Source organism: Macaca fascicularis, chromosome 17, assembly GCF_037993035.2.
Source record: "Macaca fascicularis isolate 582-1 chromosome 17, T2T-MFA8v1.1".
Classification (NCBI taxonomy): Eukaryota; Metazoa; Chordata; class Mammalia; order Primates; family Cercopithecidae; genus Macaca; species Macaca fascicularis.
Window position 1 is genome coordinate 85,617,859 of NC_088391.1, and position 144,179 is coordinate 85,762,037.

Here is a 144,179-nt window from a genome sequence, read left to right on the forward strand (position 1 = left end):
ATTTAGCAGATAAGTAATTGGAGATAATTCTTGAATCCCATGGGGAGGATGCGTTTTCTTTGCAAACTATCAAGTAAATTTAATGTGACTGGTGATATTGTTTTTGCTGAAATGGAATGACTGCTTGCAACATGAATACATGCTGTCTTCTCTTTTTTAACTTATTTTATTTTTATTAGCAGTGCATTCACACAGTTCAAAAATAAACAAGCAATATATGACGTATATGAAGTCTTGTTTCTGTTTCTCTCCAGTCTATTCCCAAGCCCTCTTCCATGCTTCTTTTGTTTTCTTCCAGAGTTTTGAACGCTTTCTTTATATTTGAAAAATATCCTATCAGCATTTTTGAGAATACGCACGGATAAAAAGAAATTTGAAAGAAATTGTTAGTAATACAAAGTGAATTTCCTGTTTCACAATGTATTTGACTAGCTCTAGTATTTTTACTCTGAAGTTAGGGTTCTTCATTAAAATATTTAAAATTATAAGCACGTCTGTGTGAACTTAAAAGAATTTTTTTTCAAGGAAAAGTGAAATGAATCAAGTTGGGGTGGTTTTATTTGGAAAGTTTTGAAGTGGGATTTCCTCACTAGGTGGCGCTCCTGTGCCTAGAGGTCATAAAGAGGGTTGCCCGGCCATCTGCAGGTGCACAGTTCACCAATTAGCACGCAGCTGCTGTGAAGACCTCCAGCATTATACAAAGAGCAAGGCCTCCGTATTTTCTCCTCTCTAAAGAATGGTTGTTCCACTCATATGTCTGGTCTGTGCTATATATGCCCTTCCAAGGGGAGGGAAATTATCACAGTTACCTCTTTAGCCTGGAAGATACGTTGTGCAAGGTATCCAGGCAAGAAAGGGCAACTGTTATTTTGACCTGGGGGAAAAACCTTGGGAAAATTGAACTTTTTAAACAAAGATGTTGTCTACAGCACATGAGTGATTTAGAAGATGCCTTTATCCCTTCTCTGAAGACCTTAGTGTTCATCCAATAGCAAAAAGCTTTTAAACATGCTTTGTTGTATTATCTTTCTTGGGCAATAGCATGGCCTCTCATCTGATTCTCACAACCCTCATGTGCCAAGCAGACCATTATGGGTGTGCATTAAATAATAATCAACACAGGTGTGCCTTTTCATTTGGCCACTCAGTCCTGTCAAAAAGTCAAGAAGATAAAAAATTTTAAACCAAAATAGAGGAAGGTTAGAAATATACTAATTTTTATTTGATATATTTGATCTTGCAACACTTAATTTTTCATGCACCAATTGTAGGTGAGACATTTATTGCACACCTACTCTATGCCTGGCACTAAGCTGCTTGACATGGATGCAATGATGCATTAGACTAAATTTGTGTTTCAAGCCTGATAGGGAAAGGAACTTCTATTCAGAATTCTCTTAGTTAAACTCCCATCCTTACTGAAGAAATTACTCCAACTCAACTGTATGTATTTTTACGTACCATGTTTCTCCATTTTCTTTCATCTGTATCAATATTTTCTTCAACTTTACCATTTTTAGGGCAACTTTGAACTCAGATTACTTCCTTCAGTAACATACTGTAATATATTAATACTTTGTAATTCATATGTGTCTATATGTCACCTTAACCTAAAGACAACCTCAAGTCGTGTGAATGTGAGTTCAGTGGCTCCAAATGAATCTGAGTTTTTAAAAATGATGTCTCTTGGGTGTCTTGCACACATAGTGTGACCTCAGATCTCATCGACTGAAATACTGTTTTAATGTTTTACTGGGAGAAACAAAGAAAAACCTGTTGCAGAGGACCCTTTGGGAAAGACGATATAAGCAGGTTGGAGAGCATCAGCTAGTTCTTGGGGACTTCTCAGATGATAGCTGCGCAGTAGGGACATTGATAACATGAGAAGACCTCTAGCTGGTGCCCAGGGGCATGGCAACTGTAGATACGATTGTTTGTACCTCTGACTTCCAGAGACAATGCCAATGCACACGTGGCCCAGATTCCTGTTTCCTAGTGGGGGAAAATGTGTTTTAATTTCAAAAAAAAAAAAGGGTGGGGGGAAAGGAAAAGGAAAAAAAGAAAAATCCAGCACCTCTTGCCACTGGATGTTGCTTTCTTATGAAGTCTTTTCCTGATGATTCTTCCCCAGTAAGAGGGAGGAAAGTGAAGAAAGGAGGCATTCTGTATGCAAATGACCTTAAGGAAGATTCTTACTCCCATGATCAGAGCACATGAGATTATGGGTGCCTGATCTCAGGACGCCATGGGGACTAGGAGAGCACTTAAATCCTGCAGGATCTTAGAGATGCAGGGATACAGTGAGTTGAAGTGTACTATAAGGGCCAAGGCCCTTGAAGTGAAATGCACTCTTGGCTAGCACAGAGAAGGGAAGACACCAGCTGGTTTGGTTTTGTTCTTAAGCCACTCAATCCTCTTCAATTTGAGGTACCTGTGTCTAATCAGAACCAAAAGACAAAAGAGAGTCATGACAGCCGTCGGATGTTTCTTCTCCATCCTGGTGTTGTATACCTTACTCCAATGTGGGTCTAGCATAAATGCAAAGAGGGCAGAGCTACACATTTCTGAACATTTAAATGGAAATGATAACTTAGTAACACCATTGTGCCCACTTTCCCTTTAACCTCTCTACTATTCTACAGCTGTGCTCAAGGGTTTTCTCCATTGTATTCCATAGTCCTTAGGCGTGTAGAGTAGTGCAATCTTTCCCTACAAATGATTTTCCCCAGCACTTCTCCTTCTTTAATTATATTTCTTTGGGATTGACTGAATTCTGACCGTGCACTCACCAAATAAATTCCCTTTATAATATAGCATTCCAATTGCCCATATCAGTTGTCCCAAATAAAAAGAATCACAATGGACACATGACAACAGTTATTTTCTTTGGCTATCAAACCCCAAACATCATATAACCAGATCACATCATAATTGTAATTTATTGGGATGGTTGTCAAGGTGTGGTAGTGGTGATTATAATGACAGGGAGATATAAAGATGTATCTGATCTCAAGACACACAGTTTAGTAGGCAGAAAACACAAGTACTTCAAAAACTAAATAATGACAGACTGTGGTAAAGAACACTGAGTATTCTGGGAGCTCTAAGGAGGACACAGTTGCCCAGGGAATAAGCCTCGCAAAAGGTGGAAGGAGTTCACATGGGCCTCAAGGAATAAACGCAAATCTCAGCAGACCTGGAGAAACCATTCCACATAGGTGAATGGTGTGGTTAGACTGGTTTTCATGGAGTCTGCGAAAACTGTGGGGAAATAGTGGGCAGTAAGCTGGAAATGTGGATTGAGGCCAGATAGTGGAAGGAAACTAAGGCGCTTGGACTTTATCCTGGTGGTAATGAAGAGATAATGAAGATTTTTAATTAAGGGTTTGGCATGATTAAATGGTGTTTTAGGGAGATTACTGTGGCAGCAGTGAATTGGAGGGGGAGAAACAAGCAAGCGATTAGTTAGGATGCTATTATCATCATCCAGGCTTGAAGCGGCAGGGGTCTGGAGGCAATGGGAATAGAAAGGAAGGGTGGGGTGTGAGAGATAGTGCAAGGGAATGCCCAGCAAGCCTTGGGGACTCATGGCTATGCAGGACAAAAGAAAAGAAGGCAGCAGAGAGAGTTGGTGCGACAGACAGTGAGGGGAATCAGGAGAAGGCCAGTTGTGGGGAAAGGGGGAGATTGGAGCTGAGAGCTAGCTGGGCTTTGGGATGACTACTAGACATCCATGTTCAAATGTCCAGCAGGTGGGCAGAGATGCAAGACCAAGGCTTTGGAGAATGGCCAGGCACGAGACCTAGACCTCTCTTTTCTTTAAGTCAATCTGACCTCTTTCCAGAGAAAGAATTGAAATTCAGTGGCTGAGCAATTAAAATACAATGTGTGTATTTTAGAATATGTCCTTACATATCAACAGGAAGGAGGAATCCAGGTCATTCTTTGAATATTTTAAATTTCTGGAGAATGACTTTTTAATGAATCACCCAAATATTTCAGGTGAGTGTTTTTTAAAGCCAAATTTCCCAGATAATATTCCCAAATATTTAAATTTCTTCCTTGAGGGAAGCTCAGCCTTGGTGTCTAATGGAGTTCGATTACAGAGTCATTTCCATGTTGAATATGGTGGAGATGGCGCTATCTCCACAGCGCTCTGTGACTGCTGTGCGACTCCAGATGAATGGTACAAGAGTCCTCCTAATCCTCGTAGGCCCTCTGCCTAATTCCCTCATGCAAATTAAAGAGAAGAGAGTTTCCAGATTTCATGTATCAGGAAATTGCATTCTTCTAGCAGAAGGAATGAGCAAGAAGAGGCCCACATGTCTTCAGTGTCTGCCGCATAACCAGTGGCTCACGGCCACTTGGAATCCCACTAGACTAAATGCTAACTGGCACTTCCCTTCAAAAAGTGGAATGTTATGGATCAAAATGTGACGCGGTGTAAGTAAAACAGCTTTGGACTTAAATAATAAATAAATAAATAAATAAATAAATAAATTAATAAAACAGAAAGCACCCTTGGGTGTACAGATTTAGCTGCCAAAAACCTCCCCCACATGACTCAGATCTTCGTGGACATTGTTTGAATTCCACTATGAAATTCAAGAAACCAAACAAGTCAGTGAAATCAGCTAGTATCCGAACATCAAGAGGAAAAACTTGTTTTTGAAACCTGAAAACCGAATGCTGGTAAATGGTTTGCCTCCAAACCCAGAAGAAAGATTATTCCTCTTAATTCACATATTACTGAAATGTGAATTACTGAAAGTACAAGCCTTTCAGTAATGCTTGTACTTACATGAGACTTACAAGTGGGTATTTGGAACTCCATAGTGTTTTAAATGTGGAGGTCATCTATGCAGTTAGGCACTCCATGGTCCTTTCAATGTGGAGGTTTCAAGAGCAGGATCCACGTCTGCCATGGAAACTGTAACCTCCATGTCTGATTATCATCTGACCACAAGTGTCTTAAAATTTTGTTCATTGTAACTGATTTCATCAGCAGAGCTTATAGCTGTCTTCCAGAGTTAAGCTCCACTGGCTGCTCCAGGAGACTTTGTCAGCACTTTGAGCCATTTCTAGTTGGATTGGCGGGAGGTCATGTGAGTTTCGCTCCTATAGAAGAGAGCTTTGAACTAAAGCTGGAGCTCAACTCCCCAAGACCCCACTGGGAAACCTGGAAAATACTGACATCCCCTGGGCACACCAAAAGAATCTGCCTGTCTTCTCACCCCCAGCACCTCCTTACCCTAGAAGCATGTGGATTGAGCAAATATCCAAAATTTCAATCCTATGCATTAAACTGAAGCAATTAACAAAGAATCCCACTAGAAATCCTATTTTATTTGTGATCAAAAGTTGTAGTTGAGTCATCAGAAAGTTCACCAAACAACCCAGCCAGACTGGATCAAGACGGGGAGGAGCTCCTTCCTCCTCCACCCTTCATAAGATAATAGGTTATCAGGAGAGCCTTTTCTTGAATACAGAGTGATGAGATTACACAACTCTTAAGGGCCCTCCCTACCCTGCCATCCTGTCTTTTGATTACGATTAATATATTTCCACACTGTGCTCAGTTCATGAATCTGCCACTCAACTAAAAACGCTGTCCCTCATCTCCCCCAGTGATGTCCTCAACACTTGATTTTGGGAAGCGCTTATCATAAATAACTGCTGGAAGCTCCAAGTCTCAAAAATAAGGAGGAACACACACACACACACACACACACACACACACACAGTCTCTCTCTAAATTTTAACCAAGTTGAACCCAAATTTTCTGATCTACTAAGATTTAACTGTCTCATATTAAATAATAATGTTTTAATTTTGGTATTAAAGTACTTACACCTGTATATGTTATAGCTTGCCAATAGCCATTTCTGAGCAACACGCAAGAAAGAAGACAGGTGCGGTGGCTCACACCTGTAATCCCAGCACCTTGGGAGGCTGGCAGATCACTTGAGGTCAGGAGTTCGAGACCAACCTGGCCAACATGGGCGAAACCCCGTCTCCACTAGAAATACAAAAATTAGCCTGGCATGGTGGCACACACCTGTAATCCCAGCTACTCAGGAGGCTGAGGCAGGAGAATCGCTTGACCCCGGGGGGTGGAGATTGCGGTGAGCCGAGATCACACCATCGCACTCCACTCTGAGTGACAGAGTAAGACTTTGACAAAAAAAAAAAAAAAAAGGAAAGAAAAGAAAAGAAAGAAGATAGTATGTCAAGAAATCTAATCTTGGTCAATTCATGGTAACCAAAGTTGGTATTTTGGTCTTAGTTTTCTTCCAGCGAAGAAAGACAAAGGTCAAAAAATAATCTTTCTGCAGTCCTTCTTGGTTGAAAGTACCTTCTGAATTTCTCTCTTATTAATATGTTGCCCTTTATTATGTGTCAGAAATAGAAATGGTAGAGGGCTGGAAGGTGATCTTGATATACGACTGTACTGCTCTTTCTACTAACTGCTGAATTATTATCATTTTATAAAAATTACATCTGAAAGAGAGGAATGTGTGTTTAAATTGCATGGTTTCCAATGAATAACCTTTGCTAAAGTGATTAGTACTTTCTCCAAGCAATGAGCTTGAAAATACTCATTCCCAAAGATCTGTAATCCTTTCATTCTACCTCTGCCGTTGTCACACACTGAACAGAAAACACAAGGAGAAAGTCAACAATACATGGAAAGCATTCTGCTTTTCTGGGTTTCAGGACGGAAGGGGCTGGTGGGGAAGGGAAAACAAAAACAACCACCAACAAGTAACTCTGGGGAGAAAAGCAGTGGAGGATGGGGTGAGATGAAGACACTGTTGAACACTTACATTAACATGAGTTAATTCCTTACTGGTGCCTCTATACATTTTTTGGTTTGTTTTTGGGGTGTGTGTGTGTGTGTGTGTGTGTGTGTGTGTGTTTGAGACGGAGACTTGCTCTGTCGCCCAGGCTGACGTGCAGTGGTGCAATCTTGGCTCACTGCAGCTTCCACCTCCCAAGTTCAAGCGATTCTCTCCTGCCTCAGCCTCCCTAGTAGCTGGCATTACAGGCATGTGCCACCACGCCTGGCTAATTTTTGTATTTTTAGTAGAGACAGGGTTTCAACATATTGGCCAGGTTGGTCTTGAACTCCTGGCTTCAAGTGATCTGCCCACCTCGTCCTCCCAAAGTGCCGGGATTACAGGCATGACCCACCTACCCTGGCTGCCTGTATACATTAATTGCATGGTTGCCACTCCTTAAGAACATTTAATTTCAGGAAGTGACTTAGGCACTGGGAAGAATAGGCCACAATATTTCATGCAGTGCAGCAAAAACAAATGACCTCAGACTCAGGAACTCTGACCACATTTTAAAGCTTGTGCTGCTTGCAGGGAAAAGAAATTGCTTCTCCGGGGAGGACGGTGTCAGGGAGTGGCTGGCTGGCTCCTCACCCACTCCCACTCACCTTGTGAGGGCATCTTAGAAAGGCCAGGCTGGCAGTCCCCAGGCACAACCCATTTGCACGTGAAGGTGACTTTATGCCAGTGCTGTGAGGGAGACTTTCTTTTGTTTTGTTTTTGGTCAGACTAAAGACAAGGATGACTTTAATGTCTGCTCAGAATCCCTGGGAAGGCTTTGGAGGCAGCTTTTTGCCAGCTTTTGTATAAGCTGACGTGAAGATGGGGTCTAACAGAACGTGGGTGGATTTCAAATGGTTCTGAAAATCCGCTCACATTCCGCCTTGTAACATTTAACAGCAGACCCCACTAGGCTGTCTGTTCTCCCTGTGTTCCAGGAGGAGCCTTCCTTGGATCTGAGACAGAATAGCCACCCTATATGCTCCTTTCTCTTGCCCTTCTGGTCTTTAATTCTAACCAAGTCTGTGCCAAGTGGGTGGAGAAGGGCAGAAAGTTATTGTGGTTAAGATCAGGGACTCTGAAGACTAACCGCCTGGGTTCAAACCTTGGCTCTAACACCCATGGTTGTGTTACCTTAGTCTAGGGACTTAACTTTCTGTGCCTCAGTTCGCCCATTCATAAAACAGACTCATTCATTCATTTGTTCATTTTTACAGACATTTATTGAGTGCTGTACATGGTGGGGTGATAAGACACACACAGTCTGTGCTCTCAAGGAGTTCCCATGCGAGTAGGGAGAAAGGCAATAAATAGGCAAATTAGGATGTATCAGGCAGTGGTAAGTGCAAAGAAAAGAAATAATAGGTTGACGTGGTAGAGTGAAGAGATGGCTGCTCAGCAGAGGCCTCTGAGGGGGCAAGATCGACAAGGAGTCAGCCATGGAAAGGTCATGGAGAAGAGCATTCCAGGCAGAAGGAACAGGAAGGGTGAACCCTGAGGCAGAACAAGCTTCACATGTTCAAATCAGAGACAGACCAGTGTGGCTGGACCATTGTGGGCAAGCAGGAGAGGGGATAAAGTCAGCCGGGAGAAGGAGATTGTAGTGCTTGGTGGGCAAGGGCATTTTATTCTGGATACAATGGCAGTCTCTGAAACATTGTAAGCAAGAGAAGGATGTGATCTGATTTGCCTTGACTGTGTAGTGTGGGGGATGGATGGGGGCAGGGCAAGACTGGGGGCAGAGAGACGGTTCAGATGCTGCTGCAGTGACCAGGTAAGTGACCAGGTAAGAGGGGAGTGTAGCTGGAGAGAAGTGGCTAGAAGCTGGCTGTACTTGGGAGGAAGAGGCAAGAGCACTTGTTATTGGAGATATGGAGAAAGAGATTAAAAGAATGGATAACTCCTAGAATTCTGGCCTGAGCAACCGAATACTGTAGATGATAGAATCATTCACAAAAATGAGAGGGACAGGGCAAGAGCAGGTCCAAGAGTAGGTGAGAAGGAATGAATGAAAGATTCTGTTTGGGACATGATGCTTGAGGTGCATATTAGATGTGCAAGTAAAGAGAGATGTCAGGCAGAGCATGGGATCAATGAGACTGAGTTCTGGAAAAACGTTAGGGCTGGTGATGAGAACTGCAAGAATATATGTGGCATTTAAAGCTGTAGGATGGAATGAGGTCAGCTGGGCGGGGATGCAGAGGGAGAAGATTAGGAGACATAGTAGAGGTTGAGGGGAGCAGGCAAAGCAGCCACAGAGACTGAGTAGGACAGATGGAGAGGCAGGAGGAAAAACACAAGGGTGTGGTGCCATCTAAGCCAAGGAAAGAGTTTCAGGAAGGAGGGAGCGTGGCCTGTGTGGAAGGCTGCAGAGAGCTGAGCAACGCAAGGATTTGCCAGTTTGAGGTTGACTGTGATCCCGAGAGCAGCCTCTGTGGAGCCATGAGATCGCTGGCCTCAAGCAAAGGCAAATTCAGGCTTTGTGGGAGCTGAAGTCTCTACAGCTTTCTTATTTCAAAAAAAGTAATACACTCAGGGAAAAGAGAACACGAAAACAACATAAAAATAAAAATACATATGTTAAAATATTTTTATAATTAAAAAAAACCACAATACAAAAATCTTGTGTGAATACAAATATTTAATGGATTACAAAATCTAAACACAATTAATGCAAAATCCTGTGTGAATACAAATATTTATTTAGATTACAAAGTATTTATTTAGATTACAGAGATTACAAAATAAATTATAAATTTTTAAAGTCTGACAAATTTGGCCGGGTGCCGTGGCTCACACCTGTAATCCCAGCACTTTGGGAGGCTGAGGTGGGCAGATCACTGGAGTACAGGAGTTCGAGACCAGCCTGGCCAACATGGTGAAACCCCATCTCTACTAAAAAATACAAAAATTAGCCAGGTGTGGTAGTGTGAGCCTGTAGTCCCAGCTACTTAGGAGGCTGAGGTGGGAGAATTGCTTGATCCCAGGAGGTGGAGGTTGCAGTGAGCTGAGATTGCACCATTGCACTCCAGCCTGGATGACAGAGTAAGACCCTGTCTCAAAAATAAATAAATAAATAAGTAATAAAAAGTCTGAAAATTCTACATACAACAAAATACAGAAAAATAGGCTAACTGAGGCAGCTTATGCCTGTAATCCCAGCACTTTGGGAGGCCGAGGTGGGAGCATCACTTGAGCCCAGGAGTTCAAGACCAGCCTGGACAACATAGCAAGATCCTGTCTCTCTCTACAAAAAAAAATTAAAAATTAGTTGTACATGGGAACACACACCTGTGATCCCAGCTACCTTGAGGGCTGAGGTGAAAAGATGCTTGAGCCCAGGTGTTCAAGGCTGCAGCAAACCATGATATGCCACTGCACTCCAGCCTGGTGTCAGAGCAAGACCGTTTTGGAAAACAAACAAAGAAACAAATAAACAGAAAAATATTATTTATATTCATTAACTGCCGGAAGCACCATTACAATTTTTTCTATTTTTGTCTGTATTTTTGATCATTCTTTTTTGACAATGACTTTATCATATTTTCTATTAAAAAAACAAAGATGGCCGGTGCGGTGGCTCACGCCTGTAATCCCAGCACTTTGGAAGGCCGAGGTGAGCGGATCACGAGGTCAGGAGATCGAGACCATCCTGGCTAACACGGTGAAACCCCGTCTCTACTAAAAATACAAAAAAAAATTAGCCAGGCGTGGTGGCGGGCGCCTGTAGTCCCAGCTACTCGGGAGGCTGAGGCAGGAGAATGGCGTGAACCCGGGAGGTGGAGCTTGCAGTGAGCCGAGATCGCGCCACTGCACTCCAGCCTGGGCGACAGAGTGAGACTCCTTCTCAAAAAAAAAAAAAAGATAATTTTATCTTGCCTCTAGCATGGATGCTAGAAATTTGCATTTTTATTATCAACAGTTTAGAAAAGTTTGTTTCAGCTTCACAATTTGACTAGGTGATGCAAATTTTTAGAATAATAGACAAATTTAGGAAACTCTCTACCAAGTTTTTTTTTTCAACAGAAGAACTCTAAGAATGCAAGGTATTTCAAATTATCTTGAGTAGTGACTAGTCTTAAATATTTGAATTGATTGATTCTATTAGAATTGAATTGATTAAGTAGTTGTTGATTCCCTCATTATAGTGATGGCACATATAAAACATGATTTTATACACAGTAATATTTATTATTTGTAGAACACATTTATACCCCACAATTACAGAAATTCTAATATATTCTATTTCTGTTTGATTCCTATAATAAACAATGCTAAGTTTATATGATTAATATTTTAATGTTTTATTAATTAATTAATTAATTTATTGAGACAGGGTCTCATTATGTCACCCAGGCACAATCATGACTTACTGAAGCCTCTATCTCCCAGGCAAAAGTGATTCTCCCACCTCAGCCTCCTGAATAGCTGGGACCACAGATGTGTGCCACCACATCCGGCTATTTGTTTAATTTTTTGTAGAGACAAGGTCTCACTATGTTGCCCAGGCTGGTCTTGAATTCCTGAGCTCAAGCGATCCTCCCACCGTGGCTTCCCAACATGCTGGGATTACAGGTGTGAGCCACCCTGCCCACCAACAATGATAAATTTAAAATCAATACGTTTGTTGCATTATCAAGCTAAGAACTTACATTTAGGCAGTAAGAACTGACTTCTCCCTTAACCATTTCATGCCTGACTATGTGGAAACAATTTCCAGAGACTAGCTTCTGGCTTCACACATCTAAAGTTGTTTCCCAAAGTTATCATGGCCTCATACTTTTATCTAATGACTCAAGTCAAGTCAGAAGTGTGAGAATCCCTGGAAGCCATTTCTACTCGGATGGGTTACATTAATTACACCCAAATGTATACCCATGTGAAAATACATTCCACTAATGGCAGACTAAATGTATCGCCCGACTTCTATTTAGCTGGATCCCCCAAATGCCCTCAGTCACTCCAAGGCTGTCTGACACAAAGGAAGTGTGACAGAAGGAAAGAGACTGTAGTCTTAACCAATTATGGTTAAAATATCTCACTTTTATCTATTTTACCAAAAAAAAAAAAAAAAAAAGTTCATGTGAGACCATTGCCCGCCAGCCACTCTTCCCTTTCTCCCAGGGCCTTGGAAGTTCTGTGCAGGAGAGGGGCCCTGAAGTTCATTGGCCTTAGAGGGATTCCAAGTTTCGTTGTGTAAGCTGTGCACCAAGCAACTCCCAGAGGCACCCTTTATATGATGCATAACTTGCACAGCCATTTGTGGTAGCCCTGTGTAATAGGAAGCAGAGAAATGGGGCATTAGCTGGAGGACATGAGGTCAAAGGCAAGTTTTATATTAGAATGACATTAAACATATTTGACAACTTGCAGGGCATGAGTATTGACTAATCAAAATGGACGCTCACTCAAAAGAATGGACACTGGGGTCTCAGGCCATATTGATGTGAACTTGTTGACTCCTGGGCATGGTTTGGAGATGTGAAACAGCGGACAGTGTTCCAAAACATTTGGAAATGAAACAATAGAAAAGATAGAAACTGGTGATGATATAGGGGAGGGAATAATGTTAAGTCAAAGTCTTCCGGAAGGCAAGAAGGCATAGGATCCAGAGGTTAGGTGAAGAGGTTGGCCTTAAATGACTGCAAGACACGTCCCGCTTTGTAACAGGAGCAAGTGTGAAACAGGGGCCTGCATATCCAGGGGAAGATCCTGTGTCCTTGGGCAGCTTAACTGGGGATTATCCGAAGCAGCAAGCCATGGGGTTATAGACTCCCTGTTTTGTAATCCAAGAGCTTGTACAAGGGAATGTATTTGAAATGACTGATTATTTCATTGGTATGATGGTTAATTTTGTGTGTCAATTTGCCTAGGCTAACGTACCCAGTTGTTTAACCAAACACTAATGTAGGTGTTGTTATGAAGGTATTTTGTAGATGTGACGTTAACATCTACAATCAGTTGGTTTTTAAGTACAGGAGACTACCCTTGATAATGCAGATGGGACTCATCCAATCATCTGAGGCCCTTAAGAGGAAAAACTGAAGTCTGGAAGCAGAGTTTCTTTTTTCCAGGAAACTTCAGTATACATATACATGTACATGTACATTTACATATACATGTACATATACATATAAATGGAGACAGAGAGAGCGAGAGGGAGGGAGAGACAGAGAGTTTCGCTCTTGTTGCTGAGGCTGGAGTGCAACGGCGCAATCTCAGCTCACAGAAACCTTTGCTTTCCAGATTCAAGCAAACTTCCTGCCTCAGCCTCCCGAGTAGCTGGGACTACAGTTGTGTGCCACCATGCTCAGCTAATTTTTGTATTTTTAGTAGAGACGGGGTTTCACCATGTGGGCTAGGTTGGTCTTGAATGCCTGACCTCAAGTGATCCACCTGCCTTGGCCTCCCAAAGTGTTGGGATTACAGGCATGAGCCACTGTGCCCAACCTATAAATATATATTTTATACATGACTAGAATTCTCTGCAGCCACAGGTGGAATGTCAAGTACTGCTTGTTAGTAGGAGTATAGAAATCGAACTCTTCCCCAGTACCACCTGGAGGCTCAACTGGAGAGGCTAAACCAGTTAGGCTCAACCAAAATCTCTGAAATATGATAAAAATCAAAGATAGGAAGAGTCTTCTTTGCTATTTTATTATATCAGGGTTTCTCAAGCTCACACTATTGACATTTGGAGCCAGGTAGTTTTTGGGGTTCTTTTGTTTTTTCTTTGTTTTTGGTTGGGATCTGAATCGTGCATTGCAGGATGTTTAGCAGCCTCCTGTCCTTTACCCACTACATGCCAGGAGACAATCAAAAGCATCTCCAGACATTGCCAAATGTTCCCTGGGGGGCCAAAACTGTCCCAGTTGAGAACTACTGTGTTACACTAAGTGTGTGTGATACTTAGGGTCGATCTTTTTCTGTCGTGAGTCTGTGATCCAGAATTATTTGCATTTATCCCAGGAGATGTTTTGGTTTTTGTGCATTGACCAAGGCTTGACTTTAATGTCTATGAGAAGTTATGCAGGGATGAAGGTGTCATGACATCCCCTCACCCTCCTCGCACCCCCCTTCTGACGAAGTTCCTATCGCTGCAGCCAGAGACTTCAGAACACTGAAAAACTCAACTCTTGGGAGGCAACACTCCGCAGGGCCCATTATGTCCACAGAAACCTGAAGGGGGAGGAGGGTTTTGAGTGTGAAAGCTCTTAACTAACAGATTGTTAGAACTGAGTTGTGAAAGTTGAAGTAATGAGTTTCTATTTTAAATGACAAAAGCAGGTATTATTTTAGGCGAGAGTATATTTAGCAAACTTGTTGCTTCAAGAAGTTGGTGGAAGTTGAAAATAAAATTAATTGTAAGAAAGTAGAAAGTAGAGGCCGGGCGCGGTGGCTCAAGCCTGTAATCCCAGCACTTTGGGAGGCCGAGACGGGTGGATCACGAGGTCAGGAGATCGAGACCATCCTGGCTAACACGGTGAAACCCCGTCTCTACTAAAAATACAAAAAACTAGCCGGGCGAGGTGGTGGGCGCCTGTAGTCCCAGCTACTCGGGAGGCTGAGACAGGAGAATGGCGTGAACCCGGGAGGCGGAGCTTGCAGTGAGCTGAGATCTGGCCACTGCACTCCAGCCTGGGCGACAGAGCAAGACTCTGTCTAAAAAAAAAAAAAAAAAAAGAAAAGTAGAATTAATTGTAAGAATTGTTTATGGATGGGAGTGGTGGCTCATGACTGCAATCCCAGCACTTAGGAAAGCCAAGACAGGAGGATTACTTGAGGCCAAGATTTTGAGACCAGCCTGGGCAACAGAGCAAGACCCCATCTCTACTAAAAAAATACAAAAAGTAAGCTAGGTGCCATTGTGCATGCCTACAGTTCCAGCTACTTGGGAGACTGAAGTGGGAGGATTGTCTGCGCCCAGGAGTTTGAGGCTGCAGTGAGCTATGATCATACCAATGCACTCCAGCCTGGACGACAGAGCTAGACCTGTCTCTTGGGGAAAAAAAAAAGAAAAAGAATTGTTTTTAACAAATGTATGACTAATAGTAAGACAAAAAGGGTGATATGAACATTTGGGAGGAGTATCTCTAAACTTTCTGACATATAAGAGGCAACTGCATGCAACTCAGACACCACAGTGAGATACCACTTCACACTCACTAGTGTGGAAGAACTAGCTAGAATCAACGAAACTGAAAATAACAACTATTGTCAAGGATATGGAGAAATGGGAACCTTCATAGATTACTGGTACAAACGTATAATGGTGTAGCCACTGCGGAAAACAGTTTGGCAGTTCTTTAAAATTCTAAACATAGAATTACCATATGACCCAACAATTCCACTCCTAAGTATATACTTTAACCAAAATCATTGAAAACATATGTCCACACAAAAACTTGTACACAAGTGTTCACAGAAGCATTATTCACAATAGCCAAAAAATAGACACACCCAAATGTTCATTAACTCTGACGAATACAAAACAAAATGACTTATATCCATACAATGGAATATTATCCAGGTATAGAAAGGAATACACGCTACAACAGGGATGAACCTTGAAAGCCTTATGCTAAGTGAAATTAACCAGACACAAAAGGCTACATTTTGTACAATTCCATTTATATGGAATGTACAAAATAGGCAAATCCATAGAAACAGAAAGTAGATTAGTGGTTGCAGGTGCTGAGGGCAGGGGATAGAATTAAGACTGATTACTAATAGGTACAGGGTTTCTTTTTGAGGCAATGGAAATGTTCTGGAATTAGATAATGGTAATGGTTTTGCTATTTCATGATTATGCTAAAAACTAACTTTTAATAATCCACTCAAGTGAATTGTGCACTTTAAAATGGTGAATTTTATGCTGTGTGAATTGAATCTCAACTTTTTTTAAAAAGAGGCAACATCAGAATCCTAGAATTGGAAGAGTCCCCTGAGAATTGTGTGGTCCAAACTTCAAGTCTGGTAGCTGAGAAATTTTAAGTGTATTTTCCAAGAAATTGTCTTTAAAAATAAATTTGAAGCAGGTTTCTATTTTGCTTAGAACCTAAGGAGACTTGAGAAGGACAGCTGGCGTTAAAAATCTTATGAGCCCCAGGACAGGGTGGTACAGACCATATCTGTAGTAGCCAGGTCAACATAGTGAGACCCCTTCTCTACACAAAATTACAAAGAAAAATTAGCTGAGCATGGTGGCACATGCCTATAGTCCCAGCTACTCCACAGGCTGAGGGGGAAAGATCGCTTGAGCCCAGGACATCAAAGCTACAGTGAGCCCTGATTGCGCCACTGTACTCCAGCCTAAGTGACAGAGAGAGACCCTATCTCAAAACAAACGAACAAACACACAAAACCCCAGACCATATCTGTAGATTCATCATTTAAATAAACAAATATTGGCTGGACACAATGGCTCATGCCTGTAATTCTAGCACTTTGGGAGGCCAAGGTGGGCAGATCACTTGAGGCCAGAAGTTTGAGACCAGCCTGGCAAACATGGTGAAACGCCTTCTCTACTGAAAATACAAAATTAGCTGGGCGTGGTGGCATGTGCCTGTGATCCCAGCTACTCACGAGGCTGAGGCATGAGAATCTAGAATCACTTGAACTCAGGAGGTGGAGGCTGCAGTGAGCCGAGATCACAACACTGCACTCCAGTCTGGGTGACAGAGTAAGACTCTGTCTCTAAATAAATGAATAAACAAATGAACAAACAAACATTTACTGAGGGCCTACTCTGTGCAAGGCACTTTTCTAGGTGCGGGGGATTCATCAGGAACTCAACAGACAAAAAGAAAAAAGAAAAAAAAAAAGCCCTGGCTCCATGGAATTGAACCTCTAATATAAGTCCTTCCTAGATAGTACTTTTTAAAAGCTGTGTTGTCAGACTAGTGCACATTTAGAAATCAAAACCAGTTTTCATAAGGAATGGTTGAATAAACTGAGCATTTTCACCTTTAGAAAGGGAAGATTGAGAGGGAACATGATAACTGGCTTCAAAAGCTGTTTGGAATGGAGAGTCGTTTCATTCTCCACTGCTCCCAAGAGCAGAGCTCGCATTAAAGGGTAAACGTTACAGAGAGGTGGATTTGGGCTTCCGTAAGAGGAAGACTGAAGATTCACATTATTGTGTGTCTACTCAGTAGCAAGCATTCTGCTGGGTATTTTCACCTGTCTTATCTCATTCAGTCCTCACGATATTCCTACAAGGTGCAACAATTAGCCCTATTTTTAAAGAAGAGAAAATGGAGGCTTAGCAAGGTTGTGTAACTACCTTAAGGTCACACACCTCCTCAACGGCCAAGGCAACAGTCAGACCTTGCCTTCGCAGACTCGAGACTTCACACTCCTGACACTGTGCCAGCCGTGCTGTCCTTCCAACATTAATGCTTCCCAAAATGTGCACACTTGTGGAGGAGAAGCCTGCTTGGGATGTAAAGGTACACTGGGAACCCAGTTTCTTTGCAGAAATACTTTATGTGACACTTCATAAAGTACTTTCACACTGTAATATTTCATCTGGCTCACTGGCAACTCAAAGAATATGATTAAAGAAGTAAAATGACATTATTAATAATCCATAGGTTGTGTGGATCCGATTAGACGATGTATGTGCAGAATCTAGCATAGTAGTTAGCAAATACTTCTGAGACTCTGTTTTGTGCCAGGTACTGTGATGTGACCCCAGCCTGGTCTTCATGGAACTTACAGTTTTGTCTGATAAGGAAGGGGCCCTTCATAAGATGTGAGGTCCAACCCATTTCTCCCATCCCCAAGCCCACATTTCCCCTATGTTCTGTTCCTCATTGAATACTCATGTATCCAATCTGTTCTGAATTCAAGTTCTGTTCCTCATTGAATACTCATGTATTCAATCATCCAGCAAAAGTTTACTGAGTGCCAGGCACGATGGCTCATGCCTGTAATCCCAGCACTTTGGGAGGCTGAGGTGGACAGATAATCTGAGGTCAGAAATTCGAGACCAGCCTGGCCAACATGGCGAAACCCTGTCTCTACTAAAAATACAAATATTAGTCTGGCATGGTGGCGGGAGCCTGTAATCCCAGCTACTTGGGAGGCTGAGGCAGGAAAATCACTTGAACCCAGAAGTTCAAGTTGCAGTGAGCCAAGATTGTGCCACTGCACTCGAGTCTGGGCAACAGAGCAAGACCCCGTCTCAAAAAAAAAAAAGTTTACTGGGTGCCTTCTGTGTGCCAGGCACTGCTCTAGGAATTGGAGATAAAGCAGTGAACAAAATGGACAAAAATCCCTACTTTTGTTGTGCTTGCTTTGATGATTACAATAAACGAATATAGATAGAATGTATGTTATGTTTGAAAGTGAAAAATGCTATGAAGAACGAGAAAGCTTGGAAAGGACGTAGGGAATCCTGGGGATTTGGGAGGTTGAAATTTTCAGAAGGTGTTTGGAAGGGCCTCACTGTGAAGGCAACATGTCAGCATTGACTTTGAGCAGATGGGGTGGTGAGCCATGCAGACACTGGGGAAAGCGAACTTGAGGCCAAGGAAGTGCAAATGTGGGGAAGGGAGGGTGTGCTTGGTGTTTGAGCAGCAGCAAGAAGGGCAGCAGGGAGACGAGGCCGGAAAATAAAAAAAGGAAAAGGAAATCCTAGTTGCCTTCCAGTGTAGGGCATGTGGGCATTGTGAAGATGTGGATTTGTACTGAGTAAGATGAGAAGTCATTGCAGGTCTGCCTGCTGTGTTGGAAATAGGAAGGGGAACAAGTGTGCAGTGGGGACACCAGTTTGGGAGGCTGCTGCAGACAGAAATCATTTCCTAAAATGTCCATGCCCTGATCCCTGAAACTTGTGGATATGTTACATTCCATGACCAAAGGCGCCTTGCAGATGTAGTCAAAGTTATGGACTTGAAAATAGGGAGATTGTCCTGGCTTGCTGAAATGGGTCCAATTTCAACCTCCCAAATCCCCAAGAGCTTTTAAAAGCAGAGAGTTTTCTCTGGCAGAAGGAAGAGTCCAAGAGACATAAAGCATGAGAGAGACTTGATTTTCTCTTGTTGAAGGGGGCCACATGGAAACCACTAGAAGGAGCTGAATGTTGCCAGCAATCTGAAGGAAACTGGAAGTAGGTTCTCCCAGGAGCCTCCAGATAAGACCTCAAGTCAGTCTGTGAGACTCAGCACAAGTCCTAGGCAAGCCCCCCAGCTTCTGACCTATAGAACTGTGAGACAATTAAGGGGTATTGCTTTAAGTTGCTAAATGTGTGATAGTTTGTTAGAGCAGCAATAGGAAATAAACACAGAGGTTGTTGCAATATTTGAGGTGGGAGATGATAATGGTTTGGATCTTGGACATATTTTGAAGCTAGATCCCAGAGGATTTCCTACTGGGTAGAATGTAGGTTGTTAGGGAAAGAGAGGAGTCCACAGTGACGCCAAGGTTTTTGCCCTGAGCAGCTGAAAGGATGAAGGTGCCCTTTGCTGAGGTGAGAAGGATTATGGAAGAAACAAATCTGGGTGGGAATATCAGGAGTTTTTTGTTCCATATATATAAAATTTGAGGCGCCTATAAAACATCCAAGTGGAAGTATCTAGGAGGAATTGAATAGATAAGTCTAGATATCAGGGGAGAGGTCTAGACCAGAGAAATAAATTTGACAATTATGAGCATGTAGATTTTTTTTTTTTTTAATGGAGTCTCACTCTGTCACCAGGCTGGAGTGTAGTGGCACCATCTCAGCTTACTGCAACCTCTGCCTCCTGGGTTCAAGCGATTCTCCTGCCTCAGCCTCCCGAGTAGCTGGGACTATAGGCGTGTACCACCATGCCCAGTTAATTTTTGTATTTTTAGTAGAGACAGAGTTTCACCATGTTGGCCAGGCTGGTCTTGAACTTCTGACCTCAAGTGATCTGCCCACCTTGGCCTCCCAAAGGGCTAGGATTACAGATGTTAGCCACCTTGCCTCATCATGAAGATGATTTTTAAAGCCATGAGACTAGATTATTGTGGTAAGCAGAATTCTGACATAACTTCCAATGATACTGCCCTTCTATAATCTCCTCCCCTCGACTATGGGTGAAATCTGTGAATTATCATATCACTCCTGGGATTATGTTATAGCATATGGCAAAAGGGATTTTGCAGGTACAATTAAGGTTATCGTATTAGTCAGCTTGGGCTGTCATAACAAAATATCACAAACTGGGTGACTTAAACAATAGAAATTTATTTCCTCGCAGTTCTGGAGACTGGCAGTCTGAGATCAGGGTGGCAGCATGGTCAGGTTCTGATGAGGGCTCTCTTCCTGGCTTGCAGACGGCCACCTTCTCACTGTGTCCTCTCACAGCAAAGAGAAAAAGAGAGGGCAAGCTCTCCAGCATCAATTTTAAAAGGGCATCACTCCCATAACGAAAGCTTCATCTTCATGACCTCATCTAACTTCAGTTTCCTCCCAGAGGCCCCATCTCTTATAACCATCACATGGGGGATTGGGGCTTCAATATATGACACATTGAGTTCCTAACAGCTACTAATATGTTGATTTCTGAGTTAATGAAAGGAAATAATCCAAATGGATCTAACTTAATTCCAAAGGTCCTTACATCTGGCTGCAGGGAGTAGAGACAAAAGAAGAGAGAAATTTGAAGCACAAGGGATCACATGCACAAGAAATCTTCCATTGCTGGCTTTAAGGTTGGAGGACAGGGGCCAGCCTCAAATGTAAGAATGTGGGTGGCCTCTGGGAGCTGAGAGCAGCTCCCACCTGACAGCTGGCAGGAAACTGGGGCCTCAGTCCTACAATCTCAAGGAACTGAATTCTGCCCACAACCTGAATGAGCTTGAAAGCACATTCTTCCCCTGAGCCTCCAGGTGAGAGCTCAGCCTGGCCAACCCCTTGACTTCAGCTTTTGGGACCTGAACAGAGGACCTAATCACACCATACCTGGACTTCCGACATGCAGATCTAAGAACTAAAAGTCAGTGTCATTTAAGCTACTACATTTGTAGTTATTCATTATGCAGTAATAGAAAACTGATACAATCTCCAAGGGAATGAGTGTAGACAGAGATGAGGAGAGGCTGGTGGGCTAAGCCCTGGGCATCCTAATGTTTAAAGCTAATGAAAAGAGGAGAAACCAGAAGAAAAAACAAAAAGCTAGTAAGGAGAGCACAGGATGGTAGGAGGAAAGTTGATAGACTGTGATGTCCCATAGACCAAATGAAGTGTTTCTGGAAGAAGACAGTAATCGTGTATGTTAAAGATTACTGATAGGTCAAGCTGGATGTTTCTGTTTTATAGATAGGAAAACAAAAACTCTAGGAGGGCAAATTATTTGTCCAAGGTAACATAAATGAACATTTGTAGAACCTGATCTTCTGGCTTCTGGTTTTGTTCTCTTTCATTCACACCATATTGTCTTCACCAATACAATATTTTATTTGAATCTAGTTGAGAACAAGATATTTTGGCTTCTGTTTGTACGTTTATTTGCTGATATGGTCTGGCTGTGTCCCCACCCAAATCTCATTTTGAATTGTAGCTCCCATAATTCCCATGTGTTGTGGGAGGGACCTGGTGGGAGATAAATGAATCATGGGGGCGGTTTTCCCCATACTGTTCTTGTGGTAGTGAAGTCTCATAAGATCTGATGGTTTTATAAGGAGAAACCCCTTTTGCTTGGATCTCATTTGCTCTTTGCCTGCTGCCATGTAAGACATGCCTTTCGCCTTCCATCATGATTGTGAGGCCTCCCCAGCCACATGGAACTGTGAGTCCATTAAACCAATTTTTCTTTATAAACTACCCAGTCTTGGGTATGTCTTTATCAGCAGCATGAAAATGGATTAATGCATTGGCCAAGACAAATAAACGTGAAAGTTTACTACAGCATGAAAACATTGAAATTATCTGACTGTGGGGCTTACTGGACACTCCTTTCTCAGGTCTGAACAATGGTTGTCAATCCTGGGTGTGTACCAGAATCATCAGGGGAATGTTTTAGAAATATAGGTGCCTGAGTGCTAGTCTTACAAAATTCTAATTCAGTAGGCCTTGAGAGAGCCTTGAGTGTCTACGATGGTTAAAAAGCTCACATTGATTCTGATGCTTTGCAGAGCTGGCGGGGGGAAAAAAAAGTTCTAGCGTGTTTTTTGTAATGTGAGTTTAGGGAAAAAGGAAAAAAATACCTGATGGGAGAGGCTCCCTACCTAGCTCTTGATTTTGGGGGCAAGAGTGAGTGAATTCTGGGTTTTATGAAAAATAGAAGAAAACAAGAATTAATTGTTGACATGAAGGAATTCCTCAGGTACCCTTTATATAGATTTGAATCTATCTGTTCACCAAAGTGTTGGAGCAGTATCTTTATGTTGTAAAGTGAATAAATGATTTTCTAGGCTTTAGAAGAAGCAGGTGAAATGTTCCCAATCTTCCTTTCTTTTTCTTGGCATACAAGTAAATTATATTTCCCAGCATTCATTGCAATTAGGTTGGTGTATTTATCCAGAGGAATATGGGCTGGAGTAAAGCCTACCATTCCCAGGCTTAGCATTAAATGCCCTGCAAGAGCCATGGGCTATCACTGCCTGTCAATCAGATCCAGAAAACCCTAGGTGGTGGCCTAGCAACAAAACAAAACAAGTCTAGATCCTGACTCACTGCTTAGAGAGGAACCACATGTTTTGCCTTAGACTATGGCATGCATGAAAAATAAACTTTTAATGTGTCAAGTCACTGAGATTTGGGGTAATTTGTCATTGTAGCTCACAATAATTATCACAACTAATACAGGTTCCTCCTGTATTGTGTTTTCAATGATCTCCTTCCTTTCCCTCCTTATATGCCCAACGAGATATGGACAAGAAAGACAAGATATGAGCCCAGAGGATTTATGACTTAATCGGGTATTTGAATGCTAAGATTTCGGCTTCTTTGAATAGATCTTGCATTTAGATTTGAGTTGACTGAAAAGTGCCTAGTGAGTGTGTAGTAATGTCAGAAGAGAAGAGACAGCTTGGGATGATTAAAGTTAGAAGTGTTTCCAGGCCGGGCGCGGTGGCTCAAGCCTGTAATCCCAGCACTTTGGGAGGCCAAGACGGGCGGATCATGAGGTCAGGAGATCGAGACCATCCTGGCTAACACGGTGAAACCCCGTCTCTACTAAAAAAAATACAAAAAAACTAGCCGGGCGATGTGGCGGGCGCCTGTAGTCCCAGCTACTCCAGAGGCTGAGGCAGGAGAATGGCGTAAACCCGGGAGGCGGAGCTTGCAGTGAGCCGAGATCCGGCCACTGTACTCCAGCCTGGGCGACAGAGCAAGACTCCGTCTCAAAAAAAAAAAAAAAAAAAAAAAAGAAGTGTTTCCAATTGTCTGTAGGTCCAGAAGTTACCAGAAAATACCTTAACACAGACAGAATAAATTATCACAAATATTTATTGAGAGTCAGAGTCTGAACTAGGCACTGAGGAAAGGGGAAGGTGCTATACTGATATACAAAGGCAAATAAGACACCTCTGTTTTTCAAACAATTGTGCTGGTACCGACAAATATACAGAATCACTAAATTCAATTAAGCTAATAGGTGCTTAATAGAACAAAAACAGCAACAAAATACAATTTAAAAAATAGAAGGATAAGAAAAATCCTAAATGGCATCAAAAGTTGATGGGGTAGCCAGGCAAAATAGTTTGAAGCTGTAGTCCCAGCTATTCAGGAGGCCGAGGTAGGAGGATTGCCAGGAATGCGAGTCCAGCCTGGGCAACATAGAAAGACCCCATCTCTAAAAAAATAAGTTATGGAGAATGTGAGACTTGGGCAGAACTTTGAAAGGTGTATAAGACTTTGGGAATGGGCATGGGGGACACAGGTAGGAGAATTACAACACAAGTTCCAGAAAGGGACTCATTTAGTGTGATGTGTATACAAGGATGAATGCAGGTATGTGTGTGGGGAGAGTGGATATAAGATTGGAAAGACAGAAGGAAAAGCTAGGGCTACAGTTCGTCAGTCGCTCCTCCTTCTCTTTCTTCTTCAGTACAAGCACAGACAACAAGAAACTCTTCAGTGCCCTACAGAAGGACAGTTTCAAGTCCTATGGTGTTGTTATGAACATTCCAGAAATCCTTAGCAGCAATGTGACTGCTGAATTCAGAGAGAAGATACATATTTAGCTTACTGCAGCCTCAAACTCCTGGGCTCAAGCAATCCTCCAGCCTTGGCCTCCCAAAGTACTAGGCTTACAGGTGTGAGCCACCAAGCCTGGCTGTAATGTTTGTTTGTATGTTTTTTGTTTTGTTTTGACTGAGGGTGTTTATCAGTGGATGTTTATCTATGAAGGTGGTCAGTAGTGCCGTTCACCAAATAGTTCTGGCTCTCTGCCTACTGGGTACATGGTAGGATTATCATTCTGTGCCCCCTTTGAGGTTTGGTGTGGCCATAAGACCTACTTTGGCCAATGAAATGTGAGCAGAAGTGATGAGTATTGCTTTTGGTGAGAAATTTTAAGAGCTAGCATATGACTGTTAGGCTGTATTCTCCTGTTCAGGTGGTCAGAGAAGCATGTATTAAGATGGAATCTCCACCAGTTGGGATGAGCACAGCCCCTGCTGGAGTAAAAAATAAACTTTTTATATTAAGTCATTGAAATCTGGGGCTTATGTGCCTTTGAAGCTTACCCTTGCTCATAGTGACAAATAAATATTGCTAGTTATAATGATACATGATTGACAGTATATTGATTTCCAACTGAAACTGTTATAATAATATCAGAAAACAATTGCAGCTTGCCTGAAGATTGGAGACTATTAAGTGAATTCCTATCTTTCTTTCTCCTCCTCCATTTTTATTTTGTAGAGACAGGGTCTCCCTATGTTGCCTAGGCTGTTCTCGAACTCCTGGGCTCAAGTGATCCTCCTGCCTTGGCATCCCAAAATGCTGGGATTGTAGGCATGAGCCACCACACCCAGCTGAATTCCTATCTTTCTTGATAAAACTCAATAAAGGGTTGGAGAGGAGTGGAACCAGGAAAGGAGAACAGCAAAGAGCATCCAGTGAGACAGTGGAAAGACTGAGGGTGGAGCCCTCAAAACCAAGTAAAGATCACGGGAGACCATGATCAACTCTGTCAGATGCTGCTGATAGATCAAGTTAGATGAGAACTGACCATTCAATGTAGCAACAGGGGAGTCACTGGGGACCTCGATCAGAGCAAGTTTTGGTGAAGTGGTGTTGGGGAGGGAAGGCAAACCCTAACTGGAGGGATTTCAAGAGAAAAGAGAAAACAGGGAAATAGGGAATATAGACATGTTTTCTTTTTAAGGAATTCATTGTAAAAAGGAAGAGAGCAGAGAAAAAATGAGGTCATGAGAGTTTTTTGTTCTGCTGTTTTGTTTGTTTGTTTGTTTTCAGATAGGGTGTCACTCTGTTATCCATGCTGGAGTGCAGTGGCAGGGATCTTGGCTCACTGCAGCCTCAACCTTCTGGACCCAAACCATCCTCCTGCCTTACTGCCTCAGCCTCCTATGTAGCTAGGACTACAGGCATACACTACCAACACCCAACTAATTTTCTATTTTTTATAGAGATGAAGTCTTTCTGTGCTGCCCAGACTGGTCTTGAACTCCTGGGCTGCAGCAATCCTCCCACCTCAGCCTCCCAAGGTGCTGGGATTATAAGCATGAGCCACCACTCTTGACCAAGAGGTTTTTTTAAAAAGAGGAAATAACAATTTTTTTTATGCTGACAAAAATGATTCAGTAGGGAAGAAAAAGTTTGGTTTCTTTCTTTGTCTTTTCTTTCTTTTTTTTTAAAGAGATGGGGTCTTGCTATGTTGCCTAGGCTACAGTGCTATGGCTATTTACAGCTGCAATCCTACTACTCATCCGTGCAGGAGTTTCAACTTGCTCCATTTCCAACCTGTGCCAGTTCACCCCTCCTTAGGCAACCTGGTGGTCCCTGTCTACCAGGAGGTCAACATATTGATGCTGAACTTACTGTAGTCCTTGACTACATCACACAGTATATTTGCTACCTCTTGCTGTCTAACAAGTCACTCCAAAACTTAATGGCTTAAAACAACAGAAACAGATTATCTTATGGTTTCAGTGGATTTTGAATCCAGGGGGCCTTGCTGGTGAGTACCTTCTAGCTCAGGGTCTCTTCCAAAGCTGCAATCAAGGTGCCAGCTGGGGCTGTATTCATCTCAAGGCTTGCTTGGGTGACTTTTTCACTTAACTGCTGACAGGCCTCGAGTCTTTGCTGTCCTTTGGCCAGATACATCAGCTCTTGCCATGTGGGCCTTTCCATGGAGCAGCTTGCTTCCCTTAGAACAAGAGCTGAGAAAGAGACAGACAGGGTTTGGGGGAGAGAGAGAGGGGGGTGGGAGCAGAAGTCACCATCTGAGAAGGGAAATCACTTGGTCATATTCAATTTGTTAGCAGCAAGTCCAGCTTACACTCAAGTGGAGGAGTTTACACAAAGGCATGAATACCAGGAGGTGGGGATTGAAGTCATCTTAGAGGCTGCCTAACAAAGAAGGAATGAGATCTAGTGTGCAGTGGAGAGGCTGGCCCTTCCTGGGAGCAGGGATTGTTCCTCAGCAGCACAGGAGAGAAGGCAGCGTCTATGGGTACACAGAGCCTAGTAGGTGAGCAGCTGTGTGGGTGGAATGAAGATATTTGCTCATTGGCACCAGGTACCTTGGAAAATGGCAGGAGACAGCATTAGTAACCAGGGCTCACTGTCCTTTGTTGCTCTACTGTACCCTGCGACATAGCCAGAAGGATTCTAAATCCAGCAAAACACAGCTCTCCACCCTCAAATACTTAACAAGGAAGCATTGAAGGTATTACACCAGGGTTTAGCAACACTTTCACTTCCCCGGACTAAGAAAAATGCCAGAAGGCCCACAGGGAACTATAACTAGGAGAAGGAAAATGAGGAGGAGAGATGGGGAGAGAAGAAAAGGTGAGGCATGGTCTGGGGAATCTGCTCTCCACTGGGTTTTCCTGCCTGGCTTTCACTCACTTTTTGAAAGTCACGTTAGGCCGGGCGCGGTGGCTCAAGCCTGTAATCCCAGCACTTTGGGAGGCCGAGACGGGTGGATCACGAGGTCAGGAGATCGAGACCATCCTGGCGAACACGGTGAAACCCCGTCTCTACTAAAAAATACAAAAAACTAGCCGGGCGAGATGGCGGGCGCCTGTAGTCCCAGTTACTTGGGAGGCTGAGGCAGGAGAATGGCGTAAACCCGGGAGGCGGAGCTTGCAGTGAGCTGAGATCCGGCCACTGCACTCCAGCCCGGGCGACAGAGCGAGACTCCGCCTCAAAAAAAAAAAAAAAGAAAAAAAAAAAGAAAGTCACGTTAAACCAGAAGCCTTGACTTCGAACACTTGTGGTTCAAGAGAAAAAGACTTGTTGATGGTTTGTTTTGCTAAGACAGAAAAGTGAGACAAAGTTTTTTCCCCCTCTACTCACCGTATCCCCCAACCTGTCTGTCTGCAGTCATGATAGGGTGGATTTTCAGCCTGGAGGGGCATTCCAGAAACAGCACATTATCAATAAGCTTGTGTTTTGATTTGCAAAGATGTCAGGGAACTTATTACGTGACTAAAATTGTGGAAGGGTATTTCCTTTCATCTATAGTAAAGGGTAGCAAGGTTAAAGGGGTTAGGCTCTGGGGGCAGGTAGACGTCTGGAAGTTCTACTAGTTACTTGATGTGTGACCTTGGGAAAGCGCCTCCTTATCTATACACTGGAAATACTAGTCTGGGAGATTACAGATAAACCTGGGAAAGAGGCATCTAGGGGGCGCCATTCATACAAAATACAAGGAGAAGGATGCCTCCTGGCCTGGTGCGTGGGAGAGGCTCATCTGGCACAAAATTAGGAACTTAGGAAAAGCAGCTATTAGGGGCTTATTGGCATCCCCAAATGACTTAGGTTGTCTATCTTGGTATTGTATAGATAAAATTTCTCCCAGATGGGCTTTGTTTAGCTCTGCACCTCCATCTTTCAGTACAGGACGCCAAATGTCTTGTAGCCCACTACTGACCTTCTTATGAGACAGCATTTTCCCAGCAGAACGGTCTTTGTCTTCTCCTTCACCAGTAGACCCAAACCTCCTCCGAGGCTTGCCCTGCGGTTCTAGAATTGTCAACCTCTGTTCTTCCTGCAAAGAGAAAAGCTCCCAGCCACAGACTAGGGCAGACTTTATGTCCAATAAATGTGATCTGGATGTGGGAAGGCAGCCCAGGACCTGGGCTGGGGCCCGTGGGTCAATAGATGTCCCAAGCCCACACGATTTTCCAGGGAACAGTTTTTAAGAAAAGCCTTGGGCCTTGGGATCTGGGTTGGGTCCCGGGCTTGGTCTCCTCCCCAGCACCTGAGCAGACAAACCCCACTCCTTATCTCAAGGGTCGCCTTTGGGTGAACTCGGACAAATGCTAGGGACCAGGGAGGGGCGGCAAGCTCCAAGTAGCGCTTTCGCCCGGGATGGGAGCTTATCCCACCAACCTAATGACTGGCACGATGCGTGTCTTTTGCGAAGCGCTTCCCACCTCCCCAGCGCTGCTTCGCTCCCGGCACCGCCTGGAGCGCTCAGTCCTGGGGATGCTAAGAAGCCGACTACTTAGACTCGTGGTGTGGGCAGAGGTGGCAGCCCAGGGTGGGACGTGGGGCCTTGTTGGTTTTGCAGAGCAGGAGTCTGCAGGCTTGAGGGAGGCCTTAAGGCCCACGGAAGTCTCATCCCGCCAAGCCTTTACCTCCTCGCTGAGACTCTGAGCTGCGCTGCGGTTGGTGGGCACCCAGTTGCGCCCCGGCCCAGACCGGTCACTCAGTGTGTGCATATGAGAGCGGAGAGACAGAGACCTGCAGGCCATGGGCAGGGGCGGGGCAGGAGCGGGTGGTGAAGCTGCCGAGGCCTACACGTACACTTAGCTTTGTACACTTAGCTTTGTCGCTTCTCGTAGGTTCCAAAGACGAAGACACGGTGGCTTCAGGGACACAAGTCGCAAGGGCTACTTTTCCAAGCGGGAGACGGTGAAGTCTTTGGACGTGTAGTGGGAAGGTGATGATCCCCACAGCAGCCTTTAGGCCCGCAGACTTCAGAAAACAAACGCTTCTGTGGGCGCGGTGTGCCACTCCCCGGAATCCGTGGCTCAACACATTCTTTCCCGCTGGGGGGCCAGGATCTCCACCCCGCACATCCGTGGACACATTTAGGGTCGCCTTTGTTTCGCGCAGTGATTCAAGTTGGGTAACCCTAACCCAGCACTTGGAGAATGGGGAGAATCTCCCCCACCCCCAGCCTCCCGCACCCCAGGTTCCCAAAATCTGAATCTCTATCCTAGAGTGGAGGCAGCTTCTAGAAAGCAAAGAAATGGTGTCCAAAGACCCCGGAGAGTGAGTGCGCGCAGATCCGTGCAGCCTGAGGTACGCTCGGGCACCCAGGTTAGGGTGTGTGTGCGCGGGTCGGGGGGCTCACGGAGACCGCGCTGGTTTAGGCGGACCCACAGTCCCGCCCGCATCTCGAACGAGCCGCCTCGCAGTTCCGGCTCCCGGCGCCCCAGAGAGGTTCAGGGAGTGGTGAGCGCAGCCGCTGCGCGCTCATGTTTATTCACGCGGCCTTGAGCAGCCGAGTTCCAATCCATATTAATCAACCGCTCGACCTACTCAAGTCTAAGTTTATGGGAGAAAACCTAGTCCCCGAAAAGGAAGCACAGCAATCCGAGCTCTGGAAGCACAGGGAAGCCTTGGTCTGGGGTAAAGCAGTTGGCGCCTTTGTCCCGCCAGCCCCTTCTCCAACCAGCCCAAATTTGGGCGGCTGTTTGAGAAGGAGGGTAAGGGCGATGATCTGAGGAGGGCTTATTGATGCCCCCAGGCACTCGCCTCACCACTGGAGCTGGGAACAAGATCCTGAGGTCTTCGGAAGGGTCTACCAGGGGCAGATTCCATTTTCCGGGAAGAAAGAGTCCCACACTTGTACCGACCCCCCTTCTAAAGTCCTATCAGGATTATGATTTATTTTTTCCTAAATTAGCCCCTACGACTTAAGTTTCAGGGTGCACAAAATCTGCTTTCCACCGTGGGTCTGCAGGGGTTAAATTCGCGGGGAGGAGCGGGGAGAGGCTGGCCCTAATTTCAGACACTCTTCTTTCTAATGTGGCTCCAGCCCCAGAGGGAGGGATCGCTGGGACTGGAGGCTGGGTTGTCCTCCAAGACCCTCTCTCCCTTCCAGATCCCTCTATTCCGTGCAGATCCTGCCAGAGCCTGCGTGATCATCGCCTCCCCCACCCCTCCCTCCCCGACCTGGCCAGTCTCTTCTCTCAGGGAGGCACTTTGCGGAGGGGTCAGGGTTGGCGGCCCCTGGGTCCTCCGCCGTCTCCTGATCTTCCGCCAGTCCCTCCACTCCTCCGCCCTGGGCGTGCCTTACGCAGGTGAACCTGAAGGTGCGTCTGCAATGCTGCTGTTCCATTCTCGTTCTCGTAGATTCTTCTTCTATCCTCTCTCTTTGCCTTCCGTTTCGCCCAGCACCCACTTTTCCTACGCTGCTCTGAAGAAGTTCTCTATTTTCTGTCTCAGGCTCTCGGTGCGTCCTTTCACTCGTCTTCACCCGGCCAGTCTATGCAGGCAGAGTAAGGCCATGTAGGCGACCATTCGGATAATCCAATTTAAAAGAAACCCCCTTACAAAAATCCAGCTAAGCGGGAGGATCGAGGGAGAGCGCTCGCGCAAATGTTTGTTGTGCAGAATTCCCCTGTGTTTGTGCGCAGTCCCAACCCCACACAGTCTCCCCTGGATCTTGATGCGCTCCCGCATTGTGATGACTTCCAAATCTGGGGTTTACCACGTGGTGACAAATAAACAGGGGTACACTCCAAACCCACTGGATGACTATGTGTGCGCGCGCACGAAGGAGCTTTTGTACATGCAATACCCTCAGGGCAGAAAGCGCTAAAGGCTCCCCTGAACTCTAGGACACTACCTGAGGGGGACTCTGGGGAGGACAGGCTGGCTTCCCAGGAGACACTGCAGAGCGATGACAAATCCACCTGCAGGTGGTGACAACTCTAGGAAGCCCCACTCACCTCCTGAGTTCGAGAAAGCCCCTTTAAAGGTAGTCCGCCTTCTGCAGACACTCCTCTCCACTCCCGACCTTATGAAAATACGGCCCTAGTGGAGACAATCAATCTGAAAAGCTTCACTCGGTCTCTGTTATCCTAGGTTGTGCCTTTCCTTTAGGGAGTTCAAGCTTTCTGCAAATGGCTAATTACCTTAGGATGATCCCAAAATAAAATGGTAGGGGTGGGCTAGAGAAGAGTGTGCTCAAGTGAAATCGACAACTAGTAATGTCGTCCCTGGAAGAGAGTCTGAAGACATCCTGGTAATTTCCCGTAAGAAATCTGGTTTTACTGGTGGATCTCCATAGAATTCTTTGCCTAGAGGCTAGAAATGAGTAATAGGTCGTGTGTCTCCAAGGCCTGGGCTAATGTGATACATACTTTCAAGAAGAGCAACGGGGTGTTTACAATTAGTACCTAAATTTCTTGTTTGAAAAAAAAAAAAACAAAATCCCGAAATAACCCCTCCCCCAATCAAGCACGAAGCTCAAAGGAGGTGGAAATCAGGTGGAGACATTTTCCGAAGGAATTAAAAAGCCAACGCCGATTTTATTTCCCCCAGTCAAGCGTGAGTGATGGGGCGGCAGCGCAAGGGCGAAGGAGTCCATCGGACAAAGCTTGCAGAGAGGGTCAGTGGCCTGGAGGCAAGGGTGGCGGGGTTGGGGGTGGGGGTCACAAAAGTAGAGCAACTGAGCTCGCTGCCTAGCGGTGCCACTTCCCTGCTCTGCGCGGAGGCTATCGTCGAAGGCCTGGAGACACCTTGACCCTGGAAACCCAATCCAGCAGGTCCCTGCCTCCCCACAAATATCCCTCTCCCCAAATCGCTGTGCGTTTTGTCTCCTCAAAGCGACGCCCAATGGATTTATTCAGACAGAGTTCTTCGGAAGTTTTTCAGATTTTTCAATTTCAAGAATTTGCATGTTTTAAGTGAAGCTGAAACCGCGAAGGCTCAGGTTACACTTTAAAATATGCAAGGCTTCCGTGCGGCCCCGACATTTGGTAAGGCTCAATTGTTTCTTAAGAAAAAGAAAAAAAAGAACATTGCTTTGAGAATTTGGGGTGCCTCCCCACTTTGGCACAATTCAGAGCTTCATTCCCGCCGGCCGTCCAGGAGGTCGACAGAGTGGCTGGCCAGAGCTACCTCTCAGTCCGCGGCGCATTCGCAGGGATGTGTCAGCTGGGCAGGCTATAATTTGCATTTTTCCATTAAGTTAGGAGCAGCGCTGATAACGACTGGAAGTTCGACGGCTGGGTGGGCCCGCGACCCGCAGGCCTGGCAAGCAACCATCGGAAATAAAACAATTGATGTCGATGGCGGCAAAGGCCTCTATGGACGCCTCCAGGGCAGCGCAGGGAACCAAAGGGCATCCCAGATCTCCGCGGGTTCGAGCCTTGCCTCGTGGGGGACAGGAGGTTCTCTGTCCCGTAAGGTTCAGTCAAGGACAAGGAGCCGGGAGGGGGAAAGGGCAGGAGCCAAGGGGAGAAACCTGAAAGAGGCAAACTTTAAATATATCCTAATTCTTTAAGGGGGTGGGTTATGTATTTCTTTGCAACCTCACAGCCTCACCATCCTCGGCTTTGGAGTGGATTTGGCAGTGAGGACAAGGATGGAACACCGGTAGGGCAGTAGTTGCTTGTCTCTTGTTTATTCTCTTTTCCAGCGGCCCAGATAGGCTGGAGGCAAACCTCCCAGCAAGCAGGGAAGCGACCATCCCGCGTGGACCTTTCTCCCAGGGGTGGGTTGATGAAAAAAGAAAGTCCTCCCGGGGAAGCCCCTGGGTAACCCCCAGCCCCTACCCTTATTAGGAGGCCCGAGTTTCCCCAATTAAACTTATATTCATTCATTCATTCCACGACTATTCACTGAGCACCTATCATGTGCCAGACACAGTATTAGACTCTCGAAAACGCGGCATAAATGGAAACTAGGCCCTAAAGCCAGAGCCTCAGGACTGCCTCCCCGGAATGTTTGAAGATCATCGAGTATCTTGGAATTGCCAGGCTCGCTGCTCCACAGATTCCAGCGCGGGACAAATGGACACAAGGAAACATAACTTCTGCATAACTTTTACTACTTCTTTCCTTTTTTCTTTTTTCAAGTAGCAAAGGACCATTAATTAGAAGAATAATTACTGCTACCCTATATTATCCCAACCTGTTCAATTTCTATCTGCTGCAGACAATGCTAATAATGGCAATTATTGCTTCTATAAACATCCCGAGGCAGCACTGTTCCCCCCGCAGTGTGTGTGTGTGTGTGTGTGTGTGTGTGTGTGTTTAAAGAATATATATAAAAAGTTCCTCGGCTCATTTGCATAGCTTCATCTTTACCTTTTCCCATTCAGCCCTTGCAAAAGCATATCTATTCAAAGCCCTTGCAAAAAGCATATCTATTCAAAGGGCATTTAGTCCATTTCTTTCTTGGCCGGTAAACCTATTCATCAATTGTTCTGCCTTGTAGATCGCATTCTAATGCTAATCTAGCGTGTTAAATATCTTTTTGTTCCCCTTTCACCGTTTTGTCATTCAGTTTATCCAGTTTTGGTCACCCATTTTATTTATTTATGCGCCTGCTCCTATTCAGGGGCTCATGTATTTTTTATTATGTTGTTTCACTGTCACGCAGTGTCAACTTAGTCTATTCAATGGGGGCTACTTGAAGGCCGGAGGGACAAAGCGTGTACACATTGCACTGCTATTCATTCCGGCCAGCTGGATCGGCTGAAAAAAAAACCTTGTGAAAAGAAACGCCTCACAATGGACACAGAAGAAGTGCACAATGCTAACAGTTTTCCAAATACCACTGATTGGTTTCTTCACAATGAGGAGAAAGCCGCCGCTTTTTCTTAGCTCCACTTCAACAAACAACACTCTCACAAAACCTCCCAACCCTGCGTTTTGTTCTCGGACAAAACCTCCTCGACTGTCTAAACGCTCCCACTGAAGGACAAAAAAAAAAAGAAAAAAAAAAAAAAGGATAAAAAAAGCTCTTTTCACCATTTCCCCTTTTTCCCCCCTGCAAGAGAGAAAAAAGAAAAGGGAGGGGGGGAATTGTCAGTGCATTAATAATATCAGTCTTTTAAAAGAAGAGGGCTGACCTTTGAGATGCACTGGGCTGAGGGAGAAAGAAAGGGGGAGAGATTAATAAAGTTTGGACGGCTCCCTCGGCCTCCGCTGGGCCGCGGGCGCAAGAAAGACGCGGACCCTCGAGAAGGACCAGTTGCGGGAACTTCGCTTGCCTGGAGGATGCGGCTGCCCTGGCGGCCGGGAGCGCCCGCGCCGAGCCGCGCTCTGATTGGCTGGCGCGGCGGTCCCTATCTGCTCCCGGGAGAGTGGACTCTTCTCTCCATCTTCTTCGCCCCGAGCCTGGGGGTGAGAGGGAGATCCGTGGTGCTTTCTCCTATCTTCTTGGGGGAGGGGGAGGAGGAAATTGTCAAGGGAAGTAACAATCGCGGCCAGCTCCCCTGGTGTCCCAAAGCCACCCCCTCGCGTGACAGCGTCCCCAGCACCAGTTCTTACTGCTTACACAGCGCAATTCCACCTGTTTGCACAAAGCCCGAAGCAACATGCCTGGCCCCTTGGATACGAGGCTTGCTTAAAGTTTTGGGGCAACGGTGAATACCAAAGAAATTGCATCATGGCTTTTTAAAAAAACCTTGAAAAGAAACGAAAATAGAAGAACAAAAAAAAAAAAAAAAAGGGAAAGAAGAAAGATGGAAGAAAGGAAGGAGAGAGAAGGAAAGAAAGAAAAATGGAGAAACAGGGAGAGAGATGGAGACAGACAAATAGATGGAGATAGAGATCGTGAACCAGCAGCAGCTCTCTGCCCAGTCACAGCTCTGCATTTGTGCGCCACTTTCAGACTCTTACACCACCCACCCCCCGGCCTTTCTCTACTCTCTCTTGCCCCAGAGCCGCTACCCCCGCTGCAACCTCTTACTTCTGCACAGTCTAACTTGGCAGGAGGCTCTCTGCAGGCGCAAAACTCTCCAACTTGTTAGCAAGATCACTACAGTCAGAATGGGTGATAAACGAGTCTGTGGGGCCTGTGGAGGTCCTCAAACAGCCGCACAATCTGTCGGCGATGTGACCCTGGTGCTCACCCCCGGCATCCTCACCCCTCCTCTTACCCATCTTTCCAGTTCTCTTCTCATTCATCAACAACTCCGGAGCGTTTCTCCCAGAAAACGCTGATCTTTGGGAAAAGGGGAGGGGGCGGAGAGGGCGGGGAATCTTCAGGCAGAGGCGGCGGCCGAGCTGGAAGGCTCAGGGTGGTAACTAAGATTTAGGGCTGGGGTGATTTCCAGCGAGCCGCAGGAAGTTCCGTGTTGAGAAGGGATGGGCTGCTACAAAAGGGAAAGACGAAGCCTTGAAAGGATTTAATTAACCGTGTCAGGGATAATTACCCCTGGACAGTCCAAATTAGTTTTGCATAATCGCTCAGAACCATATGAATTAACTTATAATATTGCAAAGAGCTCGGGGAATAACAGGAGAGGGATCATTTTAATTAGTGAATCAGGGTCAAACCAGCAGAGCCTATTTCTCACATTTCCAAAACTTTTCATGGTTTTTAAAATATTATTCCGTTGGGGGAAAACAATCACTTTAAAGACTTGGGTCGTTTATAAAGACGTGCAGCTCCAGAGATGGTCTCAATGGGGAAACTGGCTTAAGACTTGTATATAGTAGCTTGAGAATTTCCATTTTGGTTGGCTAGAGGGGTGGCGAGCTCTTCCTATAGTTATTTTTTTTTTCTGACAGTCTGTTATGATTTTTCAAACTTTTCTCTAGTAGAAACTTGTCTAGCCCTAGACATCCAACCCTTTCCATTTCAATGCTATACTTCTATTTTAATGCGATTAGCATAACAAAATTAAGTCCTAAAAAGGCCAAAAGTTGTACTTTGTCATTAGTAGTGATTATCCTTCCAAATAAAACCTTAAGGTGTAAACAAGGAATACCCCAAAGATAGGAAAACAAATTACACTGATTTAAGTGGTGGGGCTCTTCAACTAACAAGATAAAGTGGTCAAGCAACTTTCCCCTCTTAAAATGTTACTAGAAACTGCTGAAATGCTTTGAAAGGTCTGGATGTTTTCAATGGGCTCTGTTCTATTGGTTCATGAATGCCTTTTTTTTGTTGTTGTTAAAGCTAATACAACGACTTGGGCTGTTTTTTTAAAATCTTTCCTATTCACGATTAAAAATGTGATAAATCAGGTTTTTGGCTCTGAATAACAATGGCTTGATTTAGATTTCCTAGTAAATCTATTCAAAAGTGAAACAAAGGGTGCTTTTGGAGGATACCTTACACTTCACCTGGACCAGGCACGTAAGGGCAATTCAGATACAAATCTTGTTAGGAACTCAACAAGAAATAGAAGATTTTTCTCTTTTCCCTGGTTCAGGCTTTATTTAAACTCTTTGTTCAAAAAAAATGAACAGAGTGATAGTCGGATTCTAATTTACAGATATACCTTAGACGTCTAATATTAAATTAGAAGATCACACAAGAAAATCATTTACACATAAAGGTTAAAACCATAGTTAAAATTTTAAAAACTTTATATTACATAAAGCCAAAATGAAACTAAATACATGTTAACCAACTTCATTCACAAACATTAGTCAAAATATATACATTTAAAAAGAAACAAAAAAGCTAATAATTCAAGGTTTCTTTTCTCTAAAATGTGTTTTATCGTAATTTGCAAATGAATTGCAGGTGATCTAAAAAATAAGCCAATTGAGGAGGGAAATCCAAAACACATTAAACCAGCTCAACTTGGGAGAGAAATGCTAGCTGAAAATGAGAGACATCTGTTGAAACAATTCTGTGCTTTTTTTCTTCAGTTTTGCTAAATAATAAATATATAATTACCAGACAAAAAAGTCTGATTTAATCTTCGATAAAATTGCGATTCTGAAATAGTTTCGCAATTTTTAAAAGTTAACTTTGATATTCGCTCCACATGTTTTTGAGTCTAAAACCGACTCAAACTTAGGGCAACGAAAATAACACATTTTCCAAGCCTCAATGTTTTCACTGACATATACACATTTACAGTCTTAAGGTGAACTCAGCCATAAGGGGAAAATAGGAACAGTGCCTTTTTCCTTTTTTGTAAACTGTCAGAAATCCAAGCGAGTGGACTCAGGCAGACTTCTAGTAGTTGGTTGGTTGTTTAGGAAGAAAATCCAATTGACAACTTTCATCTCACAAATATTTCTTGCTTGCGTTTCTTGCTCTTGAGAAAGAGCTCTTGCTCTGATTTGCATATGGCGTGATAAACAAAAGAAACTGTGATCATCTCACACAAAAGGCCAGATTCGAGCCGGTCACTGGTCAAGAATGGATCCGGTCTGGGAGTTCTGCTTGAGAGAACAGAGATCTGCAAAGTTCAAATAGTACAAACAGGGAGGCAAGGCTGCTCAGAGCCATCCCACTCCCAGAAACGAATGACACAAGCAGCTTTTCCCGTGTGCCAGCCATTTCAGACCTCACATTTGAACAGAGTGCATGCAACACGGACCGGGAGGGGGTTGGGGGTTGGGGGTTGGGGGGCTGAGAGGCGAGGAAGGAGAATGAGAAACAAAAACAAAACCGACCATGAAACTTCCAACAAAACTGGGAAAGGCCAACATGTCAAAAAGTTACTCCTCCACCTCCGTGGGTCAAAACGCAACAGGTTCCGAAGTGCAAAGCAAACACCAACTGCTGCCGGACACAACCGCCCGCTTTCGAGTTGGCTGCCGAAGTGCTGGTCTGAAATGATCCTGCGAATTCACAGGCCCGCTCACCCGCGCCCTCGAGCGCTTGGCCACTCCTGCCCCGCCTGGCCTCTCTGCCTCTGCCTGGCACCTATACATTCTATGTACATACAAACCGGGTCCCCGGTTGCGGGAGGGCGCACGGGGAGGCCGCAGCGCTCGTACCTATACATATGTACACGTGTGCACACCGGTCCTCGCGAGGCGGCCCCGCGGGGTCATAGCGCGGCAGCGTAGGCCGCGGGGTAGGGGTCCAGCTGGGGCTTGCCCATGCCCGGCAGCAGGATGTAGGCGAGCGGCGGCTGCAGCCCGGGGCTGGGCCACGCGCTGCAGTTGCACGGGATCATGTAGCCCGGGTTGCCCGGGCTGGGGTGCGAGTGCGTGTGCCCCCCGGCGGCCGCGGCCGCCGCTGCAGCCGCCGCCGCCGCGCCGTGGAAAGCGCCCGCGCCCGCGGTCGGGTAGCCCAGCGACGACGCGTACGGGAGGCCGGACGAGGACGACGAGATCTCTGCCATCTTGGAGCCCAGGTCCAGCAGCGAGTAGGGGCTGCCCGCGGCGGCGGCGGCGGCAGCAGCGGCGGCGGCGGCGGCCGACTGCGGGAAGAAGACGCGCGCTGCGGCGGCGGCGGCGGCCGCGGCCGCCTTCTCGGGATTGGCGAGCAGCGACTCCGGCACCAGGCCGCCGCCCGCCCCCGCGTGCAGCCCGGCGCCCGCCTTGAGCGCAGGGTGCTCGGCGTCTGCCACGCCGCCCAGGCCGTAGGGCACCGGGAAGGCGAACTTGTCCTTCTTGAGCAGCGTCTTGGGCTTGCGCCGCGGCCGGTACTTGTAGTCGGGGTGCTCCTTCATGTGCATGGCGCGCAGACGCTTGGCCTCGTCGATGAACGGCCGCTTCTCCGACTCCGTGAGCAGTTTCCACTCGGCGCCCAAGCGCTTGCTGATCTCCGAGTTGTGCATCTTGGGGTTCTCCTGGGCCATCTTGCGCCGCTGAGCCCGCGACCACACCATGAAGGCGTTCATGGGCCGCTTGACGTGGTCCACTGGCTTGGACATGCTCTCACCCTGCCGCGGCTGCAGCCCGCCGCCGCCCGGGCCCTCGCCCTCGGCCCGGAGGAAATCAATGTTGGCTGCCCGCGGGGACCCGCTCGGCCGGCCGGGACTCGCCGCGCCCCACGTCACGCCCCGGCGTCGCTCCCGGCCCAGAGGAGGGGGCTGGAGGACCAGCCCAGGGCCACACCGCGCCCCGGGCCGCCCTGGTGTCTCCGGCCGAGCGCTCGGGCAGGTTGTCTCTGGGACACTCTAACTTCTCTGCGGTGCCCCCTCCCCGCGGCGGCAGTTTGCCCTTTACGTTCTTTGGGTCCTTCGTCTCCAGTGGCGTTTGCTGGTGAGCTCCCGCAGGTAGCGGCGGCCAGGCAGAGCGCTCCTCCTCCTCGGTCGTTCTCTCTTAAATGCAAAGCGTCCCCCAAAGTTGCGTCGCGGAGACTCCACCAAGTTGAGCCGAGGAGCCCGCCGCCGCGTGCTGCCAAGTGCCAAAGGGGGCTCTCAGCGGCTGGAGTGTTTGGGTTCTCCTCGGTGACTTTCTCATTTGACAGAAGCAGATGGGGGTGGGGAGGGCGGGGAGGTGGCCCTGGAGGAGGAAGAGGAGGGGGAGGCGGAGGAGTGTCCAGGCGTCCCACGAGAACGCAGAGCGCAGCAATGGATATAAGTACAAATACAGCAGCACCAGCCTGTCTTCTTGGCTCCGGGCAGGGTGCGCCGATGGGAAACCCCCAATCGGCTGGGTGGTTTTTTTTTTTTTTTTTTTTTTTTTGGAGGGGGGGAGCTGTCCCCCCCAGCACCTGCCTCTCGAGTGTTCCTCTCCCGCTGCTGGACTGACGGGTGGAGCGAGGAAGGAGGGTGGATAAGGCTTGAGCAAGCGTGGGTCGCCCGGCCTCAGAGGAAATTCTCCCGGCTCGCCGAGGAGCCGCGTCCGGCCGTCCCCCGGGCCATGCCAGCTCCGCTCGCTCCCAGCCCCTTCAGGCGCGCCTGCCGACTTAGGGCTCCCGGAGCTCGCCGGCCGCGGAGGGCAGCGCAGCCTCCACGCGGCGCCTTAGGCCTGGCACCGGCCGCGTCCCCGCCTCGCTCTTCTCGGCAGCCGCCCGGCACTTGCAACTAACTTCGCCCAAGTTTCCTGCGCCGCGGTGCTCCTCTCGGCGCGCTCCTGGGAGCGTGCGCCCGCGAGTCCGCGGCGTCCGGGGCCCCTCTGTCCTCGCCGCTGCGGCCAGAGCCGAGCCGGCGCAGGGGCAGAGGTGCTGGAGGAGAGTTAAGGAAAACGCGCCATCACCTCAGTTCGCAGGTCCGCGCTGGGGCAGCTCCCGCTCTCCCCACTCCCGCGGCGCAGGAGGGCCCTGCCCAGCCTAGGCCGCCCTCTGCACCGGCTCAGGTGAGTGTGGCTACCTGCGTGTGTGCGCGCCCGGAGCCGGCACTGGGTGTGCATGTCCAGCCGCGGCTGTGTGTGTATATCTGGGGGCCTGCGGAGGAGGTGGAGCCCGGGACTCCGGGAGGGAGGAGGGATCAGCGGAGCCGCCTCCCGCTCCCACACCCCCAGGACCTCGAATTAACAGATCCCCCCCGTCCCCCGCCCCTTCCCAATCCTCCTCCTCCCACTCCTTTTCACTTGAGAGCAGGTTTAGGCGAGTGGAGAGTCCGGAGCGCGCCGCGGAGTCTGCGCACTGTTTGGCGTTTGCAACCCCTGGTGTCATCCGGCTACCCAGGCCGGCCCGGCGCACAGCTGTCCCGGTTGCGGCCCTGGGAGCCTCGCCGGGAAGAAGGAGGCGGCGGGCACGAGTAGGAGAACCTCTCCAACTACGGAGGAAGAGGGTTAAGCTTGGGGAAGGGGAGACTCACCCTTGAAAATGTTTGAGACTGTTTCTAGCAAGAAAGTGCTCATTTTCCTTGGAGGTCCAGGTGTTGCTTGCAACAGATGCTTCTCGCATTTTCTTGCACTGGTGATGCACCCAGTCAGAGGTAGTGGGGTGAAAAATAGCTCAGGAGGGAATAAGGACACTCTTGGCAACCTTTCCGAAAAAGAGCTAGCCCAGGCTGACAGTATGCATCCTTAACTGACTATTCAGGTCTTTAAAAATTGTTTTGTTTGTCTTTTGTTGTGATCCTGGTCGCCAGAACCATCTATATGCTGATCTCTTTAAGGTACAGTTAACTTACAGTGTCTCACATGCACAACTAAGGTGAAGGTGTTTAAAATCAATAAGTGTAAGTAGTTTCCCTGGAAGAGAGAAGTAAAACGTACCAGTCACTCAATGCTGGAATATTTTTATGCTAAGCATAATTTCCTTCTTTAGTAGTTAGAGCAGTTTTTTAAAAAAAATAGTTGACACGATGCAGAAGTCAAACAGTATGATTCTGTTTCCGTATTTTCCTCACTTCTTGGTGTGCTGCAGCACACTTGGAACATGATCTGTCTGGAGGTTTTATTCACATGGTGGCCTGCCCTTCAGGGAGAACTTGCTTGCCTTCTTTCTTTGGCAGTTTGGATTTGACCTAGCCCTGTGGTGTGCAAGTAGGAACATCTACAAACGGTTAACTCTTTAAGTCTTCCTACGATTTATGTTCAGTTCATTCAGATACACACACACACACACACACACAAAAGCTTTGATTGTAATTATGAACGTGAATTAAAACTGTTTCAGGTCATCAGATTTATTTAAAAGTTAGGCTTGTTTTGTTCATTGTAATAAAAGAATAGTGACTTAAAAATTACAGTCGTGATAACAGAACTGTGAACAGCAGTGGCATGTGGTTTGTGTTTTTCTGAAGATGTCATTGACAAATGCTTATTTTGTATCAGTTATGCCCTTGCATTGTTAAGACAATTGGACTGATTTCTCCAGAACCATATTCCTTTACAGGCTCTGTAAAGACACCCTTGTCATTCACAGACTCTGGCTGGAGTAATGTGAAAACACTAGCATGTGTAATTACATAGACTGGAATATTAAATGTACTGTTTTGTGATAATTAACTACAAAATTATCATCCCTGAGCTTTTCACCTACTGACGTGTATAATAGGTTTGAGACAAAAATACTATACACTGGCACACAAAGAACATATGTATGTATAGGGCACAAGACATGAAAGCTGTTATTCACTAAATATTGTGAATAAAGTTAAATCTAGTCGTGAAAATTATTTTGACACATAAAAAGGGAGGATTGTGAAAATGTGTTTTGTATTAGTGAGTTAAGTGATTTTATACTCTTCAAATTTAAGTTTAAAAATCTACTGCAATAAATTATTACATTAGAAGAAATGTTTGTATATATGATTGAAATGTATGCTTATATGTGCAATATCTTATAGGAATAATATATGTAAAGTTCCTTGGATATAGTTTTTCCAGTATACATTTACAATATTGTCTGTCTAGTGATATTAAATGAGCCAAATTTGAATACTCTCAAGTCCAAGAATGTTGAACTGTGGGAAACAAAGGTGTCATAAGAAGAAAATGACTATTTGTGTGCTTGTCTATTCACCAAATGAATCTTCCCACATTTCAAAATAGGAAAGATTTGGTTTTAGTTTTTGGCTTCTAGGGGATCAATATTCTTGGCCTAACCCTTCACAACCAAGGAAACAGCCTTCATAATCATCCATGCATTAAAGAAAGGCAACGTGGCATTGCTGTTATTAATCAACCTTCACACCTCTTGCCTGAATCTGGTTGAGCTTTTAACAAAGTAAATTTTCAAGCCATTTTTATTCATATGTACCAAAATGTAAATTCACTTTTAATTTCCTCCTATCTTGTGTTTGAATTGATAGAGGCATATTTTTATTCTTGCTCAGTTTGTCCTAAAGATGAAAAAAAATCCCAGCGTATAGGAAATGGAATAGTCTGTGTGAGTGAATAGTGAGGGAAAATAAATTGAAAGAGAATTGGTAAGTTTGATGGGCTTTATTTTGTCAACTCTTGATTGTAAACACCTAAAGAACAGTATAATTTGATCAGTATATTTCATGTAGGTCTGTATTTCCCTTGTGGCCACAGTGATATCGGTGATACAAATGTATTTAATCAGAAACTGAGTGACACTCCCTCCAAAAAAAGTTGTGGGCCTGTGTAAATTCAGTTTTCTCTTTTCTCCCTTCAATTCTCCCCAGAAAATAGTCTCTTTTCAATTCTAAAACTTTCACTAGGAGGCAGCAATGAGATTGTTGGGGAATAAAAAATACCTTGGTAACACGACAGGCTGGCTTGCTTGCTTTCTCTTCCACAAAGGAGGGAGAATACTTGGGTCCCAATATGAACAGAATCGTTTTCCCCCATCGTTTCATCCTCCTCTCTCTCACTGGATTTTCACCCAGGTGGCTCACTGTCACATTTGTCTAGAACCATAGGGATGATAAAGCAAAGCAGCAAGCCAATGGGGTAATGAGAGGTGACTAGATGGAAGTGATGGGCAGTGAAGGTGATGCCTTCAAAGTGCAGAGTCTGAATAATCATTCATGCACACTAAGAGCTGGCAGCTGTTGTTAGAGAATGTTGGGGATCTGTTCTTAAGCAAGTGCAGTGAAAGAATTCAGAAGCTTTCATACCTGCATAGAGAGGTGATATAGCCTGTTTGTCCTGTTAAGAAGGAAATGAGAAGACTATGACAACAGCCAAGCCTGAGGCTTTTGTCACAGCTCTGTGGTCTCACTTCTATTAGCCCCCAAAAGGGGGAAAATCCCAAACACATGATCTCCATAAAGCCCGAGAGACAAGAGCTGTTTGAGGTCAACAGTCATCATGGAAAGCAACGGCTGTCAGAGTGCCCCTTCACCAGTGCCTGCTAATTTTTTATCCTTTTGAGATTTCTGTCCTTTTATTCTCACTGTTCCTGCCACACTTAAACCTCTGCATTGTGTTAACTATATATATATTTTTTAAAAAACTACTCTTAACTACTAAAGAAACGGGGAATATACAGATCAATCATGGAGAACACCTTTCCTCATGTCTCCTGAGCAGGGCTCAAGCAGGCTGACATTTCAAAAGGAGCCTTACCTAGAGGATAGAGCGGGAAAAAACAATGTCAAAAACAGTCCCTTCTTGCCCCCCGCCCAGAAAAAACAAAAAACAAAACAAAACAAAACTCTGAGAAAAAAGACAATACAAATAATTCAAAACAGACAACTTCACAAAGTACCTATGTCAAATCCCAAGAATCCTATAAAAGCGTAATTTTCTTAGGATAAGAGTCTTTTTTGTTTTGTAAATGAGAGGGAGCTAGTCTTGAACAAGACTAGAAATGAATGAGGAGGGTTGGACAGTGAGGGTGTCATTGGCCTGTGTAATGAAAACTTCCAGCCTTCTGTAGCTATTACATGAGGAGACTGGCTTTTGGTAGGGTGGGGTTCTCCTTGTGAATTTCATCACCAACCATGCCCCCGTTTATTTTGAGAAAGAACAAACCAAGAAAGGGGGTTCTCTTAAATATCCCAGCAGGGTGGTAGATAAGCCATGCTTCTGGCTTTACAGAGGTCACTCTGACTGTCCCCTTTTCCAGCTTCTGGATTGCCCAGCCCTGTGCTTTCCTCCTACTCAGATTCAGGTTCCTATCTAAGGACGGGTCTGCTTTAGAGCTCAATTGCTGAGCGGCTCTGCTTCTTAAAAGAATAAAAAGCCGGGCGCGGTGGCTCAAGCCTGTAATCCCAGCACTTTGGGAGGCCGAGACGGGTGGATCACGAGGTCAGGAGATCGAGACCATCCTGGCTAACACCGTGAAACCCCGTCTCTACTAAAAATACAAAAAACTAGCCGGGCGATGTGGCGGGCGCCTGTAGTCCCAGCTACTCTGGAGGCTGAGGCAGGAGAATGGCATAAACCCGGGAGGCGGAGCTTGCAGTGAGCTGAGATCCGGCCACTGTACTCCAGCCCAGGCTACAGAGCAAGACTCTGTCTCAAAAAAAAAAAAAAAAAAAAAAAAAGAATAAAAAAATACATAGCTATCAGTTATTGAGTTCTTAAGATACCGCACCTTTTGCACACATTATTCTATTTAACTCTTAGGAAAACCCTATGATGTAAGCATTACCATCTCCAATTTGCAGACTGGGGAATGAAGCCTTAGAGGAGATGAGTAAGTAACTTGCCTAAAGTCACACTACCATAAGAGGAAGAATTGGGATTTGAACTAAGCTGATGTTTTTAACCCCCAGCACTTAGAGTCCCAATAGAAAGCTCAGCCTCTTTCCAGCTCAGATTCCCAATTCTATTTCCCCAAGCTTTCTGTGACTCACTCAGCGCCCACTGCCTCTGTGAGGGAGTAGCCCAGTGGCAATCTCTCCAATAAGGCACTCCAACCCCACATCAACGACACCCCTATCAGAAGAAGCAGTTTCTCCAAGTCCCATCCCTGCTGTTCTGGGGCCAGGCCTCCCCTTGCTCATGTAGCCCTCAGCACAGATTTGGTGTCAGCTGCAATCCACTATCACTTACTCCCTAGACCTCCCACTGCAAACACTGAACAATTGCCTGCCCTGAATAAACCCAATCTCTACCCTTTCTCTGATAGCCAAAGGCTGCTCCAACAATGTTATCTAATCTCAGTCTTTATTTTCTCCCAACCCTAGTTGTCCGGCCTTTCCCTCCCTTTCTACCTTTCTTTTGTGAACCCCAAGTACACAAAATCGGTTTAATCACAGTTCGTGACTCATGATACACTCTCATAATTGGTCCATCAATGGCCTAGTTTTCTTTAGTTAGTTATATTTAATAATTTAACAAGTGCCTTTGTGAGTCCACCACTCAAAATAAAACCTGCCAATAAACCTATGTATCTAACTAAACGATCTCTCCAGTAAACTCTCTACTCGCCTTGCTCAACCCAATGTAGCTATTTTCATTCCATTGATTTTTATACAGTTTTTCATCTAGATGTATGCTTTAAAAATATGTTTTTATTTTATTATGTTTTTAACATGGAAGTTTTCATAAGTTAAATTTTTTGTATGTAATCTTTATTGTCTATCTTTTGTATATAATCTTTATTGTATAACTTTGGATTCATCAATGTTACTGCATGTCACTGTAGTTTATTCATTTTAGCTGCTAATATTTGGTTGTGTAAATATACCACAGTTTATTGCTTACTGTCCTGTTGATGAGCATGTGAGTTGTCTTCAGTTTTTAACCATTGTGAACTGACTGCTATATGCATTCTTGTTTGTGTCTACTGTTGGACATGCGTACAGGTGAAAAGCTGTAAAAATGGGAAACCCGCCTAGTGCTGTACCCTTTTTCTAAGTAGATCCCTTTGAGTTTCTGTTCACTTTTGATTTTTTTTCTAGGCATTCGGAGGTTTTTATATTTTTGTCCCAAGTTTTTTATTTATAGGAGGGTTGGTCTTACAGGAGCCATTTCTGTGTTACCAGCATCCATCTGAAATTGATTTTTATGTATAGTATGAGGTTTGACATTTTTTCCATATGGATACTCAATTTTTTAGAACCATCAACTTTAAAAATTACATTTTTATACCGCTCATGTGTGCTACCTTTGCCCTAAATAAAATTGATGTAAGTTGGTTTCCGAGCTATTTTGCTTTATGTTTAATTTTTTTTTCTATTTTTGCCCCATATTGCACTATCTTAATTCTGATAAGGAGCAAGTCCTCCCATCATTTTCATCTTATTCAAAAGTATCTTGGCTATTCTTGGCCTTTGCATTTCTATATAAATCTTAGAACAGATTGTCAGGTTGCAAATACTCTCTCTCTCTCTCTCTCTCTCTCTCAACAAGGTCTCGCTCTGTGGCCTGGGATGGATTGCTGGGGCATAATCATGACTCATTGAAACCTTGACCTCCCAGGCTCAAGTATCCTCCCATCTCAGCCTCCCAAGTAGCTAGAACCACAGGTGTGTCCCATTATGTCCACTAATTTTTTAGTTTTTTGTAGAAATGGAGTCTCTCTATGTTGCCTAGGCTGGCCTCGAATTCCGGGGGTCAAGAGATCCTCCCATCTCAGCCTTCCAAAGTACTGAGATTACAGGTGTGAACCACTATTCCTGGACCCAAATATTCTTTAAAAACTGATTTTTTTTTTTTTTAGATGGAGTCTCGCTCTGTCGCCCAGGCTGGAGTGCAGTGGCGAGATATTGGCTCACTACAATCTCTGCCTCCTGGGTTCAAGCAATTCCCTGCCTCAGCCTCCTGAGTACCTGGGATTACAGGCGCCCACCACCACTCCAGCTAAATTTTTTTTGGTATTTTTAGTAGAGACAGGGTTTTCATCATCTTGGCCAGGCTGGTCTTGAACTCCTGACCTCGTGATCCACCTGCCTCGGCCTCCCAAAGTGCTCAGATTACAGGCGTGATCATTTTTTAAGAAACTTTTTAATTAAGACTGCTATAAATCTCTAGGTTGATTTAGGGAGAATTGACGTCTTCACATTGTTAACACTTCTAATTCATGAATTTAGTATCCTTCTATTAATTTCATTGTTTTGTGGGGCGTGGTGGCTCACGCCTATAATCCTAGCACTTTGGGAGGCCGAGGCGGGTGGATCACGAGGTCGGGAGTTAGAGACCAGCCTGGCTAACATGGTAAAACCTCATCTCTACTAAAAATACAAAAATTAGCCTTGCATGGTGGAGCACACCTATAATCCTTGCTACTCGGGAGGCTGAGGCTGGAAAATCGCTTGAACTCGGGAGGTGAAGGTTGCAGTGAGCTGAGATCATGCCATTGCACTTCAGCCTGGGCAACACAGTGAGGCTCCATCTCAAAAGAAAAAAAAAATTCCATTGTTCTTTCATTTCTCTCAGTAATATAGTTTTCTGGTAAAATTCTTACACATTTATAATTCCTAGGTTTTTAAAGTATTTTTGATACTACTACAAATTGCATATCTTTAAGATGATATCTTTTTAGATTTATTTTGTTTTTTTGAGATGGAGTCTCACTCTGTCACCCAGGCTGGAACGCAGTGGCACGATCTGGGCTCACTGCAGCCTCCGCCTCCTGGTTTCCAGAGATTCTCCTGCCTCAGCCTCTGGAGTAGCTGGGACTACAGGTGCCGGCTATCATGACTTGCTAATCTTTGTATTTTTAGTAGAGATGGGGTTTCACCGCCGTAGCCAGGCTAGTCTCAAACTCCTGGCCTCAAGTGATCTGCCCATCTCAGCCTCCCAAAGTGCTGGAATTACAGGTGTGAGCCATAGCGCCATGCCAAGATGATATCTTTTTTTAAAAGATAGTGTCTTTTCAAGAATTTTATTTTGTTTGTTGCTGGTATATAGAAATACAATTAATTTTTGTATTCTGACTTTGTAAGTAGCTATCTTGTGAAACCATTTTTATTTTTTATTTTTTGTTGTTTTGAGACAGGGTCTCACTCTGTCACCCAGGCTGGACTGCAGTGGCCTGATCTCTGCTGCCTGCAACCTCCACCTCTTGGGTTCAAACGATTCTCATGCCTCACCCTCCCGAGTAGCTGGGACTATAGGTATGTGCCACTATGCTCTGCTAATTTTTTGTATTTTTGGTAGAGACGGGGTTTCACCATGTTGCCCAGGCTGGTCTCAAACTCTTGGGCTCAGGCAATCCACTCACCCATCTTGCTCTCCCAAAGTGCTGGGATTGTAGGCGTCAGCCACCACACCCGTCCCCAAACCATTTTTACTTCAAATAATTTATTTGTAGTTTTTTTTTTTGAGATTTTCTATGTGCAAAATCATATCATCTGTGAATATGGAGAGTGTTCTTTCTTCCTTTCCCATTCTTAAATATTTTTTTTATTCTTCTTGCCTTACTGCACTGTCTAGAGTCTTCAGTTTGTTGCTGAACAGAATTTGTGATGGTAAGTGTCTATCTTTTACTTGATCAATGTATGACATAGCTGGGGGTCACCTTACTCTTTTCAGAACTTAACCTAGTCCAGCCCTGGTCCCACTGCCACTCAATCACATACATCTATGCATCTTCCTGGAATTATGCTTGGTTATGCTTTTCTTAGGTTAGAGAGTTGACCAAACAAGTCATCCAGTCTTTATCTCTAGAACAAGAACTCCACCTGGTTTAGTCCACGAACTCCGAACACTGAAGGAGTAACTCCTTCCTTAGTTCCTCCACCAGCTTAGCAGAGATTTTTGCCAAATATAATTGCTCAGCACTTGCCTGGTTATGGTATTAGGCTGTTTGTCTCAGCTTGGTTTTATGCTGCTGTGCTATCTGCATCTCACATTAGGAAACATGGCCTCAGTACCTGCACCATTAGGCACAAACTCCAGAGTCCGTGTCGCTGGGCCAGTTTTCTGTAGTTTCTTCCACTGCTTCTGGAGCACATGACTGCTTGGTTCAGCCTCAGTGCCTAGTGTCTTGAAAACAAGCCAAGACCCCCAATCATTGCACATGCTCCAAACATTTTAAATGGGACATTTGTTTTACCCAACAGCACAGTGTTCTCCTTCTCTAGAGGCAGGGTAAAATAACCCATGAGCAAGCAAATGCCATAACTCCTCCTAATTTTTGTAACTGGAATGTAATAAGAGGACACAAGACAGGAATCCTGAAGTATTTAAGAACAGTGATTAGTCTGATAGCAATCTGCACCTAATCATCCCAGCTGCCTGAAAACTTAACTCATGACCTCAGTGGACTTATCACCCCCTGGTATTTGTAGAGCCACATTGTAATTTAGTGCTTTGTTTGTGCACTAAAGTGTTTCTATATACTAACTTCCTAGTTGATGTGTCCTTTTGTTCATTATCAGCCGCCAATTTCACATTCCAGTCGGTTGTCAGGAGTGGCTAGACTCTCTGATCATAGGCAAGCCTGCAGCACTGCTTTTCAATACACTTTTAAAATAGTATTTGATGTTTATGCATGTATATTGTCTACCAGCAATTATATCTATTGCTGTCAAACAAAGCCCTGGATTTGATTTTTTTGTTTTTAAAATTGTCTTTATTTACTTGAGGCCAAAGGGGGCATTCATTGTATCACAGGGCTGGCTTTTTAGCAAAATTCTGACTTTACTATAAGGACAGGTGGCAGTGAGTTAAGGGGTTAACAACAACCTGACAGGAAAATACTATCTGATGGATCTATGGAGTTGCTTTTTCTTTTTTTTTTTTTTTTTTTGAGACAGGGCCTTCCTCTGTCACCCAGGCTGGAATGCAGTGGTGCAATCTCAGCTCACTGTAGCACTGACCTCCCAGGCTCAGGTGATCCTCCTTCCTTAGCCTCCCAAGTAGCTGGGACCACAGGTGTAGGCCACCACACCCAGCTAATTTTTGTATTTTTTGTAGAGATGGAGTTTCACCATGTTGCTTAGGCTCATCTTAAACTCCTGAGCCCAAGCAACCCACTTGCCTCAGCCTCCCAAAGTGCTGGTATTACAGGAGTGAGCCACCATGTCCAGGCTGGAATTGCTTTTTCTATTAACCTTTTCTGACACAACTTCAAGAGGCTGAGTTGACTAGTTCCTGCTTCTTCATATGCTGGATCACCTATTATTCTAGTGCCAGTACGTCTTGGTTACAATTGTTAACTCATATGTGTTTCCTTACTTAACTTTAAACACCCCAAGGGCAGGGACCATATCTTACTGATCTTTGTATCTTAGCACCTAGCAAGGCTCCTGGCACCAAATAGGCACTCAATAAATTGTTGATGAATGAACGAATGCATCAACTACATGCTCTGATTCTGTTTGTGCACAGCCAAGGAGAAAGGAGAGGTTCAGGACTTAACCTCGTGATTCAGACATAGGATTATTAAGCTAATCTTAATTAATTAATTAATCTTAATGAAGTCTAGAGTAGTGCTGGAAATGAAATGACTTAAACAATGTTTCTGATACCCACAAGTAATGCTCCACGTTATTGCCTCCTATCATCAGTATAGTTCAAGTATAATCTGCCCTACCTCCCCTCTTCTACCAAACAGTTTGGTCATTATGTAAATACTTAATTTTAAGTTGCTATTAAGGATATCTGTAACAAAGGCAACAGCTTTTAAGTTTTCATGGCCGGGCGCGATGGCTCAAGCCTGTAATCCCAGCACTTTAGGAGGCCGAGACGGGCGGATCACGAGGTCAGGAGATCGAGACCATCCTGGCTAACACGGTGAAACCCCGTCTCTACTAAAACATAAAAAAAAAAAAAAAAAAAAAAGTTTTCACTATAGAAATTGTTCAGTCTTACTGGGCGCGGTGGCTCATGCCTGTAATCCCAGCATGTTGGAAGGCTGAGGCAGGCAGATCACCTGAGGTCAGGAGTTCAAGACCAGCCTGGCCTACATGGTGAGACCCCTGCCTCTACTAAAAATACAAAAATTAGCTAGGTGTGGTGGCAGGTACCTGTAATCCCAGCTATGCAGGAAGCTGGAACAGGAGAATTGCTTAAACCCAGGAGGTGGAGGTTGCAATGAGCTGAGATTGCGCCATTGCACTCCAGCCTGGGTGACAAGAGGGAAACTCTATCTCCAAAAAACAAAACAAAACAAAAACAACAAACAATAATAAATTGTTCAATCTCTGTATTTATTTGTTTACTTATTGAGATGATGGAGTCTCGCTGTGTTGCTAGGCTGCAGTGCAGTGGTGCGATCTTGGCTCACTGCAACCTCCGCCTCCCCGGTTCAACCGTTTCTTCTCCCTCAGCCTCCAGAATAGCTGGGACTACAGGCATGTGCCTCCACACCCAGCTAATTTTTGCAGTTTTAGTAGAGACGGGGTTTCACCATGTTGGCCAGGATGATCTCGATCTCTTGACCTCATGGTCCGCCCGCCTTGGCCTCCCAAAGTGCTGGGATTATAGGCATGACCCACCACACCCGGCCAATCTCTGTTTTAAAATGTACTTTGACTATAATATGAAAATTTATCAGAGTAAATTAAAATATGCTTTTGTATTTTAATAAAATGACTGGAATAGCAACATGACTGGTGTACATTTTCATGGGATACTTTCTAAAAATTACATTTTTTTTTTCTTTTACATGCTGTTACTGTGAATAATATAACTTATACTCTGAATTCTGCGGACCTGCGGTGATAGAGCTTAGGGAGCTCTCAGGTGTGCTTAAGGTGTGCTCATTATTTTTGTTATGGCAGCCTGGGATGAGTATTAGAGCTCAGTTTCCAAAAGCTCCATTTGATTCACAAAAGAGGGGTTTGGGAAGAGGGCAGGTGATGGGGGACTTAAAGATTTTGTTTTGATCTTCTGTTATGGATTGAATTGTATCCCCTCTAAAGTCATATGTTGGAACCCTAGAGTGGCTGTACTTGGAGATGAGACCTTTAAGGAAGTAACTAAGGTTAAGTGGGGTCAAAAGTGAGGCCCTGGTCCAATAAGATTAGTGTCCTTAGAAGAGGAGACACCAGACAGCTGAAGTGCTCGCTCTCTCTCTCTCTGTCTCTCTCCATATGTGTGTGTGTGTGTGTGCATGCGTGTATATGTGTATGTCCCCACTCACAGAAAAAGCCATGAGGACAAAGCAGCCATCTTCAAGCCAGGAGGAGAGCTTTCACTAGAAATCAAACCCTGTGATACCTTGATCTTGTACTTCTGGCCTCCAGAACTGTGAGAAAATAAATTTCTGTTGTTTAAACCCTACAGTCTGTGGTATGTAGCTGCCTGGGCTAAATATTACAAACTTCTATGGTGTTTGAAGTTTTCCATCAAAAATTTGTTTTTATGTTACTTTTGTCAAAAAAAAAAAAATAGCTAATAAATGTAACTCCCACCCACTGATAATTTAGCCCCTCCTCACCTCCAAAATGAAGCTTTTCATTCTGGAGCAGGTATTATCCTCAAATTTTGCTGGCTCCATTTATAAACACACAATAGTGTAGTGGCATAAACTGTGAGAACTGGCGATGCTTTAATCTTTTGTCTCAGACAAACAGAGATCTGGGTTGCTGGGCTGGGACTGAGGTGCTCTAGATGGGAAGCTGAGGCAGGGATCTTCGAGACAGAACTATGCTTGGGTGAACTCTGCAACGCACGGGGTGAGATCAAAGTGGGAGAATTTGTAGGGGGTGGGTCAAGAAAAGTACCACGAGCATTCATTCACACTATACTACTTTTAAAGAATCAGTCTACAAGGAGTTGGAATGACAGGCTGATGCTTAACTGGGTGAATCGTTGATTTTGTGTTACTGTAGCAATTTAATTTATTGTAGAAATTACTGAAAGCAGCAGCAATTACTGAATGCTCAATGGCTACAGACTTTATGGTAGATTAAAGATTGAGGCAAATTCTTTGTTATTTCTTCATTGAGAGGTGAAGTGTAATAACTCACTTGAATCTGGGTTGCCGTAAGTGACTTGTTTGATCAAGATGACACTGCAACAGGTTGTCATTTGGGACTTCTGAGTCTCAGTTGTAAGAAGCTTTGCAGTTTCTACCTAGGTCTCTTGGTCTCTGGGAGTCTTGGGCTGCCATGGGAAAATTTCAACTATTCTAAAAGTACCTGTTTAGAGAGGCTTCTGATATACAGTACCCATTTATTCAAGCCTTCTAGCCATTCCTGCCAAGGTGCCAGACACAAAAGTGATGCTGTTTTAGACCCTCCAAAGAGCTCATCCACCAGCAGAATACCATCAAATGATCTCTGTCGTGCTATGTGGGACAGAAGAATCACCCTGCTGAGCCCTGCCCATATACCATACCTATAAAATAAGGAGGTATAGTAAAATACTTGTAATATTAAGCCATTAAGTTTTGGCATAGTTTGTTATGCAGCAACCAATAACGAGAACAGAGTTATTACAATTAACCAAACAAACCAGTCTACTAGTTTGCAAGTTGATTCTGTTGAAGGTTCCTTAGTTCTTTTTAACCCTGAGGAGCATGATTTAATACCAAGTAAAGGGGGAAAACATACAGTTTGTAAAGTATGTAGGAGGAGACTTTCTCTTGATACAAGAATAATTGCTCAACAGTTGGAGAAATTCTGTAGGTGACACCCTACCCCTTATAAAATTATACAGTTTTGGGTGGGAAGGATCAGGAACAAGTTATCCAGAAACCCCTCAGCGTGGCTGGGACTCTGTTGTAATCTCTCCTGGTTCCCAGTAATGGCTCATATTTTTTAATCCTGAAAAAAATTGGCCTTTTGTTCGTCACTGCCTAGATAGAAATAAACTCTCTTTTCCAGATTTTCTGGGAGTAGCCAGTCAGGCACAAACTTTTACTTTCCTCAAAGAGAGACAAATTTTCTCTGATCACATATAACATTTTTCAGCTGTATGATTGATTATAGCTTAAGGGAAATTTTTTTAAAAAAGAAATTGTCCAAATCTGAAGTATTAGATATTATAATTAAAAACACAAACACACAGAAATATCATATTTTATACTCCTTGGTAATATTTGTCTATTGTTGAGGGGATTCTGGAGTCACTCAACATAGTCCTAGTTTTAGAGGCTATGTTCAAGACTACATCCCTTTTTCTTTTCAGGCTCATAATTTCTAATTTTTAAAGTTTTGAAATATATATGGATAAATTATCTTCATTAGACTGAGAAAATAGAATGTTTTTACATGAGGGCCAATTACACATCTAATAATGATAGTGTTTAAAAGAAGAGTAGAAGCAGAAGACATTGCTAGAGGACACAAAGTTTTACTGAAAAATGAACATATAATAACATACTTCAGTGATGTTTATTCGGTGGGGTTCCATCTACTTTGCTTTAGGCATCGGCTTTTTGCTTTCATCTCTTTTAGGGAATATGTTGCTTAAGGAAAATATTAGTAATGTCTGTAGAGCTGGGTTAATAAATTCCATTGCTGACTGGACTCCTTACTTAATCTGATAAATCAGTGGTTTTGTGGTTTCTGAAATCAGCAGAGCCCATCAATTAAAATACATACTGCAATTAATGTTTTTAATTATAAACACTCCAAATAAAACATTATCAGAGAGAATAAGTAATATATGCTGAGAAGGCGGTACACTATACAGAACAGCACAATATAAGTAACACTAAACTGGAAATCAAACATTCTGTGTCTGAGTTCCACCTTTGCTTGATGCTAGTTGCCAGCTTAACTTCTGGAGTCCCAGTCTTCCCATATGTAAACTGGTAGTAATAATACATCTTCAGGCTAATGCACAAGAATATGATGATTAGAATAAAATGAGGGAATGCAAGTAAATGATAAAATGCTATTTCTTTTTTTGTTTGTTTTGTTTTGAGATGGAGTCTTGCTCTGTCACCCAGGCTGGAGTGCACTGGCGCCATCTCAGCTTACTGCAAGCTCTGCCTGCCGAGTTCATGCCATTCTCCTGCCTCAGCCTCCCCAGTAGCTGGGACTACAGATGCCTGCCACCACGCCCACTTATTGTTTTTTGTATTTTTAGTAAAGACGGGGCTTCACCATGTTAGCCAGGATGGTCTCGATTTCCTGACCTTGTGATCCACCCACCTCGGCCTCCCAAAGTGCTGGGATTACAGGCGTGAGCCACCGCACCCGGCCAAAATGCTATTTCTTAAACTGGCCAAAACAAGACTAGAGACGGAGATGTCTCCAGTTTACCTGGGACAGTGGGGTCAGATAGCTGGACATTAGGATTAGTGAGGAGAAACCTCTTTCAGTTGAGTTGGCTAGAACTGTTAATGTTATTTTATCCCCATAGGATGTTTGTTTTTAAGGTGTGTTATAAGACTTGTTTTCTTTGCCTCCTCCACATTTATTTTGATTCTCAACACCCTTCTCTTTTACTTGTTCAGTCGACTATATGCCTAGGAATGGAATTGCTACGTCATACACTAACTCTATGTTTAATCTTTTGATGAACTTGTCATCTGTAAAATAAAAATAATACCTGTCTTAAGGATGCCTTCTCTCACCCCTCCTACTGGAAGTTCTGGCCAGGGCAATCAGGCAAGAGAAATAAATAAAGGGTATTTGATTAGGAAAACAGGAAGTCAAATTGTCCCTGTTTTCAGATGACATGATTGTATATTTAGAAAACCCCATAGTCTCAGCCCAATCTCCTTAGGCTGATAAGCAACTTCAGCAAAGTCTCAGGATACAAAATCAATGTGCAAAAATCACAAGTATTCCTATACACCAATAACAGACAAACAGAGAGCCAAATCATGAGTGAATTCCCATTCACAGTTGCTACAAAGAGAATAAAATACCTAGGAATCCAACTTACAAGGGATGTGAAGGACCTCTTCAAGGAGAACTACAAACCACTGCTCAACAAAATAAAAGAGAACACAAACAAATGGAAGAACATTCCATACTCATGGATAGGAAGAAACAATATTGTGAAAATGGCCATACTTCCCAAGGTAATTTATAGATTCAATGCCATCCCCATCAAGCTACCAATGACTTTCTTCACAGGATTGGAAAAAACTACTTTAAAGTTCATATGGAACCAAAAAAGAGCCCACATTGCCAAGACAATCCTAAGCCAAAAGAACAAAGCTGGAGGCATCATGCTACCTGACTTCAAACTATACTACAAGGCTACAGTAACCAAAACAGCATGGTACTGGTACCAAAACAGAGAGATAGACCAATGGAACAGAACAGAGGCCTCAGAATAACACCACACATCTACAACCATCTGATCTTTGACAAACCTGACAAAAACAAGAAATGGGGAAAGGATTCCCTATTTAATAAATGGTGCTGGGAAAACTGGCTAGCCATATGTAGAAAGCTGAAACTGGATCCCTTCCTTACACCTTAAACAAAAATTAATTCAAGATGGATTAAAGACTTAAATATTAGACCTAAAACCATAAAAACCCTAGAAGAAAACCTACACAATACCATTCAGGGCATAGGCATGGGCAAGGACTTCATATTTAAAACACCAAAAACAATGGCAACAAAAGCCAAAATAGACAAATGGGATCTAATTAAACTAAAGAGCTTCTGCACAGCAAAAGAAACTACCATCAGAGTGAACAGGCAACCTACAGAAAGGGAGAAAATTTTTGCAATCTACCCATCTGACAAAGGGCTAATATCCAGAGTCTACAAAGAACTTAAACAGATTTACAAGAAAAAAACAACCCCATCAAAAAGTGGGCAAAGGATATGAACAGACACTTCTCAAAAGAAGACATTTATGCAGCCAACAGACACATGAAAAAATGCTTATCATCACTGGTCATCAGAGAAATGCCTCAAAACCACAATGAGATACCATCTCACACCAGTTAGAATGGTGATCATTAAAAAGTCAGGAAACAACAGATGCTGGAGAGGATGTGGACAAATAGGAATGCTTTTACACTGTTGGTGGGAGTGTAAACTAGTTCAACCATGGTGGAAGACAGTGTGTTGATTCCTCAAGGACATAGAAGTAGAAATACCATTTGACCCAGCAATCCCATTACTGGGTATATATCCAAAGAATTATAAATCATACTGCTATAAAGATACATGCACACGTATGTTTATTGTGGCACTATTCACAATAGCAAAAACTTGGAACCAACCCAAATGTCCATCAATGATAGACTGGATTAAGAAAATGTGGCACATATACACCATGGATTACTATGCAGCCATAAAAAAAAATGAGTTGATGTCCTTTGCAGGGACATGGATGAAGCTGGAAACCATCATTCAAAGCAAACTATCACAAGGACAGAAAACCAAACACCACATGTTCTCACTCATAGGTGGGAATTGAACAATGAAAACACTTGGACACAGGGCAGGGAACATCACACACAGGGGCCTGTGGGGTGGGGGGCAGGGGGAGGGATAGCATTAGGAGAAATACCTAATGTAAATGACGAGTAGGGTGCAGCAAAGCAACATGGCACATGTATACCTATGTAACAAACCTGCACATTGTGCACATGCACCCTAGAACTTAAAGTATAAAAAATAATAATACATGTCTTAGCTAACTGCTTAGCTGTTTTTCCATAGGTACTGTGTCAATGTAAAGTTCTATCAGTAGTGTACGAAGATTCCGATTTTTCCACACATTCACTGCATTAGCGTACTCCTGAGAAATAGAACCAATAGGATACACATACACACCACACACACACACACACATACACACACACACACCGATTATGGGAATTGGTTTACATGATTATGAAGGCTGAGAAGCCTCACAACCTGTCATCAGCAAGCTGGAGAACCAGGAAAGCCACTGGTATAATTCAGCCTAGGTCTGAAGGTCTGAGAACCAGGGCAGCTGATGATAATAGAAGTCTTGGTCTGAGTCCAAAGGCCTGAGAAGGGGATTGGGAGGTGATAATATAAGCCCCACTCCAAGTTCAAAGGCCTGAGAACCAGGAGCGCTCACAGGCAGGAGAAAATGGATGTCCCAGCTCAAACAGAGAATGAATTTGCCCCCTTTTCACTGCCATTTTGTTCGATTATAATATAGTACAATAATAGAATGTTCTATTGTAATAGAGTATTATAATAATATAGTAGTAGTATTATGATATAGTATTATAATAGAACGTTATATTATAATATAGTATTTGGGCCCTCAACAGATTGGATGATGCCTGCCCTCACTGGTGGGGATCATCTTCCTTACTCAGTCTACTGATTCGAATGCTAATCTCTTCCAGAGATACCCTCACAGACACACCCAGAAATGATGCTTTACCAACTATCTGACCATCCTTTAGCCCAGTCAAGTTGACGCATAAAGTTAACCATCACACTCACTAGTATTTGTTATTATGTGTCTTTGTTTTTATGATAATCCTAGTTGGTGTAAAATGGTATCTCATTGTGACTTTTTATTTGCATTTACATGATAGTTAATGATGTTAAGCTTTATCTTGTGTTTCTGACCATTTGTATGCCTTTGGAGAAATGCCTATTCAGAGTTTTGTTCATTTTTAATTGGGCTATTTGTCTTTTTATTAAGTTGTAAGAGTTCTTTGAAATAGCTTAAGTGTGAATTTCCCAACTTCGTTCTTATTCAAGATTGTTTTGGCTATTTGGGATCACTTCCATATTGCTTTATGATCAGCTTGTTCATATCTATAAAAAGCCAGCTGGGATTTTAATATGCATTGTATTGACTCCGTAGCTCAATTTGGACAGTAGATCAATTATTACTTGTGTAGACTGATTATTCTGTTGGTTAATTTTCCATGTCAGCTTGGATAGTGCTTTGAATGGGATTAATGTTGAAATTGTTGAACTCTGCGTGAAGCAGATTGCCCTTCGTCATGTGGGTGGGCCTCATTCAATCAGTTGAAAGCTGGGATAGAACAAAAAGATTAGCCTCCTTGCGGAAGAGGAAAAATCTCCAGCAGACTGTCCTTGGACTTCATCTGCTCCATTGGCTTTTCTGGGTCTCCAATCTGACAGGCCACACTGCAGATTTTGAGTGAAATATGGCCACACCCCAGCTTTCATAATCATGTGAACCAATTCCTTTTAGTAAATTATCTGTCTGTCTGTCTGTCTGTCTGTCTATCTATCTATCTATCTATCTATCTATCTATCTATCTATCTATCTATCTATCTATTTCTCTCTCTCTCTCTCTCTCTCTCTGGCTGTGTATACACTCACATCTATATACACACACACACTCACACACACACATCCTATTATTTCTGTTTCTCTGGAGAACCCTAACACACTAATTCACTGTCTTCATTTGTTATAGGTTTACTCCAATTTTCTGTTTTTTCTTAAACTTGTTTCAGTAGTTTGCACTTCATAGGACTTTTTTTTCATTTCCTGTAAGTTATCTAATTTGTTAGCATACACTTGTTTATAATATTTCCTTATAATTGTTTTAAGGAAATACTTAGAATTCCTTTTAAGGGACTACTATAAATAATTGCATGCCAATAAAATGGATTATAAAATCCTTTAATAATCCATTACTCTCATGAGGTTGGTAGTTATGCCTCTCTTCTATTCCTGATTTTAGTAATTTTAGTCTTCTCTGCTTTTTTTCCTAACCTAGGAGATGTAAATTCAAGTAGCTCTGAATACATGCTCCCTTGTCTTCTTTTTGTCCCTTGGTCAGTTTAGATAAAAATTTTGAGTTATGTTGATCTTTTTAAAGAGCCAGAAGTTGGTTTTATTGGTATTCTCTATTGTGTTCTAGTCTCTATTTCACTAATTTCTACTCAAATATTCATTTTTTCCTTATTATTGCTTTAGTATTAGGTTGCTTTCCTTTTTCTGGAGTCTTAAGGTGGAAAGTTACATTATTTGTTTGGGATCTTCTTTTTTCTTAATATAGGCATTTACAGCTACAAATTTCCCTCCAAGCACTGTTTTAACTGCAAGCAATGTTTTGGAATGTCCTGTTTTAATTTTTATGCATCATAGAGCATACTCTAATTTCTTTTTCAAATTTACATTTGGGAGTGTGTTTAAATCCCACATATTTGTGAATTTCCCAAATTTCCTTCTGTTATTATTTCAAATTTCACTTTATTATGGTCTGAGAACAGACTTTGGATGAAACACACTTTGTATGATTGTAACTTTTAAATTTTATTGTGGCTTGTTTTGTGACCTAATATATGATTTACCCTGAAGAATGTTCCATATGCACTTGAGATGAATGTGTATTCTGTTGTTATGAGTGGAATGTTCTATACATATCGGTTAGGTCTGGTTAGTTTACAGTGTTGTTCATATTTTATATTTCTTTATCGATCTTCTAATTGTTCTACCCATTGCTGAAGGTGGTATACTGAAGTATCCAAATACGATTGTTGAATTGTCTCTCTCTCCTTTCAATACTGTCAGTTTTTGCTTATATTTTGGGGGACCTGTTATTAGGAACATGTGTATTTATAATAGTTAGATCTTCCTGATGGATTGACTCTTTCATCATTATGAAATGTCTGTCTTTAATGCTAGTGACTTTTTTTGCTTTGAAGTCTATTTTGTCTGATATTGATATAGTCACTCCAGCTTTCTTATTGTTGTTCTTTGCATGATGTATCTTTTTCAATCCCTTTACACTCTATGTATGTGAATCTTTAGGTGTAAAGTATGTCTCTTATATACAGCATATAGTTGGATCATTAAAAAATTCAATCTAATAATCTCTGCATTTTTATTGGATCATTTAACTCATTCACATTAATACTATGTTTTGTTTTGTTTTGTTGTACCATGAGAAAAGGAATTTTTTTTAAAAAAGGGGAAGACAGGGAGAATTTTAGCTTTTATTCTTTTTATTATTTATTTGTTTATTTATTTAGAGACAGCATCTGGCTCTGTCACCCTGGCTAGGGTGCAGTGGTTTAATCATAGTTCACTGCAGCTTTGAACTCCTGGGCTCAAATACTATTAATATTATTAATATACTTGTATTCATGCCAGTCAATTTACTTTTTATTTTCTATATGTCTCATATCTTTTCTCTTTCTGTATTCCTCCTTAGCTACTTTCTTTGGCATTAAATGAATATTTTGTAATGTAGCATTTTAATTTCTTAATACATTTTTCATTATATTTAAAATTATTTTAGTGATAGTGCTAGAGCATACCATATACATCTTAATGTATCAGAAATGACTTCAGATTATATCAATTTAATTTCAGTGAGATATAAAAACATTAATTCTCTATAACTCCATTTTCTCTTTCCCTTTGTCATGCTATTGTTGTTGTACATATTATACCTATATGTGTGACAAACCAAAGAATACATTGTTATAGTTATAACAATGTATCATTATTACTATACAATGTATTGTTGCATTTGTATAACTGTAAAGAAGCTAAAAGACAAAAGGGGAACAAGTACATATTTTTGGAATTTATTGTTTTAACGTTCTTATGTATCATTTCTTGTTCCTTTGTCCCTGTGGACTTGAGTTACCATCTGATGTAATCACCTTAGTGCAATACAGCTTTGCTCCACTTGCCTCCTTTGTGCCATTATTGTCAAATATATTACATTTCTATATGTCATAGACCTAAAAATAAAATTATGTACATACTGTTTTATACAGTAACTTTTTAAATTCAATTAGGGGGAGAAAGGAAAAGAAATATACATTGATACTGTCTTTATATTCGCATTATTACCTTCACTAGTGCTCTTTGTTTCTTGATGTGGATTCGAATTCCTCTCTGGGATCACTTGCTCTCATCCCAAATAAATCCCTTTATAGCTTTTGTAAGATCGATCTGCTTGCAACAAATTCTCTCAGTTTTTATTTACCTGAGAATGCCTTATTTAATGCTCACTTTTGAAAGGTATTTTTGCTCAAGGTAAGATTCTTGGTTGACAAGTCTTTTTTCTTTCAGCACTTTCAATATGTCATTCCACTGCTATCAGCCTCCATTGTTTCCAATAAGAAGTTGACTATTAATCTTATTGGGTTTCTTTATTAATATAAGAAGTGATTTTCCTCTTGCACTTTCAAAATTTTCTTTGTTTTTCAACATTTTTAGTATGATGTGTCTGGGTGTGGATATCTTTATTGTTACCTTAAGTAAGTTCATCAAGCTTCTTGTGTGTGTAAACTGGTGCTTTAAACCAAATTTAGAAGGTTTACAGCAATTATTTCTTATAATTAATTATAGCACAACTATTTTTGTATTCTTTTCTCCCTCTTCTCTGCTGTTACATTCATTACTCATATATTGGTGAGCTTGATAATGTCCCACATTTCTCTAAGGCTCTGTTTATTTTTCTTTATTCACTTTGCCCTATTCTTCAGATGGTATAATCACTATCAATCTATGTTAAAGTTCTCTGATTCTCTCAGAGTGACCAAATCTATTGTTGAGACCCTCTAATAAGTTTTTCATTTTAGTTATTGTACTTTTGAACTCCAGAATATTTATTTTTAAAAAATAAATTCTGGGCCAGGCATGGTGGTTCACACCTGTAATCCCAGCACTTTGGGAGGCCAAGGCGGGCGGATCAGGAGGTCAGGAGATCGAGACCATCCTGGCTAACATGGTGAAACCCCATATCTACTAAAAATACAAAAAAACATTAGGCGGGCATGGTGGCAGGTGCCTGTAGTCCCAGCTACTTGGGAGGCTGAGGCAGGAGAATGGCGTGAACCTGGGAGGTGGATCTTGCAGTGAGCCAAGATCGTGCCACTGCACTCCAGTCTGGATGACAGTATGAGACTCTGTCTCAAAAGAAAATAATAGTAATAATTATTATTATTATTTCTAGTTATTAATTATTAATTTTCCTCTCAATAATGAGTAATTGTCATCATGTTCTGTTTTACTCCTTTCAGCAGATTCTTTGAACATATTTATAAGAGCTGCTTTAAAGTTTGCTAAGTCTGACATCTGGGCCCTCTCACAGGCAATTTCTGTTGTCTGCTTCCCGCACCCCATGTATGGGTTATAGTTCCCTGTTTCTCTGTCTTATAATTTTGAAAATAGCTCATTTTAGATAATTTATTGTAGCAACTTCGGATACTGTTTCTTCATGCCCTCTTTGGTTTTCTCATCTTGTGTTTCTCAGAGTGGAACCTGGAGTGGGGGCAAGGGCTGTCATGATTCCAATATTCTTGCCCTGCTGGATCTAGGGTAGAGCCTCCATCCTATGAGTGGTGGCTGGTGGAACAAGAGAATCTCCAGTCTCTTTGCTATGCTCATTTAGAATTTAGCCTCTGCAAATGAAGGTGGGATAGAAGGAGATTAGAAGTGCGGGGGACCTGCCCCTCCTGAAGAGACACCGTAGCCCTTAACTAGGGGCTGGGATAGAGAAAATCCTGTAATCTTGGCCATATCACATGGAATGGAGCTTGTGCCAAAGCGTGCTGACAGAGGGGAGAGAGGGAGTAGGTTGTGGTTCAAGTACCACCACCTCTTGCTGCTCTTACCAAGATGTAGTAAATCTTTCTTTCTTTCTCTTTCTTTCTCTTTCTCTCTTTCTTTCTTTCTCTCTTTCTTTCTTTCTTTCTTCTTTCTTTCCTTCTCTTTCTTTCCTTCTTTCTTTTCTTTCTTTCTTTCTTTCTTTCTCTCTCTCTTTCTCTCTGTCTCTCCTCCTTCCTTCTTTCCTTCTTTCCTTCCTTTCTTCCTTCCTTCCTTCTTTCATCTTGCTCTGTTGCTCAGGCTGGAGTGCAATGGTGTGACCACAGCTCACTGCAGCGTCGAACTCCTGGGCTCAAGCGATCCTCTCACTTTAGCCTCCTGAGTAGCTGGGATTACACAGATGTGCCCCTATGCATTGCTAATTTAAAAAAAATATTGTATGTGTGGAAATGAGGTTTCACTACATTGCCTAGGCTGGTCTCAAACTTCTGAGCTCAAGTAATCCTCCTACCTCGGCCTCCCAAACTGCTGGGATTACAGGAGTATACATCTCATGCCTAGCCCTGTAGTAGATTTTCTTGAATAAATGTTTTTCCATTTGCTGTATGCTCTTAGGATAACTTATGGAGGCTTTCAATTATTATATGTTTTAAATAATTTTTAACTAGTTGTTTTACTGGGAAGAAAAAACTTTCTGGTCTTGTTAGTTCTATTGATCCAAATACAATGCAAATAAAATGAAGGCTCTGGGTGTGATCTCACAGTTGTTATTCAGCTTTTATTTATCTTGAGGTTGTGTGCCAATTGGGATGGGACTAAGAAAAGGAGGTGTATGTGTGTAAATCTACCACTACTGCTGAGTAAATTAACTCAAACATTTTCCATTAATGAGGAAAGAGATTAGATAAATAGTAAATAAAAGAGCAAACAATTCCCATGGCACGGAAAAATACAGGAAGGAAATACAGATCTTATTATACAAGACAGGAAATTCTGCTTAAAGACTAAAAAGAATATGATTGAATGTACTGAGAATTAACTTAAGAAGGAATATATGTCTGTGAAAAGTTGACATATAATTTATAAATGCTACAAGAGCCCAAATTATTATTTGATGTAATTATTTTCTTGGAGCTGGTATAATTTATCAATGGCCTTGGAATTATATGGAATCCTCACAGATAATATTTCAAAATCAGGGTTAGATGTTAGATCTACCTCTGCTGTCGTTCTTTTACTCATTTATTCATTATGTGTAAAGCATATTGTAACTGCAAGGAACTATATGACTTTTTCTGGACAAACTAACTTTTAATTCACAAAACAAAAAGATTGGAACTCCAGAATATTTTTTTCCAGCTCTAAAATCCTAAGTGGCAGAGTAGAAGTAATTATTATTTCATTAATTCAACAAATATTTCTAGGCATGAAACACTGTGTTAGGGACATGGATATCTTAGACATAATTACTGCCTTATTGAAAGTAATGGACATTTAAATAAATAAGAAGACTGATGGCTTCAAGAAAGGGAAGCATAGAGTGCTATGTGGCTATGTCAGGATTTTCTAACCAACCCTGGTGAGAACCAACCCTGGCATTTCAGGGAAGGCTTTCCTAAGGAAGTGAAATTGATGCTCATCTTAGTCTGTTTCTGCTACTACAACAAAATACCACAGACTGGATAATTTATAAATAATATAAATTTATTTCTCAAAGTTTGGGAGGCTGGGAAGTCTAAAATTACCATGTGGGCTAAGCTAGTCTCAAACTCCTGACCTCAAATGATCCACCTGCCTCGGCCTCCCAAAGTGCTGGGATTACAGGCTTGAGCCACTGCACCCAGCCTCCCATCTTTTAATTTACCTGTAAAACTTTGTCTTAGTCAGCTTGGACTGCTATAACAAATTACCAGTTCTAGAGGCTGAGAAGTGAAGATCAAGAAATCAAAGCAATAGCAAATGTGCTATCTGGTGAGTGCTCATTCTTCTGGTTTATAAATGGCATCTTCCAGCTATGTTCCCACATGGTGGAAAAGGCAAACAGGCTTCCGTCAGGCCTCTTTTATAAGGATGCTAATCTCATTCATGAAGGCTTCACTCTAATTAATTGGTCACCTTCCAAAAGGCCCTACCTCTTGATACTATCACACTGGGGATTAGGTTTCAACATCAATCTGGGGGTGACCCAAACATTCAGACCACAGCTGCCCTCTTCTGGGTTCAGACTGCCATTTTCTTGTTGTATCCTCACATGGTGGAAAGAGTGCTAGAGACCTCTCTAGGGTCCCTTTTATATGGGCATTAATACCATTTATGAGGATTCCACCCTCATGACTTAAATTATCTCCCAAAGGCTGCACCTCCTAATACTACTGCATTGGCATTAGGACTTTGATATATGAAATTTTTTGATTGATATATGCATTTTGGAAGAACACATTCATTCCATCCATATGAAGCCTCTTATTGCTGGAACATAAAAAGGACTACCAGTTGCCAAAGGAGTCTGGGAAATGAAATTTGCAAAGTCTCAGTTCCAGCAATATAGGCAGAATATGGAAGGGTAGTTTAGAGATGAGACACATTAGGTAAAGGACAGCCTTATTAGGGGACCATATTGCTGGCAGCCTTGCTACTCCAGGACTCATAGCCCTCTCTTCTTCCTGTAGCCCTCCCCTCCCTCTAACCTGAGGTAGCTCCATTCTGCCCTTGGCCTTTCTTTTCTTTTCCTTTTAAAATTTTACTGTAAATAGACAAATTATAATTATATGTATTTACAGAGTACAAAGCAATTTTATGATATATGTATACACTGTGGAATGATTAAGTCAGGCTAGTGAACATACCCATCATCTCAAATACTTCTCATTTTTTTCTGGTGAGAATGTTTGAAATGTACTCTCTTAGCAATTTTGAAATATACAATACATTATTATTCATTGTAGTCACCATTGCCCTTGGCTTTTCAAAGTCTCTCAAATCCTTCTCCAACTCTGTCTCTCATCTTGATCATCTACAATAAATGCTGATGTCCATTAGAACTAGAGCCTGAATCATTAACAAGCAAAAGATTAGTTTTGATCTCCTTGAGGACAGATCTCCAAGCAGGTGAGGTTAAATATTTGCATTCTATCCTTACAAAGAAGAGAAAAAGAAAGAAAACAAAGAGGTTACCTTCTATAATAAAGCAAAACAGCCAACTGTGACCACAGTCATAATACTGACTGTGGTAGTCTCAATAAGGACCCCTGATGACATCCACAGCCGAATCCCTGGAATCTGCAGGGGGTGTTACCTTACCTGGCCAAAGGGGCTTTGCAGCGGTGATTAAGTTAAGGACTCTGAGATGGGGGGATTATTCTAGATTCTCTCAGTAAACCCAATATCATCTAAGGGTTCTTTATGAAAAAATTGGGAGAGTCAGAGTCAGGGACGATGTGACCACAGAAGAAGCCTGGGTTATGTGAGACCAAGTCAGGGAATGCTGGTGGTCTCTAGAAGCTGAAGAGGTCAGGAGACAGACCCTTCCCTAGAACCTTCAGAAGGAATGCTGCCCTGCCAACATTTTGACTTCAGCTTAGAGAGTCAAACTTTGAACTTCTGACCTCCAGAATGGTAAACTAATACACTTGTGCAGCTCTAATCCACCATGTTTATGGCAGTTCGTTACAGCAGTAGTAAGAAACTTATATGCTGACCACAGCTGAGCCTCAGGTTCTGGACTGGAAGCTGAGCAAGCACTGGCTGCCTTTGATTCACTTGACAATTCTATGAGGTTTAAGGTATGATTCTCATTTCACAGATGAAAACAACGAGACTCAGAGAAGCATTGAATAGACTTCCTAGACTGCCTAAGCAGTGTGGTCAGTATGGATGCAGCTGGCACATGGAGGCCACCAGGAAGCCTGTGCTTCTAACCATCATGAGAACTGCCTCCACCTGGATCCTGGCAACCAGCCCCAGGAATAAGTCCTCCACACATCCTTTAAGGATTACAAAAGGTAAACCATTCTGATTATGTATACATATTTACATATCGGCAATTAAAGCAATGAAGTGCTAAAAATAGGCTGAAATACACCTTGAAATTTTGTTTATGATGTTAATTTTTTGAGGACCTTTTTGAAAAAACAATTGTTGCAGAAGTAAATTTCAAACAGAGTGGATTAACCTATAAATTCAGAATCAATGGAATCAAATGAAGTTTAATTCCATTTTTATATACAGACAAGTTACTTAAGAATACCAGTCTAAGCAGAATATTATTACTTTAAAATTTATAGGAAATGAAATCTTGGTATCAACCAGGAGACTGGTAGAGGATCACAGGCTTAAAAACAAAACAAAACCCTACTTTTAAAAAATTTATCTACTCATTTATTTAATAGATATGTACTGAATCTGTTATATTCAGAGCACTGTTGTAAACTTTTAGAATCTTATGTCTCCTAAGAAACAATTCACATTCACAAATGGCTACAATATGAGGTCTTATGTAAGAAGTTTTTTTAAAAAGGGGTATAAAGTAGGTGCGTTACTATTTTAGAGAAGTGGCTAGGTTTATGACCAGATTATTCAAGAAAAGCAGAATGTCTATTGTCTGTTCACAAGTTAGATCACTTTCTGTTCTCTTGTCATTCCTCTGCATCTCAGGCCTTAGAAAACAAGGAGCTTCATTTTCCTGAATCCTTTGCTAGCAAGATTTTAGGTTAGACTCTGTCAATGACAGGAACTTACACAAAATTCACAGGTAAAAGAAACACAAAGCCATGTTATTGTTCCTTCAACAGCAGCAAGCTATGGGGTGAGCTATAGTATAGTTGAGGCAAAACCATACTTCTTAATCCAAAAGTTTCTAGGTGCGCTTAGAAAACTAATAAATACTAATAAGAAAACAAATATTAATTGATCATAAGCTTATGTTCCAAAATTAGTACAAGATGCAAGAGTTTGAGATCTGTGACAGGGATACAAACTTAACCTACTCTACAACAAAGGTGTACATGAAAAATATAGTTTCTCTGAGGCAGAAGTAGTGCTTAAGGCCAAGAGTTCAGGGTTACAGTGAGCTGTTGTCATGCCACTGCACTCTAGCCTGGGCAACAGAGCAAGACCATATATATATATGGTCTTATGTATATGTGTATGTGTATATATATGTATACACACACACATATATATATATTCTCTCTCCCTCTCTCTGTGTGTGTATACACACACACACACACACACACACATATGGTTCTTGTATTTTGGGTTTTTTGTTTTTGTTTTTTGAGACAGAGTCTTGCTCTGTTGCCCAAGCTGGAGTGCAGCAATGCAATTTCAACTCACTGCAACCTCCACTTTCTCGGCTCAAGTGATTCTCCTGCCTCAGCCTCCCGAGTAGCTGGGATTACAGGCATGCACCACCATGCCCTGCTAATTTTTGTATTTTTAGTAGAGACAGGGTTTCATCAGGTTGACCAGGCTAGTCTCAAACTCCTGACCTCAGGTGATCCACTCGCCTCGGACTCTCAGAGTGCTAGGATTACTGGCATGAGCCACCACATCCAGCCCAAAGTTTCTGTATTTTCTTGAAAATCTATCTAGTTTTCCTACCGAGCTCTCACCTCCTAGGATGTCTAATCCAATTTAGACATCTGTCTTAATTAATAATTTAAACAACTCCTTTAGATAATGCTCAATCTTCTGAGATAATTGCATAATGTTTCTTCCACCCCTCTTCCTGCTTTCTCTGCTTCCCTGTAGAGGCATCTGGGCTCAGAGGTTAAATTCTTATGAGGAAGGGTCTGGAAGCCTAGAGCAATGATTAGCAGACACGGGGCCGACTCATCTCGCCTTCTCTCCACAAGGATTTAGGATGGCCTGCCAGAGTCCCTAGTGTGGAACTCCCACTAAACTGATGGTGTATTTGAATTTCATATGGAGAAATTAAAAGATTGTCAGGAGCCACTCATCTACTAAACACAGAACATGACCGTGATCTTCAGAGCCCCCAGTTCTTCTCCACTACCTTCTTTTCCACCATCATAGACATATGACTATTTTATTCCAATGTGTACTATATATGTCCACCTTCGCTTTTATAGCCAGGATCTATTTCTGATGCAGTTAATATTATTTTATTTTGAGAAGTTTTCCTTCTTTTTCATGAACTTTTCCTTCGATTACAGGCGGTGATATTATCCAGCAAAGTAATGAATCAACATAACAGCTGGGATGTTTGACTTTCACACACTGGCTTTCATTAGGCAAAACATTATTGATCAAGTGACTCTCATGTATATAATATATATGTGCTGTCTGGATTATACATGTAAAACATACCTGAGCTTCTTTATTTACAGGGAGTCAAAAAGGGGATCAAGGAAGTGCAATTAAAAAGAGTATTTCTTTTCATAACTCTCTTCTTTACCGACTCTTCACATGTTTCTGGTATGTTTGGGCAAAGGGTTTTAATCTGCATCCAAGGAAGGGCAGTGCTGTTGAAAGCTGATGAAATGATGTTTGTTTCAACTTCATTCAGTTATGGGGGGGACGATTAAAGAAAGAGGCCGGGCGCAGTTGCTCATGCCTGTAATCCCAGCATTTTGGGAGGCTGAGACGGGTGGATCACCTGAGATCAGGAGTTTGAGATCAGCCTGGCTAACATGGTAAAACCCTGTTTCTACTAAAAATATAAAAAATTAACCAGGCATGGTGATGCCACCTGTAATCCCAACTACTTGGGAGGCTGAGACAGGAGAATCGCTTGAACCCGGGAGGCGGAGGTTACAGTGAGCCAGGATTGCACCATTGCACTCCAGCTTGGGCAACGAGGGTGAAACTCCATCAAAAAAAAGAAAGAGAGAGAGAGAAAGAGAGAGGAAGGAAGGAAGGAGGAAAGGAAGGAAGGAAGGGAGGGAGGGAGGGAGGGAGGGAAGGAAGGAAGGAAGGAAGGAAGGAAGGAAGGAAGGAAAGAAGGAAGGAAGGAAGGAAGGAAGGAAATAAAGGAGGGTTAAAAAGAAAAAAGAGGAGTGTCTAAAGAGACTATGGATAAATAATGAGAAAACCAGTGGAGATGACTCTGCAACAGAATCTTAGGAAGAGGAACTCAAAGCTCACTAACAAAAGCTTATAAATTGTGAATATTGGGCTTGAGTAAAAGGCAATTCCTGCTAAAATCACAACAGGCTTCTCTTTATTTTATTCTCCTATTTTTAAGTCCTAGTGTATTTATCAGCTCAACTTTTCATAATTCTGTTTTTAAAAAGTCAAATAATATCTTTATTGGTTACAAGGTCATTTTGTTTCACAGATATTATTTTATAAATGTAACCTTGATTCTTTTATTATTGTTATCCACATCCAATAATAAAACAAAATTTTAAAAGGTGACTTTTTGCTGTTTCACATGACACTCAGGCATCTTAACCCTTTGTTAGACAAACACACGTATACACACAGAACTGAATGCCTGTGCTCACCCTTGCTGACATTAAGAACTTGGTCTTGCACTGTTTTTAAATACTTAGGTCATTATTCATAAATCTTCTCCTCTTTAGATATAATTCTTGATTCTTTTTAATGTAAAAGTTAAATACTTTATATAAATTATAAGTTAGATTTGAATGCTTTAAACTGAACCAATACTATAAAGTTCAGTTATGCTATTTTTGAGCTATTCATAAAGACAGTTTTCAATACCCTTGTGTTATAGAAGGATTAAATTATAGCTTTGCAGTAGATTAGGTTTCTTTGTATTACTGTATTTACACATCTGGTTGGTCTATTATGCATTTTTTTCTATATTATCTTATAAACTGATTAGGACATAACTCTTTCTCTATTGTGTTCATAAGAGCCCATCATAGTATGGATTTAAGAAGCAAAATTAAATACCCAATATCTCTGGCTTAGAAAATCATTGGTTCTCAATTGCTGCATTGTAATTCTGTGTATAGATTTACCCACCTACACTGGGCTTTAAAAAGAAAATGCAATTAAAGACGTAGATAGCTGTGAACAAGGAATTATGTTCTACCAATAGTAATGAGTAAACTTTGCCCATTCCTGACCCTAAAGACCATATTTGAGCTTCACCGTAGAAAGACTTGGATGATACTCTTATGTTTTCATATAATACGTAATATATAAGAATGTTCACAGATCAGTTGGCATTTCTTTTGGCTGTAAGAAGCTGAGCCTTTGTGTCCTAAAATTATAGGTATATAATCCTCAAATCTGCTGTGTGGCCAAAACAAAACAACAAAACAAAATAAAAAAAAAATAAAAAAGTTGAGCGTCCTCCTTTTGTTTGTTGAAGACTCAATATGCATTATGAAAGCAAAATGTTTAGTATTTCACTAAATGATGAAGTGTCATTCAAGTGATAACAGCCTTCAGCACTTAGCAGTCTCTGGCTTTCATGTTTAAGGAAAACAGACTAGATGAACTGGTTAAAGTCAGCTCAAGGTGATGAGGTTTTGAAACTTCCTTGCAGTTTTGAGGAGCTGGCTATAGTCTGCTGAAAATAGTGTGTATGCCAATTGAGAACTGCAAACTGGGAAGAAATGGGCACTGGTGAAGGTTTTGGTATGTAGGAAACTATGTCTGGAAATTGTCCTGATTTGTAAAGTCTGGTAACATTTTTTTTTTTTGAAAACAATGAGAAGTGAGAGTTTAAAATGCTGGTTTCTGGTGTCCCTCCTCTGCACTGCTATTCCCTTGTGATTACTGCTCTACTTACCCCTCTTTTCTGTTAATCTGTGAACTCCCCAGGGGCAAGGACTCAGTTTATATAGCACAGTGACAGTGACTGGCTCAGTGCCAGGCACTTACTAGGTGCTTAAAATATGTTTGTTGAATGAAATGGGTGAATGCATGAGTATGACAGGCTTGGCTCGAAATATTCTCTTTCTTTTCTTTTTCTTTCTTTCTTTCTTTCCTTCTTTCTTTCTTTCTGTCCTTTTCTTTCTCTCTCTTTCCCTTCTTTCCTTCCTTCCTTCTCTCTTTTTCTCTCTCTTTCTCTCTCCCTTTCTCTCTCTTCCTTCCTTCTCTTTCTTTCTTTCTTTCTCTTCTTTTCTTTCTTTCTCTTTCTTTCTTTCTTCTTTCTTTTTCTTTTTTGCAGGGTCTTTCTCTGTCACCCAGGCTGGAGTGCAATGGCACAATCAATCTTGGCTCACCACAACCTCTGCCTCCCGGGTTCAAGCTCTCCTCCCACCTCAGTCTCCTGAGTAGCTGGGACTACAGGCGCTCATCACCATGCCTGGATAATTTTTATATTTTTTGGTAGAGATGAGGTTTCACCATATTGCCCAGGCTGGTCTCAAACTCCTGGGCTCAAGAAATCTGCCTGCCTTGGCCTCCCAAAGTCCTGGGATTACAGGCGTGGGCCACCATGCCTGGCCAGGCTTGATATATTCTTTTACTCCCATCTATGAGTTCCATGATCAAGCCTTTCACTGTGCCCCACACATCATGAATAGACATAACTTTGTTGCCTACTTAGCTGAGAGGAGTATCCTGGAAGCATTCAGATTTGGGATTTGTAGACTGGAAAATAAAAGTGACCCCCACTTACATTTAACACACTTTTGTTTTCCATCACCTCAAATAGTTAAATATAATTATTCCAAAGGCCTTCTTTTTGACCATATCTCATGTACACTTATATTCTTAGAAAGGAAACGTCAGGGCTGAAATGTTGCCTATGTTACCTCTTATTGCTTTTTTTTTTTTTTGGCTTCATGGAGAATCTGGAATATTATCATTCTTGTTGAGAAGTGTAAAAGAAGGACTGCGGATTTAGTAATAAATGACACATATTATTTTCTTTCTTCTCATCCTTCCCAGTCTCTCCTCTCTCCCTCATTTTTTTCCCATAACCTTCCTTCCCACCCTCTCTCTTGTCAGCCTTTGACGCAAGAGCTACTCTACCTATGAAAACGTGCATTGGACCGTGACCTGCACGGTTCCCGGAATTGTTCTCAGGGTGAAAAACCTTCATGGGTATTAGAAACAATTAACGTTTCCATTTACCACTAGACCCAAAGCTTTATGAGCAGCAAAGATGTAAATTTATTTTAACCTTAAATCTAAAGTATAATTTCTGTGTGTGGGAAACCAGCAGTAGCAGACTAGTGTGATTGGGAGATACATTTCAATTAATTCTTCTACCAACACCATATCTCTTCTGCATCAGAACCTTTTATAGTGTTAAAATTAACAATTATGCAGCTGATGGCTGGTTAAATCCACCAGGGGACCTGGAGAGAGCCTCAGATAACACGACACGTATAAATCATTCAGGAGAACAATTCATGAAAGAAAAGTTATCTGTGTTTGGGATGACATTGGAAGAGCCAAATAGGAGTCAATTGGAAGAAGGGACATTTAGTCCCATTGTCCAGCTTGCCTTTTCCCTTTTTAAAAAATTGTGTCATAATATACATTTTTAAAATTAATTATCCATTAGCAGCAAGATAAATGTCTCTTCTTGTGCTAAGGAAATAGTGGCCTCAGTGGTGAAAGATTATTTCACATGAGTAGCACTCTTAAAGAGAGCTGTTCCCAGATAAGGTGGCAACTGTTCTTTGAAGAAGCACAATGAAGGGTGACAGGCAAGCCCATGTTCACCAAATGGAATGGAAGACCTGCAGATTTCAGTCCGCTGATCAGTTACATAAGCAGAGAGATTCAGATCAGGAATGACATTTCACCGAACCACATAGACAGCAAAGTAGTAAGTACTTCAGAATGTAACAACCCATGAAACTGCATCCCAGAGAGTATCAAAACTATTTTCAGGGTTCTCCGACACCAGAATGTTTTGGAAGCACCTCTAGAAGTAGTTTTTCATGCTTAAATCTTCAGTTACCATAAAAATTTATATCCCAGGGTTTTTAATAAATGTATTATTTTTGATGCATGGATAATATATATGCATTCATGCATCCTCTGACAAATTGGATTTTAATAGGATCAGTTGCCAAATGCTAGTCTTGCAAGTGATCTGTTTTATTAAACTTTTTGTTTAATTTCATCTTTAATGAATTTTATTTCATTGATCCTTTTAAGAATCGTATCCGGGAGGAGCATGATGGCTCACGGCTGTAATTCCAGCTACTCCGGAGACTGAGATGGGATTGCATGAACCCAGGAGTTCGAGGCTGCAGTGAGCTATGATTATGCCACTGCACTACAGCCTGGGTGACAGAGCGAGACCCTATCTCAAAAGAAAAAAAAAATCATATCTGTGTGGTCTTGATTCATCTTTTTGACTACAGGTTTTGAATTTTAAACTTCACTCATAGTTAACAGAAATATTAAACTTGCAGTTTTCATGCGTGGAATAATAACCAGGCTAAATGCTTTATTAAACACTGGAGGTGACTCAATTGTTATATAACTTTCATTTATTTTAAATAACCTATTTTCTTCCCCACACTTGCACATTCTCCTACTAATGTGCAGAAGAAATAAAAATCATGAAAGAAGAAAAAAATATGAGTTTCTGACATGGTTCAATAATTATGTCACAGTTTGGTGACATTTTTGCAATTGTTCTTTAATGAGGTATGAATTACGGTTGCCTTCATATTCATTTGCATTCAAAATACTTGGATAAAACTTATTGCCTTCTTTTTGTAGTTCATTTCATTGGGCCTAAAAATGTTTATGACACACAGTTTTTAAATTGTGAGCACACACACTTGGCTTAGCACATACTAATTATTTCATTCTGGCATTTTGTTCTTTAGGAAGACATAAATGTTTGCGATCAAATGTTGACAATCAATAATGGTGCAAAGATGTCAGCAATTAGTGCAACACTTTCATTAAAATGTAGAAAATAACAGATAAGATATGGACATAACGCTTTCAGAGCAGATGCCGTGAAGCCACTAACAGTGTGTCCCGTAGGAGAGAATCAACAGAAACAGAGAGGGTATGAATCCAGAAAGTTCTGTAACAGAAATTATGCCCTAATCAGGCCTTATAATTCTCCCCATCAACTTTTTAGTGAAGAGAAACTGTAAGTAAACATTGGAATGTTTAGATACTAATATATGTTTTATATATTAAATATATATATAGACATAAAACACTTTTTATGTGATAACATGTCTTTTGTCCTTGCATATAGTGTAGTTTGAGTCATTTGTTATCAAGGAACCTTTTTGCTGTTTTTAGAATTGCAGGGTTAAGAACCCCTCCAGGATCTGCCACAGAAGGATGATTAGGCTGGGTAGACCCAGCTGGAGTAGTTCCTCCCTCTGCCAGACCCAGCCTCCTCCACATGAGTCTTTCTGGTCTTTTATACTCTATTCAATATGTTTTCCTTTTAAATCTAGATATAATTTACATGCCGTAAAGCTCACCATTTTCACATCTACCATTGAGTGGGTTTTGTGTATTCCCAGAATTGTGCAGCCACCGTTACTATCTAATTCCAGAATACTTTCTTCACCCCAGAAAGAAATCTGTACCTGTTAACAGTCACTCCCTGTTCCCCCTCCCTCCAGCCCAGACAAATGCTAATCGACTTTCTGTCCTCATGGATTTGGCTGTTGTGAACATTTTACACAAATGGAATCATACAGTATGTGGCTTTTTGTGTTTGGCTTCTTTCACTATGTGCTATTCCCTCTGCTCCAAAGTAGATGCAGATAGGATGGAAGCAAACTTTTCTGTTCTCATGGGGGTTAGAAGATTGCAGGACAAGCAGGCTAAGTAAATATGTGCTGTACACAGTATGGGCAACACATTTTTCCTCTTGATCTGTCTCCAGTTCCTCTGCTGTAGAATTTATAAATACAAAGTAATGGCCCCATTATGTGGTTGCCAGGGTGACTGACATTACCTGCAGAAACCAGAACTAGGCTAAGACGATAAAAGGCTCTCATCTTTACACTTTATGCTCAAGTTTTGCCTTCTTTTTTTTTTTAGACAGTCTCGCTCTATTGCCCAGGCTGGAAAGCAGTGGCTCGATCTAGGTTCACTCCAAACTCTGCCTCCCAGGCTCAAGTGATTCTCCTGCCTCAGCCTCCTGAGTAGCTGGAATTACAGACGCTCGCCACTATGCCCGGCTAATTTTTGTATTTTTAGTAGAGATGGGGTTTCACCATGTTGGCCAGGCTGGTATCGAACTCCTGACCTCAAGTGATCCGCCCACCTCGGCCTCCCAAAGTGCTGGGATTACAGGCATAAACCACCATGCCCGTTCTATTTCTTAATTAAGGATCAAGAGAACATACACACCGATGATGGATTCATGGGTCACTATTTTTTTTTTTTTTTTTTTTTGAGACAGTGTCTCACTTTGTCGCCCAGGCTAGAGTGCGGTGGTGCGATCTCGGCTCACTGCAAGCTCAGCCTCCCGGGTTCTCGCTATTCTCCTGCCTCAGCCTCCCGTGTAGCCGAGACTACAGGCGCCCGCCACCCCGCCCGGCTAATTTTGTGTATTTTTAGTAGAGACGGGGTTTCACCGTGTTAGCCAGGATGGTCTGGATTTCCTGATCTCATGATCCGCCCGCCTTGGCCCCGAAAAATGCTGGGATTACAGGCATGAGCCACCGCGCCCGGCCTCATGGGCCACTTTTAAGTTGCCTTTAATACAATGGGCAGGCTTGCCTCACTTCCCTCTTGAAAGGTTAGTTTTTCATCCATTCATGGAGTAAGATGCTGTGATGTTAGCTGCCAACACTAGCACACATTACATACCGCCCATTGCCCCAGAGTGCAGCCTGTTGTAGGATATGAAAGGCCATATTCTGGTAGTCTAGAATTAAAAATTGTCTCTTAAAAATTCACATAACAACAAAAAATTCATTTTCTCTTAGCTCCCTTAATATATTCTGGGATCATGTTTTATAACCCAAATCAATAAGATTTCTTTACTCATAAAAGTTGTAAACATTCTCTGTGGAAAGTTGAAAACTAAATCATACAGAAGAAATAAGAATCACCTATAAGCCTGCCACCTAGAATAAACTCATAGTTTGTTTTTGTGTATAAAAAATTTCATTTCTTTTAAATTCAAAAAAAAATTATTGAATGTCTGTTATGACCTAGGGGGAAATCAGTGGAGGATAAGAACAAATCTTTGGCAATTTAAAAAAATTATGGGCCAGGCGCAGTGGCTTAAGCCTGTAATCCCAGCACTTTGGGAGGCCAAGACAGGCGGATCACGAGGTCAGGAGATTGAGAGCATCCTGGCTAACACGGTGAAACCCCGTCTCTACTAAAAACATACAAAAAAAAAAACTAGCCGGGCGGGGTGGCGGGCACCTGTAGTCCCAGCTACTCGGAAGGCTGAGGCAGGAGAATGGCGTGAACCCGGGAGGCGGAGCTTGCAGTGAGCTGAGATCCGGCCAGTGCACTCCAGCCTGGGCCACAGAGCGAGACTCCATTTCAAAAAAAAAAAAATTATGATCACACAGGTTATAAGGTTCATATTGCCCGCATAAGCATTGCAGCGAGTATACTTTCCTGTATTTTGAAATATTCTTTTAAAAACATGAATTTTAATACTTGCATATGATTGGGCTATAATTTCCAAGTAGTGATCATTTATGTTGTTTTCCATTTTTTATTATTAAAAATAATGCTGTCAAAAATAAGTTGAATAAACTTGTATATAAAAATTTCAGTTTTGTATATAAAACTTTCAAAATCATAAATTTTCAAAAAATAATTTATAATTATTCAATAATAAATTAATAATTAATCCTTAGAACAGATTGATTAGAGAATTACTAAGTCAAGTATATCTTTATCTTAAGCATATTTATACACATTGCTAAATTACCTACAAAATTATACCAACTTATACTCATAGCCAACTTTGAGAGTATTCACTTCTCTATTCAAAAACACTGCTGTTACAACTGTAAACATTTTTAGCTAACTTTGTAGGCAAATATCCTATCTTTAATTACTGGCAAAGTTGAAGATTTTCATGTTTATTGGCCATTTGCATGTATTATGTATGATTTGACTATTCTTGTCTTTACCCATTTTTTATGTTGTCTTTTATTGATTGATAAGTACTCTTTATATATCAAATCATCTGTCAGATATGACTCAACTATTCTTCTACTTTGTTTTTTGCCTTTAAATGAATTATGACTTAAAAAATATATAGGAGTTTTGAATGTTTTCATAAGTTTCATTTGTTAATATTTTTCTTCATGGCTTTCTGCCTTTGATTTCATGCTTGAATGTCTTTCTCCAATGTAAAGTAAAAGAAATTCAACTCTTTCTTCTAGTTGCTATGCTTATTTTTATATTTAAATCTTTAATCTCTTTGCAATTTATTTTGGCATATAGCAATGCAGATATTCAACTTTACTTTTTCTCCAATAGCTATGTAATTGTCTCATTTACTGGTAAATCTTCCTTTTGTAAGTGATTTATGACGTCTTTATAAAACACTACATTTCTTCCTGAACTAGAATAATTCAGTTACTTTCTTTCATGGATACGCTAAAATCCTGTGTATTTTGCTATTCTGGCCATTTATTCCAGGAACAGCCATCCACAAGTCTTACTATGAAAAACAGAGTAAAATTGGTGTCTCCAGATTTGAAAGTTTTCCATTTCTATCTTAAAAACAAAAACTGTGAACTTTTTAAAGTGCTCAAAATAAACTCTTATTAAGTCACTGGTGTTTTTTTCAGCTTTGTTTGTTACAGCAGAAGGCATTATCTTTTTTTTTTTTTTTTTTCCTTTTCAACTTTTATTTTAGGTCCAGGGGGTACATGTGCAGATTTGTTACATGAATAAGTTGCATGTTGCTGGAGACTGGCATACAAATAATGTCATCACCCAGGTAATGAGCATGGTACTTGACAGGTAGTTTTTCAACCCTCACCCTCCTCCCTCTCTCCACCCTCAAGTAGGCCCTGGTGTCTGTTGTTCTCCCCTTTGTGTCCATGTGTACTCAACGTTTAGCTCTCAGTTATAAGTGAGAACATGCAATATTTGATTCCTGTGCTAATTCGCTCAAGATAATGGCCTCTAGCTGCATCTATGTTGCTGCAAGGGCACAATTTTGTTCCTTTTTATAGCTACATAGTATACCATGGTGTACTGCATTTTCTTTATCCAGTCCATTGTTGATGGGCATCTACGTTGATTCCATGTCTTTGCTATTATAGATAGTGCTAAAATGAACATATGAATGCATGTATCTCTTTGGTAGAATGGTTTATATTCCTTTGGGTGTATACTCAGTAATGGGATTGCCAGGTTGAATAGTAGCTCTAAGTCCTTTGAGAAATCTCAAAAATGCTTTCCACAGTGGCTGAACTAATTTACATTCCCACCAGCAATGTGTAAGAGTTCTCTTTTCTCTGCAGCCTCCCAAACATCTGTTAATAGCCATTCTGACTAGTGGGAGATGGTATCTCATTGTGGTTTTAATTTGCATTTCTCTAATTATTAGTAATGTTGAGCATTTTTCCTATGCTTTTTGGCAATATGTATGTCTTCTTTTGAAAAGAGTCTGTTCATATCATTTGCCCATTTTTTAAAGGGGTTGTTTTTCACTTGTTGATCTGTTTAGGTTCCTTACATATTCTGGATGTTAGGCCTTTATCAGATGCATAGTTTACAAGTATTTTCTCCTACAGATTGTCTGTTTACTTTGTTGTTGTAACTGCTTTTGGAGACTGTCACGAAATCTTTGCAAAGGCTTGTCTAGAATGGTATTTCCTAGGTTTTCTTCTAGGGTCTGTATAGTTTGAGGTCTTACATTTAAGTATTCATCTATCTTGAGTTGATTTGTATATACAGTGAAAGGAAGGGGTCCAGTTTCAATCTTCTGTGGATGACTAGCCAGTTATCCCAGGACCATTTATTGAATAGGAAGTCCTTTTCTCATTGCTTGTTATTGTCAACTTTGTTGAAGATCAGATAGTTATAAATGTGAAGCTTTATTTCTGGGTTCTCTAACCTGTTTTATTGGTCTATGTGTCTGTTTTTGTATGATGCTTTTTTGTTTGTTTGTTTGTTTTGGTTACCATAGCCTTGTAGTATAGTTTGAAGTTGGATAACATGATACCCCTAGATTTGTTCTTTTTGCTTAGGATTGCTTTAGCTATTCATGCTCTTTGTTGGTTCCATGTGAATTTTATTTATACTTATTTATTTTTTTCCCCTCTGGAACATTCAAATTCACTGTTCCAAAGTTTAATTAAAAACACAATTTAAAAATATTTAATATCTTCTGAAAAGTATTTCTAAGTTAAGAATGAAAAAGTATATAATAATATATAATCAAATACCAGGTGCCTCAACTCCCACCAGGTCCACACTCAGCAACATCCATCTTTTTAGGTTCTTTGAGATCTTCTGTTAAATCTACAAAGTTGTTTTCCATGATGGGGGAAAGAATGGAAATCCCCATTGCTTTTTGAAATTCATACATGCTTACAATATCACCTGGAGTTACTTGCTGTGCAAGTTTTTAAGATTATTGGTCACTTGTTCAGCGAGATGCATTTCTCTGCAGGAGGCACCTAAGAGACAGATCATACTGGGAGGGGGTCTGGTGCTCAAATACTCGTTCTGGGCTTCCTAGAGCTCCCTGAATAATTTGGTGGCCTCATCAAGTTTCTTCTGAATACTTCAGGTTCTTCAGAGTCAAAAACTTCAACTGGAACACCAAAGTTTACTACTTTCAGTGCTGTGACCCTGTCTTGTGTATTAGGGTCCAAACACCCTGCTGGTTCTAGTTCTATAATCTCCATTTCTTTTGCTGTGTTAAGTGTCCTAGTATGGCCTTCATCTTCAGGCGATGACATCTCCAACTCTTGTAGGGTCCTGAAATTCCCTCCTTTTGTTAAAACATCCAGTAAACTATCTGCCATAACATATGGATAGTCTTGGCATGTGGCCCAAAACTCATGGATGCTGAAATCAGTTGGAAGATCAGAGTCTTCCCCATGGGTTGGATATATTAAATTAGAATCATCCTTGCTGATATTTCCAAAAGTGGAGTCATAACACGGTGCATAAGAACTGTAGGGTCCATAATTCAAATCTCACACTTCTACAATGGGATCCACAGGAAGGAGAAGTCCCAACGTTGTTGTTCCATCTGGTTTTCTTCTTTCAAATTTGCACTGACTGTTCACAAGCTGTCTGGTCAGCTTTCCTCCAGATTCCTTCACGATTTGGTCAAGCTGCTCCTGCTCTCTCTCTCTGAATTATTGCTTTTAAACTTATCTTCAAGCACATCTTTGTCTACATTTTAATTTTCTTTGCCAGGACTCTTGAAGGCTTGTGCTTCAGCATCTCCAGAGTCCTCTCTCTCTCGACCAGCAACCTCCATCCTCCCCACTCTGCCTCCATCCTCCCCAGTCTGTTCTATCTTTCTGCTTTTGAGTTTCTTGCAAGTCATCCATGAAGTCTATACTCTGCTTCAGGCTCTGAATTCTTTCCTGGCTAAGAATTGTCATCCCCGAGTGCAACAGCTTTTTTGCAGCTGTATAGTAAATGCTCTCTGGTTTGTTGTAAATCATGGCATTAGTGCACATTAGTTTGAAGTTATCATTTAGTTCTATCGACTGGTAGTCATTGTTCTTGACCTTTTCTTTCATAGTACTAAAATCCCTTGGTTGTTTAATGATCATGGAGTAGCCAGGAGCAATATAATCAGTCACAGGAAATGAAAAGAAAGCACTTGGGTCTTTTCTCTGCAATTGTCTCATCAGTTGATTCAAAATTTCTTGAAGGGGTGTCTGTTCTACTTCTTCTTGTTTGGCTAAAGAGCTTGTGAGAGGATCTCACAGGGGCATGACACTGGAGGTCTTTTTCTGCCTCATTCTCCACAAGGTCTCAATCCCGCTTCTTTTTATCCTCCTTAACTCTTCTACATTTTATCTCTTTATCTTCCCCTGGAACCTGTTTCTCGCCTTTCTTTCTCTTTTTCTGCATTCTGTCCTTGTGTTTGTCATGATCTTACTTGCCTTCGAAGAGGTTGGAGTCATGCTCTGAGCTACCCGTGGAGAGTTTGGTGACTTCGTTCCCTCCTACTTTGAGGACCAGCCTCAAGGGCTTCTATACATACTCCTCATAGAAGTGTTTTTTCGACTTGGCGTTCCCTGTGCTTCTTGCCCATGTCCTATCAGCTCCGGTGCCCGCCCCCAGAGCGAAGACCAGGCCCACAGCGCAGCTTCTGGTCCAGGCCAGGCCAGCGAAGGGCGGGAGCAGCCCGCAGAGGCCCCATGTGAATTTAAGAATAGTTTTTTCTAATTCTGTGAAAAACGATGTTGGTAATTTGATAGGAAATAGCACTGAATCTGTAAATTGCTTTGGGCAGTATGACCATAGCAACATTGATTCTTCTTATTCATGAGCATGGAATGTTTTTCCATTTGCTTTTGTTGTCTCTGATTTCTTTCAGCCGTGTTTTATAACTCTTGTTGGAGAGATTGTTCGCCTCTGTGATTAGCTGTATTCCTAGGTATTTTATTCTTTTTGTGGCTCTTGTGAATAGAATTGTATTCTTTATTATTATTATTATACACCATCCTTCTGCAGCATAGAATTGCATTTTTTATTTGGTCCTCAGTTTGGATGTTTTTGATGTATAGAAATACTACTGATATTTGTGTGTTGATTTTGTATCCTGAAATTTTACTGAAGTTGTTTATCAATTCTAGGAGGCTTTGGGCAGAAGCTGTGGGGATTTCTAGGTATAGAATCATATTGTCTATGAAGAGAGATCATTCAACTTACTCTTTTCCTATTTGGATTCCTTTTATTTCTTCCTCTTGCCTGGTTGCTTTGGCTAGGACTTCCAGTATTATATTGAATAGGAGTCATGAGAGTGAGGATCCTTCTCTTATTTCAGTTCTCAGGGAGAATGCTTCCAGTTTTTGCCTGTTCAGTATGATGTTGGCTGTGGGTTTGTCATAGATGACTCTTACAATTTTGAGTTATGTTCCTTCATTTCCTAGGTTGAATGTCTTCAACATGAAGAGATGCTGTATTTTATCAAAAGCCTTTTCTGCATCTATTGAGATGGTCATGTGGTTTTTGTTTTTAGTTCTGTTTCTGTAATGAATCACATTTCTTGATTTGCATATGTTGAACCAACCTTGTATGGCAGGGATAAAGCCTACTCAATCATGGTGAATTAGCTTTTTGATAGGTTGCTGGATTCACTTTGCTTGTATTGTGTGGAAGAATTTTTGTGTCTATGTTCACCAGGATATTGACCTGAAGTTTTCTTTTTTTGTCATGTCTCTGCCAGGTTTTGGTATCAGGATGATGCTGGCCTCACAGAATGAGTTAGGGAGGCTTCCCTCCTCCTCAGTGTTTTGGAATAATTTCAGTAGGATTGGTACAAGCTCTTCTTTATATGTCTCATATAATTCAGCTGTGAATTTGTGTGGTCCAGAGCTTTTTTGGGTTGGCAGGTTTTTTATTACAGATTCAATTTCAGAACTCATTATTGGTCTGTTCAGGATTTCAAATTCTTCTTGGTTGAATTATGAGAGGTTCTATGTATCCAAGAATTTACCCATTACTTCTAAGTTTTCTAGATTGTGTGCATAGAGGTGTTCATAATAGTCTCTGAGGGCTTTTGTATTTCTGTGGAGTTGTTGGTACTGTCACCTTTGTGATTTCTGATTGTGTTTATTTGGATCTTCTCTCTTTTTTTCTTTATTAATCTAGGTAGTGGTCTATCAATCTTATTTATTCTTTCAAAGAAGTAACTTTTAGTTTCATTGATTTTTTTGTATGAAATTTCATTCATTTTAGCTCTGATTTTGGTTATTTCTTTTCTTCTGCTAGTTTTGCAGTTGGTTTGCTCTCGAAAACTGTGAACTTTTTAAAGATTCTTTTGTGTGTGTCTGATACAGAATAATGCATGCCTGTGGACCCGTGAACACCTGGGCCCCACATAAGCTTTCCTCCATGTGCCTTTGGTATCTCAGTTCCAGGTATCCTTTGGGCTATGTTCAGACATCTTGTAGACCTTAGTAGTGAGGCCATGATATCCAGGAGCACATTCTGTTTTCAACAGAAAATAATAATTCAGCTCAGTTCTTGAGTTGTGTAGTCTTCAGTTAAATGATTTCCTTTATTTTTTGATTTCAACATTAATACATTTCAGAATTTCTTTTACTTTTGTAAAAACCATTCTCAAGAATGTCTCCATTGCTCAACCTCACTCCAGACATTATTTTATGTAATCCCCTTTTCTCTCTGAAACCCATCCCAACTGCTTTCTTTTCAGTTTGTTTTCTTCTACATGCGTAGAGACTAGATCCCTTGAAAGCTTCCCTTGCCATTAAAAATAAAGTCCTTTGACAATTTATTAAGATGTAAGTTTAAAATTTTGTCTAGTTAGTATATTGAGTGAACAATTTTCTAGGTTTCTGATAAATTTTTAAACTTATAAGAAATTGGCTTTAGCTGTTATCGTGAAATAATATATGCAGGTATTTAGTACATTGCATGGTCTTTGTCACATAGTAGGCACACCCAAAATGTGAGGTTCCTTCCTGCATTTCCTGTACTACAATATATCTATGTCTCCCCATGAGATATGCATTTCTCATTGGCAGAGACTACTACCTGCCTTTCAAACTCTAGCTCCTAGCATAAGACTTGCTACAGAGCCAGCCTTAGATAACGATTTCATGATTAGATACCTGAAAGGATAATTAACAAATGCATAATATGATTAGAAAAGTAGTATATTATACACCCCAGTTTTTCAACCTCAATTACTATCTGTCAAAAATTTTTACTAATTCTGCTTGCCTACTTTCATTTTTTTGTAGTTATGATCCAGACTCTTAATATATAATGTAATTGTACTAATGTTTACATTAAGTTTCTCTTCTCTTTGAGTTCTACAGACTTATCTCTAGCTATTATACATAATTTTTACATATTAATATTAAGATATGATTGACAGTGTACTCTCTTCTTAACATTATTCATTTTACCATATTTTGTGGTTTCAAAGAGCTTTCAAATTTATTTTTGCCTCCTCTTTCCCTTCCTCCTCCTCCTCTTTCTCTTTCTTCCTTTACAATCCGGAAGTCTTCTTCTTCTTCTTCTTTTTTTTTCCACCTGTTATACCATGAATTCCATTAATAGACTCCAGCAGCTCAGGCTCCTTTTCACTGATTCTCACAAAGTGTGCTTCTCTGGGTGGAACAGGCTGCAGCTTCAGGTTTCTCTTTAGCTTCACTCTTTATTCTGATGATTTTCCTTCACACACTTTCAGAAAGTCATCTTGGCTCTTAGAGTGTTTAAATATGCCCAATATGCATATTAATTCTCTTGGCAAGAATCTTGCCCTTAACTTGTTTGTTTACAATGATGCCAATAGCATGCTAGGTAACTTTGTAGACTCTTCTAGTTTTGCCATGGTGACATTTGTGGGGCATTTCTTTTTGGACAGTGCCCATTCCCTTGGTGTCTACAGTATCGCCCTCCTTGTAGATATGCACTTATGTGGCCAAAGGTACAACTCCGTTTTCTCAAAGACCTCAGCAGTTGCCTGTCTTCTTTCCTCTGTGTTCGTCCTTTTATCAAATTACTGGAAGCTGGGAGTTGAGGCCAAAAGGTACTTTCCTCTTCTTAAAAGTAACCTGACTGTTGTATCTCTTCTTGCCTAGAATTGTGCTATTTCCTGTATTATTCTTCTTCTGGGACTCGAATTCCAACCATTAGACTTGCTTCTTGTTTTCTTTGGCTTTGACCTTTATTGATGTCTCCTTTCCTTCCCCTTTTTCCCCATCTCCTTTGCTTCTCTTTCTTTCCCTTCATTTTTCTTCCTTTTTTGGGGAAACTTCAAGGAAATATTTTCCTCTTTTAAGGAAATATTTATTTACCTTCTATCTGTTGTTTTTGGATCATGCCAAACCATCCTTTGAGTTTTGTTTTCTCTCATGTTCCCTCCTGAAATCCATCCTGTCAATCCTCCCTGCCATTCCACCCCTCACAACCTCATCCCATTCTCTTCTCCCTGTGCCCTTCTCTTACACTCAGAAAAGTTCTGTGCACTTTTTGCAGCATGTTACCTGTTTTGGTTTTTCTTCTGTGTTTTCATTCTGAGCCCTCAGAGCTGGCCCAGCAAACCTGCCTGGGCTTAGCAGTAAACCTGTGTCCTTTTTTATTACAAAGAGCAGACACATCTCCATAACCAAGACATTCTCACAGAGGAATGTGTGTGTGTTTCTGTATCAACTTTAATCTTCTGCTGACTCAAAAAGTCAAACCAAGTTAAAGAAAATCATAAAACAGCCCAAAACTGACAGGTTTTGAACCGTGATATTCCCTCTTTCTTCAAGTCTATATATTTCCTTATTCCAATAAAATGTTTACTGTTATTTTTACTGAAACTGGTACTGCAACAAAAATATCTTTTTATTACTGTACTGTACACTTTAAAATGGCTAAGATGGTCAATTGAGTATTTATTTATTTATTTTTGAGACAGGGTCTCACTTTGTCACCCAGACTGGAGTGCAGTGGTGTCAACACAGCTCACTGCAGCCTTGACCTCCCAGGCTGAAGTGTTCCTCCCGCCTCAGCTTCCTGAGTAGCTGGGACTACAGGTCTGTACCATCATGCCCAGCTTTTTTTTTTTTTTTTTTTAATTTGAGTAGGGATGAGGTCTCACTATGTTGCCCATGATGGTCTCAAACTCCTGAGCTCAAGTGATCCTCCTGCCTCAGCCTCCCAAAGTGCTAGGATTACAGGCATGAGCCAGCACTCCTGACCTTCAATTGAGTATTATGTGCTTTTTACCACACACAAAAAATTTTTAATTGAGGTCAGAATGTTTTCCATCTCCACAGGTATGTTCTTAAGGAGAATGAATTGCATTCTGAATCATTAGGAATGTTTTCCAAAAGCACTTATCTTTTTCTCTTAATACTGCATCCAAAATAAATGTTTTTTCCCCTAATATTATGAATCACCCACTAAACTCTTTGCTTCCTAAGATTTGAATTGTAAAGGTTCTTGTATGAAGAAAAAGCTCAATAAGTGTTTGTCGGATGAATGGGTAAACCTTAATTTATCTCATGCCAGTTGTAATAATAATTAATATCTTCATCACCACTACTGTTACATCATATTTACCGCAACAGCTAACATGTATTGGCACTTGCTATGTGCCAGGGAATAATCCTTCAGAGATATTATCTAATCATAGCAACTGTATGTAACTTTGTTTTTCTTTAAAATAACTTAATTTGGATTTCAAGATCTCATTCTATCAAGGTTATAGCTGCTTTTATCTCAGACACTTCTAGGTTGTTTTTGGGTTTGTTTCTGGGTTGTTTTTTTAAGTTTCAGGGTAGTGACAGACACTTTTTTTTAACCAGTATAACTGCCCCCACCCCAACTCCTTTATTTACAGACTCTTGATACCATGTTGAGCAGCGAAGTGTCAGCTGACTATTCCTTTCCTTTGCCTTCTTTCCAGCTGGGGTAACCAATTCTGGCCAGTGAGACATAAGAAGAAGTCAGCTGAAAATTTCTAGCGAAGCTTTTGATTTCAGATGGCTTGATGCTAGCTCCTCCCTCCCTCTTCCTTCTTCCTGCTTTGATCTCAGATGTGATGCCTGGAGCTGGGGCAGCAATCTTATGACCATGCAGGAACAGCCAAAAATTACAAACACATTGTTGAACTATAGAACCAATTTGTGTAACCGTCTGTTTTTTGGACATCTTATTATGTGAGAGAAATAAAGGTCTCTTTCTAAAGTCATTAGAATTGTCTTTTATGCTACTTGCAGTTGAATGTATTCTGAAGTAATACATGAGAGTTATAGAGTGCCATGGGTGTGATGGTTCTATTTTGTATTAGGGTCACAATTATCCCGTCTAGTCCTTCATTACCATTCCACACAGGTCATCACTGAGGTGTCTTGTATGGAACGACTGTTGTAAGCCCTGCAACCTTCTGTTCTAGATCTTCACTATGATGGCAAGGGTCTCATCTATTTCTGTGCCACTCAGGGATACGAGGATATTTTCAAGGCTGGCTGTGGCTCTGTGGTGGACTATTACAATGATGGCTCTGATTTAACCACACCTTAAGGTATTCATGCCTTATATAGTCCTCCCCACATTGACTCTAGACTTGATCTCATGACTTACTTTGGCTGATGGGTCATTAGCAAACAGGGCAAGCAGAGGCTCAATAAGGTGCTGTACATTGGGACTGGTCTGCTTGGAATGTTCCCAGCCACCATAGTATGCGAAACCCAAGCCCTACAGTGAAGCCAGTAGAAGAAAACTGAGGCACTCCAGTTGACTCCCAACTGAGCAACCAGCCAACCACTACCAGCAACTGCCACCTATGCAAGTAAGCCATCTTGGGTAGTCCAGCCTAGTTGCACCTCCAAATGACTCCAGCCTCAGGTGAACCATGTGGAGCAGGCATCTGAGCCCAGGTAATTCACAGAATCATAAGAGGTAATAAAATGCCTGATGACTTAAGCCACTAAGGTCTGGGGTAGTTTGTTTCACAGTAATAGGTAACAGGAAAAGGCCTCTTCTTCTTAGGTACAAAATGATTTAGAGAGTCACAGTGTTATCATGAACAGTACAGCTATATAATTATTAAAATAGATAAGTATTTACTTTTGCATTTTTGCTGCAAGTTCTATATATATATATCATATGAAACACAAGAAGCCTGATACATTGATAAGCCATTTATCAATGTATCAATACATTTTCTATTCTATTCTAGTTAGCATTTATATAGTGCTCATTCTCACAGAATATAGGGGCTTTACAATATTATTATTTAGCATTTATATAACACTTTTTGCCTTCAGTGGATACCACAAATGATTTTACTTTAAAATCATTTAAATTTTAAAAGTACTTTAAAATCATTGAAATTTTAAAATTATTTCATAACTCTTTTTGTGGAGGAGAAAATGTATAACCCATATTGGGCCCAAATATATGTTCCCTGAGCATGTGTATATGTTGACTGTATGGAGGACTGGGTCCAAGGCAATGAGTACAAATGGAGCAACAATATCATTGCAACAAAGACCATACCAGAAAATCTGTATATATGTGTGTGTTTGTGTGTGTGTGCGTATTAAAATGAGTCCTAGCCAATTGCTCCCTTCAAGCAATATTTGATACAAATATCCTAGAAGCCATAAATGTGTTTGAAAAACAATTCCAGCCAGAGCCAATGCGCTGTGGTAGACCAGAGCAAAAACTCTGGAGTGAGACAGACGGACAAGGCCTTCAGCCTCTCTGATGATCAGCTTTTTCATTCATAAAATGAGTACGTGTTTCCTAGGGTGGTTGTGAAGTGTAAAGTGTATTAGTCTGTTTTCACGCTGCTAATAAAGACATACCTGAGACTGGGCAATTTACAAAAGAAAGAAGTTTAATTGGACTTACAGTTCCACGTGGCTGGGGAAGTCCTGGAGATGAAACGTTATATAAATATTGCTAGTCAGTTATAATCAGCCATAACAAAGCCATATGTTTTGTGACCAAGAGAACTGACAAAGGCAACGTGACCAACTCAGCATCCAATAAAACAGCATTTATTAATTGCAGAAACACAACAGTGGAGGGGGCTAGTATTTAGGACAGCTGAGGCAAAATGCAAGGAAATGGTGAATGGCATGAAAATGTTGAGAATGTAGGGTAAATGCTGGATCAAAAAAACTGAAAAATTGCCCTCTCAGAGTTATGCTGGCATTAAATAAGAACTAATTATATTTTACAATTATAGCCAAATTCAGACTTGGAAAAAGAAAAATCCACCGGCATATAAGACCTAAAGAATAATATCTGGCCGGGGTGGTGGCTCACACCTGTAATCTCAGCACTTTGGGAGGCCAAGGCGGGTGGATCACCTGAGGCCAGGAGTTCGAGACCAGCCTGGCCAACACAGTGAGACCCTGTCTTTACTAAAAATGCAAAAATTAGCTGGGCATGGTGGCACGTGCCTGTAGTCCCAGTTACTCGGGAGGCTGAGGCAGGAGAATCACTTGAGCCTGGGAGGCAGAGGTTGCAGTGAGCTGAGATCACGCCACTGCACTCCAGCGTGGGTGACAAAGCAAGGCACCGTCTCTAATAATAATAATAATATCTGTTGCAGGTACATAAACATATAAAATTCTTAATACCGTTTCTACCAGGTCAGTCTGCTGCTAAAAGCCCTCAGCGCTCCCACTGCTGATCTAAACCACACTCCCAGAACCTGTCCTAAAGCACTCATCCTGCTTCCTCCAAAGGCTGCCATTCCCCCCACTTGAACCTTCCGAAAGGGCAAAATCATGGCCCATTTCTGCTCAGGGCTCCTTCCTGCCTCTTTATTAAGATCTGTGCCCCCACCTTAAAGAAATGTCCTCTCCTCATTTCAGCCTTTATATTTCATACTATCAAGCATGTCGGAAATCACATTCTCCACTATTACTTGGTTCAGCAAATATTTATGGACTGCCTAGTAGGTACTTGGACTTCTCTAGACTCTGGGGACACAGCAGTGAAAGGACAGACAGAAATCCTTCAGTGGGGGAGTGGTGAGGGAGACAGCCAATGAATAGATAATATCCATGAAGCATTTCCCTCTCTCTCCTGTGTTAGTTTCCCAAGGCTGCTGCAACCAATTACCAAAAACTGGGTGACTTAAAACAACAGAAATGTATTCTTTCGGCCAGGAGACATGGCTTACGCCTGTAATCCCAGCACTTTGGGAGGCTGAGGTGGGCAAATCACCTGAGGTCAGGAGTTTGAGACCAGCCTGGCCAACATGGTGAAACCCTGTCTCTACTAAAAATACAAAAATTAGCTGGTGGTAGCACGCGCCTGTAATCCCAGCTATTCGGGAGGCTGAGGCAGGAGAATCGCTTGAACCTGGGAGGCGGAGGTTGCAGTGAGCCGAGATCGTGGCACTGCACCCTGCTGTCTCTGGGAGGATCCTTCCTCGCCTCGTGCAGTTTCTGTTGGCTGCAGGCTGTCCTGGAGGCAATATCACTCCAGTCTGCCTCGGTGGTCACACTGCCTGCTCCTCGCCTGCCTGAGTGTCTGTGTGAAGTCTCCCTCTGACTCTCTCTCTCATAAGGACACTTGTCATTGGATTAACGCCCACCCAGATAATCCAGGATGATCTCATTTCAAGATTCTTAATTAAATCTGCAAAGACCTTTTTGTTTTGTCCCCCAAATCAGGTCACAATGCCAAGTTCCAGGGATTTGAAGTAGATATCTTGGAGGGGACCATTTTTTGACCTACCACATCCCCCGACTCTATGTATGTAGCGGAAGTTTCCATCTTTTTTTGAAAGTACCCACTTCACTTACTTTTATTTTTTGAAAAATCATATTCTGTTTTGTCCATGGCTAGTTATGGACTTGTTTTTAATATCCCTCTTCCTTTTTCTCCATCCCCTGCCCCGACCCCCATCACCCACATGTAACCAGCAGCAGCTCCTTTCAGCTCTCCCTTCAAGATACATCTCAAATGGATTTTTTTTGTCTTTCTCCACTGCTTCCACTCTGGTCTCAACAGCACTGGTTTTTACCCAGATTCTTGCTGTAGCCTCCTCTATATCCTCCCTGACTCACCATGTCCCTCACAACAGCCAGAGTGGAAGCTGTTCAAGAGTAGACCAGAGCCCTGGTGAGGTCTCTCTGCCTAATGCCCCCATACAGCGCACATGATGAAAGGATAATGTATTTGTGGTTCCTAGGTTTACCGGCTGTCTCCTCGGTCAGCGTTGGAAGGTAGGTGCCACCAGAGCATTTTGTGTGTGTGTGTGTGAGAGAGAGAAAAAGTTAAGATGGACATCAGGAACATAGAATTTAAAACGAACATTGCAGGTAACTCTGGGGATCTGAACCAAAGCAGGCATTCCAGCACCGTCTCCATCTACTCCTATTAGAAGGATCACCCCAGGACATGGCAAGATTCTTACTCAGCCAGGACGTCCTCAGTTAGGGTTAGAGCACTGAATCTCCTTAGGCGGGAAGGGGATCAACACCTTTTGGAAACATTTCCACAGGGGCCAAATAAGAAATTTCTGGCTGGCCTTAAATCAACCTAAAATTACATAGTCATTTTATCTGAATCTTCACACACTCAAATTTTACTCTAATTCGGTCGGTCCTAAATTGTGGCTTCCAGAGCAGAGCCATTAGCATCATCTGGGAACTCCTTAGAAATGCAAATTTTGAGGTTCTGCCCCAGATCTACTGCTTCTGGCTTTGGGGTGGAGCCAAGGTGTCTGTGGTAGAACAAACCCTCCAGGTGTTTCTGATTCTTAATAAGTTTGAGAACTACCGCTCTAAGCGCTTTAAATGGCTTTAATCACTCTCATTTGTGTTAAGCTTGTTTCTCGATCCCATCTTTGTTATTTGAGAGTTAGGTAGCCTCCTACTATGTCTATCCTATTTCTTTTTCTAATGGAAACTTCTTGAAAAAATGTTTTTCACATATTTACATTACATAGAAGAAAACTAGCTACATGCCAAGGTGTTGTCTGTGATAATGTAATTTAGGTGATCTTTACTTTTTTAAAAAAACATGTAGAAAAATTTAATATGTACTGTGTTGTAAAAAAAATATATTGGTTGGGGTTGGTGGTTCATGTCTGTAATCCCAGCACTTTGGGAGGCCAGGAAGATGGGTCACTTGAGCCCCAGAGTTCAAGACCAGCCTGGGCAACGTGGCAGGACCCCATCTCTACAAAAAATACAAAAGAATTGGATGGGCATGATGGCACACACCTGTAGTCCCAGCTACTCAGGAGGCTGAGCTGGGAGAATCACCTGAGCCCAGGGAGGTTGAGGCTGCAGTGAGCCGTGATCGTGCCACTGCATTCCAGCCTGAACAACAGAGTAAGACCTTGTATCAAAAAGAAAAAAAAAATGTTATTCTCTGCATCACCAAGTAGTTGATGTGAAGGAGCTCTTTTCTTGAGCTTCCACAGAGCATTATTTTTTTCTTGAAAATTATATTACTTTTAAGAAAGTATATGAAAAAGGTGGAAACTCAAATTCGTGTGATATAAAGAGCTTTTTAAAAAATGAATTGGTGGTGCCGGGGCCTGAGGTAGCCATTCAAGAAACTTAAAGTTGGATTCCTACAATGTAGATCATGAAAAACTCTGAAGATCTAAGTGTCAATACTGAAGACATGGAAGTGCTATAAAAAATGTGGAAATTCCTTTATAAACTTAAAGTAGGAAAGGTCTTTCTAATTATGACTCAAATGTCAGAGCCACTCTAAAGAGATTCCTAATTTTAACTTCGTTTAAAAAACCCAAACCTACTATTTGATGTGACTACCACATATCACCATACAAATAATAAACTGAAAAAAAAAATAGAATTTGCAATTAACCAAAGGATAATCTCCCGACTTTAAATAAACAAGAATCCGTGATCCATTAGAAAAATAAGGCAAAGGACCTGAACAAAAAAGAAATACAAATGGTTCTTAAATAGGTGAAAAGATATTTATCTACCTTATGTAAGAAAAATATGAATAAAACTTTGCTAAAAGCCATTTTTAATTTATAAGATTAGATTAAACAAATAAGTTGGGCAACACACACGTTGGCAAGGATGTGGAAAACAGATGCTCACAAGCATTACTGATGAGAGTGTAAAATAAGTGTCGCTGCTATGGAGGGCAATTTGGCAATCGTTATCAAAATGAAAAATACCCTTTGAACCGCAAGCCCCTTTCCACATATTTATCCTACAAAGACACCTGCAAACTGTAAAAATTGAGGTATATACAAGATTCTTCATGGCGGCATTATTTTGGTAATAGTCAAAAAGAAGAAACAAATACAGTGAAACATCCACACAGTGGACTGCTATGCAGCTGTGACAATAAATGAGGAAGCTTTATGCATGTACTCTTATGGAAATATCACTGGGATAAATGAACTGAAAAGAACAAAGTGCAAAGCAGTGTATGTAATGTTTTGTGTAAGAAAGGGGAGAGGATAACAACATGCTTTCATATTTGCTTATATCTGCAAAAAGAACTCGGGAAGAATGCAGAGGAAACTAAATGAGTAGTTGTTCATAGAGAAGTGGAAGAGATGAAAACCAGAGTAGAGGTGACGACGCAGGGCAGGTGAGCCCTCAAATTGGGGCTTAGCCCGGGAAGGTCCGTGGCTTCCCCCAGGAAAGAATTCAAGGGCAAGCCAGTGGTATTAGCAACTTTCATTGAACCAACAGTGTACAGCAGCAGAAGTACTGCTCCCTGCAGAGTAGGCCTACCCCATAGGCAGTGTGCCCCAAATAGCTGCTCGAAGGCAGTGCTGCAGTCATATTTATACTCACTTTTAATTATGTGCAAACTAAGGGGCAGATTATGCAGACATTTCTAGGAAAAAGGATGGTAACATCTGGGTTGTTGGGTTGTTGCCATGGAAAGGGGTGGTAACTTCCGGTTGTTGCCATGGCAATGGTAAACTGACATGGCACACCGGTAGGTGTGTCTTATGGAAAGGTGCTTCCAACTCCTCCCTGTTTTAGTTAGTCTTCAGTTGGTCCGGTGTCTGGGCCCTGCCTCTGAAGTTATTGAGTCCTGCCTCCTGAGTCACGTCCTGCTTCCACCCTCAGTAAGACTTCTCAATGTTTACCCTGAATCTTCACGCACTCAAATTTTAAAGCATTTTGATATTTAAAGCATTTTGATATTTAAATCGTACAAATGTATAACTCTTCAAACAAAATCCAACAAATAAAGTCTCTAAAGAAAAATATATTATTTTTTATAATTCTAAGAGTAACACCTACTTATGGAACATTTTAAAAGAACAGGGATATAAAAACAATCTTTCATAATCCCCTTTCTAGAAATAATCACTGTACAGATTCTGGCATATTTCCTTTCAATCTCCTATGCAGATCTCCATAAATATTTGTGTCTATACTTACAAAGTTGGTATCACACTTTTGTACTTTGCAGTTAACACTTGAGATAATTTTACAAGCATTTTATCGCATCATTTAAAACTCCTGATAATAATCATAATCTTAAAATTCATTCTTCAAAAAATGTTAACAGTGAAGTCCATTGTTCCTAACCACTGATTTAAAAAATTCATTCCTAATTAACTGTAGCCTTAAGGTTTCCCTCAGGTTTCCCAAACAGGGCACATGGAGGACAATGCCTTTAGGACTTCTTTGTCAGAGCTCCCTCAGCCGTGCTGAACTGCTGTTTTGCCACATTAACAGGGGGCGCCATGGGAACCACTCTAGAGGGTTTGTTAAGATGACAGGAGCTCAGAAGGCCTCTTCATGGAATACACAATTCTTGAACTTCATCAATGCCCATGACTGTTGTCATTGTTGACTGACACAGTGCTGGGATATTTCACTACAGGCATACCTCAAAGATATTGTGGGTTCCATTCCAGACCACCACAATAAAGTTAATCTCTCAATAAAGTGAGTCACCCAAATGTTTTGGTATCCCAGTGCATATGAAAATTATGTTTACACTATACTATAATCTATTAAGTATACAGTGGCATTATGTCTGAAACAACAATGAACATATTTTAATTTTATAATAATTTATTGCTAAAAAATGCTAATGGTCATCGCCATCTGAGCCTTCAGTGAGTGATAATCTTTTTGCTAGTGGAGGATTTTGCCTCCATGTTGATGGACAATGACTCATCAGGGGGTGGTTGCTGAAGGTTGGGGTGACTGTGGCAATTTCTTAAAATAAAAAAAAATGAGGTTTGCCACATCAAATGAGTCTTCCTTTCATGAAAGATTTCTCTGTAGCATGCAATGCTGTTTGATAGCATTTTACCCACAGTTGAACTTCTTTAAATATTGGCGTCAATATTCTCAAGTCCTGCCATTGCTTTATCAACAACATTTGTGTAATATTTAAATCCTTTGTTGTCATTTTAACAATACTCACAGGATCTTCATCAGGAGTAGATTCCCTCTCAAGTAAACACTTTCTTTGCTCATTCATAAGAAGCAACTCCTCATCCACTCAAGTTTTATCATGAGACTGAAGCAGTACGACTACATCTTCAGGCTCCCATTTCTAATTCTACTTCTCTTGCTATTTCCACTACACCTGTAGTGACTTCCTCCACTGAAGGCTTGAACCCCTCAAAAAGTCATCCATGAGGGTTGGAATCAGCTTCTTCCAAATTCCTGTCAATATTGATATTTTGACTGTTTTTAATGGCATGTAGAATAGTGAATCCTTTCCAGAAGGTTTTCAATTAACTTTGCCCAGGTCCATTAGGGGAATCGCCACCTATGGCAGCTACAGCCTTACAAAATGTATTTCTTAAGTAATAACACTTGAAAGTCAAAATACTCCTCGATCCGTGGGCTGTAGGATGGATGTTGCATTAGCAGATGTATTAGTCAGTTCCCACATTGCTTTAAAGAAATACTTGAGACTGGGTATTTTATACATAGAGGAGGTTTAATTGGCTCGGGGTTCTGCAGGCTGTTCAGGAAACATGATGCTGGCATCTGCATGACTTGGAGAGGCCTCAGGAAACTTACATTAATGGCAGAAGGTGAAGGGGGAGAGAAGGGTCTCACATGGCAGCAGCAGCAAGAGCAAAGGTAAAGTTGTCACACACTTTTAAACAACGAGATCCCATGAGGACTCACTCACTGTCACCAGAACAGCATGAAGGGGATGGCGCCAAACCATTCACGAGAAACATCTCCATGATCCAATCACCTTACATCAGGCTCCACTTCCAACACTGGGGATTACAATTCAACATGAGATATAGGTGGGGACACAGATCCAAACCACCTCAACAGGCATGAAAACAACACTAATTTCTTTGTACATCTCCATCAGAGCTCATAGGTGACCTGGTATATTGTCAATCAGCAGTAATGTTTGGAAAAAGCAATTTTTTTCTGAGCAGTAGTTCTCAATAGTGGGCATAAAGTATTAAGTAAACCATGTTTTAAACAAATGTGCTGTCATCTGGGCTTTACTGTCCCCTTTTCAGAGCACTAGGAGAGTAGATTTAGTGTCATTCCTAAGGACCGTAGGATTTTCAGAATGGTTAATGAGCATCGGCTTCAACTTAAAGTCTCCAGCCGCATTAGCCCCTAACAAGAGAGTCAGCCTTTCCTTTGAGGTTTTAAAGCCAAGCATTGTCTTCTCTCTAGCTATGAAAGTCCTAGATGGCATCTTCTTCCAATCCAAGGCTGTTTTGTCTCCATCGAAAATTTGTTAGTATAGCTACCTTCATCAATGATCGTAGCTAGATCTTCTGGATAGCTTGTTGCGGCTTCCCCATCAGCACTCGCTGCTTCACTTTGCACTTTTATGTTATGGAGAAAACTTTATTACTTAAACCTAACAAACCAACTCTGCCAGCTGTCCGTTTTTCTTCTGCAGCCTCCTTACCTTTCTCAGCCTTCACTGATTGAAGCTTAATTATTTCTAGCTTTTGACTTAAAGTGGGAGACTTGTACCTCTTCCTTTCACCTGAACACTTAGAGGTCATTGTAGGGGCTATTAATTGGCCTAATTTCAATATCACTGTGTCTCAGGGAATAGGGAGGCCCAAGGAGAGGGGGAGAGATGGGGGAACAGATGGTCAGTGGAGCAGTCAGAACAAAAACATTTATCAATTAAGTTCATTGTCTTATATAGGTGTAGCTCATGGCACCCCAAAACAATCACAATAGTAACATCAAAGATCACTGCTCTCAGATCACCAAAACAGATATAGTAATAATTAAAATGTTTGAAATATTTCAAACTTTGAAATTGGAATATTGTGAGAATTAACAAAATGTGACACAGAGACACAAAGTGAGCACATATACACAAAGTAAGCGATAGACTCTCTCAACGCAGGATTGACACGAACCTTCAATTTGTAAAAACGCTGTAGTATCAAATGTTTGTGTTGCTGGTAAAACTTGGAATGGAGAGGAAAGACAAGAGGATGTCAAGAGGTGGTCATTGTTTAATGAGTTATTCAGAAGCACACTTATTATGTAGCTCTTCCAGTACTACAGTGGTGTGTGTGTGTGTGTGTGTGTGTGTGTGTGTTTTGCATGTTGGTCAATTTTTTTTAACAAATGAAATATATAAACATATTGAAATGAAGTTTAGCAAGAAGTCACACAGTCTTGTAGTTAGGTTATAGAAGATTTAAAGTTGAAAGACTTGCATCTGAATTCTGGTTCTGACTCTTAAAAACTGTCTTTTTTTCAAAACTCTGTGGGGGTGAGAGGAAGTCCTGTAGCCCACCCAACTCCAAACTAAAGAGTCTGAACTAGATTTGGTAGATGTGTCTTTATTTATATTTGTTAACAGGGCTATAGCATGATTCAAATAAGATTCAGCAGAAGCTAATTTGGCACTGATCTGGCAGACAGAATGGAGAAAAGAGACAGAGACAGCAGACTTGGGAGTAGTCCAAGGGAATGAAGGAGGGAATGGAAAAAGGAGACTGTGAAGGAAGAACTGATGGGGTTTGAAAATTGCTTTAATGTCAGGGTCAAGGAAAATGGAAATAAATTAGCAAAAAGACCTATATTTAAAAGAGCAGGCAGTGAGGGATTAATTTGGAGGTGGGAAAGGGGAAATAATGAGTTTAGTTTCAAACAAGCTGAGTTTCAAATGCAATATATACACAAAGAAAGAAAGAGGAGTAGCAAGATGAGATGGGCAAGAAAAGATAAATATGTAGGTAAAAGAATTGAGATGCTAGACCAGAACTGGGGGCAGCATGAGAGACACGTGGTAAGGATGTTTCCAAGATGGTCTGGCAAAGGTTCTCTTTGGATCCATAAGGCAACAGAAAACACAGATTATTTAATGAAATTGAAACAATAAGCAGAATATTGAGGAGTGACACCAAGTTTGACTGAAAGCTCCATTCTAAAGAGATGAATAATTCTTAATGTGAGATGGGGGGTTTTGACATACCAACTTAAGGAGTACTAGAATCTAAAGCCATTGTCTTTAAGTGGGGACTCCAGGGAACACCCAGCAGTTGATGAAATCAGAAAATTTTTATGTCACTCCAAAGGAAAGTAAGATACAAAAGATTGAGATACACGGCCCCAGCTGACTGTGAACAACCTTTAAAATCTGCCCTTGGCTTTGGGAATGCTTTGAATGAATTTGCTGTGAGTTGCTCAAGAAGAGGCAGAGGGCGGAGTTTGAAACTAGAATTGTTAGGAAGAAATGAATTGGATTACAGAGATAGAGAAGATACATTCGCATTCTAATGCCCAAATATATTAGGTCTTTAGGTAACTGAATAGAGAGGGGGGGGAGAAAAAACAACAAATAGCAAAAACATAGACTGCAGTTTCCCCTTGAGGTGGTAGCCCACATGAAGCAGTTGAGAGAAGCATAAAAGGTGTTTCTTATAAAAACTTTAATCAGTCTTTGATTATCCACATTGATCTATGTACCTTGCACATTAACCTTGGAAGTTATCTTGTTTTCTTCTAGTTGGCTACCTCACATTGACAATTCCAAGGAATATACACCCATTTTCACTTAAGAATATATCAAAACAGGCCGGGCGCGGTGGCTCAAGCCTGTAATCCCAGCACTTTGGGAGGCCGAGACGGGCAGATCACGAGGTCAGGAGATCAAGACCACCCTGGCTAACATGGTGAAACCCCGTCTCTACTAAAAAAATACAAAAAAAAAAAACTAGCCAGGCGAGGGGGTGGGCGCCTGTAGTCCCAGCTACTCTGGAGGCTGAGGCAGGAGAATGGCATAAACCCGGGAGGCAGAGCTTGCAGTGAGCTGAGATCCGGCCACTGCACTCCAGCCTGGGCGACAGAGCAAGACTCCGTCTCAAAAAAAAAAAAGAATATATAAAAACACATTAAAAATTATTCCATGAAAAGAATTCCTAATTGTTTGCTTTCCAAAATCCAATGTGAAGAGAGTTTTAAATCATCTGATAATCTAGGAAGATCTATAGTGTTTCAATAAATATTGAAAATCGATTGAATGACTTCCTGGAGTGAAACATTCCCAGTCCTAAATCATTATCTGGGAAGGGAGACATATTTGAACAGCTGTATATCATTTTTTTGTCTCATTATATACAAGTCTTTGTATTTTCCATGTTCCCAAGTCAAAGACCACCAGAGACACAAAGTTGGTTTATTGATGAAATTGGGTCGGTTGGCTCATTGTGATGAGGGAGGCCTCACATCATGAGGGACCATGGGGCAGGCATCTCAGTAAGAGGATGTTGAAAAGATCTTATTATAGGGCTGGGACATGTTTGGCTCTGTCAGGAAGGAGGAACTATTCCACGATAGAAATTTTTACATTGCAGGTGAGAAGAACGATGGAAGGCTAACATTGTAATTGTCAAAGCAGCAGCAGTCACTCATCTTAGCCCGAATAGGGGATGGTTGGATGGTTTTGTGGCTTGGACAATATTCTTGTTTTGTCTTGATCGATTAGAGTGACTGAATGTCCTTGAATGACACTGGTATCCTGTGCTGTGAAATAGTTGATGTTAAATGGATGAACACCATGGCCTAGCTGTGAGTGGGGAGCCAGCTCGTAGCAACACTGGGGCCTCACTGATAGTACCAGTCTTGCTCTCCACTAACTGAAGCTGCCTTTCTCTTATTTATGAGCTCTGCCCAAATGCTCCTAGTTTCCAGTTTCTCAGCAATTAGCACCATGTGTGTTTATTCATCCAACAAGTTTCTATTAAGGACCTCCTGTGTGCTAAAGCTATAATAGTAGGCAAAACAGATATAGATCTCTTAAAATTAGAGGCAGTGAGTAGAAGAAAGATAGAAATTCATTAATTTTTAAAAATCCAAATATTTCATTACAAGCTGAGATAGTTACTATGAAGGAAATATGCAAAGAGTTCTCAGAAGCTGTAACTATTCTAAAGAGTCAAAAAATGATGTTTAAGCAGAAATCCAAAGGATAAGTGAGAGTTGGTCAGGTGAAGACGGTGGGGAGGGAGGGTGGGAAAGGCATTCTGGGTAGACTGAATCATCTAACACTCAGAATGCAAAGACCCTGAGGCAGAGAGGCTTTGGAGAAACCCAAAGAAGGCCAGTATGTCTGGCTCCCTACTCATCTCTAAGCTATTTCCAAGTCTTCTCTTGGACCAAACAGTATTTATTATAATATTCAGCATTTTAAACAATGAGTTAAAAAATCCAACGCGTTGTTTGAAAGCCAATTAGCTTTAGCTGAAAAAGCCACCGTGATGGTATGTAAGAGTTAATACGGTTTCCAGAAGCAGTGGTCTTAGCCTCTGAGAACTCATCAAAACCTTTAATGTTCCAATTTGAACCTAGAACCTTGGTGTTTTCACACTGAATGCTTGGATCATTCCTGCTCTTCTCCCCTAATTTTAAAATTACTTTCTTGTATTCTATGTCTTTCCTTAATTCCCTAGCCCCCCTGAGGGTAGAGTTCTATCCTATTCCTCTTCACATGCCCCCAGCACCTTGGCATTTAGTTGGTTTTGTTGGTTTAACTAACGTTTATTGAGTAATGTACCCATTTGCACTCCACACTAGGACACCAACTCTAAAAGGATGGATCTGTCCTCAGAAAGTTAGAGTTGTACAAGGATCTAACCCACCATCTGAATAAAAGTGAAATCCAACTTTTTGGCCACCTTATCAAATTGTTCAACACAAATTTCTGTATGGCTCCTCTCATGATAAAATAATCTTTATTTTACACTTCAAGGAAACTACTTTTAATACTATTTTCTATTTGTCTCAAAATGAAGTTTGACGATTACAAGATGGTATTACTGTCGTTAAAACCAAGTGGCTTAATTGTGATCCCATTTACAATTGATGTTTTCACCTTAGGGGATTTGAAAATGAGGTGTGTTTCCTTTTATGTTTCCAATGGCAGGCCCTTGTAATGGTTGTATGAGCACAAGACTGAGAATTAGGAGCCCTTCATTCTGTCCCTGACTCACCAGGTTACCTAACTTAACCTCATCTCATCTGCGAAATGGGGATAATAATACTTACCTCCCTCACTGGGGTATCACGAATATTAATTAGCGTTTGTCAAGTGCTTTGAGATCTTCAGATGAAAGGCCCCGTGGAAGCTCAGTATAAAGTACTATTCTATCAATCTCCCCGCCCCCCACTTTCACCTGAACAGTGATTACCAATTACAGCCAGCTCTAAAAGGCTCTAATGCCGCATTCAGACACGACAAGGCAAGTTTTATTGGTCCATTAGGACATGTCTATTTGAGGGAATTAGTTTTGTGAAAATGGTTATTATGCCAAGGGCTTTTATTTTAAGCAATCGTTGCTCTTAATAGTTAATAGTTAAATATTAAGCCATTTGGAAAGGCTGGTTTCACGTTTTGATTGGAAGGACAGGCCTTCATGCCATACCATTTACATCTAAAGAAGCTTAGGCATGTGGTGTGGGAGAACCTACTTCCCATAAAATGAAATTATATTTATATGGAAGCCAACTTTGGTTTCTGAGAAACCAGCTGCATGGTGAAGACAATACTATCCACTTAATTAGAAAAGGAAGAAGTGACTCCCACGTATAATTTTCTGGATTCCAATTTCAAAGAATTCGTAACTCATGAAAAATTAATTCTGTCATTAGAACCACATTTCATATGTGGCAGCAAGCTAAATCAGTTCATAGTACCTTTTTTAAAAGAAAAGCTCTTAGCAAGCTAATGTTCAACTTCAGAAAGGGGGCATGGACTCTTAAACAGTTGGATTGAAATAACGTATGTTCTTTGAAGAATCAAAGCACTATTAATTTATCCTGTTCCAGGTTTGTTTGTATGTTTTTTTGATCGACTATCAGAGATTTTCCTGGTTCAAAAGTAATTGATTATTTCTTCGGAAAGCAGGGTATTAGCTAGATGAGACCATTTCAAAAGCTAATTGAGTTGTTACAATGAAGAGCTTATTGAGAAGTCAGGTGACATATTCATATTTTCATGACTACAAATTTATTTTTAAAAATATAAAGTAGAAATTCTTTAAAAAGTCAATTTACTCAATCATTGCAGAATGTGTTTTAAAAAAATTTGAAAGTCAAGACAGAAAATAGAGGGACAAAATTTTACCATTATTTTTCATATAGAAAGTAATAAACTAGTTTCTGATCATATAGATCACAAGGCGACTTATCTTCATGAAATTAATTCATGTCATGTTCATAAACACTGTATGACCTCATTTAGATTCATTCCCACCTTGTGATAATTTATGTGTAAAGAGCAGTAAAACCACCATTGTTTCACCCATGAAGACAGTGCTCCTTAAGTAAATTCACTGTGTAAACAAGGGAAACAGGTTTTCTTTACTTACGAGTGAGGTCTAACATTGTCCAGGGCCTAAGAAACCAGCTAGCAGCATTGTGGGCATACAAAGAGCATGTCAATTACAGATGATTCTTATCTATCTATTAACATACTTAGCAGTCCCCTGGCTAAAACTTATAACCCCATTATCCTGATCATAATTGTGCTGTTTATTTACTAACACAAACACATATCTTTTTAAAAACATCACAGATTTATTTAAGTGATCTAATGAGCTTTCTTCTATGTTTATTTTGTTATTCTAAAAATATTTTCATTAACACTGAAAATCATTTATTCATTCATTCAACAAACACTACCCCAACTGAGAATGCTATTGTCCCCGACTGGGAGGTGGGAGGGTAGAAAGACATTTTTTTAAAATGTTGGCCAGGCATGGTGGATCACACCTGTAATCCCAGCCCTTTGGAAGGCCAAGGCGGGTGGATTGCTTGAGCCCAAGAGTTCAAGCAGCCTGGGCAACATAGTGAGACCTCATCTCTACTAAAACTAAAAATTAAAAAATTAGCCAGGTGTGGTGGCACATGCCTGCGGTCCCAACTCCTGGGGAGGCTGAAGTGGGGGGATTGTTTGAGTCCAGGGGATCAAGGCTGCAGTGAGCTATGATCATACCACTGCAGCCCGGGTGACAAAGCAAGACCCTGTCTCCAAATAAATAAATATTTTAAAAATATTGTGTAGTGTGACACAGAAAGGAGAATCTTATTTATTCTGGCAAATTCTCAGCAGGGCAGATGGTGGAAAGGATGATGCCAGGCTGCATCTTCTGAGAAAACAGTGAGGAGTTGTGAGAGGTAGGGAGGGGCAGGCAGGAATGGAGGGTTAGCTGGCATGCCCTGGGGTGGGCAGACTGAGAAGCAGGGCAGGCTCTGGTCAGCAGTGACCTCACCATTCATGCTAAATGAGCTTGATTTTATCCCAAACATGATTTGACATTGTTGGAGGGTGTCAGTAGTGGGACATGACCATATTTAGATTTAAAAGCTCTCTTGGGGGCTGGGAGCGGTGGCTCATGCCTGTAATACCAGCACTTTGGGAGGCCAAGGCAGGTGGGTCATGAGGTGAGGAGATGGAGACCATCCTGGCCAACATGGTGAAACCCTATCTCTAATAAAAATACAAAAATTAGCTGGGCATGGTGGCATGCCACCTGTAATCCCAGCTACTTGGGAGGCTGAAGCAGGAGAATGACTTGAACGTGGGAGGCAGAGGTTGCAGTGAGCCAAGATTGTGCCACTGCATTCCAGCCTGGTGACAGAGCAAGACTCCATCTAAAAAAAAAAATCTCCTGGGAAGCCCTGCAACTTTCCAGACCTGGCTTATCATCAGAACCACTAAAAAATACAAACAAAAGCAAAAACTCTTTTAATATTTCTTTGCAAAAAGTGAAAACACAAAAAACCAGAATCTCATAAAAAAGGAAAGGCAAACAATTCCTTGTTTCCTTCACACTTTCACTAACATAAAAAGGTTGTCTATCACTTTTTAAAAAGTTTTCTTCCAGTCTTTATGCAGACCCAAGCAAATATGACTATGAAATCTTTTCGCCAGGCAAGGTCATCCTGTTATCCCAGCACTTTGGGAAGCAAGGTGAGAGGATTGCTTGAGGTTAGAATTTTGAGACCAGCCTGGGCAACACAGTGAGGTCCTGTCTCTACAAATAATAATAATAATAAAAATTTTAAAACACTATCTGGATGTTCTGGACTCCCCAAGGCTAGCGGCCTCCACTCAGGTTCTCCTGTCCTGGGGTGAGGCTTCCTGTGGCCTGGCCTGCTCCATTCACCTGTAGATTTCTGTGAAATGCTACCTCAAGAGGGTCAAGACGCCCACAGGGAGGCCACAGTGGGGCAGCTGGTGCCCCAGGTCCTTGCCCAGACTGTGTTGGGTTCCCTCTGTTGTGAGTTTGGGGTCCGTGTCTCCTAACAGCCACTGTTTCCCCCTGGGCTCTCAGCCTCCCACCCCTCGTCTTCCCTCCCGTGGTGGCCCTGATGCATGGTGACCACTGCCCGGCTTGGCTCCTTACTCCAGTCATACCCTCGCACGTTCTCAAGCCACCCACAGTGGGAGATTCCAACTCACGTGGAGTTTTTGGTTGTTGTGGGAGGTTGGGTGTTTTCAAACATTAAAGACATTTTGAGTAAATAAATTTGCTTGATATAAACCATCCCCTCAAAAAAAAAAAAAAAATTAGCTGGGTGTGATGGCACATGCCCGTAGGCCCAGCTACTTGGGAGGCGAGGCAGGAAAATAGCTTGAGCCCAGGAGTTCAAGGCTACAGTGAGCTGTGATTATGCCACTCAGCCTGGGCAACAGAGTAAGGCCCTGTAGGGAAGGAAGGAAAGAAAGAGAGAGAGGGAGAGAAAGGAAAAAGAAAAAGTCTTACTATCCTTTTCTTAACCTGAAGACAGCAGGTTATGGTCATCATTCCACACCTTGCTTTTTTTTTTTTTTTTTGAAACAGGGGTCTTGCAATACTGCCCAGCCTGGTCTCAAATTCCTGGGCTCCAGCAGTCCACCCACCTCAGCCTCCTGAGTAGCTGGAATGACAGGTCTGGGCCATGGCAGCCATCTGCTTTTTGGAATTGTTATGGAAGGGCTGAACTGGGAGTCTTTATCTGCACAAGGCTCCTTGCTGACACTGGTAATCAGATGGAAATACAGGCCTACGTGACAGATTGAAAGAATATAAGTTTGGAAGCAAGAGCCCAGTTCAAAAGCCACACTTCCAGGGATATTAGGATCCTGGGTAAGAGAAATTTCTATTGTAATTAGGCTAAAATCTCCAACATATTGAAACTAGGTGTTTTCTATTCCTGGTAAGTCAAGTTTCACCCCTGTAGTGCCCTAAACAAGGAAAGGGTAGGTGCTGCCGAGGGAAGAAGGAGGTATGGGGTGAGGGGATACTGGCTCGGTGGAGAAAGTGTAGCAGGCAGAGGCTTCCACTCTCCTCCCCTCAGGGTGACAGAGGAGGGACTGGGTTTGATCCCTAGGGGGTCCCTCAGTAATCCTGTGGGGAAACAAGAAGGCACCTCATATTCTCTGGGGGCCTGCAGAGAGATGCTTAGGTTGGCTGAGCTGCCTGGCAAGCCTCCTAGAAGGTTACAGCACTGGGGGTGGCAGGTCCTTGATTTGGAAGTCTTCTAGGTGGACTTTCTACAACAGATCCCAATGGGGATCACCCTCAGGACTGCCATGGCGCCAGAGGACTGAGGCGGCTCCTCCACAGGATGGGCTTTTGGGTCCATGCTGAGCCGCCGAGCCCCCAGTGCCAACACTAGGCAAGGGGTCAGGATAAAGACCTGGACTGATAGACCCAAGCCCCCTGCTCTTCCCCGAACCCAAGTTGGCCGAGCTGCTATCTTGGACAGGAGCTGAGGGAGGGACAACAAATCTGCAATTTTTTGTTTATATATCTAACTAAGAAATACATATGCAACTCCACTGCACTGCTATTTAAATTTTTAAAAAATAATATATTAGATTTTAGCCTTCTCCCAAGACCAGAACATTCAAAGATGGCTAAAATAATTTTGCCCAAGGCCCAGAAAAGTGCTATTAAAATATGCAGGTCAGAGAGGAATTGAGCTGATGTTTATTGGCCTCATATTTTAAAGGTGAAAATTAGGAAGGTGCTTAAAGAGTTACGAGGCCAGTGGTAGGACTTGTTTTAGAATTGCCACTCATGAGGTCTGGCTTTCTCTACTTAAGATTACTCTCTTTTTACTTATCACTTTTGTGGTGTCTTTGGCTTACTTTTGTATTTCACTATGAAAGCATGGAAAAAGTTGTGTCATTAATAGAGCTTTGCAAGTAGCAATCACTATAGATCTCTAAACCCCTGGGTCACTGGAGAATGGAGCAGCCTAAATCTCTGCAGCCTGGCTGGAGACTTTGCTGCATTGCTGATGATACATGTTGATCAATCATTGTTTTCCAAAAAATAAAGTTTTATTTGATTTGTGTACTATAAAAATCATTGTTCTTTTAAGGCTGAAAGAATCCCTGCTCTCAAAAAGGACATGATTCCTTGGTAGAAAAAAACTGAACCTTGAGAAAATTCACCTTCAGCATAGCTGGTTTCCTAGATACACATTTTCCCTTTGAATGTGACAGCCACAGTGGCAAAGCTTCCAGACGAAGGTCCAGTTACCATTTCCATACCACCGAAAAAAGTAATTGGATGTGCAGCATTCATATGCACACACAGCTTATTCTGTTAATTGAGGCATAAAACACGGTATGAAGAACTGACAAAAATTTTTTTCTTGGGCTCCTAAAATGTTTGTGCGGTCCAGAATTTATCAGCAATTGAGGTGTACCGTATAAAGAGTTGACATACATTATTTGATCACAAAATCATGTGGTTCTTAGGTAAATGGCTTAATTGTATAGCATTTTAAAATTATGTGTAATTGTAAGACTTGGTGTTATATAATTTGGTTGCTGTTCCTCTTCATTAAAGACTTTTGATAGTAATATAAGCCTTGAGTACTTGGTCATGCCAAAGGCTTTAACCATTAGATGTAAGTATTATTAGAGCAATAAAACATGTCCGTATTCCTCCTAGTATAGACGTTACGCTTTTTTTTTTTTTTTTTTTTTTTGTTTGTTTTTTGAGACGGAGTCTCGCTCTGTCGCCCAGGCTGGAGTGCAGTGGCGTGATCTCGGCTCACTGCAAGCTCCGCCTCCTGGGTTTACGCCATTCTCCTGCCTCAGCCTCCTGAGTAGCTGGGACTACAGGCGCCCGCCACCGCACCCGGCTAATTTTTTGTATTTTTAGTAGAGACGGGGTTTCACCGTGGTCTCAATCTCCTGACCTTGTGATCCGCCCGCCTCGGCCTCCCAAAGTGCTGGGATTACAGGCGTGAGCCACCGCGCCCGGCACGCTTTTTTTTTTTTTTTAAAAAAAGAAAAAACTTTTAGAAGCTTTTTTGTAAATAAAAGAAAATAAAAACCATTTAAAATAACATTTTTACTATAGGACAGATAATTTAGAGAAAAACAATTATGAATTTAAACATTTCATGTCAAGAAGTCAAGAATTTACTATTGAGAAAAAAGAAAGCTTAACCAAATTGATTCAATGTATTACTTATAATTGTTTGATTTTGATGTCATTCTTTCCATATAGGTAGTTCTATGTTTGGAGTTCTTTTGGGGAAGAATTTATGCCTTATTTCTCAAATCTTCTGGCCCTGGGATCCTCTTTCACCTTAGATTCAATCTTTCGTGCCTTTCCTAAAAAGTAAAGCTTTCACACATGCTAAGACTGCATTTTCAATTTTTATCCTGGTAAAGCAAAGCAAAAATAAACAAACAAAATTTCAGCTATTTAAAATAAGTGAAATCTTCTCAGATGTTTAGAAAGTTAAGTAAGAAAATGTTAGGGGAAATTTCACATGGATAGCATTTCAGGGACTTAGCTTTTCAGTTTTCACAGTGGATTTCTCTTTTTCAGTCTACTTTTGGAGGCATTTGGGTGGAAATGGGGAGAAACTGAGTTACTTGTCAAAATTATTCCATGTAAGAAAATTTGGTGTTTTGGGGTCTCAGTAATAACCATTTTGGCAGAGACCCGCTAACTGTACAAGGAAATGGATGAAGTACGCGCCAATGGTCCTTGTGTGAGGCCAATTCATATTATGACAAATATTTACTGAGTGCCCATTATTTGCCAGGCACTGGAAATTCTGATGGGATTTTACTCAGAATCATGCACATTTAGTCCACATTTGATGAATCAGAAAGCAGGCTTGAAACCATGTGATGGTTAATATTGTGTGTCAACTTGATTGTATCGAAGGATGCAAAGTACTGTTCCTAGGTGCGTCTGTGAGGTGTGTCCAAGGAGATCAACGTCTGAATCAGTGGACTGGGAGAGGCAGACCCACCCTCAATCTGGGTGGGCACAATCTGATCAGCTCCCAGCATGGCCAGAATAAAAGCAGGCAGAAGAACGTGGAAAGACTAGAGTGGCTAAGTCTTCTGGCCTCCATCTTTCTCCCGTGCTGGATGCTTCCTGCCCTCATACATGGGGCTCCAAGTTCTTCAGGTTTTGGACTCTTGAACTTTCACCAGTGATTTGCCAGGGGCTCTCGGGCCTTTAGCCACAGACTCAAGTCTGCACTATTGGCTTGCCTGATTTTGAGGTTTTGGGACTTGGATTGGCTTCCTGGCTTCTCAGCTTGCAGATGGCCTATTTTGGGACTTCCCCTTGTGATGGTGCGCGTCAATTCTCCTCATAAATGCCCCTTCATATATACATCTATCCTATCAGTCCTGTCCCCCTAGAGAACCTAATACAAACCAGAAGCATCAATTCTCTTCTAATCTTTGGGGAAAAGAAAACTGGCTTATTTTTAAAAGTAGGACTAGTAAAACAAGTTTTCATCTCTTTTTTTAGTTCACACAGTCAGCAGGACGATAGTGGGAAGGCATTTACTTACTGTGGGGCTTGGGTTTCTCATCTAAAATTAGGGAATTCATTAGAACAAAAGATTTCGAAGTGGTTCTCAAACTGTCACGTACATTGGAGTCGCCTGGAGGGTTTGTTGAAACACTAGTTTCTGGACCCCACCCCCAGATTTTCTGACTCAGTAAGTCTAGGGTGGGGCTGAGAATTTGTTTTTCTAACAAGTTCCCAGGTGATGCCCATCTGGGATCACACTTTGAAAACCACTGGTCTGGGGTACTTTGATCTACCCATAGCTCTCTGACCTTCAGTGTTTAACGATATATGATCTTTTCCATTAAACTTTCTCAAAAGATTTTTCTTATGATAATTTCATCTAAGACTGTGCACACTAGCACCTAGAACATTTGTTCAGTAATCCCTCATCCCAATGTAGATTTTCAAAATTTGGACACTGGGAGAGTTAAGAGTAATTCCTTCATATCTAAGAATGCATGAAAGTGACCTTCATTTCTGGATTCATGCCTTATGTATTTACACTTAAGTGATAACCAGCTCTGCTCTGCTGAAAATTTCAGCCGCTTTCGCTCCCCTCTTTTCTTCCTGGCAGATCTTGAGTCCTTGCAGGGAGGAAAAGGAGAATACCTTCTTGGCATGTAAAGTCAGGCACAAACATTGATAAGTGGAAGTGTAAATAAAGTTGTGGTCAAGTTGTTGAGCTTTTCTGTAATCAAGCAGGTAGTGAAAAATCTGTGGGATCTATGTAAAGATGTGTTAATGTCTGTGTAGGGGGTGGTAACTCTAAACTAAACTGTTTTTTTTTTTTTTTTTTTTTTTTTTTTTTTTTTTTTTTGGAGACAGAGTCTTGCTCTGTTGCCAGGCTGGAGTAAAGTGGGGCGGTCTCAGCTCACTGAAACCTCTGCCTCTGGGGTTCAAGCAATTCTCATGCCTCAGCCTCCTAAGTAGCTGGGACTACAGGCATAGGCCACCATGCCTGGCTAAATTTTTTGTGTTTTTAGTAAAGACAGGGTGTTATCATGTTGCCCAGGCTGGTCTCCTGAGCTCAGACCATCTGCCCACCTCGGCCTCCTCCCAAAGTGCTAGGATTGTAGGCATGAGCCACCGCACCCAACCTAAAATGAACTCTTACACATGCCACAGATAAGAAGTAACTGGAGGAATCATTGTGACCAGGTCAATGTCCTTTGGCTTCTTGCTTTTTTACCCATCTCTGATTTTCATCCTTATGTAAAATTTTCCCATATCAAGCCACAATCTCCTTGATCCAAACCTTGCATGAAAGTCTTTGGCTCTCCCCATTGGTGGCTCAAAAGGATCTTGAACCCTGGGCAAATGGCAATGACCTGCTCTTGGCCACCTGGATCAGGTCAAGTTGGGCTTAGACTTTGGATGAGGTAGAAGCAGTGGGGCCTGCTCATACCTCCAACACATCCAAAGCTGCTGTGGGTCTTCTGGTCAGCCCACATCTGGCTGCATCTGTCATGTTCAGTTTTATACTGTTCTAAGTTTTCATTAAGGTACATATTTATCAACAGCAACAACATACATGATACTGATATTTGCATCTCATTTTACTATTTTGCATTTAAATGGGGGTGGGAAAATGGTCTTCCCTTAGGGTGATAGGCTCATAAGATTAAAAATAGTCTATTCTGGGATTTTCAACTTTATTCAAGAGCATCACAGTTCAGAGGGTGCCTTTGGGGCCCCCAGGGATGGAAGTACGGAGCTGGTTAGACAGATTCCCTCAATTAACTTGGCTTTCATCCTTTTTATATATTAGGGTTCTACATAGGATTTTGTTTAAAAGACATTTAGCAGCTTTAAAAAGTGCAGCCTGAGGCCAGGCTCACACCTGTAATCCCACCATTTTAGGAGACCAAGCTGGGAGGATCATTTGAGGCCAAGAGTTTGAAACCAGTCTGGGCAGCATAGCAAGACCCCATCTCTAAAAAAATTTCAAAAAAGTGGGGCATGGTGGCACACACCTGTAGTCCCAGCTACTCAAGAGGCTGAGGTGGGAAGATCACTTGAGCCCAGCAGTTCAACACTGCAGTAAGCTATGATGGTGCCACTGTGCTCCAGCCTGGGCAACAGAGTGAGATCCTGTCTCTAAAAAACAAAAAAAAATACTGCTGTTTGAAAACCACCAATTTAGTCTAACCCCCCATCGTGTAATTGAGAAAACTGAGACTTGGGTATTAGTCTAAGATCATGTAGTTAGAATTAGTTAGGTGGAAGGTGTGGTCTCTACAAGTTCAGGTAATTTGTTTTTCACACTTCTGTCCACAGTCCCCAAGTGGTGACTAACATGCATTTTTAAATGCTCACTTTATTGATTTATTTATTTTTCGTAACTTTTTGTGAATTGTATTCTCTGATGACTGGCATCTTTACAAGAGAAAAGAATAGGAGATTCAAACAGACACAGAGAGCTGCAGAGAGAATTTTGTTCACCTAAAATTAGCAATTTTTAAAGTGCCTAATTGTGTGGCATTTAGTACATTCACAATGTTGTGAAAGCAACACTTCTCTCTCTCTCTTTCTTTTTTTTTTGAAATGAAGTTTTACTCTTGTTGCCCAGGCTACAGTGCAGTGGCGTGATCTTGGCTTATTGCAACCTCCACCTCCCGGGTTCAGGCGATTCTCCTGTCTCAGCCTCCTGAGTAGCTGGGATTACAGGTGCGTGCCACCACGCTGGCTAATTTTTGTATTTTTAGTAGAGATTGGGTTTCACCGTCTTGGTCAGGCTGGTCTCGAACTCCTGACCTCAGGTGATCCGCCCACCTCAGCCTCCCAAAGTGCTGGGATCACAGGCATGAGCCACCACGCCCGGCTAAGCATCACCTCTTTGTTGTTGCAGAACACTTTAGTCACCCCAAAAGGAAACACAACAGTTCCCATGAATCAATGACACACCATTCTTTAAGCCACTCTGGCCCCTGGTAACCACAAATCTGCTTTCTGTCTCTGTGGATTTACATGTTCTAGATGTTTCTTATAAACGAAATTATATGATATGTGGTCTTTTGTGTCTGGTTTCTCTCATTCAGCATAATGTTTTCTAGGTTCATTCACAGCATAGCACACTAGTTCTTCTTTCCTTGTTATGATTGAATAATATTCCATTGTATGGATATGCCACATTTGTTTATTGTAGTTTCTTTATTTTTATTTTCTCTTCCAAGTTACCCTATTCTTGTTCCTGGAAGCAAGTTGCCTATATGATTGAATCCATGGGGGGTGGGAACAAATAAAGATGACAGCAAATAACTCCACTCAAGGCCTTCTTTTCAATTCTCCAGGGCCCATTGTTGGTCCCTTTAGCAATCAGCTTGGTACTGACCTTGAACCAGTCACTTGATCTCCCTGTGCCTCAGTTTCCTCAGCTATAAAGTCGGCTTGATGACTGCCTGCTACCCATCCCACAGGGAAGAACGAGTTAATGCTTATTAAAAGCTTTCAGCGTCTCAGATGTTAGTCACCATACATTGTAGATAAGTACAGCGTAGCAATCTAATGAGCATCCTCCGGGAGTTCAGTTTGTTTTCCCTAATTACCTTTTTTAAACATGACAAACCTCAGCAAACGTTCCCAGGCGTGCGCGGTGCCCTTTCTCTTTCCAGAACAGGCCTTGCTCTTGGGCACAGTGCGGGTATGCTCTCAGGGCCGCCCGAAAGGGATCTTTTCTCCGCTTGCTCCAGCACATTGCCTGCTCCTCAGTTCTAGAATGAATGTAGGGTGTTCACGATGACTGAGCAGCCACCACATGCCAAATGTAAGACAGTTGGGTCTGCGATCTCATTAGATTCTCATGGCAGCCGTGTGATCTAGACGTTACTCCAATCTGAATACGAAGCCACGGAAGCCCAGTGGGATGATGTGACTCGTGCAAAGTTCCAAAGCCAGGAACAAGAGGAGGTAGGCCTCAGTCCTGCTTGTGTAACGTCTTTGCACTCTGTGCTGCTTCACTTTCAGAATGAACTGGTGGCTTTCCTGAGAAGGTTTTGAGGGGTCATATTGGACTCTGTGCATCTGAAAGCTCTTGGGTGAATAGTAAGATGGAATGGAAGAAGTAAACATACTGACTTGAATGCGACACCCCCTAAATCCATGTCCACTCAGAACCTCAGAATGTGACCTTATTTGGAATGAGGATCTTTGCAGATGTAGTTGGTTAAGATGAGGTCACTTAATCGCTCTGTGCCTCAGTTTCCTCAGGTATAAAGTAGGCTTAATGACTGCCTGCTACCCATAAGGGTAGGCCCTAAGTCCAATGACTGGTGTTTTTTTTTTTCTTCTTCTTTTTTGAGACAGAGTTTCACTCTCTCGCCCAGGCTGGAGTGCAGTGGTAGGATCTCGGCTCACTGCCAGCTCCGCCTCCCGGGTTCACACCATTCTCCTGCCTCAGCCTCCCAAGTAGCTGGGAATACAGGTGCCCGCCACCATGCCTGGCTAATTTTTTGTATTTTTAGTAGAGATGGGGTTTCACCGTGTTCGCCAGGATGGTCTCAATCTCCTGACCTTGTGATCCACCCACCTTGGCCTCCCAAAGTGCTGGGATTACAGGCGTGAGCCACCGCGCCCGGCCGACTGGTGTCTTTTTAAGAGAAAGTAGAGGGAGATTCAGATGCACACAGAGGGAAGAAGGCAGAGGTGGGAGTGATAAAGCTGCAAGCCAAGGAATGCCAAAGATTGCCAGAAACCACCAGAAGCTAAGAAGAGGCAAAGAAAGAATCTTCCTTAGAACCTTTGGAGGAAGCAAGGCCCTGCAAGAGCCTTGATTTCAGACCTCCAGCCTCCAGAACTGTGAGCCAATACATTCCTATTGTTTTAAGCCACCCAGTTTGTGGTACAGAAGTCCTTGGAAACCAATACATAAACCTTCCTACATTTTTTAAGTTGGCCTGTGGACTCTTCCACTGGACTCTTCATGTCACAGTTAATTATGGAATGAGAAGATATTCGGAACTGAACTGTTTAGATGATCAGAAATTGAAATTTTGTGAAAAAAAAAATCCCTTCTCATGAGCAGCCTTTAGCCACCTATGATGATGCTCAAGAGACAGAAATGTAAGTGGAAAAGAAAAAGTTTATAAAGGACTAGAATGGCATATATAAGTAAATATAATTACTATAGTAAGTATACTATCCTTAGGTAAGTATAAATATTAAATTTCTTTTTAAAGAAATAGACTAGAAGGCATAGGTTTGATGCCCAGGCAAGTGAAAAAATTGCTAGTGTTTGAAACAGTTTAACAAAAAAGAAGAAAGAACTAGAAACAAAGAAATAAATTGAGCCAGGCGCGGTGGCTCACGCCTGTAATCCCAGCACTTTGGGAGGCCGTGGCGGGTGGGTCAGGAGGTCAGGAGATGGAGACCATCCTGGCTAACACAGTGAAACAAACCCCTTTTCTACTAAAACTACAAAAAAAAAAAAAAAAAAAAAAAATTTGCCGGGTGTGGTGGCGGCGCCTGTAGTCCCAGCTACTCGGGAGGCTGAGGCAGGAGAATGGCGTGAACTCAGGAGGCGGAGCTTGCAGTGAGCCGATATCGTGCCACTGCACTCCAGCCTGGGCAACAGAGCGAGACTGTGTCTCAAAAAAAATAAATAATAATAATAAATAAATAAATAAATAAATAAATTGAAGTGGAGAACAAGAAAATGTTAACCTGAATTTAAAATGTTGATTGCAACATATTTATCAAGACTAGTCTTCTGGTGAGTGCGTCTGGAAATTGAAGGTCCAGTGGATTTTTCTCTCTGGGTTGAGTATAGGGATTAATGGAAGGCAAAGATGATATAATCTATCAAAGTAATACAGATTAAGTTTGGGAGATTTTTGACTGATCTCCGCTTGTGTTGCTTTTTATTAATTGGTCCATCTTATGCGTCACTGCTGAAGCTTATACAGAGGATGGTAGTCAAAGTTTGGCTAAAAAGAGCCTAATTTTCAGGTTGAGGGGTGGATAGTCAGCCATTTTTCATCCAGTTGGGAAGAAAGAGCAGAGGATAGATGACCCAAAGGCCTGATTTCTATTTCAAATTCTCCATCAACTAGCTTATGACCTTGCATAAGATCACCCAATATCCACAAGTCTCAGTTTTCTCTTCTATTTTATGAAAGTACCAAGCAACATGATGTGTAAAATACCTATATGTACTATGAATAAAATACCCCTTCCAGTTAAATAAAGAAGCCAAACATGATAACAGTGTTTCAAGATGTCCAGGGACTGGGGTAAGGGCCAACTCAAAGGACATAGGTAAATGTACTGTTTATTCTGAGCAGAATTAATGATTTAAGATGAGGTTTCATGAAAGCCTAAGTACATAAATTAAATGAATTCTATCAATTAACTTAATGATATCCCAAATTCATTGCTGTACATGCAGGTCCAAATGATGTATCATATCCCCCTGATATTCTGCTGATATAATAATAAAATAAAATAAAATAAAATAAAATGTGGCACATATACACCATGGAATACTATGCAGCCATAAAAAAGGATGAGTTTGTGTCCTTTGTAGGGACATGGATGCAGCTGGAAACCATCATTCTCAGCAAACTATCACAAGAACAGAAAACCACACACCGCATGTTCTCACTCATAGGTGGGAATTGAACAATGAGATCACTTGGACACAGGAAGGGGAACATCACACACTGGGGCCTATTGTGGGGAGGGGACAGGGGGAGAGACAGCATTAGGAGATATACCTAATGTAAATGACGAGTTGATGGGTGCAGCACACCAACATGGCACATGTATACATATGTAACAAACCTGCACATTGTGCACATGTACCCTAGAACTTAAAGTAGAATAATAAAAAAAAAATTAAAAAAAAAAGAGACTGACACAGAGCCTTAAAATGATAGTCTTAAGAAACTGATCAATGCATTAATATTTTATAGCAAAACCTCTGATCTAAACAAAAAATACTTTCCAAAACTAATGACAATGGAATGAGACCGTGTGATGGTTAATACTGAGTGTCAACTTGATGGAATTGAAGGATATAAAGTATTGATCCTGGGTGTGTCTGTGAGAGTATTGCCAAAGGAGATTAGCATTTGAGCCAGTGGTCTGGGAAAGGCAGACCCACCCTTAATCTGAGTGGGCACAATCTATTCAGCTACCAGCATGGCCAGAATATAAAGCAGGCAGAAAAAAGTGTAAAGGCTAGACTGCTTTAGCCTCCCAGCCTACATCTTTCTCCCGTGCTGGATACTTCCTGCCCTGGAACATCGGACTCCGAGTTCTTCAGCTTTGGGACTCAGACTGACTTCCTTGCTCCTCTATTTGCGGATGGCCTGTTGTGGGACATTGTGATTGTGTGAGTTAATACTACTTAATAAACTCCCTTTTACATATATCTATCATATTAGTTCTGTCCCTCTAGAGAACCCTGACTAATACAAACTAATGAACTCAGTAAAAGGAGATGAGATCACCTTTATAGTCTTCTATGCACACATACCTGCAAATAAAAATGTCAAAATGCCTCGTTTTTGGAAGATGCTCAAAAAAAATTGGTTGGATGAATAAAAACTTTCCTCTTGCATTACACCAATTGTTTCCCTTCCTCTTCCATTTTACTTTGTTTTTATATTTTTATAAAATATTGTATTTTTTATAAAATATTTTTATATTTTGTATTTTTACTTTGATTTTTTTTTTTTCATTTTGTGTTTTAGATTTGGGGGCAGCATCATAAAAAACTGATCACCCAGGCACCTCCTTGCTCCTTCCCTGGCAGTCCTTAACTGATCCATTTAGGCTAAGGTTTTTATGGAACCATGAAACTCACCATTAAAGATTCCCAATACTTCATTCTCAAAATAATAGTATGTCCATTCATTTCATATGCAAACTAACAAAAAAATACCCAATCCAAGTTTTTCTACAAGTTAAACCAACACCAAAAATTATTTTTCTGTGCCAAATTTTTAGTACATTAAAAGTTATGAGTATCTGTAGGTTCAATTTGGGCCAGTAAGGACAGTTTCATTTCCTTGACATGACTAAATTTTTATGGAGAACTCTCATAATCAGGATTTCTTTAGCAATCACATCTAACACAATTTCTGAATTCCATAGAACTAACCAACTGTCATTGTCTGTATCAGTGTATAGTCTCCTGGCAGTCACAGGCCATTCAACCTAATGGAGAGCAGAGTTTGCTGCTGGAATTGGGTGGGAGAGCTAGAGCTTGCAACTTACCCCTTTTGGGCCATCCTGTCTTAAAACTGTTTCAATCCATTTTCTGGACACTGTGAATATTCAGCTTACAAGAATGTCAGTCATAATTGATATTTGTAAAAAGAGCTTTCAGATCCATGGATGAAAGGCATGAAATAAGTACAGAGTATTATGATTATTAATCATGATTGTTGTTATTATTACGATTGCTGGCTATTATTATAGTTTTATTAGAACCTCTCTAAAGGTCATGTTGATGATGTTGAAGTTTCTTAAGAACAGGATTCTTAGCTCCTTTATCAGTCCTAGTTTATCCATTGCTTCATTTAAACTGTTAAGGATTTAAGCCAATTGAATTATTAGGGCTTAGTGAGAATAGCTCCAGCAGAGTTGGAGGGTAAATCATATCAGCTTTTGTGAACAAGATGCAAGATAACGCTAAAAAAAAGTGAAGGTGTCACGTTATACCTCTCCTATCACTATTCTGAGACAAGATTTTCACTCTATGGAAATCAATTATCTTATAAGGAGGATAATTAGCATTAATCACCCTGTTGACAGTTTATAGACTTTGATTCTAAGTTCTCTAACTATATATATCTCCAATTCAATGAGCTCTTTTTGATGCAAATTATCCATTTTTCCATGTTTTTGTATTTTTTTATCAGTCTATAGAATGACAAACAGTACGTAAACTATTAGATTTTCCCATGTTTTTGTATTTTTATATTATTTATCAGTCTACAGAATGACAAATAGTAAACTATTACTATTACCCCAGATGATTGTTGTGAGAATTGAATTATTTGATATATATATAAGGTAGTTAGAACAGTGTCTGGCACATAGTAAGTTGTGTGTAAATGTTATCTATGATTATTACCAACATCAATTGTTATTTCTTATAAGGAATATTAAGAACTTCACTATTAATTGGCTAGAAAACTATTTGTCATTCTATAGACTGATAAATAATATAAAAATACAAAACATTGTCATTCTATAGACTGATAAATAATATAAAAATACAAAACATTGTCATTCTATAGACTGATAAATAATATAAAAATACAAAAACATGGAAAAATGTAATGTCCACCCTCAATAGTGCCCAGCCTCATTGGAAAGAAGACAAGTAAGTCGACAACTAGAATACCTTATAATAAGTATTGTGATGGAAATACGCATAGCACTCTCATGGAACTCAGGGGAGAAGCCACCAGACTGTGCTGCAGGAATGCCTGGGTGAGGACGCAGCAGGAAGCGAGAAGGAGTAGGAAGAGGTTCTCAGAGTAGGTGTACTGAGTAATGAAAGATGTGCAAAAGTCAGCTAGGGGAAGAAGAAGAAGCTTTATGATATATTTTATGTGGCTGGAGAGTAATGAGACTTAGGAGAAGTGTTAGGAAATTAGACTGGTCAAGGGATATGGGCCAGAACACAAGAGCCTTGGATGCCATGCCAAGGAGCTTGAATTTTATCCTGAAGGTAATAAAAATCATTAAATTATTTCAAGTAGTGACTTAGAGTACACCATTTGAGAAAGATCATTTCTACTGTAGACTGAAGGATGTTTAAAGAGGGTGAGGATGGAGAAAGATAGAAAGATAGATCTTTGGGGGAGAAAAATCAACACGGGTTGGTGATTAATTGGTTACAGATGGTGTAAGAAAGGATCTATGGTAACTACCAGATTTCTGGCTTCCATTAGCCCCTGTAGATGATGGTACCACCCACTGAAATGGGGACTACATGAAAAGGCACTTTTCTTTTTTTCAGAGAAGGTGATAAATTCTGTCTTTTAGATGTTGATTTGAGGTGATTATGTGATAAATATCTTCATGCTTTATTTCCTCTCCCTCTGCAGTGAAGATGGTGAAAGAGAGAAAAGGAAGACACCTGTAGGCAACACTATCGAGAAACAGAGACCACTTGACTTTTTTTTTTCCACTGAAAAGATTAGTATTTAATGTTGAGTAGATATTGCTCTAGTGCCTCTAAGATTTACCTTGATAACTAAGAGATAATACCAACAACCTCGAATTAAGGAAAGAAAAGAAACAGAATCAATATCCAAATTTTCTCTAGGTCAATATAGAAATTCAGGCACTGGAAACATTTCACTACCCATGCTGGGTGGCAGCTTCTGCACCCTGCATGCTTGTCCTGCATGTGAATCCCACAGCAGGCTGTGCAAAGGGCAATGGGAGATACAGGCTGCAAGTTTCAGCTCTATCATTGACTCTGTGTGATTTGAAATAAAGAAAACTGTCCTATATGCAGCAATCTTAATGACTTTCTTTCACATCTAATAGTTATAGAGTCTTTTCAAAACACAAGTTCCACAGATGTTAACAGCATCCACAGACTGAGTTCAAACCCTGGCCCCACTTCTTAGCCACATGACTTGGGCAATCAACTGAACTTTTTGTATCATGGTTTTCTCATCTGGAAAAAGGGGATAAAAACAGTAATTACCCCATATGATTGTTGTAAGAATTGAATTATTTGAGATATATATATATATATAAGGTAGTTAGAACAGTGTCTGGCACATAATAAGTTGTATGTAAATGTTATCTATGATTATTATCAACATCAATTGTTATTTCTCATAAAGAATATTAAGAACTTCACTATTAATTGGCTAACTATTTAAAAATGTAATAGGTTGGCCAGGCACAGTGGTTCATGCCTGTAATCCCAGCACTTTGGGAGACCACAGCTGGTGGAACATTTAAGATCAGGAGTTCAAGACCAGCTTGGCTAACATGGTGAAACCCCGTCTCTGCTAAAAATACAAAAGTTAGTCAGGTGTTGTAGAAGGCCTCTGTAATATGAGCTACTTGGGAGGCTGAGGCAAGAGAATCACTTGAATCTGGGAGGTGGAGGTTGCAGTGAGCCAAGATTGCACCACTCTACTCCAGCCTGGGTGACAGAGTGAAACTCTCTCTCTTAAAAAAAAAAAAAATTATAATAAGTACTGTGATGGAAATACGCATAGCACTCTCACGGAACTCAGGGGAGAAGCCACCAGACTGTGCTGCAGGAATGCCTGGGTGAGGACGCAGCAGGAAGCAAGGAGTAGGAAGAGGTTCTCAGAGCAGGTGGACCGAGTAATGAAAGATGTGAAAATGAAGGAGTAGGAAAAGTTAAATAACTTCCTCTTTAGTCAAATATGGTTTTAGCTTTTGGTTGCTTCTTAAAACATAATAAAATTTTTATAAAAGTGCCAAAGAATTAATTATTTGTGCTCTGAAGTCGGTACCTTCCCCTGGTACCAAACAGGTTTGCACCTGAGTATCTTGAGGGCAGAATGTGGGCTTCTGGGAAAAACTTGTTTCTGTCTAAAATGTATTTAAAAAAGAGAACTTTGGCAAAGTACCAGTGAAGGAGTGGTGGATGACTGTGACATGTGGGAAAGTTTATTTCCTCAGGAAGATATCCAGAGATATGGCAAAGGAAGAAAAATGAGTTTTGAAAACAATATGAAAGCCAAGGGAGATTTTCATTTCAGTTTTGGAGGCAGAGATTCATTTTCTTAAAATATCTAATGGATTGAGAAGATGACACAAGCTTTAGGAAGGCAAAGATGAAGAATCAACGGAATGATGACTAATTCCTGTCCTAGCCCTCTGCTATTGTTTTCTAATTCTTTCCACTAATTTCTCACAATCGTGTGGGGTGGACTAGTGACTATTTCTCACAGGTGAGTGGACATGATATGTGGCTCTTTCTAGTCAAAGATTTTAAGATGTTGTTCCTTATTTACTCTCTTGCCCCTTTCTTTAGCTGGATTGACAGTGACAAGGCCCTAGGGTGCGGTAGATCCACAGATGGCATAAGGCTAAGTTCTTGAATCACTGCATAGAGGAACGACACCAGGAATGCTCATCTTGGCTGACATTTGAATGGGAAATAAACTTGGGTTGCGTGAAGACACTGAACTTTCGGAGTTTGTTTTAGCAGGTAGTGTTTCTCCAGCTAGAATGGTACACATCATTTTCTTTTTAGTAATCATTGATTTTGTGAAAACTTTTTGTTGCCCAGGCTGGAGTGCAGTGGCACAATCATAGCTCACTGGAGCCTCAAACTCCTGGGCTCAAGCGATTCTCCTGCCTCAGCCTCTCAAGTAGCCGGGACTATAGGCGCACACCACCATGCCCAGCTAATTTTAAAATTTATTTTGCATTTCTTTGTAGATAAAGGGTCTCACTATGTTGCCTAGGCTGGTCTCGAACTCCTGGCTTCAAGCAATCCTGCCTTTGCCTCTCAAAGTCTTGGGATTACAGGCGTGAGCCACCTGTGTGGCCAAAACTTTTTTTTCACAAAGATCCAACCATAAAATTTGTATTCTTGGCTGCTTTCTGTAATGTATATATGAAGGGCTTGGAAGCCTAATTTTCTCATCTGCAAAATAGAAACAAAGATGATACAGAATAGAATGATAAAATGAAATATACTGAAGTACTTTTAAGCTATGGAGGGCAAAAATATGTAAAATCGTATGAAGATTGTGCTAGTGTTTCACAAAGCTATGACATCACATGTGCTGCTCCATCATTCTGGAATATTCTCATCTCACTTCTCTTTGCAGGGCTCTCAGAGCTTGATTCTTCCATTTAAAATGCTTGAATTATCTTCTCTCTAAAGACTTTCAACATCTCATGTCCTCCCTTTTACTGCTTTTCTGCTTCTGCCCCACCAGGAAGTTGTTCCCTGCTCCTAAGCACTGTGCACGTTATTATTAATTAATTCAACAAATATTTATTAATCACCTACTATGTGTCAGACAGTCCCAACTAGGAATGGATGGGCTAGCAATGGATGACAGAAACAAAGTCCTTGCTCTTATAGAGTTTATAACTCAGTAGGAGAAGACAGACAGTAAACCAGTAAATACATTTAAAACTTATTTGAGACAGTGGCAAGTGTGCTGTGAAACAGATATTGGAATGATGTGAGGGAGAATCAGGAGGAGGAAAGAGGTGCCTTCCACTGTGTGTTCAGAGACAGCCTCTCTGAGAAGGTGCTGCTTGTATTGAGGCCTGGACTACAAAAGAGCACAGAAGTGAGTGGTCTAGGCTAGGGTCAGAGGAGTAGCCAGAAACCAGGTCATGAAGGGGCTTACAAGCCATGCTGAGAGTTGGGTTTTATTCTAGTTCCGATGGGAAGTCATGGGAGAGTTTTAAGGAGGGAGAAGGGTGAACTGATATGTGTTTTGGGATGATCACTCTGGCTAATGAAAGGCAAATGGATTTTAGTGGCCAAGAGCAGAAAAAGGCTAAGAGGCTAGCACGAGGCTCTGAGAAAAAAGATGATGGTGCCTTGGATCAGAGTGACGCAGAGGAGTCGAAGAACAGTGACAATGATATCATCAGCCACACAAGTAGATCTCGATTCAAATTCCATCAAGCTATGTGACTTTGGAGAAATGACTTCGTGTCTAAGGCTACATCCCTATCCTTAATATCTGTCTTAACAGATGGTCAGGTTAAGAGAAGATAAAGTATTTATTACTTTTATATATACCGATTTGTTCAGAAATCTTCTCTCTCATAGTATTGTGGGTTTCTTCAAAGCAGGGATGATGGCTTAGTTCCCACTGTACCTCAGGAGCCCAGTTTATAGCTGCCGCAACAGCAGAATTTTTTGCTAATGTATACTTTTAGCTATGGAAATTTCTGTCTGTGGATTTCAATGTCAAATCTAAGTTTTAGATATTGTCATTTGGAGCCAAGTTAAAAAAAAATTTTATTGTACTCTTTTAAAAAGGAATTTGAAAAGCTATAAAACTCTCAGAAACAAAATACAGGTGTAACATGTAAAAAACTCTTAGTAGAAAACATAGGTATAAATCTTTGTGATCTTGGTTAAGATATGATGCTTAGAGCACAGCAACCAAGGAAAAACAGATAAATGGTATTTCATCACAATGAACTCTTGTGCATCAAAAGACAAAATCAAGAAAGTTAAAAGTCAGTCTACCAAATGGGAGGAAATATTTGCAATCACATATCTGATAAGGACCTAGTATTCAGAATACATAAAGAACTCTTACAACTGAACAATAAAAAGACAACACAGTTTAAAAATGGGCAAAGGACTTGAATATACATTTCTCTATAATGCACATGAAAAAATGGTCGACATCATTAGCAATCCAAGGAATGCAAATCAAAGTACAATGAGATAGCCCTACATACCCATTAGCATGACTATTAGAAAAAGGACAATCCCTAAACACCAACAAGTCTTTGTGAGCATGTGGAGAAACCAGAACTCTCATATATTCCTGTTGGAGATGCAAAATGGTGCAGCAGCTGTAAAAAACAGTTTGGCAGTTCCTCAAAAAGTGAAACATAGAGCTGCCATGCTACTCTACTTCTAGTTAAACACAGAGTTGCCAGCAAGTTGACTTCCAGGTATACACCCAACGAATTGAAACATATATGCACAAAGGGACTTGTATCCAAATATTCACAAAGGGACTGGTATATAAATGTACCTAGAAGCATTATTTATAATAGCCAGAAAGTGAAGATAACCAAAATTCCCATCAACTGATGAGCAGAAAAACAAAATGTGGTATATCCATACAATGAATCATAATTCAGCCATGAAAAGGAATGAAGTACAGATACACACTACAACGTGGATGGACCTTGAAAACGCTATGCTACACAAAAGGCCACATATTGTATAATTTCATTCATATAAATTGTCTACAGTAGGCAAATCCATAGACATAGAAAGTAGATTAGCAACTTGCCGGGATATGGGGTGTCTGGGTATGGGGCAGGATGAGGAGTGACTGCTAAATGGGTATGAGGTTTCCTTTGCAGTGTGATAAAAATGTTCTGCAATTAAATAGTGGCTCTGGTTGCACAACACTGTGAATGAACTAAAACTACAGAAATGTCTACTCCAAAAGGTGAATTTTATAGTATGTGAATTATCTCACAATCAAAAAATGGTTTAGATGACCGACTCCACTATTTTACCCTGAATGCCTTAAGTTTCAAGGCACCTTTAGCACAGGAGCTATTTAAATCTACATCTTAGGTGTGTTCATTCCAGCCAGGGTGGGCCCTGTGGTAGAAACAGCCTTCAGCTCCTACACCAGTAAACTCTGTTTTTCCTGGAAGAATTCCCCAGCTAAGGTCTGACTCATGCCACATCATGGATGCAGCTTGAGGACAGTATGTTACGTGAAACGTGAAACACTCATTTGAGGTACCTAGGGTAGTCAAAGTTATAAAGACAGAAAGTAGAACGGTGGTTGCCAGGGGTTGGGGGAAGGGAGAATGGTGAGTTATCGTTTAATGGCTATGCAGGTTCTGTTGGGTAAGATGAAAAGAATTCTAGAGATTGACTGTACAACAGTGCAAATGTCCTTAACGCTACCGAACTGTACACTTAAGATGGTAAAGTTCATGTTATGTGTATTTTACCACAATTAAAAAATGTTTAAATGGCTTTTGCCATCACAGGTGCACAAACATGCACACATACATGTACCTATACATACACACCCTTTCCCCCTCTTGATTGCATCCATCATCAGCGTGAGGTTCCAGATGGCTCCAAGTAAAACAAAATGAACACAACCCAAACTCAGGCCCCTGTGAAAGATGAGACTTACACTGCTTTAGTTGGCAAAAGCGCCAGGGTTAAAAGACCTGAGCTTCTACACAGGTTATTTTGGTTTAAAACTCTGCATCTAAACCGTCAGCCAGAAGCATCTCTTTCCTTCCATATAATGGATTGTGTCTTGGCCTGTCTTTACCTTAATCAAAGTTCGAGTCAATAGTAACAAATGGCCTGAGTGTTCTTCTGAAGCTCTACTTTACAGGCTATAATTAGAAATACTTTACTTGACCTTTATAAGTCATGATCCCCAACAAAATTGTACCAAATCACATTTGAAAAATGCTCTTGCATCTTTGGTGAATATGGGTAAGATTACAGGATACTTTTATTTTAAAATAATTACATAGTGACCTTCAGAGTTATTTGCAAAGGTCATATTCTCTTCACATACCCTTGATTTCCTTTCAGTGTTTCCTTTTGTCCCACCAGACATAAATTTAGCAAAGGAAGAAGAAAGAGAGAGAGTGTTTTTTTCTGCGGATGAAAACTGAAGAAGATAGTTCAAAGTCCCCATAGGCGCTCAGAGGGCTGTGGGCTATGATAGGCTATTTTCTACCATTTAGCTCCTGCATTATCACTACTCCTTTTTCTTCATTATTCTCCACTTATCACATGCAGCATCACTGCAAAGCCCAAATAGAGAGTTGTAATTACCCGGCTGCCACCTGATAGTCCCCCTTCTATCATCTTTATCTCACTAGGCCTTGCTGTTTCATCATCGGATAAAACTTGCCCATGGCAATGCCTGTGATAGTGCATCTCAGAGATACATTTAAAGTTTACTCATTTATCGCAGAAAAATGCTGAACTCGGGCAATTATTAGATAAACTCGCCAGTTTAGTTTTTCACTAAGGTTAGTTTAACTCCCTTTTGTATCAGCCATTTTTTCCTTTTCTTCTTGGAAACACCGAGGTCACAACTGGCTACTGAGATGAAATTTTAATGACATTGTCCAGCATCAACAATACTGAGGGTGCCTATGGTCATACGTATGTGTGTGTGTGTGTGTGTGGGGCACGTGTGCATGTGCGTGTGTTGCTGGCCATTCAATTCAAGCAGTCCTCTTGTCAGGCACACCTAAAAAAGCAGCACACTCCCTTGAAGGGGCTCTTTGGCTCTAAAAAAGTCACTAGGTACCAAGACCTTATGAAGCATCACATTTTGTAAAGGGTGATGTCACATTTGGCCTGCTGATGATTGTAAAAATCAGAACACGGAATGGTTGATATCTAAAAGCATAAAAACATATATTGGGCACCTCTTTGACAGATTTCTTGAGCTGTTTATTTACTCAATATGCAGGAATATAACCCAAGGGTAAGTCTCAAGGATAAGTGCTGTATATATGCGTGTGTGTGTGTGTGTGTGTGTGCGCTCGACACATGTACTTTCAATCTCTTTAGTGCAATTAGAAGAATGTTCATATGTGATAATGTATTTAACGGATGGCCACTGCCCTCATCAAAGTCTGTTATAAATTCAGTAGGCTACTTTTCACTCTGGCAAAAAGGCCTATTAAGAAACTAAGAAATTCTAGTGCTAATTATTATTATTATAATTTTGAGATGGAGTCTCGCTCTGTCATCCAGGCTGGAGTGCAGTGGTGCGATCTTGGCTCACTGCAACCTCCGCCTCCCGGGTTCAAGCAATTCTCTTGCCTCAGCCTCCCTAGTTGCTGGGATTACAGGCATGCACCACCATACCTGGCTAATTTTTGTATTTTTAGTAGAGACAGGGTTTCACCATGTTGGCCAGGCTGGTCTCGAACTCCTGACCTCAGATGATCTGCCTGCCTCAGCCTCCCAAAGTGTTGGGATTACAGGTGTAAGCCACTGTGCCCTGCCTCTAGTGCTCATTTTTAAAAACACTTTTATTTATGCTGAGAGTGTTAACAATGCAACTGTGAAACTAATCCATATTAAAAGATCTTAATTTGGAAGTGAAGAATAAAACGAGTGAAAATTATTTACATTTATTTCAACAATGGCAATTGCATTTAAGTGGACTTAAAAAAACTCAATGCAAGTTAGCTTTAGTAACAACTTTAATATCCTCTTTTACCTTGTCAGACACTTTTGAAGGCAATCTAGCTCATTATGGAAAAGGCAGATTTTTGTGTGTGATTGGGCATCAGTATGGGAAAAAAAGTGCCTTGCACAATAATAACAAAAGGTGCACATTTCCCAAGTGTAGGACTTAAAATGTGGGATTTTGTGTGTATGTGTGTGTTTGTTTTTTTTTTTTTAGGAAACAGGATCTCTCTCTGTTGCCTGGGCTGGAGTGCAGTGGTATGATCATAGCTCACTGCAGCCTCAAACTCTTTGGCTCAAGCTATCCTCCCGTCTCAGCCTCCCAAAGTGTTAGGAATACAGGCGTGAGTCACCACGACCAGTCTAAAATATGGTTTTACAGATGTGGTTTTTAAAATTACATCCTCCCTGAATATTTAATTTGACTTGATTTACTTTATGGAATGATCTATGTAAAACAACAAATAGTCATTCCATATAATAACCACTGTCTATTAAGCCACTGTAAATACACTCAGGTGCACACACACACTCACGCACATGGATAGCAATGTACCTTTACACAGTTTTCCACTTTGTTGAAAAGCTCTTTTGTCCCAGTATCTGATTTCTCTTCAACTTCCAGGTAAATTAGGATTGTGCCCCACACTTCTGTAAAACTGTTCTCCCACAGAGTAGCTCTGAAGGAAGCAGGCACTAGAGAAGTTAGTGGCAGTGCCATGAGGATAAAAACTTACTGTACATGCATTAAGTTTATTATTTATTTTAAAACTATTTATTTATTTTTGGGTGTGGACACGATAGGTATGTACAAAGAAAGTTACAGAAACCATCAGAGTGGGTGCTCTGTGAAAGTGAGCATTAGAAAGGAATAAAGAAAAATAATTGGATTGGGGGGGCTCACATAAAACAGCGATGAATTTCATCTAATCCCATTTTCCTTGTATTTTAACCTTTACTTTTTGGTTCTGTTTGAGCAACTTACTCTGGGCTGTTTTGGAGTGTTTTCTACTCATTTCAGGGAAGAAAAAGTATTGAGATTATGTATTCTTAGTTCAAACCAGCTTAATCAATGGGAATATGATTTATTTATTTGCTAGAACTTAAAAGGTATTCCCTGTGAAGAGCAGAAATAGTAAATTAAAGCGGTCCACAGGCCACCCAAAACACAACGATGAACTGGGAATTCTACTTTTGTCTTCTACCAAATGGAATTAGAAACTGATATAAATCCATAAAGATTATCCCACCTCCACTACACCTCCCCCACTTTTTTTGAGACAGAGTCTCTCTCTGTCACCCAGGCTGGAGTGCAGTGGCACGATTTTGGCTCACTACAACCTCTGCCTTCCGGGTTCAAGCAATTCTCCTGTCTCAGCCTCCCAAGTAGCTAGGACTACAAGTGTGTGCCACCACTCCTGGCTAATTTTTGTATTTTTTGGTAGAGACAGGGTTTCCCTGTGTTGGCCAGGCTGGTCTCGAATTCCTGGCCTCAAGTGATCTGCCCACCTTGGCCTCCCAAAGTGCTGGGATTACAAGTATGAGCCACTGCGCTTGGCCTACCCCACTCCTTCTAATGGTGGTTCTTCATTGGCTAGAAGAGAAGACTCACTCAGCACTTGGCTGACCTTCCACGTGAACCACTGTAAGTTTTTCAGCTTCTGTGATGAAGTCTCAGCCGGGACCAGGCAGCGGGCCATGGGAATGCAGTGCAGTAACGGCTGCCTATGCTCCGATTCATACAACCTCACTTACTGATGTGGAACCTCAGGAAACTTACTTAACTTCTCCAAACCTCAATGTTCTCATCTGTACACTAGGCAGAATACTACCATCTACCTTACAGGGACATGTAAACATTGAGTGTATGCACTAAAGCACCCAGTGTGTAGATCCGTCAGTTATTTCCACTTGTTCTTAGAATGGGGGCCTGGGATGAACGGGGAGTAACACACAGGCCTGTGAAGCTGGTGGACGGGACATTGCTCTGCACCTTATCATGCTGTCGTGTCCATGAGTGAGGCTGGTTTTCCTCTAGCACAGTTTGTTTTACTGAATGGCCAGGGCTGCTTTGCTCAAGTAGAGTCACAGAAGAAAGCTCATTTCATGAAGTGATTAGGACACACAAGATTGTGCCTCTGACAGGTAAGAAATCCCTGTCAGCCCATTTTTTCCCATGAAGCAAAGAGTTTTGCTGCACACAGCATATGTATAAGGTGAAGGGGCCACTGGCTTTTATACCTTGAGAAGCCAAAACAATGCCAGATGTTAAGATTATGTACCTGAATTTCACTTTGGGTTTACGAGTCAACCAGAAAAGGTTACATTAAAACTGAAAGATTAACAACAACAACAACAAAAAGCAACCTCTAAAACTTCCTCCAAAAAAATCTGCTTTCATTGAGCAAGCAGAGGCCTATCTAGAAGCACATGCTCTTTCTTTTCTTTACAACCCACTGTGGCTATCAGGGGCAAGGCAATCATAGGCATGCATCAGAACAGATTTTGTTGTGGCGACTGCCCAAACATGAGGATAAGAATTTCTCAAATATCTGTGACTTCCTCCAGAGTCAGCATAAAACTTGGAGGAGAAGCAATGCATACTGACCAGCTAGATCAAGCTTGTCCAAACCACAGCCCAGAGGCCGCATAGAGCTCAGTACGGTTTTCACGGTGGCCCAACACAAATTCATAAGCTTTCTTAAACATTATGAGATGTTTTCGCAATTTTTTTTTTAGCTCATCAGCTATCATTAGTATTAGTGTATTTTATGTGTGGCCAAAGACAATTCTTCTTCCAGTGTGGCCAAGGGAAGCTAAAAGATTGGACATGCCTGAACTAGGTAGTTATGATCCCACTATTCTGTTTAAGCTGAGGATCACAAACAAAATGCCCCTCAGATTCAATATATTTCTAAAGTAACTTTAAATACCTGTCTTATTTTTTCTTGTTTAGTGTCACTGGAGAACATTTGGAGGTTCTTAATTGGGGGTCTACATGAGTTTCAAAGGCTTTGTGGACCTTCTGAAAATTTCTGCAAGGTTTTGAGTGTATGCTCATGTTTCTGAGAGTGAGTCCATGGTTTGGATCGGATTTCAAAGGGGTTTGTGTCCCCATAAATGGCGAAGAACTGCTGTTTTGCAACAAATTTTCTAGGAAAGAGAAGAGCAGAATATCTGAAAGAAGAAAGAATGGGACTGAGGTTTTCAGAGAATATAAAAGAACATGCAATCTTATTCCTCCTTTTGTGCTACTTTCTAATACACTTTGGTTGGCCTTTGCCAAGCCCTTTGGCTGCAGTTCAGGAAGGTCAAAAACTCAGGGGTTCTCTGTGTTTAGGAGCAGCATTAAAAAGGTTTAATGTAAACCCCCACCCACTTCAGAAACAAGAGCCAGGTCATTAGTTTGAATTGGCTCAGATTTTTCTGTTTCAAAGAGCTGTGATTTGCATTACGTGCACCCGGACACAAAATGGCATGTCATATCACACACATTTCAGCTCAAATTTTTTAAGCCTATGTATGTCATCTCTCCTGACTACCTCTTACCACTTTGAATAAAAAAGTATAGGTGTTATTATGGCAGCTCCTGAAAGCAAGTCTATTGATCTATTAAAAGAAGCACTTTTAATTAAGCAATAATATGTGGTTGAATTGGGATGCCAAGTAGTAAATGTTTATGACCGCCAGGGAAGGGCATTGCAGAAACTTACTTATTGGCCAGGCTTGAAAGCTGTTCTTCCAAGAAAACTTTTCTTCCCCATTGGGAAGCCAATATATTTGCAATTTTTATACTGTTATATTTTAAGGACATCAAGCCTGAAAGCCACGTTTCAAAATGGATGATCTTATTTGACTTGTGCTTTGATGTCACCTTATCGATAGAATTCATGATTACTTTTGAGAAGCATTTCTCCCCATGGCCCTTCCTGAACAGAGAAAAGGCTAATAAAGAAACGATTACAACAATCTCAACTCATGTTGCCTTTTTAAAAGTCTGAAATCCTGTACAGTTAGAATAGTTGATCTGCTAGGTATTAGATAAACCTACAATAGAGCCTCAAAATTGAGGCTATTTCCTTATTGCCCGGTCCCTTTAGTTGCTGGATGTCTCTGTCTAAAAGAGATATTTCTTTCTCTCTTTCTCTCTTTCTTTCCTTCTTTCTTTCTTTCCCCCTTCCCTTCCCTCTTTTCTCTTCTCTTCTTTTCTTTTTTCTTTTCTTTTCTTTTCGATGGAGTTTCACTCTGTCGCCCAGGCTCGAGTGTGGTGGCGCGATCTCAGCTTACTGCAACCTCTGCCTCCTGGGTTCAAGCGATTCTCCCACCTCAGCTTCAGGAGTAGCTGGGACTACAGGCATGCACCACCACAGCCGGCTAATTTTTATATTTTTGGTAGAGACGGGGTTTCACCATGTTGGTCAGGATGGTCTCAAACACCCAACCTCAGGTGATCTGCCCGCCTAGGCCTTGCAAAGTGCTGGGATTACAGGCCAGAGCCACAGGCCCCGGCCAAGAGAGGTTTCTTTAATTGTGCAATGCCAGTTTTTCTTCTCAGTTCTAACTCCCAGCCCTGTCTTATCTTGCACTCACCTCCTCACCTAGTAGGTTATCCTATCTTTTTTCCATCTACTAAGATTGAAACAAGCTTAAGGTCCAGCTCAAAACCTACTCCTGTGACAAGTCGTCCCCTGAGAGCTTCAGCCCTGACTGATTTTCTTTTCTTGCTGAGCTTATTTGCATGACAGTTCTGTCTCTGTTATATATAATCCCATATCATTGCTGTTTCACAAATGTTCCTTTTGTGTTTTGGACCAGACTGAAAACTTCTTGTGAGATCATGTTTTGAATATTTCCTAGCAAAATATCGGATATATAGTTAGGTGCTTACTAAATAAGGTAAGACTAATAGCTACTGACTTTCTTGAAGTGATTATCTGACATTGTAAGTTGGATAAAATTGGTTAAGCAAGTTTCAGCCTGTGTCTGGGAATTTCCCTCTGTATTTGGGTTTCTGCCCATAATTTAATAAAAAGAAAGGAAAAGAGGAAAAAAAGAAGGACCCAAGGCCATACCCAAAGCTATTAAAGATCAGTAAGGCCAGGCACAGTAGCTCACACCTGTAATCTCTGTACTTTGGAAGGCCAAACAGGAAGGATTGCCTGAGGCCAGGAATTCAAGGCCAGCCTGAGCAACATAGCAAGACCCCATCTCTACAAAAAATAAAGTTCAGAAATTTAGATAATACATATGAATTGTGAGTTAACAGGCAAATTTGTGCTGGTCAGCAGGTCTCAGCCACAATATTGTGATTTATCAAAATGGACTCCCCAAATAAAATGAAGTAGTTGATTTAATACAGTAATAATTAAACCTCCTCTTTCCTGCTTGGGTCTCAGGAGGAAAAAAGCATGTTTTGTGTTTGCCTTTGGCTTGATATAGCAGCTAATGGTTGATGATTCTTGGTTGGGAATAACGGAGACAAGGAAGATGTGTGTGAATCCTGAACTTCAGCTGGAGCTGGTGTATCAGTTGGACATGCTAAAGGTTAAAAGGGAAGTACCTCCAGCTTGCACTGCATGACAACATCATCATCATATTAACCACATCGTCGCAGCCAGTGTGACTGTGCATCTTGGTTTGACCAGGAGAATTCCAGTTTAATCCTAAGTTGTTGCCATCATTCTTAACAACACACCTTTTTACTCTCAAAGCTGTCCCAATGTGATGATAAATTATATAGCCACTCAATTCAGAAATATTTATTGAGCACTTGTTATACACTAGGCATTTACTTAATATACTATTTGTTTTGTCTTCACAACAACTTTATTAACTAGGTGTTCCTTTTAGCCCCGTTTTACGGATGATGAAATTGAGACGACATTTAAGAAATTTACCCATGGTTATCCAGCTTGAAGCCAGCAGTCTGGCTCCAGAACCCAAAATCTCAAACACTTTACTGCTTCTTGCACAGAAAATATGGGGATCTGCTCCACATGATTCCCTACTATCAGGTCCATCATAAAATACTGTTGCCCCAATGGAAATACTTGAATCTCTGACAGGTTTTTACCCTGGAGCCGTGTGTCGGAAAATGCGAATCTAGTTAATTTTAGCCGTTTGAATCTTGTTGTCCAATTTAACTTACAAATGAGCTTCTTTTCCTCTTCACGGTCTGGTTAGAGAGTGCCCAATTTAGTAAAACCACAAGTTTAGGATTAGAAAGGACTGCAAAGGCTGCAGATTGTTCGAGTTATCCCACAGGAGTTGCTCTGCCACACTGTCATTTGTTAAAAACCAACTTTGTCACTAAGGCAAATTTCCTCAACTTGCCTTTATTTGTCACCCGCATGCCATGAGTTGTATTATTATCCACATTTTTAAAATGAAAAAATATACTAAGAGTTTAACTGACCTGTGATCACTTAGCTAATATGCCTCAATGCTAGGATTTTAAACCAGGTTTCTGACTCCGTTTATTTTTTGACCTCCTACTGCCTAGTAAATACTCAATTATTGATTAACTAATATATGGGTTGTGTGTGTGTGTATGTATATACACACTATATATATACATGCACTACACATATATTGATTTATTGCTTATACATATAAACATTTTTTGTAATGTCCAACATAAAATTAGGTGACACTGCCTTTATTCACTTATTGAGCAAATATTCACTGAGTACTTTCTATTTTTTAAAAAAATAGGGATGAGGTCTTGCTCTATTGCCCAGGTTGGTCTCAGAAACTCCTGGGCTCAAGTGATCCTCTTGCCTCAGCCTCCCAAAGTGTTGGGATTATAGGCATGAGCCACCACGTCCAGCCTCAATGAGCACTTTCAAAATGTCAAATTCCATGCTTGGCAGTTGGGGATGTGGTGCTGAACAAGATGGGGTTCCTTCCTTCACGATGTGTGTATGCTTTAGAAAAGGGAAAGACTGACACACAAAAAGATATGCTACAATGTGATTAATGCTATAAGCAAATGGTAAAATGAGAACCTCATGATGGAAATGATGCATTTTCCCTGGGAGAGTATGGAAAGAACTGACATAGAGTAATGATGGGAGATGAGCCAAAATATAAGTCAAAACTAGATTGTGAAAAAAGATATATGCTACATAAAATTGTTGGATTATGTTCACAGGGAGATACACCAAGTAATTAAGCATGGGAATGACATGGTTACATTTTGATTTGAGAAAAATGGCCAAGTATAGAGAAGAAAATTAACTGGATGCAGAAGATATGGAGGTAGAAGATAATTACAAGGTTATTGGCCAAGCGTGGTGGCTCACATCTGAAATCCTAGCACTTTGGGGGCCAAGGCAGGCAGATCACTTGATCCTAGGAGTTCAAGACCAGCCCTGGGCAACATGGTGAAATCTGATTTCTACCAAAAAAAAAAAAAAAAAAATTAGCCAGGCATGGTGGTGTGCACCTGTAGTCCCAGCTACTCAGGAGTCTAAGGTGGGAGGATTACTTGAACCTAGGAAGTCAAGGCTGCAGTGAGCCAAGATCATGCTACTGCACTGCAGCCTGGGCAATAGAGTGAGACTGTCTCTCTTAAAAAAAAGAAAATTAAAAAGAGGTTACTGGAGTGGTCCAGCGTACACAGGATCAATACTTGAACTGGTATAAGAGTAGTGAAACTGGAGGACAGGAGACAGATTCAAGAGCCATTTCAGTAAGATCTACAGGATGTGTATTGAGGATTGGATTTGACATTAGGTATAAAGGGCTTTGGTTAATTCCAAGGCTTTTGGCTTCTGTAACTTGGTGGATGCTGGTGCCCATTAGTAACATAGGGAAGAAAACATGTTTTGCTTTAGTCCCAGTTGGAAATATGGATCGGGTGCTAGTAAGACAGGCAGTTGCTGGAGAAATGGGTTGAAAACCGTTTCTAAAGAGGTGTTTAAAAGTGTAGAAATGGATGAAAACTTCCCCCCTCACTTTGATTAGCGAACACTCCGACACGGTGGACTACTTGGCCGAAGATGGCCCTCGTTCGAGCAGTTTGCACAAGCCTGTCACACTAATCCTGATTCCTTAGGGGGATAACTTCCTGTGAGGAAAACTAGGTTTGTTTTGCAGCTGCATTTCATGTTTACATACGGTTTTAACAAGCTGTGTGGGCAGTCCGAGCAGCCTCAGGCAGGTGGTCCAGTTCCAATTCTAAGCCATTGCAAAATGATACTCTAGACTTCAAAAAAGTCAGGGAAAGGCAAGACCTGATCCAGGAGTCTGTGTCATCTACATTAGGCCGATAGTTCTGAGATGCACTTCTAATCATTAGCCAGTTTATCTTAAAGCGGATCTGAAGTTGTGAGGGCCGTGTAAGAGCTACTCTTCCTGATAGCATTGCTGAATTGTGGGGCCAGGCAGGAGGCTTCGGGGCATTAGAATATTTTCCTTTGGGTTACTACAAGACAAGGAAGGCACCTGCCTGCTTCAGGTGCCATATAGATTGTTGTATGTGCTTATTGGAGCCTGAAACCATGGTGTCTCCACTTATCCATAGGGCGTGGCCTTCAAAGACACTCTTTCCACATACAAGGTGTGGGTGTGGATTGACTCATGTTAACCCCCATGTCAGACGTGGTTTGGCAGAGGGGTTAGGAGACTAGACTCCACCTAACTCTCTAAATCCTGGCTCCACTGTTTATTCCCTCTGGGTTTGGGGCAAGTGGCCTAATCGCTTGGTGCCCACATTTTCCTATACATGAAATAGGAACAATAATTGCACTTAACTCAGATGATTAAATTAGATAATCTATGTAGTGTGCTTAAAATAATACTTAGCACACTGTAAGCACTAAATATTATCTACCATAATGTTTTGTACCAAGTTCGGGTTGATTGCCTATAGTGCAACCACTATAGTAATATTTCACCATAGTGATACGTTTCACCATAGTAAAATAACCAGGCCTGCCATGTTTTCAAAACATTCTTTTTGAGGAATTTCAAGACTTTTGTGACTCAGGGGTCTTTGTACACGGCCTTCACATTTTCAGTTAGAAATGTACCTACTATAGGGCAAGTAGGACTTTGGTTGTGTGAGGACTGTGAAATGACAGGTCAATGTATTCATTTTCCAAAGTACTTTCGTTTGGCAATTTCTCTATCACTAAAAGAAGATTAACACTTGACATGATAAGAAAGTCTGATCAACAAAAACCTGCGATCCAGCAGATAGGATAAAATAGAAAGTCACTTAAATAGACTGGACATTTAACAAGGCTGACTTCCAGCAAAATGCTTGCTGATGACTCAGTTTATCTATAAAAGAAAAATCAGGCAGAGGCAAATCATGAAAGAAATGGATTAATAGTGTTAAAGATGAGATAGGAAGGAAAGGAATTAAAGGGAGAGATTGTAATGGTCAATAAGAATAAGGAATAGAATGACCCCAGACTGAATAATCTCATTCGATCACTGGTTGATGTGTGGCTGATGGGAAAAGATTCAAAAGCAAAGAAAAAGAAGTAAAAAAGCAGACAAGTCTCCGTCTGTCTGTCTTTCAGTCTTTCCTTGGCAAAATGTGGGGGCTGAACAAAATGACCTCTATGGCTTCTTCCAGTGTTGCTATTGTGTAATAACACAATTCCACCACGGAGAAAGAGAAGTCCGGGGCTGGAGTTATTATATATGCACACACACAGAGCATCTATTCATGTGTAAGCGTCACAGCTACTTATTATTTGACTCAATTATTAAATTTTAATTTCATATCCCTTGTGTGTCGGTCATCCTTTCGTTTTGTTTCTTCTCAGCTTTACTTCTCAGCAGTCATAATTTTAATCAGTTAGGAGCCGCATGCTGGAAGACCTTTCCCACATGGCTTATTTTTTCATGCCCTCTTTGTCTCACTATAGCAGTTAGAGAGAATAATTCTGCAAATGAAATAAGACCATGCGCTTGTGTTTAGAGGGGAACAAGAAGAGGGAAATGTGGGGAGACTAGCTATCTGGCAGTCAGACTGGGGGGAAGAACACCTTCAGAGAAGACTGGGTAGTGTTAATTACCAAGAAGAGGAGAAAACAAGCTCTATTTGAGGATATAAGGATTAAAAGAAAGAAAATAGGACATGGGCCACTGGTCTAGTTTAAAACAGGGCTATAAAGAGGCCTGACAATATGCAATGTAACATTATAAAAGAGTTCATTGTAAGCTTTAAAAATATTCTGAGAAAAACTGCCTTTCACAGTTTTGGGGAGCAGCCACTTGTCAGAGACTGATGTTCTTTGTATTTGTTTTTTGTTTGTTTTGTTTCATCTCAGACATAGTCGGAAATTTCAGCTTTTTTTTTTTTTTTTTTTTTTTGCACAAGGATTAACCAGTCAACCATTGGATGCTGAAAATCGTCCATTTCTAATTTTCTACTCTTTTGAACCCATTTCTGCTTAAAGCTTTCCATTTATTTTCTTAAAAAAACCTAGACAGATATGAGATAAAGTATTTGTAAACTGTAAAGCATACAAAAACTAAAAAGTGAGGTGTTAGATTCCTATTGTCGCTGTAACAAATTGCCACAAATTTAGTGGCTAAAACAATACAGATATCGTATGGTTCTATAGGTTGGAAATCTGACTCGGGTCTCACTGGGCTAACCCAAAACGTTGGCAGGACTGCATGCTTTCTGGAAAGGCCAGGTGAGAATCATTTCCTTGCCTTTTCCTGCTTCTGGGGGCTGCCTGTATCCTTTGACTTGTTGCCTCCTCCCTCCATCTTCAAACAGCAACATTGCATCTCTTTGACCATTCCTCCACTGTCACATCTCTCCTTGACCACAGCCAAAGAAAGTGCTCCAATTTTAAGGACTCATGTGATTAGATGGGGCCAAGCTGGAGAATCCAGGATAATCTCTCCATCTCGAGATTTTTAACTTAATCACATCTGCAAAGTCTCTTTTGCCATGTATGGTAAAATATCCACAGGTTTCAGAGATTAGGGCACGGACATCTTTGGGGGTGAAGGCATTATTCTGCCTTCCACAGTGAGGATTCAAATCACTCTATATTAAAATGAAGCATAGTGTTTTTTTTTTTTTTTTTTTTTTAAAGTCTATTGGATGCTAGATGGGCTATAAAGAGTTTCTACTTAGAATCCCAAAGTGTGCTTTTTATGGTCATTCTTAACATGGAGTGCACCTATTTCATATTCCTCCCTGAATTATTATTTACCCTTGGGTTATACAGTGGGACAACTTTCACTTCCCTGCACACACCCGCACCCCCCCCCCCCACACACAATATTGCAGACCTCCCCAGCTGTAGAGCATATGTCTTATCATCAAACACAGTGTCCGAAATCTATCTGCTGAGCCAGGCACGGTGGTTCACACTGGTAATCCCAGCACTCTGGGAGGGCAAGGGGAGAGAATCACTTGAGCCCAGGAGTTTGAGACCAGCCTGGGCAACACAGCAAGACCCTGTCTCTACAAAAAATAAAAATAAAATAAAAAATAAAAGAAATAAAAAATAAAAGAAATTTTTCTGCTAGAAACTTCTGCAACAAGAAGTTAACAGAAGCTTATTTTTTAATTATCTGTGCACCGTTATGTTAAAGCATGTAGCATGTGCTTTAAAGATATTTACTACAAGAACAGTTCAATGTTTACTATAGAGAAATTCAGAAGTGTAAAGGAACCTCAGAATAGACCTGGAAGGCAGGACAATTGATTGTTCCACATTTTCCCCACTTGGGGAAAAGATTTGTAACATGTCATTTCCAAAATAGCTTCTTTGTATAATCGTATTTTTCTGCAAAACATGTATTAATAAACTTATCATGATATAAGCAATTCTTTTATTTTCAAATTATTCAAATCTGACACAAACTAGACCTAGCACATTTAGGTGTATGGGGAGGGTGGGGGTAATTCTTTGACAATATCTTCTGTTATTTCCATGTTTATTGATCTGTTTATTAAGGTTTGAGTCTCATTTTTGTCCATTTCTATTTTCCAGGAAATTAATATGTTGAAAAATTATTATTATTATTACTATTATTATTGAGACAGGATCTTACTCTGTTGCCCAGGTTGGAGTGGAGTAGAGCAATCACTGCTCACCGTAGCCTTGAACTCCCCAGTTCAAATGGGAAAAAAATTCTTTAAAAAATTTTAGCATGGATTTATTCAAAGTATTTTCTCATAAATAATTCACCGTTCACCATTCTTATGCCTAATTTTGGTTATTTGTGCCTTTTCTCTCTGTGTATAAGAACTGGGCTAGCTAGTGACTTATTCACTTTTTCTTTTTTCTTATAGAAGTAGTACTTACTAAATACTTAGTAAGTAGTTATTTGACTTACTACATAAAAGGAACAGCATGATGAAATTCAGTCAAATCTCCACCGATAATTGGAAAGAACTTCAGCAAGGAGTGAAATTAGGAGATAAACAGTCCAGGAAGATGCCGGTTGGGCACAAATGGCCCTGGTAGAAAAACAGGCATTCCGGGCTTAGCTATTTCCTCTAAAACAAAAGTGTATTGGGAAATAAGAATGTCTGGTTTAGAATTGAGTATGGTCATATCCAATTTGATCTTTGTTTTTCCTTTTATCTCCTAACTTCTTTTCTTTGGCCACACCTATTATCTGTTTTCATGGATTGAGTCAATTGGAGCTACAAAAAAAGTTACTAGTCAGTAATAGAATGCTTGCATACTGCTACAACATATTCAACCTGAAGATTCTGTAGAATTGGTGATGAAAAGGAAGCACTTTAACAAAGTATACAGTGGGTGGGAGTGAAGAGCAGCAAATCTGAAGCATTTTAGAAATTTGAGACAACAACATTTTGATAAAAATCTTTTTAACCTTCAAAAAAGAACATGAATAACCCAAGGATTATGTAATTTCTTTTATGAATATCAAGGTCATTACTTCTTGCACAAACCTGTTAATGTCATCTGATTCAGATGAAATGCTGATTTTTTTTAAGCCATGAAAAGAGTTTGTTTTTTGTTCAAATAAAGCTTATAAAACTTTTTTATTTTATTTTTTTGGACTGGAAATGAAGTTTGGTTCTTACGTGCAAGCCCTTGTTCTTCTGATATTTTGCTTTATGTGCACATAAGTTTTTAAAAATCCTTTGTCCATCATGTGAATGCTAGTTAATAGAATAAGTTTGTTTTCTTAAAAGATTCCATCTTTGCCCACTATGTTTGGACTCCATGTGGTCTATTAAGACTTAGAAACATGTATTGACCCCCAACTCATCCCATGCTCCAAATATCATTGCTTCGGCTACAAAGATTTTAAAATCGGTTAATCAGGGAAGTTGAAAACAAAGTGTGTGCATAAGTCTACCAGAGTCCGGCATCAGGACAAGTACCCACTCGGCAAGAGACATTCTTGAATGCAGGAAGATCATCTGAGGTTTTCTTGATTTAATTATTTCCTTCTATTTTGAGATGAATTTTAATTTTACAGCACTGTGGTTTTGTTGATGCATTTTCTGTGATTCACAGATACAGTAAACAAGAAACCATTGTTTTATATATTTGACTAACAGGCCTTCTTATTCCGCTTATCCGTCAATCATCTTCAGTGTGTGATGGAAGAGGGTATAGTGTTGAGCTCAAGCAATGGTAAGTATTTGTCAAATATTCCACACGCTTTATTCTATCTAAGTCTAATCCTGGTTTTCTGATACGTGTTGCTGTAATATTGATAACCATTGATCCGAAGTTCAGAATGTCAACAACAATACTCATTACTGCCTAGTAAGCATCTACTAATCTACACAATCTCAAAGCTCCTGGATCCTTGACTGTTCCAGGTCCTCCTCAGCCCACAGATGTTAGGGGAAGGCCTGCAATCAAGCGTGCAAAACTGTAACTATATGAGGACTTAAGTTCCATCTCAAACTTTCATTTTGCACTGTAGCAGAACAAGCTTATCTACATACTTCCAGGTACATGTACCTTGTTCAGGATTTAAACATAAGGTTCTGCTGCTTCTTCCTCCACAGAATGACATCTACATTCCAGAAGCCGATAGGCATCACGTTGTCTGGGCAGAGACATAGACCAATATTAATCTCCTGTCCCTTGCTAGTGTCCACTTCTTCAGTCTTCTTTGATAAGGTCCAGTGTATATACTATTGAACACCAAGGAGTTACATGGTTTCTAGCTCATGAAATTTACTCTGCACTTGCTGATGGTGTCCCGTCATTATAGATGCAAGACCCGCGCAGTCTACAGCCCACTCAGGGCACGGAACTCCTGTGGGTGCTGACCCGTAACTTGTTGGGGCTGTAGCAGAGTCTCTCTGCTTAGATAAACCTGGCTGCCACTTGTACCCAATGGCATCCACATTATCCTGGGCTTTCTCTGGGAAGCAAGGCTCATGTCTTTGCTGCTCCTGGAATTCCTAAACCTATTTGAGGTTTTTACAATGTCCCCTCCTCAGGGCTTGACACAGAATTGCATTGCAGAGAGCCTCCCCATCATCCAACCACAATACTCCTTTTCTTCTCCCTCTCAACTCTATTTCCGCGACTCCAGCTGCTCACACTTACATCCTTCGGGGAGAGAAAACGACTCTCCCTCTATTAGCATTCATTCCAAGCTTCATGTTTATGGGACAAACTTTATTTCCCTGGGTTGTTCATACTAAGCCTTTTTGCTCCTCAAAAACACTTTTCTCACTCTAACACAAACAAAAAGAACTACAACTTCTTTTATGAGCAAAAACTTTGGCTTTCAAAACTACCGTTTCTGCTATGGATTTTCAGCATTGACTCTAGGAGTCAAAATACTGTGGCTTCCATGAGCCAGCGAGCCTCACCCTCAGGGCTAGTGTCAAAGGTAAAAGAGATGATAAATAAAAGTGAGGTTTCCTGTGATGAAATACCATCAGTTCAGTTTCAGAATAGTGTTCTGTTATAAATCCAGCATCCCCCTTTAATCCTTACAGCAACTGAACCAGATAAGCATTATCATTCCACATTTGTAGATAAGAAAATGGAAGTAATCTTCTTAATTAAGGCAGCCAAATGGTCAGGTGGCAGACTCAGAAGACAAACCCAGGCCCTGCTAACTCTATTTTTTTTTCCTCTTTTTGTCATGCTATCTAGTCTTTCTCCTTGAGATCCAGAAGGTGTTCATGTTCAAGAAACAGTGCCAAAGGCTATGATTATAATCTCCATAAATGCACCATTGACTGTTATCAGTACACAGTGGTTTGTTGTCATGCAGATAGACTCAGCTTTAGCAAAATTACCCATGTGTGGTAATTCAGGAGCTTTATCCTGTGGGTGTCTACACAGTAGATCGAGATTCATGACCGTTAGGCACCATCCACCAGGGAAGTTGTTTCCTGATGTTTCTCTCCATTCACCAACAGTTTGCCCCATGATATAGTTTGGATATCAAACCAAATCTCATGTTGAACTGTGATCCCCAATGTTGGAGGTGGGGCCTAGTCGGAGGTGTTTGGGTCATGGGGGCGGATCCCTCTTGGATGGCTTGGTGCCCTCCCCATGGTAATGAGTTCGTTCTCGCTCTAAGAGTTACTGTGAGATCTGATTGTTAAGAAGAGCTGGCACCTTCCTCCTCCCCTTTCTCTTGCCCCCTCTCTCACCATGTGACATGCCTGCTCCTGATTCCCTTTCCACCACAATTGGAAGCTTCCTGAGGCCTCACCAGAAGCAGATACTGGTGCCATGCTTCTTGTACAGTCTGTAGAACCATGGGCCAAATAAACCTTTTTCTTTATAAATTATCCAGCCTTAGGTATTCCTTTGTAACAGCACAAACTGGACTAACACATGCTGCTATTGGCCAGAGGGAAGCCCCCTACCTTCTCTAACACTGCACTTTGACATTTTATTACATAATCCTCTGTGCCCTTGACTTTAATTCCTATCCCAGCATTTTCCACAGGTTCTGGCATGTATTGGAAGTGAATTTGCATGTATGGATATATTCAGATGGATAATATGTTTCTCTCATAAGCCTCCATTACTTTTTGAAACCAAATTGAAAACCTAAATTTAGCTTTCTGTTTTACGCATTATATATAAAAACTTAACTGAAAACAGTCCTT

At 41.4% G+C, this 144,179-nt stretch overlaps 2 protein-coding genes, 2 long non-coding RNA genes and 1 pseudogene across 6 annotated transcripts; 1 reads left to right on the plus strand and 4 right to left on the minus strand.

Annotated features, from left to right (window-relative positions):
- Positions 1–11,929: 11,929 nt before the first annotated feature.
- On the minus strand, positions 11,930–30,592 carry LOC135968127 (uncharacterized). Of its 2 annotated transcripts, none has more exons than XR_012426457.1 (4): positions 27,878–30,592; positions 27,301–27,350; positions 25,966–26,159; positions 11,930–12,110 (listed from the first exon to the last, which is right to left on the minus strand). XR_012426457.1 is itself a non-coding variant. In XM_074021268.1 (4 exons), the coding sequence occupies exon 1, from the start codon at positions 28,701–28,703 to the stop codon at positions 28,326–28,328; it is 378 nt and encodes a 125-aa protein (XP_073877369.1). In that variant the 5' UTR covers positions 28,704–30,592; the 3' UTR covers positions 20,036–20,168; positions 25,966–26,159; positions 27,301–27,350; positions 27,878–28,325. The 2 variants fall into 2 exon arrangements, 1 of the variants encoding a protein (XP_073877369.1); XM_074021268.1 differs by lacking the exon at positions 11,930–12,110 and adding an exon at positions 20,036–20,168.
- Positions 30,593–32,999: 2,407 nt separating this feature from the next.
- Positions 33,000–35,122, minus strand: LOC141408896 (uncharacterized). Its single transcript, XR_012426458.1, has 2 exons — positions 35,075–35,122; positions 33,000–34,348 (listed from the first exon to the last, which is right to left on the minus strand). It is a non-coding gene; the product is annotated as an uncharacterized lncRNA (long non-coding RNA).
- Positions 35,123–36,332: 1,210 nt separating this feature from the next.
- Positions 36,333–40,186, minus strand: SOX21 (SRY-box transcription factor 21). Its single transcript, XM_045377240.2, has one exon. The coding sequence runs from the start codon at positions 38,765–38,767 to the stop codon at positions 37,937–37,939; it is 831 nt and encodes a 276-aa protein (XP_045233175.1). The 5' UTR covers positions 38,768–40,186; the 3' UTR covers positions 36,333–37,936.
- A 7,907-nt stretch (positions 40,187–48,093) lies between these two features.
- On the plus strand, positions 48,094–88,028 carry LOC123569813 (uncharacterized). Of its 2 annotated transcripts, XR_006693620.3 has the most exons (4): positions 48,094–48,211; positions 48,531–48,565; positions 67,252–67,450; positions 69,626–70,297. It is a non-coding gene; the product is annotated as an uncharacterized lncRNA (long non-coding RNA). The 2 variants fall into 2 exon arrangements; XR_010582469.2 differs by lacking the exons at positions 48,094–48,211; positions 48,531–48,565; positions 69,626–70,297 and adding exons at positions 79,183–79,266; positions 87,901–88,028.
- On the minus strand, positions 80,731–82,560 carry LOC102129912 (bromodomain-containing protein 7 pseudogene; annotated as a pseudogene).
- Positions 88,029–144,179: the final 56,151 nt, after the last annotated feature.

What these genes read in the sequence shown, in the direction of transcription:
- LOC135968127 (XM_074021268.1), bottom strand. Translation starts at nt 28,703, where the DNA reads ATGGCCTGCAGGTCTCTGTCTCTCCGCTCTCATATGCACACACTGAGT.
- SOX21 (XM_045377240.2), bottom strand. Translation starts at nt 38,767, where the DNA reads ATGTCCAAGCCAGTGGACCACGTCAAGCGGCCCATGAACGCCTTCATG.